The 137,298-nt window shown below is 45.1% G+C and overlaps 6 protein-coding genes across 28 annotated transcripts in view; 3 read left to right on the forward strand and 3 right to left on the reverse strand.

Moving 5' to 3' along the window:
* The first annotated feature begins 2,629 nt into the window (after positions 1-2,629).
* On the forward strand, positions 2,630-10,358 carry DAZAP2 (DAZ associated protein 2). Of its 3 annotated transcripts, none has more exons than XM_038378170.2 (4): positions 2,630-2,817; positions 7,080-7,201; positions 7,988-8,230; positions 9,024-10,358. In XM_038378170.2, exons 1-4 carry the CDS (start codon positions 2,805-2,807, stop codon positions 9,150-9,152), a joined length of 507 nt encoding a protein of 168 aa, XP_038234098.1. In that variant the 5' UTR covers positions 2,630-2,804; the 3' UTR covers positions 9,153-10,358. The 3 variants fall into 3 exon arrangements, with proteins under 3 accessions (XP_038234098.1, XP_038234099.1, XP_043362548.1); XM_038378171.2 differs by having other exon boundaries at positions 2,638-3,281; XM_043506613.1 differs by lacking the exon at positions 7,988-8,230 and having other exon boundaries at positions 2,646-2,817.
* Positions 8,691-54,673, reverse strand: BIN2 (bridging integrator 2). Its single transcript, XM_038378168.2, has 14 exons — positions 54,523-54,673; positions 48,469-48,549; positions 46,892-46,946; positions 45,516-45,610; positions 42,920-43,015; positions 42,437-42,544; positions 41,796-41,881; positions 38,756-38,831; positions 36,482-36,564; positions 34,237-35,173; positions 32,190-32,264; positions 30,280-30,375; positions 27,835-27,997; positions 8,691-8,741 (listed from the first exon to the last, which is right to left on the reverse strand). Exons 1-13 carry the CDS (start codon positions 54,598-54,600, stop codon positions 27,887-27,889), a joined length of 1,977 nt encoding a protein of 658 aa, XP_038234096.1. The 5' UTR covers positions 54,601-54,673; the 3' UTR covers positions 8,691-8,741; positions 27,835-27,886.
* Positions 10,395-27,718, reverse strand: LOC119845652 (small cell adhesion glycoprotein). 9 transcript variants are annotated; one of them, XM_043506617.1, is made up of 5 exons: positions 25,973-27,718; positions 16,007-16,099; positions 14,295-14,369; positions 12,936-12,980; positions 10,395-12,048 (listed from the first exon to the last, which is right to left on the reverse strand). In XM_043506617.1, the coding sequence occupies exons 1-5, from the start codon at positions 25,980-25,982 to the stop codon at positions 11,879-11,881; spliced, it is 393 nt and encodes a 130-aa protein (XP_043362552.1). In that variant the 5' UTR covers positions 25,983-27,718; the 3' UTR covers positions 10,395-11,878. The 9 variants fall into 9 exon arrangements, with proteins under 9 accessions (XP_043362552.1, XP_043362551.1, XP_043362555.1 ...); XM_043506616.1 differs by having other exon boundaries at positions 14,295-14,372; XM_043506620.1 differs by lacking the exon at positions 25,973-27,718 and adding an exon at positions 24,059-25,951 and having other exon boundaries at positions 14,295-14,372.
* Positions 54,674-86,125: 31,452 nt separating the features above from the next.
* Positions 86,126-130,738, reverse strand: GALNT6 (polypeptide N-acetylgalactosaminyltransferase 6). Of its 4 annotated transcripts, none has more exons than XM_038379155.2 (11): positions 130,571-130,738; positions 117,923-118,513; positions 111,180-111,352; positions 104,397-104,546; positions 102,720-102,954; positions 96,211-96,328; positions 95,439-95,639; positions 94,241-94,372; positions 91,168-91,269; positions 88,567-88,719; positions 86,126-87,869 (listed from the first exon to the last, which is right to left on the reverse strand). In XM_038379155.2, exons 2-11 carry the CDS (start codon positions 118,408-118,410, stop codon positions 87,747-87,749), a joined length of 1,875 nt encoding a protein of 624 aa, XP_038235083.1. In that variant the 5' UTR covers positions 118,411-118,513; positions 130,571-130,738; the 3' UTR covers positions 86,126-87,746. The 4 variants fall into 4 exon arrangements, with proteins under 4 accessions (XP_038235083.1, XP_043362547.1, XP_043362546.1 ...); XM_043506612.1 differs by lacking the exon at positions 130,571-130,738 and adding an exon at positions 125,007-125,097; XM_043506611.1 differs by lacking the exon at positions 130,571-130,738 and adding an exon at positions 124,477-124,577.
* Positions 115,747-116,285, forward strand: LOC119846039 (40S ribosomal protein S8-like). Its single transcript, XM_038379157.2, is given in 2 exon segments — positions 115,747-115,927; positions 115,930-116,285. Coding segments are annotated over 2 exon segments (471 nt in total). The 5' UTR covers positions 115,747-115,761; the 3' UTR covers positions 116,235-116,285.
* Positions 130,739-135,137: 4,399 nt separating the features above from the next.
* Positions 135,138-137,298, forward strand: part of LOC119845727 — a 10,692-nt gene continuing 8,531 nt past the window's right edge. The window contains exons 1-2 of one of the 10 annotated variants that reach the window (XM_043506626.1): positions 135,141-135,542; positions 136,775-137,044. The gene's annotated coding sequence lies outside the window, so the exon portion shown is untranslated. Of the gene's footprint in view, positions 135,975-136,774; positions 137,045-137,078 lie in introns of those variants that run through there. The other 9 variants (XM_043506625.1, XM_038378409.2, XM_043506628.1 and 6 more) reach the window with 9 other exon arrangements.

Here is a 137,298-nt window from a genome sequence, read left to right on the forward strand (position 1 = left end):
GTGCATTGCTGGGCAGAGACTGGCTGGGGAATAGCTGCTTCCCATGGGATGTTTGCCCCCAAACCATTCAGGATTTCATAGATTATAAAGCCAGAAAGGACAATTATGATAATCTAGTCTGACCTCCTATATAACTCAGAAGAACCTCCCCCAATAATTTCTGCATCAAGCCCATAACTTCTATTTGAGCAATACTTATCACTGAGCAAGACATCCAATCTTGACAAAGACTGCAAAGAATGGAGAAACTACCATATCCCTAAGTAAGTTGTTCCAATAATTAATTACCTTCACAGTTAAAAATTTGCTTGTGTACGATCACATCAATGCAAGTGTGTTCCACCTCTGGGTTCTGCAATCACCTTATAAAGAGGGGTTGGGGACATTTATGTGCGTGTGTGTAGGGTCACAGTTCCTGAGCGAGTCCCATGAGGGTATATCACAGGAGTCCGGGGAACCAACTTCCTGTTATAACGATGAAGAGGATATGTTTTAAAATAACTAACATATCCTAAAGCTCAGGACAAAATAACTAATAAAGCATTAGCTGGTGCTAATGAAGAGAGCTTACTGCCTGATGAAATTTTACCAGCCTTAAGGCTTAATTAAATTTAAAAATATTTGGAGGTTATCAGCTGCTTCCATTGATCTTTTATGCATGAACTTAGAAGCAGCTGCTTTTTCTATGTCCAATTCAGAAGGAAAAAAAAAAAAAGGAAGGTTACATGGATTTTTTTTTTTCAGATTTGCTCAACTGCCTGTTTACAGCTCTGTGCTATACCGAGGGTTCAGGCTTTCTATGCTCCAAAGAGGTGTACCCCAAGATTGGATGTAAATGAAAGGGTTGCATTAGCCAATTGGGGTAGAATTCCTTAGTAACAATATTTAGCACTTTCCATCTTCAAAGCTCTTTACAAACATCCAAGGATTACGCTTCATAACCTCATTTTACGGTGATACTGTCCTTGTTCTTCTTATAGGGAAAGCGAAGCACAAATTCATAGATTGTAAGCCCAGAAAAAAAGAAAAGGAGTACTTGCGGCACCTTACAGACTAACAAATTTATTAGAGCATAAGCTTTCATGAGCTACAGCTCACTTCATTGGAAGCATACAGTGGAAAATATATCCCAGAAAGAATCTTTACGATCATCTAGTCCAACCTCCTGTATAACACAGGCCAGAGAATTTCAGCCAGTGATTCTTGCATCAAGCCTGTGTCTTGTGGCTGAGCTAAAGCCTATTTTTTAGAGTCATCCTGTCTTGATTTAAAGACTTCATGTGACGGAGAATCAGCCTCATTCCTTTGGAAAGTTACTCCAATGGTTAATTACCCTATTTAATATGTACACCTTAATTCTAGCCTGAAAATATCTAGTTTCAGTTTCTAGCCATTGGAGCTTGTTATGCCTTTGTCTGCTTGATTAAAGGGCCCTCTACTATCAAAAATCTTCTCACATGTTGGTATTTATAGGGGGAGAAGGAAGAGCCCCTGCTTTCCTCCTTGGCTGGGATAAGAGGTGGCTGCCCCACTCCTACCCTTGGCTGGGATAAGCAGCCCCCCCAAAGTTTCCCCTCCCTTTCTTGGCTAGAATAAGCAGCTCCCCTCCCCTCCTTGGCTGGGATAAGCAGCCCCCCAAAGTTTCCCCTCCCTTTCTTGGCTAGAATAAGCAGCTCCCCTCCACTACTTGGCTGGGATAAGCAGCCCCCCCCGGCTCCCCCTCCCCTCCTTGGCTGGGATAAGCAGCCCCCCCGGCTCCCCCTCCCCTCCTTGGCTGGGATAAGCAGCCCCCCTCCCCTCCTTGGCTGGGATAAGCGGCCCCCCCCGGCTCCCCTCCCCTCCTTGGCTGAGATAAGCGCCCCCCCCGGCTCCCCCTCCCCTCCTTGGCTGGAATAAGCGGCTCCCCCGGCTCCCCTCCCCTCCTCGGCTGGGATAAGCGGCCCCCCCTCCCCTCCTCGGCTGGGATAAGCGCCCCCCCCGGCTCCCCCTCCCCTCCTTGGCTGGGATAAGCGGCCCCCCTCCCCTCCTCGGCTGGGATAAGCGGCCCCCCGGCTCCCCCTCCCCTCCTTGGCTGGGATAAGCGGCCCCCCCGGCTCCCCCTCCCCTCCTTGGCTGGGATAAGCGGCCCCCCCGGCTCCCCGTCCCCTCCTTGGCTGGAATAAGCGGCCCCCCCGGCTCCCCCTCCCCTCCTTGGCTGGAATAAGCGGCCCCCCCGGCTCCCCCTCCCCTCCTTGGCTGGAATAAGCGGCCCCCCTCCCCTCCTCGGCTGGGATAAGCGGCTCCCCTCCTCGGCTGGAATAAGCGGCCCCCCCGGCTCTCCTCCTTGGCTGGGATAAGCAGCCCCCCCGGCTCCCCCTCCTTGGCTGGAATAAGCGGCCCCCCCGGCTCCCCCTCCCCTCCTTGGCTGGGATAAGCGGCCCCCCCCGGCTCCCGCTCCTTGGCTGGGATAAGCGGCCCCGCCCCCGGAACCCAGGAGTCCGGGGCGGGGCGGGGCGGGGCGGACTACTCCCGCCCCCAGGAGGGGCTCACCGTTTGGAACGGGGATAGCCCCGCCCCTGCCCAGACCCGCCCAGGCCACGCCCCCACTGACCCCTCTCTCTTTCCCTCCCGCAGCCCCCGGCGCGACGTCTCTACGTCATGACGCCGCGCGGCGAACGTAAGACGTCATCTCCCCTCCTCTCCCTTCCCAGCGCCGCAGTGACAATAACAAGGAAGTGAGCGGAGCGGAGCGGACGGATCCGGAGCCGGCCGCAGCGAGTCCCCGCGCCCGCACCGAACCCAACCCAACCCAACGCCGCGCCGCCATGAACAGCAAAGGCAAGGGCGCGGGGGAGCCTGGGCCCCCCTCTCCGCCGGTCGCCGGGCCCCGGGCCGCGGCCTCTTTAGAGCGGGCGTCGCCGTCGGTTACCGTGAGGCCGAGCCCGTGATGGGCGGGGAGTCCTGGCCAGTGGGAGCGCGGCGGGGGGCGGGGGCTCGGTTTCCATGACGCCGCACGCCTGGGCCTAGTCGTTAACCCCTTGGGTGCCGCACGGCCGCTGTGGGGGGGGTGGGCTCCAAGGCCCGAGTGCTTCCCAGGCGGCTGGGCTGGCGTGAGTGAGGTGGTCTGGAGGTGGGGGAGGGTGAGCGTCGTGGAGACAGGAGGGGGAGGGGAGGGGATGTGGGGTGGTCCCCATGAGGAGGGGGAGGGCTGGTTTTTTTTTTTTTTTTTTTTTGGAGGTGGATGCCTGTCGTAGCTAAGAGGCAGTGGTGGCAGCTATAGGAGCCGGTGGTCATGGATCAAGGTAGGGCAGTTGGGAGGGCACCGGGGCGGGTGGGGGCTGGAGGTGGTTGGGACGAGAGGGTGAGGGCAGTTGTGGCGGCTCCTTGTCGTCTTGAAGAAGCAGGGAGCCTGAGGGGTTGGTGGAAGGCCTATATTTAACGGTTGGCTCAACAGTTCAATGCCTAAACCTTGATTTACTAACTCGGAATCCATAAACTGTGTCACGAGGTCTCTCTTTAGACTGCTTCCTGTAAGAGAGCCGCAGTGTCTGCGGGATGGTGCTGTGCCACAGCAGCATCCTGGAAGTGGATATGACAGTCATGGGGGAGGCTGTTGGGGGTAGTGGTGGGGTCTATGCCATTGATGGATGTCACTTGAGGGTTAATGCACATTTGTACAACTCCAGTCGATTGGGTTCATAATTTGCCTTGAGTCATGTGAGCTGCTCTGGCTTTTCCCGAGGGATCACAATCTTTAAATCGCTTCAAGAATCTTGGTTTCTTGCCATTAACAAAGCTGCTTCTTTTCTCTGAATTTTCTTTGGGGCAGGGGCTCCCTCTAGTTTTGGATGCTCTTCTGGGGCTGGGGTACTGTGGGGATGAGCATCTTATAAAAGCTTGACTAGAACTCAAGTTACAAACCCTCCAAGGCCCCTATATTCCCCCCCCCTTGCTCCCCTCTTCAATGCTGTGTTGACTCTAACTCTCATAGAAACAGTGATATTGGCATTAGGTGTGATAGAGCTTTTAACAATCATTACAAGAGTCCTGCTTTGACTTGATGGTGATGCATTAAAGCCACACCTCCTTGCCATTGCTAGCTATCTTACATGCAGCTGAAAAAACACACAAATTATTTATCTTAAACACATGTTGACCTGATGAGAGAAACAAACTGTAGAGCTAACTGCAGTAAAGATTAATAAGTAATTCCTTCAGAATTTCACCAAGATATTAAGCAGGACTTATTTTTGGCCTTCACTTTAAGAGCAATGCTACTGTACAACTACTTACTTTTGATACATTAAGATGCATGTCTCTTTAATGGAATGTCCCCTTTTGTATGAATTAATAAAGGGGTAAGGAAGAGTAATTAGTGTCGAAGAGCCTGGGATTGGGAGCAGGTCTTTATCTGTTTCTCACTTCAGTGTGTATTATGCCCCCTCCCTTTTGTAGAAACCAAGTTATCTTTTCTGTGAACTCTGCCTTCTCCGACTTGAGGCACATGGAGTGACAGTGTTTAATTGTAAACATTAAGATAATTAACAGATGCTCTCTGGAAATTGCACTTACATCAACCTATCAGTAGCTTCAAATGATACAGGATCTAGTATTATGACAGGTTTCAGAGTAGCAGCCGTGTTACTCTGTATTCGCAAAAAGAAAAGGAGTACTTGTGGCACCTTAGAGACTAACAAATTTATTAGAGCATAAGCTTTCGTGAGCTACAGCTCACTTCATCGGATGCATTTGGTGGAAAAAACAGAGGGGAGATTTATATACACACACAGAGAACATGAAACAATGGGTTTATCATACACACTGTAAGGAGAGTGATCACTTAAAATAAGCCATCACCAGCAGCGGGGGGGAGGAGGAAAACCTTTCATGGTGACAAGCAAGGTAGGCTAATTCCAGCAGTTAACAAGAATATCAGAGGAACAGTGGGGGGTGGGGTGGGGGGGAGAAATAACATGGGGAAATAGTTTTACTTTGTGTAATGACTCATCCATTCCCAGTCTCTATTCAAGCCTAAGTTAATTGTATCCAGTTGTATGCCAACATTTTTATGGCTGACTTAGAACAATGCTTCCTCAGCTCTCGTCCCCTAATGCCCCTACTCTACTTGCGCTACATTGATGACATCTTCATCATCTGGACCCATGGAAAAGAAGCCCTTGAGGAATTCCACCATGATTTCAACAATTTCCATACCACCATCAACCTCAGCCTGGACCAGTCCACACAAGAGATCCACTTCCTGGACACTACGGTGCTAATATGCGATGGTCACATAAACACCACCCTATATCGGTCACCCTACTGACCGCTATTCCTGCCTACATGCCTCTAGCTTTCATCCAGATCATACCACTCGATCCATTGTCTACAGCCAAGCTCTGCGATATAACCGCATTTGCTCCAACCCCTCAGACAGAGACAAATACCTACAAGATCTCTATCGTGCATTCCTACAACTACAATACCCACCTGCTGAAGTGAAGAAACAGATTGACAGAGCCAGAAGAGTACCCAGAAGTCACCTACTATAGGACAGGCCCAACAAAGAAAATAACAGAACGCCACTAGCCATCACCTTCAGCCCCCAACTAAAACCTCTCCAACGCATCATCAAGAATCTACAACCTATCCTGAAGGACGACCCATCACTCTCACAGATCTTGGGAGACAGGCCAGTCCTTGCTTACAGACAGCCCCCCAATCTGAAGCAAATACTCACCAGCAACCACACAACAGAACCACTAACCCAGGAACCTATCCTTGCAACAAAGCCCGTTGCCAACTCTGTCCACATATCTATTCAGGGGATACCATCATAGGGCCTAATCACATCAGCCACACTATCAGAGGCTCGTTCACCTGCGCATCTACCAATGTGATATATGCCATCATGTGCCAGCAATGCCCCTCTGCCATGTACATTGGCCAAACTGGACAGTCTCTACGTAAAAGAATGAATGGACACAAATCAGACGTCAAGAATTATAACATTCAAAAACCAGTTGGAGAACACTTCAATCTCTCTGGTCACTCGATCACAGACCTAAGAGTGGCTATACTTCAACAAAAAAGCTTCAAAAACAGACTCCAACGAGAGACTGCTGAATTGGAATTAATTTGCAAACTGGATACAATTAACTTAGGCTTGAATAGAGACTGGGAATGGATGAGTCATAACACAAAGTAAAACTATTTCCCCATAAAGAAAAGGACTACTTGTGGCACCTTAGAGACTAACAAATTTATTAGAGCATAAGCTTTCGTGAGCTACAGCTCACTTCATCGGATGCATATTTCCCCATGTTATTTCTCCCCTCCCCCCCCCCCCACTGTTCCTCAGATATTCTTGTTAACTGCTGGAATTAGCCTACCTGCTTGTCACCATGAAAGGTTTTCCTCCTTTCCCCCCCCTGCTGTTGGTGATGGCTTATCTTAAGTGATCACTCTCCTTACAGTGTGTATGATAAACCCATTGTTTCATGTTCTCTGTGTGTGTGTATATAAATCTCTCCTCTGTTTTTTCCACCAAATGCATCCGATGAAGTGAGCTGTAGCTCACGAAAGCTTATGCTCTAATAAATTTGTTAGTCTCTAAGGTGCCACAAGTACTCCTTTTTCTTTTTAGGATCTAGTATTGTTGATGTCCCAGTAATTGTCGTAGTTCTGTGGCAGTCAAAATTTTGTGACTTGCTAGTCTAAGCAGTGGAATGCCCAACTCTGAATAAGCAACTCTGCACAGGAAGGTAATTTAACTTTGCAGTAGCCTTGTTCCTTTAAAGGATTAACAGTACAGAAATTATTTTTTGCTTTAAATTCTGACCAGAGTGCAAGTATTGCCTGAACTTGACTGAGTGGACTTTGTTCAGTACCTGACATAGTTGCAGGCATGCAGGGCATTCCCTTCCCTCTTGTGCCCTCTGCCTCTAGTTATGTGTGTAAAAACATCCACGATTTCAATCCCTTGTGGTCCCCTCTCTCTCAGATCCCTAAAGAAGGGGCTTTCCATAAACTCAACTTCCAGTCCCATTTCCATAATGCCAATTCAGTTAATATTCTCTTAATTCTCTTCTGCTTCTTAGGTCAATATCCGACACAGCCATCCTACCCAGTGCAACCTCCTGGTAATCCTTCTGTGTACCCACAGACAATGCCTCTTCCTCAAGCGCCACCTTATACTGATGCACCTCCTGCTTACTCTGAGGTACGCAATACGTCCCTTTTGTATTCTTGCTCCACACCTGAAAAATAAACTCTAACTGGTTACAAATGAATACTTAATACCTGCATTTGTTAGCCTGGAATGACCATTTGCACCTCCCAAGACTGGGCAGCAATCAGTCTGGCAGCTCTGTCTAGTGAGAAATCTGCTGAGTTAGGGCATGCCATTCTGACTACTAATTAGAAAAGCATGCTCTGTGCACTTTGGAAGCTGTTTCAGGTTTCAAAATCCTTCTCTCTCTCTCTCTCACTTTCAGAAATCAGTAAAGAATTAGTTAATAGCTTTGACTAAATGCTCAAGCATAACATTCAGTAAAAACGAATTGGCATTGCTGTCTGACAGAGGCTTCATGTATGGATACAAACATGTCTCTTTCTGAAATGGGAAAAAATACTTGTTTTGTGATCTGGCTGAAATCCACAAATAACATTTCCTTTCCTAAATCCATTTAAAATGCCAGAAACTTTAGTCAAAGCTTCCCTTGGAGTTGCCACTAGAGCTAACCTGCGTAGGCAAAAGCCAATAAGATGGTTCTCCTGGACCGATTCTGGCAGACAATCGGGAAGCACCGTGCCTCAAAGTGGCATAATCTGAACAAACTCCTCTCTCCTTCCAGATGGAGTTGTGTTTTCAGGGAAGGGAGTGGGACTACCTCTGTACTTGGGGGGAGGGTGGCAGCCCTATGACATCAGAGCTTTGAGAGAGAATCTTCGTAAATGGTTCTGGGGCAAGGAAAATTTAGTAACTTCCTTGTGTTTCTCATTCTAGCTCTATCGTCCAAGCTTTGTGCATCCAGGGGCTGCCACTGTACCTACTATGTCTGCTGCATATCCTGGTACTTCTCTGTACCTACCCATGGCACAGTCTGTGGCTGTTGGCCCAATGGGCTCTTCAGTTCCAATGGCATATTATCCTGTCGGTCCCGTCTACCCTCCTGGGTCAACTGTCCTTGTTGAAGGTGGTTTTGATGCCGGAGCAAGGTTTGGGGCTGGTGCCACTGGTAGTGTTCCTGTAAGTATAAATGTATTGTGGAAACCCTGCATGTCTCACTTTCAGAGTCACATGGGAGGCTGACAGCATAGGCAAGAGAGGCTATTCCTCAACCTCTAAACATTTATCAGAAGATGCTTGTGTCCCTATTTAGGAACAATCGGCTACTAGGAGAGAACCGGTGTGAGCAACCTGTGCTTGTAGAGCTCCTGGTGTTCTGCTGCTGTCTCTTTCTGCCATCATGCCTCTACTTGGCTTTGGGGTGGATAAAAAAAGCCAAGGCGGCATTCATAGTCTTCGCAAAAAGAAAAGGAGTACTTGTGGCACCTTAGAGACTAACACATTTATTTGAGCATAAGCAAGCTTTCGTGAGCTACAGCTCACTTCATCGGATGCATCCGATGAAGTGAGCTGTAGCTCACGAAAGCTTGCTTATGCTCTAATAAATTTGTTAGTCTCTAAGGTGCCACAAGTACTCCTTTTCTTTTTGCGAATACAGACTAACACGGCTGCTACTCTGAAACCATTCATAGTCTTAATTCTTTCCTGTCCCGTTGCCTCACCCATTCTGTCCTTCTATGAATGGAGCAGGGACGACTCCTCTACTAGTTCAAAACAGGTGATCAGGGTGTTGACCGTGTGTGTACTCTTACGGGTGATCGCAGTTCAGTAGATAGCTATGGGTGCACTGATGGTAATTTATTATTGTGTGTTACAAAAGGGAGTGCCTGGTTCACTGTAATCCAAGACATCTGGTCTGCCCCACGGAGGTTGCCCTCTGATCCTCTTACCTAATCCTCTCTTTGTTTTTCAGCCACCCCCTCCTGGCTGCCCTCCCAATGCAGCTCAGCTGGCAGCCATGCAGGGTGCCAATGTGTTAGTGACGCAACGGAAGGGAAGCTACTTCATGGGGGGCTCTGATGGTGGCTACACTATCTGGTGAACACAGAGGCGATGTTTGTGTAAGAAAAGACATCACATACTGTCAGCACTTCTCACAATGTAACTGCTTTAGTCATATTAACCTGAAGTTGCAGTTTAGACACATAACGGTGGGGTGTCTTCCTGGTGCCCAACCCTTCAGGCACTTTTAAAATTTAATAAGAAACCATGTAATGGTAGCAGTGCCTCTATTAAAGAGGGGTTAATTAATGAAATGAATGTGAGCTAAGCAGCCCCACAGATCTTCCTTTAATTCCACTGGAGTAATACTGCAGCACTGTCTCTTGGCTTTTATTAATCAACTGTCTATAAATTATAGTATCAAACTATAATTCTTGCAGCTCAATCTCAAATCTATTGCTTATCAATAGGAGTGAGATTCATGATGCTCTTTCTCCTTCAATAGAATCAATGGTGCTGGATAGAAAGCCAGCACATTAAATTTCTCTGGTGGCCAAATAGGGCTTTTTCTCCCTCACGACCTCACAGTAGAATGGATCCCTTGAAGCACTCTCTGTGCTCACATTCGCTCTTCATTTTTCTCCAGGAAGGTATGCAGCTTAGGTGTGACATGGGATGGTCTTTTGGTACATTCCCACTAGCATTGGGACTCCTTTGCACGTTGAGTCTAGTCAAAGCCACGCTTCAGCGCCTGAAACACAGTGCAACTCCTGTTCGAACATTTCATTAAATGCAAACTAGACTTTTAAACCTACAGCTTAATAACAAAACCACATTTTTAAAAGCAACTTGGTGTCTTGACAGCAAAACTTAAGGTTATTGCTCAGAACAGAGAGATGGGTTTCCATCTGTGCTTGAGTGTGTAGCAACTGTCAATCAACACAGGTTAGCTCGGTGAATGGCTTGTTTTATGAATGCATCCTTTTAAAAATGACTTGAGTATAATGAAGTCTTATTAGGGTTAAGAAGAATATTTCAGGGATCCTCAATCTTTTGGTTTTTATTTTATGAAGAAAAAAATCAGATTTGGTGAATATATTTTATCTTGAGGTTTCAGTTGAATCTAAATCTCTGTATTCTATGTTGTGTTCAACCGTACAACTGACTGTTCTGGAAGTTCAGCATTATGTCTCTCTCTGTATACACTGTGGTGCACTTAACTTGTGGATTTTTTTTATACTAAAAAAAGTAGAATAAAGACTATTTTGAAAATTTGAATAAAGTGACAAAGTTGCATTAGACCTCACAAAGAACTCCTGACTGTTACTCAGATTGGTGGCTGGTTGTTTTGTTTTGTTGTTTTAAAGGCTTGCATCTTCTTTTCTGCCTTCTTGCAAACTTCATCTTAAATAGGTTTTGTGAAAGGGGAACTTTTCTTAAGAGGTGAGGAGAACCCTGTAGATCTCCCGAGAGCATTTCACACTAGTCTAACCTAACATAGGGAAGGATGAAAGGAAAGAGTGAAGTGAAATTTGAGTAGATTGTTCTGTTGCTTTGTGAGGATATCACAGAATGGCATGATGGATAAGTGGATGTGCGGTACAATAGAGGGTCATGCCAAACTGAAGGATTTTTAGTCTCTTGGACACTGGCATACTGCTTCAGAAGCTAAGCAATACAGGGCATGGTGAGTCATCTAGACTAGAGGGGCTCAGTCATTTAATGCTGATGGCCTAAAGCAAACATAAAGGGCAATGTAGTTTCAGGCACCTTTTTTTCATCCCTAACCAAGAATTATTGCTGATAGAGGTAAAGAGCTTTGAATTTTAGTGCTTCATTCAGCCTAAGATCATGTAACTTGCCCTAAATGGGGGTGGTGGCACTAGTGACACCAGATTAAGGCACTGTGCAGAACAGTCATACAACAGGCTACACCATAAAGAGGCATGACTTTATTATGCTGCGTGACTTTTGTTTACATGAAATAAGCTGCTAGCCTCATTGCTTGCAAGGACGTAATAGGAATTATCCTTTTTAGAGCATGGATCTGTCTGGTCTCAGACACTGGCCAGTGCCACCTGCAATACCTCAAAGTGCAAGAAACCCTGTAGTGGACCACACTGAATAATTGGCTCCTAAGACAAATTTCTTTAATTGGCCTTCGTCAGCTAATAGCTGTCCTCATTTTGAGAGGCAGTGTGCTCCAAGGGTTAAGACACTAGGCTGGGATCAGGAGCCCTGGGTTCTCTTCCAGCTCTACCACTGACTTGCTGTGTGACCTTAGGCAAGTCACTTCCCCATCTATGCTTCCAGTTCCCCTGCTGCGTGGTGGCCCTTTAGACTAAGTTCTTTGGGGCAGGGACTCACTAGGCAGTTGTATTAGAGCCTAGCACGATCAAGGCCTCTAGGCTTTATTGTAACACAAACAACAACTTGATTAACTTTGGCACTTAATCTGTGTCTTCCCACTCACTTCCTTTAGGCAACCTTAACATTCTTTGCTTGAGGAGAGAGAAACTCTAGATGTTTGTTAATCCGTTTTACAAACCAGACAAAGAAGTGTGCCATCACCCCAGCTGACACTTCTACAGTGTAGTGCTTCCAACCCAATTACTTTTATTAAGCAGGAGATCCTTGCCTTCAGTTTAACCATTATTCTACGCAGTGGAACGATGGTTGAGGTTAGCACTGTGTACACTTTTCCTTCTTGGATTAACTTCATAAGTTAGGGGAAAAAAGTCTCTAGATCCCAGAGTCCAGGAAACATGGGCAACTTAGCATCAAACCTGGAGTATGGTGTAGAAGCTGTTAGCCATGCTGAATGGTTTATATAAAATATTCCTCCTTTTCTCCTTTCAAAGGGAGGTTCTCCATCTGTACAGACACATCTGATTCTGGTTGCTCATAGGTATGGTAGCTACCTTTATTCTTGTACAGGTATGTGATGATGATTACCAGGACTGTCAGTAGTGTGATGAAAACCACGGTGATGACACCTTCCAAAGAAGAAGAAAGCCAGATTAGAATATAGCCTTGCACAGATCAGCCTCTAGCTGCTCACTTAAAAAACTGCTTGATCTATGATAATACTAGCACTAGTCAGAAGAGCAGCAGAACAAAATGGGATGCTAGCAGGTCTATATTTATTTCAAACTGGGAAAACAGTACAAAAGTGTATATTAAAAAATAACTCACTGTAGGGGGCAAGGAAGAGGTACAGAGTGGGTACAGCACTAGCCTAGGATTTAAGTCTAGATTTCATTCCCTGCTCTGTCCCAGACTTCATGTCACTGGGGCCAGATTTTTAAAGGCATTTTGGCTTCTAAAGATGCAGATTGAAAATCCCACTAGGTCCCCATCTGCATCTGGTCATACAGCAGGGCCAAGGAGCATGGGAGAGGGGAGATATAAGCCCTAGGCTAATTAAGGCATGGTTCCCTGTAGACTAGGGAAGGTTACTACAGGTTAAGTGAAGCACCTGTAGTCAATTAAGGCCCTGTCAGGAACCTAATAAAAACACCCTGCTTCAGGCAGACAGTGTGGTGCGAGGAAGGAGAGAGGACTGGGATTTAGAGGCATGTTGCTGAGAATTGAAAAAACAGAACTGGAGGAAGGGACACCCTGCCCCAACATCAAAGACCAAGGGTAACCCTACCCAAGGGCCAAGAGGGTAAGAAACCCGCATGGGCCAGGGTTCAGAGCACAGAGCAAACACAGACCCCTTCCCCGCTTCCCTCCTCTACCACCTTTCCGGGCCACTAGCAGGGCCCTCAGTGCTCCAAGAGCAGGGGCAAGGGGTGGCATCTAGACTCCCTACCAAGAAAAGCACAGAACCCACCATCCCAACATCAGCCATTTTGCCAGTCTTTAGGCACCTAAATACCTTTTAAAAAATCTATCCCTTGGTCTGTATGCCTCAGTTCCTCATCTGTAAAATGGGGAGAATAGGAAAGTACTACCTCATCGGGGTGTTGTGTGAATTAATACGTTGAGTGTGAGAGGCTCAGATACTATGCTGATGGGGACCATATAGTACTGTAATATCATTTACTATATTCATGTATGGATTTGGGGAAGGAGTGTGGCAGGGACTGCACAGGAAAAGATGTGGGTTTCATGTCTGGCTCTGTGCCTGGCTCTTGTGGTCTTGGACTTGCCACTCCTCTTTTCTGTACCTCTGTTCCCTACCCATAAAATGACAGTAATATCTCCCTTGCTGTTGAGAAGCTTAAAACACTTGATGTTTGAGAACTTCAGAAGCAAGATGGATTTGTCGTGGTGTCTAGAAATGACCTAGGAGGCTCCTCTTTTTCCTGATCTTTAAATAGAATAGCTTATGGAATATTAGTAAAGCAGCTGAGATGTATGCTAAGGTAATAGAAACAGCAGTTTATCAGCAGTTGCTGGCTACTGGTTTCTTTGTTACGGGAAGTTACTCCAGCATTTCAGCCATTACCAGGCAGATCGCTCTTAACCAGCAACACACTATACCCTGAAGAGATGCTTCAGACAACAGCACCTGTAGTAGAGTGTTACACCTGGAAATAAGGTTATCAAAGCAGCCTATGACAAGGCTTGGAGACTGCCTAAGAGGCAAGACTAACCTTATGTGCGTGGACAGAGATGGAGGTGGCATTGATTTGGTTGGGTGAGTAGCTGTATAATCCATAGATGGTTTTTTTCCTATACCCATTTCCTCCTCTTTCTCTTAGTGTGGATTTTCCCCCAGCCCTGAACTATATCTTTTGTCTCCTCTCTGGGCTTAGAACCTGGGCCGGGTGAAATTCACTGTTGCTTTAGCTTCATGTAGGCCATCGCTGTGGGGGGCCAATCTAAAATTCTTCTCAGTAAAAAGGGACTGCGAGGCTACTAAACTCCTCTGCCTGGAAAAGTTCAGCAGCTGTCAGTTGGATAAAAGTGACATAGCTTCAGGTGCCATTATAACCTCTCGGTATGGTGCATTCCTGATGTACATATCTACCGAGGTCAGTGCTGACATTTTGGGCGTTAGCTGGGAACTGCCAAGGTCATCCAAGTTGCCATATGGCCCCTCGTAGCAGTGAAAAGAACCATAAACGCCTCAGCGTGGAAGAAAGATGAGTAGGTCCTGTACGGCGAATTACTTTGATTAGTCTCTGAGCTTTCCCCAGAAAGTGTCTATATACCTATGTCTTGCGGTACAAAGCAGAGTGATGGCTTATGTGCTGTTTGGGATCAATATGCAACAATAGTAATGTCCTACCTGTGATGACACCCACACTGCCTTCCTCTTGGAGAGATGGCGTATTTATCCCCTTCAGAAAAGGGGTGGTCAGCTCTCCTTTAGAACGCCGGGGGTGAAATTGAGAAAAGCAGGGAGGGAAGGAAAGAATGTAAGTGACACTGTTATTGAAGCATCTTCAAGGCACTTACAGTAAAGCCTTTGAAGGCATCTAGTTACACAAGAATAGGTCTTATGCTAAGACTTGTTTAGTAGCATTGGTTGAAAATTTTTCATTGAAACCGTTTTGGGTTTGGAAACAGGCTTAAAACGAAAAGGAAGTGTTTCTTCACACAATCAGGCCATGGAACTCTTTGCTAGAGGATGTTAAGGCCAAAACTATAACAGGGTTCAAAAAAAGAACTAGATAAATTCATGGAGGATAGGTCCATCAATGGCTATTAGCCAGGATGGGAAGGGATGGTGTCTTTAGCCTCTGTTTGCCAGAAGCTGGGAATGGATCACGTGATGATTCCCTGTTCTGTTCATTCCCTCTGGGGCATCTGGCACTGGCCACTGTCAGAAGACAGGCTACTGGGCTAGATGGACAGTATGGCTGTTCTTCTGAAAATGCCCTTTTGGCAAAACCAATTTTTTTTTTTTTGGTGGTGAAATTGTATTGACAACGTTTTGTTTAGGAAAAAATAGGAAGAGTTTCAAAAATGTAAACAACCCATTGTGACACTTTTAGAACAAAAAAGTTTTGATTTTTCCATGGCAAAATGACTTTGGTTTGAAGCTTACTTCATGAGATATTTTTAAAAAAATAGTTGAAATCCAAATTAAATGTTTTGATAGACCTGAAGCGATTTTTTTCAGGTCATTTTGAATTAGTCCCAATTTGAATCAAAATGTTTTGTTCAAAAATTTCAGTTTCTCACAGCATGGAAAATCAGTTTTCCGACCAATTCTGTCATTTACCACAGATGAACCCTCGAATGAGAGTGAAGTCTGGAAACTTTGAAACCAACATGTGGTTTCAATGTGTAGCAGCCACTGCAGTAATGCAACTGCTCAGCTATCCCCTTAATTAAATGATTAGAGCAGTAGCCTTGATTAGCAGCCCAGAGGCAATTGACACTTTTGGCCAAATCTGTGGACTTTAATGGTGCAACATGGCTATTGGAATCAGTGAGTTTTGCTCAATTCAAGACTCCAAGACATGGTTTAACAGCATCTTTCCCATCATTCTATGGCATTATGTAATCGGGCTGTCTCCTTGCACATCGTGTTATAAATAGCTTAAGTGCTACCAGCAGGAATGGTCTGGCAGTAGCTCTGTTACAAATTGTCTTACAAGTTCTCAACCTGAGACAATTTCTTCTGGCTACATTTTGCTTCAAGAGTGGGTGGGATTATTTGTTTAGGGATGTGGGTTTGTCTTCATGTGGGACAGTTATAAAGGGACCTTTTGGATAGGGGAAAACGGGGAAAAAATAGAAGTAAGCTGCATGCACAGCATGCGTTTTTCCTGCAATGTCTTCAGCAGTAACAAACTTGCATTCACAAATGCTTCTAAAGTTTGGCTTATTATAAACTTCTTACAATACAACATCTTAGCAGGAGAGGCAGATGAGGCCACATTTTGTATCATGCAATAGGTGCTGCTTTTCCTTGCCAGCTAGTAAACCAAGCTGTGATTTACTGACTCCTTACCAGATCTGCGACCTGCCAAGCTTTCAAGCGCTTCTTACCTGTAGGTAGCGGAGGTGGTGGAGTAGCTGCCATGGATCTAGCTGAGTTGCAGGTGTGTTTATCCTTCCAATTTAAATTGTGATCTTTTAGAACTACAAAAACAGCCAGAAAAGTGACGTTAGATTTATTAGTGTCTTACAAGGGCGAGTGTAACTCATCTAATTATCCTTATGTTTAGTTATGGTAGAATCTGAACTTGTGATCAGTCACCCACCATCAAAAGCAGCACTTACTTTAAGAAAACAAAACAGTCTAATTTGTGCAGACCTCATTGGAATAGTTGAGCCCAGGGTCAACCCAGGAGCAAGTTAAGAAAAGCGGGGATTGGGAAAGCCTAGGTGACTGTCCAGCATCTTCAAGCAGGTCCTGTTCTATTTGTTCGTTACGCCAGGATCAGAGCAGACCAATGATGAAGTGGGGAATTGTCTCTAGACGTGCCATTAGTTCTCAGATTCAATTTAAGCACATGACACTTTACACCTTCAAAATGCTTTCTATGCACTAACTAGTAAGTCCTTACAACTTCTGCGCTATGCATATAATTTTCTTTGTCATAAAAGGGGACAATGAGGCACAGATATGTTGAGGCCAGAACGTCTAAAGGTGGCCTTTGATTTTGGGGGCTTGAGTTTCAAGTGCTTCCTCTCAGCCACACGGGGCCTGATTTTCCAGGATGCTGGGCACAGCCACACCTTCTGCTGACTTCATTGGGAGTGGTGGGTGCTCAGCCCTCTGAAAACCAGGCCCGAAGTGCGGCAAGATGGGCACCCTCAATTGGAGGCCATTTTGAAAACTTTGGATTCAAGTATCAGTTTAGAATTTCTAGGCCTATGTTTGTTCGGCTAGACTTAGGGATTCTCGTTTTCAATTTGACCTTTGCCATCACTCTCCTGATCAGGAGCACTCTTATGGAGCTCTCTGGGTGTGTAATAGGGTTACTATCTTTGAAATGCAATCCCCCCCCCCACGCACACAAGGCAAGTCCACTGCACTCCCAACCACAAGGCAACTCTGCATCCCCCCTTTAGCAGCCACTTTTCTAGAGAGAGAACACGTATAGATAAGATTGATAACATTGCAGGTCTCCTCACTCTCCCAGGTGACCAGGCTTAGGGTGACCAGATAGAAAATGTGAAAAATCGGGACAGGAGGTGGGGGTAATAGGCACCTGTATAAGAAAAAGCCCCATATATCGGGACATCTGGTCACCTAAGTGTGCTTGTGTGTTAGTGGACAGTCAGCTGCTGTATTTTCAACAGGTCTGATCTGTTCTCACGTAAACTGTGGAAGTGGGGACCACTGCAGCATCTTTAGCTGGACACAAACTTTTAACATTAGGTATCCCAGTATATGGAGATAACACAAATCTTTAGACCCAGGTAAAAAAACCCGGCAGATCCTAGCAAATCCACTAAAAAAAAAATGGCTTTTTCAGGGTTTTTGTGTGAACTTGCTCAATTAATAGACTTGATTGGTTTCTAAAATCTAATAACTCAATCTCAGTGCATAAGTAAACTCTTAACAGGAAGAATAAAGCCTTTAACATGAAAAAATAAAGAGATCTAGACAACTGGCTCTACCCCAAGCAAGTGGAGATGTCTCACCCCATTCTGCTACATGGCAGTTCATGTTGCTCAAGTCCAAATATCTTGCTTATCAAAGTAGTAATGCCTGGCATTCACATTGCCTTTCCTCCCCCACACTTAAAAACAGGATCTCAATGATTAAACATGTGGAAAAGGCTGCATGCATTACTTCCATGCTCTTGTAAAGATTCTTCTCAGCTGCATTGAGAGAGGAACCACCCTCATAGCTGCATCTCTGGTTTTAATGGCAGTTGCAGTTAGATCTCTGTGTATTTTATGAGGCAGGGATATGCCTCACACCCCTTTTTCCCAAGGCTGTCTGCCTCATAGCAAATGATTCACCCAAGCACTTGCAATAAAATTAGCAAAAAGAAAAGGAGGACTTGTGGCACCTTAGAGACTAACAAATTTATTAGAGCATAAGCTTTCGTGAGCTACAGCTCACGAAAGCTTATGCTCTAATAAATTTGTTAGTCTCTAAGGTGCCACAAGTCCTCCTTTTCTTTTTGCGAATACAGACTAACACAGCTGCTATTCTGAAACCTGTCAATAAAATTAGCAGCAGCTTCCCTACTCCACAATCAGGTGACTCAGCTGCTGTGCAGAAACTGACCACTAGGTGTTAGGCTAAAATAAATTTTAAAACAGCAGTTCAACACCACACAAATGGGGTCAGAGAAGTGTCCTACCGTTTCTACTTCAGTATCACTCTGTATTTAAAAGCACCTTGCTAACTTAAGAGCATATGGCACAGTGTAAGCCTGTAAACCCAGATGTTCTCTATTGAAACTGAAAGATCTAAATTAGTTTTCACTATTTACACTCTGGTTTAGTCTGTGGTTGTCTTAGGGCCTGATGATATCTTCTTGTTAACCAGGTTTCAGGGTAACAGCCATGTTAGTCTGTATTCGCAAAAAGAAAAGGAGTACTTGTGGCACCTTAGAGACTAAGATGCCACAAGTATTCCTTTTCTTCTTGTTAACCAGCTCATTATCAACTTGTGTTCTCCCCCTATGTGTTGTGTCCACCTGTCCTCTCTCATTTTTAGACCTGCATTTTAAGCTGTCCAGGGCAGGTCCTGCCTTTTTGTTGCATGTTTGTACAGTGCCTAGTACAATCACTCTGGGATCTTACTGTTCTTACTTAGATCTTACTGTAACACCTAATGGGAGGCTGCACAGCCATGCAGGGGAGTAAAGGAGAGGAAGACAACCCCCAGCGCAGGGCACAGTGAAGACCAGTAACTTCTCTCATACCTGTGTAGGTAGGTGGGCAGGCAGGGTCAGAAACTTCATTTGAAACCCCCCCACCCCCACCTTCTTCCCTTCCAGAAATGCATCCGAGCTGAGCCAGCATGAGGTGGGAAGTAATCCACTGCTGGTCTAGCCCAGTAGCAGATTACTTCTTAAAGTAAAGGGGAACCAGTGAACTGTGACTTTGAATCACAGTTTGTCCCATGATCTGCTCTTAGAGCTCCACCCTGTTTCTTACACAGACCAAATTGTGAGACACCACACTAGCCCTTAATTTGAACACGAGAATAGATTGCTTATAGTGTCACTGACACCCTCTCATTTCTTGCTAAGCTTTTATAAAACGAGGAGTCCTTATGGTACCTTAGGGAGATACCCAAATGTGTTAAAGCTTCGTAGGCATAAAACCCACTTCATCAGACGTATGGAGTGTTATTTTTCACTCCATGCATCTGATGAAGTGGTTCTAGCACATGAAAACTTATGCCCCAATAAATGTGTTAGGCTTTTTAGTTGGATTTCAAACGTTTGCTCTGTACTATTTGCAGCTCTAGGTGGCAGCACTTAGCCCATGGTGCTGAGTGCAGTATAAAAGCTTACAGAGTGGTAGCCGTGCTACTCTGTATCAGCAAAAACAACGAGGAGTTCTTGTGGCACCTTAGAGACGAAACTTATGCCCAAATAAATGTGTTAGTCTCTAAGGTGCCACAAGAAACTCCTCGTTGTTTTTGCTGATACAGAGTAGCACGGCTACCACTCTGTAAGCTTTATATTGCACTCAGCACCATGGGCTAAGTGCTGCCACCCTAGAGCTGCAAATAGTACAGAGGCAAATGTTTGAATCCAACTAAAAAGCCTTTCTAGTGAATTGGATTCATGAAAAAACATTGCTATAGTCATACCTTTTGTAAAAAGGTTTCTGGCGTCAGTACCTGAGTCTAAGTTACTCGACAACATTGCTTTAGAAATGTTTCCCTATGCGTGATGCCAAGTTATGAAGGTAAAATGTCATCCCTGGAAGTTCCAGAACGTGAGCGCGCACCTGAGCAAGCAAGGGAAGTGACCAACTTTCCTGAAGATAATTGCCTCTGTGAAAGCCAGGAAAAATAGCTTGTGATTTTACAGCCTCGCAGGGATTGAAAAGAGACTGTCGACTGTGCTTTCGATCATGGTGTCTCGGAATTTGAAGATGGTGTTTAGCATGGAGGAATGCAGTGAGTAAGGGGATTTCAGCAGCAGTAAGGTGATTTTGGGGCAACCTGATTTAGGGATTTCAGAGAGAAGAGGCGGGCACTGGTTAATATGATGAAGGTTAGCAAAGGCTGGAGCATGATGCAGGGAGTGGTTACAACAAAGTATGGAACAGCCTGGTTATAATTTTACTCCTGCCTGATGAGCATTTTGCTTGGACCCCTATTGAGCTGCACACTGAATGTGAGCACAAAACTCACCTAGCTACAACAGACACAAAACTCAGCTACAGAGCAATCCAGGAGTCACAATGCCATAGAGAGGCTGGAAAGAAATTCTACCTCGCAGAATGACAGTCAGTCAGCAACAGGGAAAGATTAAGAATGAGCTCTCAAACTGGCTACTCTCAAGAACCACCCTTCCACACAAGCTTCCCTCGTGGCTGGACTTTACCAAAAACTAGACAAAGCCATTTACAACACACACTTTGCTTCTCTACAAAGAAAAAGGACACTAAGCATATCTAAACTACTAATGCCACAAGGGCCACAACAGTGGTTCTGTAACCCACCCAGCATATTGTTAATCTATCCAACTATACTCTTAACCCAGCAGAAGAATCTGTCCTATCTCAGGGCCTCTCCTTTGCCCTTCCCCCCACACGAACATGATACAGTTCTGTGTGACCTAGAATCTATTTCGACGTCTCCGACTCAAGGAATATTTCCACACACCTCTGACCCACATATTACCCACAGAGACCTTCCTACCAACACTACAAAAAGAAGGATTCTGGGTGGACTCCTCCTGAAGGTCGAAACACAGCAGCCTGGACTTCTACATAGAGTGCTTCCGCCAATGTGCACGGGCTGAAATTGTGGAAAAGCAGCTATCGCTTGCCCCATAACCTCAGCCGTGCAGCACACAGATGCCATCCACAGCTCAGAAACAACTCTGACATCATAATCAAAAAGGCTGACAAAGGAGGTGCTGTCGTCATCATGAATAGGTCGGAATATGAACAAGAGGCTACTAGGCAGTTCTCCAACACCACTTTCTACAAGCCATTACCCTCTGATCCCATAGAGTTACCAAAAGAAACTACAGAATTTGCTCAAGAAACTCCCTGAAAAGCACAAGAACAAATCTGCACAGACACCACCCCTAGAACCCCGACCTGGGGTATTCTGCTACCCAAGATCCATAAACCTGGAAATCCTGGACGCCCCATCATCTCAGGCATTGGCACCCTGACATCTGGATTGTCTGGCTATGTAGACTCCCTCCTCAGGCCCTACATTACCAGCCCTCCCAGCTATCTTCGAGACACCACTGATTTCCTGAGGAAACTACAGTCCATTGGTGATCTTCCTAAAAACACCATCCTGGCCACTATGGATGTAGAAGCCCTCTACACCAACATACCACACAAAGATGGACTACAAGCAGTCAGGAACAGTATCCCCGATAATGTCACAGCTAACCTGGTGGCTGAACTTTGTGACTTTGTCCTCACCCATAACTATTTCACATTTGGGGACAATGTATACCTTCAAATCAGCAGCACTGCTATGGGTACCCGCATGGCCCCCCAGTATGCCAACATTTTTATGGCTGACTTAGAACAACGCTTCCTCAGCTCTCATTCCCTAATTCCCTTACTCTACTTGCGCTACATTGATGACATCTTCATCATCTGGACCCATGGAAAAGAAGCCCTTGAGGAATTCCACCATGATTTCAACAATTTCCATCCCACCATCAACCTCAGCCTGGACTAGTCCACACAAGAGATCCATTTCCTGGACACTACGGTGCTAATATGCGATGGTCACATAAACACCACCCTATATCGGAAACCTACTGACTGCTATTCCTGCCTACATGCCTCTAGCTTTCATCCAGATCATACCACACGATCCATTGTCTATAGCCAAGCTCTACGATATAACCGCATTTGCTCCAACCCCTCAGACAGAGACAAACACCTACAAGATCTCTATCATGCATTCCTACAACTACAATACCCACCTGCTGAAGTGAAGAAACAGATTGACAGAGCCAGAAGAGTACCCAGAAGTCACCTACTACAGGACAGGGCCCAACAAAGAAACAACAGAACGCACTAGCCATCACCTTTAGTCCCCCAACTAAAACCTCTCCAGCACATCCCAAGGATCTACAATCTATCCTGAAGGACGACCCATCACACTCAGATCTTGGCGACAGGCCATCCTTGCTTACAGACAGCCCCCAACCTGAAGCAAATACTCACCCAGCAACCACAACAACAAGAAACCAACTAAACCCAGAAACCTTACCTTGCAACAAAGCCGTTGCCAATTCTGTCACATATCTTTCAGGGGACACCATCATAGGGCCTAATCACATCAGCACACTATCAGAGGCTCGTTCACCTGCGCATCTACAATGTTATATATGCCATCATGTGCCAGCATGCCCCTCTGCCATGTACATTGGCCAAACTGGTACAGTCTCTACGTAAAAGAATAAATGGACACAAATCAGACGTCAAGATTATAACATGCACAAACCAGTTGGAGAATGCTTCAATCTCTCCGTTCACTCGATTACAGACTTAAGAGTGGCTATCCTTCAACAAAAAAATTTCAAAAACAGACTCCAACGAGAGACTGCTGAATTGGAATTAATTTGCAAACTGGATACAGTTAACTTTAGGCTTGAAGAGAGACTGGGAATGGATGAGTCATTACACAAAGTAAAACTATTTCCCCATGTTATTCCCCCCCCCCCACACTGTTCCTCAGATGTTCTTGTTAACTGCTGGAAATAGCCTACCTTGCTTGTCACACGAAAGGTTTTCCTCCTCCCCCCCCCCCACTGCTGGTGATGGCTCATCTTAAGTGATCACTCTCCTTACAGTGTGTATGATAAAACCCATTGTTTCATGTTCTCTGTGTGTGTATATAAATCTCCCCACTGTATTTTCCACCAAATGCATCCGATGAAGTGAGCTGTAGCTCACGAAAGCTTATGCTCAAATAAATTTGTTAGTCTCTAAGCTGCCACAAGTACTCCTTTTCTTTTAGTCAGACAGAGTTAAAGGTAAGTACACCATGCCTGCAAAAACAGGGTGAATCGGTGAAAGAAACTTGTATACTTTCTCTCCCATTGAGCCCATTGCTTTCAGATGCTACAAGGCAGTACTGGAGCATGATGCCCTTGTGAAATCAGGGAAGTTAGGAGTGACTGTGTATAATGCAGTCAGTGTAGGGCAGGGGTGGGCAAACCTTTTGGCCTGAGGGCCACATAGGGGAATAGAAATTGTATGTCAGGCCTTGAATGCTCACAAAGTTAGGGTGTGGGAGGGGGTGAAGGCTCTGCTTGGAGGTGCGGGCTCTGGAGTGGGGCGGGTGAGGAGTTTGGGGTGTAGGAGGGTGCTGTAGGCTGGGACCAAGGGGGTGCAGAAGGGGGATTAGGGCTGGGGGTGCAGGATCTGGGGTGGGGCTGGAGATGAGGTTTGGGGTACAGGAGGGTGTTACAGGCTGGGATTGAGAGGTTTGGAGAGTGGGTGGGGTGTGGGGAGAGGCTCAGGGGCAGGCTTACCTCAAGTGGCTCCCGGAAGCAGCGGCATGTCCCTTCTCCGGCTCCTACATGGAGGCACAGCCAGGCGGCTCTGCACACTGCCCCATCCGCAGGCACCGCCCCTGCACTTCTCATTGGAGTGTGTAGGAGCTGGAGCAGGGCCATGCTGTGGCTTCCAGGAGCCACGTGGAGCACCCCTGAATCGCCGGAGCGGGACAAGCCCCAGACCCTGCTCCCAAGTGGGAGCTCGCAGGCCGGCTTAAAATAGCCCAGCCCGCACACCGTACTTCGCCCACCCTTGGTGTAGGGGCTGAAGGAGAATCCCAGTGAGGAGAGCATGCTGCCAGCTTGCTGGCTGTGCAGTGAACCTCAGTCCAAGCACTGGAGGGAAGAGAAAAGTGCTATAGAAGGCGCGAGTGTGTGTTGCAAAGCAGAGCCGCAGCAAGGGGTTTACCTTACAAAGTTGCTGACTCAGGCCTCTCTGAAGCTCCAGTCCTGCAAGGTGCTGAGCACCCTCACCCTTGACATCAGTGGGACTAGGCACTTGAGTCCTGATTTAGGGCCAGTCTCTGAAAGGACGAACACCACCACCAGCTCCTTTGGGAATCTAGTTCTGATATTGGGAGGCTCTAGTCTCTAATGCTTGGTTCCTCTCCAGCCTCCTTGCTGATTGGGTGTAGTTCCCCAGCCAGTGACTCACTTCCCTAACACACTGAATATTTACTCATCTGTAAGTGTTTTTAAAGTGACATGGCATTGCAAATAGCTGGGCACAGAAGCAAGGTTTTGGTGAAACCTTTTGGCCATTGTGAAAAAGAAACAGTTTGCGTGGAAGCGAAAACATTTTTTTGCAATTGAAAAAGTAAAAAAAAAAGTCATCTTGCGTTTGAATGAAATGTTTCATTTGACCCAAAACGCTTAGTCTTCAGGCATTTTTAAAATCAAAGCAAAGGCAATAATTCACAAAGGGAAAGATGATGGTGCTAATGCCCCAGAACCATTACCCCAGTGCTTAGAGCATGCACCGACCTGGGACATAGAAGACACGTTTGAATCCGTTCTGTAGCAGGGACTTTAAACCCAGCCTCCCACATGAGTGCCTGAACTATCTGGGTATAGGGCATGCTGTGGTGGAGGTTTCAATCTCTTTCTTCTGTTGAAGCTGTTCCACTTTATATCGATAGATTTTTCATTGGAGCTGGGGCTGGAACACAGGCCTTCCACATCCCAGAGCGTCATTTTCTCTTGCTAGCCCCATTTGTATTGCAGAAGCAGCTGGGGCCCCAGTCTTGACCCAGGACACATTGTGCAAGGTGCTGTACAAACTCAGAACCAAAAGATGGTCCCTATCCCAAAGAGCTTACCAGCCAAGTCATGCTGCCACAGTCAGGGATGCCTGCACAGTAGTGGCTGGATGGAGACCCCTGGAATTCAGTTTGTAAACAGCAACGTGACTGTCAAATCTAAGCTAGATTCCAACCAGTGACCTAAAGGCTCAATCTCTCACTGCCAATAACCCTAGGCAGCTGGGTCCCCCCTCTAAAGAGCTGTCTCTAACAAGGCCATCATATTCTGGCGTGGTTCTAGCGTCTGCTCTTTGTAGTCCGCATGCTCTGTTTCATCTGTTTATTTGGGGAGGATTTTTCACTTCCTGCACATTCCTAGGGAAGGCCAGTTGACAATTCAACCGCACCTTCTTGAGAGGCTTTTACAAGTCTGCTGAATTTAAACTCAAATGCAAACACAGCGCCTTGCTAAAAGCACTAATGTGGAGGCAGCTTCTAAAGGGAAACTGAAAGAGGGACAAAGGGGGAGCAGCATTTTGGCTTTTGCATCCTCCCTCTGCTGCCAACACAGTCCAGAAGTTAAAAACCCTCTCTCTGACTCTGGGCCTGGACAGGCCATGTACTGAGCTCCTGTAAGCACCAGCGAGGGCAGTAACCAGTCAGGATTTGACCCAATGGGCCAGATTCCCAGAAGTGTTTAAGCATCCAGCAACTCTCAGGGGCCTAAATGGGAGCTAAGCTCTTTCGAAAAACTGTCCCTGTGGTGTTTGCAGTTAATCCACCCCAACCAAGCCTTCAGCAGGGTCTCCCTGGTTTGTCTCTCCCTTACGCCACAGACCATATTCAGCTGTAGGGCTGGACTGGGAGTTGATTGACACCCAAGGTGAGCAGACATGGGTTGTAAAGTGGATCAGAACCAGTAGTGACTGTAAAAAGAAAAGCAGTACTTGTGGCACCTTAGAGACTAAGAAATTTATTAGAGCATAAGCTTTCGTGAGCTACAGCTCACTTCATCGGACTGTGAAAGTAAGTATCCCCAAAATAGCACTGTGCTGCCAGGGGGAGCCCCCCCCCGACCTTACCTGATACCATGTCATCAGAATAAAACGCTCCAGCAGTAATGAGGTGTTTGCAGAGTTCCCTTCCACCATCTATTCTCACACAGGTCCTGAAACCGCTGGGAGCTAAGGCGTTCCTTCTCTTTCGCCTCACCTTTCCAGTTTCCCCACATTGATGATAAAAGGCAGAGTCAGCCAAATGCCTTCCCCTTGTTAACTCTTTGTTGGCAGGCGAGAAACAGACCAAATAAGAGGCCACAGTTGTGAGACCTTCTCACCAAGTGATAGACGCACACGCAAGGGTCAGGAATTATTCAGCACGGTATCTTTATTGAAATATCTAGGGATTTAAAACAGTGGCCAAATTTCTAGTGATAAGAAGATGCCATGAGTTATTTACTGCTGTTTCCTCTTTGGGGAGGGCCAGGGAAACGCCTTTCCTGGAATAACAGGATATCGAGGCCAACCCCAGGGATCAACCCGTATCACATCAGAGCTTGTGCTAGGCATAGGCAGCTCAAGGGGCCCCTCTGTTAGCTTTTTATTATAAGATCTTGCCTGTTTTAGTATTGGGGGAAGGGCAAAAATATTCTGGTTTAGGGCCCCCAATGGGCTAACACCGGCACTGGTCACCATCATGTGCCTTGGGGACAATCACCAGTTACCATGCAGGTGGCAGACAAGTCACAGCGTTGCCAAGGAAGTGAGGGAAGCGACTCTTTTGTGGATTCAGCCACAGTGAATGGTGCATTTACAGGACCACAGCATGGGCAAACCACCGGCTGGGGGAGACTTGCCCCCAGCTGACCCTGCCCGCACATCCCCTGCCAGAGACCCCCCCGAGCCCTGGGCATGCACACCCCCCCCCCAGGCCTCCAAGCATGGGAGGGTAGCCCCAGTCCCTCCTGTCTCCCACCCCTGGGCGCCCACCCCAGCTGCCCTAGCCCCAGCATGCTGCTTCCCTAAAGAGGAGCAGCCTGCCGGGGCTGGAGCCAAGCAGGGCACCGGGGAGGAGCGAGGGTGGGGCCACACCAGGCTGTTTGGGGAGGCACAGCCTTCCCCAACTGATGCGATGTGCCACCCATGACCAGCAGAGCCACAAAATAATTCCTGCCCCTCCAGAGTCTGAATCCGAATGGACAGAGCCAGCCCCCTACCTGAAAAACATCCCCAAGGCAGCTGGGCCTTTCCAGGGGCTCACCTGGTCTGCAGGAAGGAGCTGGATGGAGGGTCTCATGGAACCTAGATGCTAAGGGATTAAGGCCCTGATCCACCAAAGCATGGAAGCCCATGTTTAAAGCTAAGCACATAAGTAGCTGCAGACATTTCCATTGGGATTACTCAGGTGCTTAAAGTTAACCATGTGCTCTGTGGAACCTGGCCTTCACTGAGCATAAATGCAGGGGGATTGAAGCATAGGGATAAAACACCCCCAACTATGCTGCAGTGTCTTCAACCAATGGTTCACTATGTTTTGCCAAAACATTTGTGACAGCAACTTCCTGATATTTATGGCGGCGGGAGTGTGTGGTTCAGATTTCGGTGCTTTTTCTAAGGGGCATGCAGCAGCACGTGGAATCAAACTGAAGCTTGTTCCTATACCTGCCAGTACAAGTACAGCTCCATTAATTCCCCACTTCTCAAAACAAAATGACCCGTGACGGGTTTTGTGTCCCGTCCCCACATGCCCCGTGCAGTTTGGACATTCTGAATTGGATGTACATGGCAAAGCACTCTTTGGTAACAATGGCAACGTTTACTGCTTTCAGAGAGACAAATAGATTCCCACCAATGGAGCCGATGAAGTGAGCTGTAGCTCACGAAAGCTTGTGCTCGGATAAATGTGTTAGTCTCTAAGCTGCCACAAGTCCTCCCTTTTCTTTTATAATAGATCCCTGTTTCCCTCCCACTCCGCCCCAGCCGCGTGATGTGCTAGACTCATTTGGAGGAGATGGGTCTGATGAGATCTTGGGGGAAAGCTCTCTTCTGTAGGAGATCCCGGTTCACCTTCCAGTCACTCTCTTTGAAGCCGGTCAGAAATCCTTCTTCCTAGGGAGAAAAAACAAACCTGGGTCAGGACCCGTAGGAAGAGTGGAAAGGGATTTCTAAGGCTGAGTAGCAGGAAAATGTTCCTGACAGTGAGAGCTGTTGGGACTGTGAAAGTTTCCCAAAGGCTGCAGGGTGGAGACGTGGCTTGGGACATTTAAAACTAGATTAGATGCAGCAGTACAGAACAATCCTGCATTGGGTCCAGAGAGATGGACTGGGTGGACATATCCAGCCTTTCCATTTAATGATTCAAAGAGGAGTTTTTTGCTTTAAAGTCACCTAGGAAGTGTGGAAACCCAGTTCCCACTAATTCTAACTGGGGTTTCTGGAGTCTATTAGACAGCTCTGAAAAATCTCAGCTTAATATTGCACCTCTCTTTAGTTTTACCCTCTTGCGACGCATCTTCATCACAGAGACAGTACACAAATTCAGTATGCAGACGAAAGGAACCAACTGACGAGCTCGTTGGAAGTGGTTTTCCTATCTTTGAGGTTTTGAAATTTTTTCCTGCCTCAAATCAGGCTGAAAAGTCAAAAGCTCAAATTTTTGCAACCTGATCGTCCAAAATTTTTTTTTGCATCAAGTCCATTAAAATGTTTTAGATTTCGACTTAAAAAAAAAAAAGCTTTTAGTAAAAGCCAATGAAAATTTCAAAATGAAAAGTTATTTTGAATCAGAAAACAAAACACTTAATTTAGAAAACATTGAAACAAGTAGTTAACAATTTTAAAGGTTTCAGAGTAGCAGCCGTGTTAGGTTAGTCTGTATTCGCAAAAAAGAAAAGGAGGACTTGTGGCACCTTAGAGACTAACAAATTTATTTGAGCATAAGCTTTCGTGAGCTACAGCTTCATCTTATGCATCCGATGAAGTGAGCTGTAGCTCACGAAAGCTTATGCTCAAATAAATTTGTTAGTCTCTAAGGTGCCACAAGTACTCCTTTTCTTTTTTTAAGAATTTTAAAGTTTTTTCCCCCCAAATTTTCTAATTAGATTTGTCAAAACCAACCCTTTCCCGTGAAAAATTTGTTTCTGTGAACCGGCATTTTCTGATGGAAATTCCCAGTCTGCTCTACCAATTTGCCTCTAAATCTCTTCACCAACAGGAAGTGACTTGTCGGCACCAAGGAAATAGTTTAGCAAGAGGAGGAAGGAGCTGGGAAATCAGTTAATGATTGACTGAAGGTCTACCTAAGGTGGAAGAGAAAAGAAACAGACGCATGTGTATTGCAGGCACTGTGCCTGCATTTTATTAGGCCTTGTGCTCATGGGAAAGTTGCACTTGTATAACTGAAGGTATGAATTTAAATCGGAGCAAACACTGCACAGACACTTTTAGACTAGGTCTACACAGTTCTTTTACTAGGAAAATGTCGTCTCTTAGAGGTGAGGTGTTTGTTTTGTTTTGTTTTTTACCCAAAGTTCTACCAGTACAACCCCTAGTGTGGACTTGTAGTTCTATCAGTATGGTTCATTTCTCTTCCTGTTCGGTATACCTGCACTCACCCTAACGGGAGTCGTATTCCTTTAATTATACCAGTATAGTTAATGCAGTACATCTTGTCTGTGTGTAGATAAACCCTTAATCCAGTTTAAGAGAGGTTTACTTCCGTTTAGCTCAATGCTAGCTCTACACTTGAAGGCTTTGCTGCTCTAGCTTTACCAATATACTAGACTGGTAAAGAGCTCCTAGAGTGGGTGCAGCAAAACCGGTGTAACTTATTCCAGTGCCCCCCTGCCCCAGTGAGAGAAAAGTGCAGTTTGGCTGGTATTACTGTAGCTACACTAGAGGCTTTTGCTGGCTGTATTGGTCACAAACTACATCTCTGACTGACATTGCTATGCCAGCAAAAGTTTTTAGTGGAGATCTGGCTTTCGTCAATTAGAAATAGGTTTAATTAAACCAAAATAAAAGCATCCGCACATCGCCTTTTGTACCAGTTAAATTGTCTTTTTTTAAATGGATGCAATTTAAAGTTAGACTGCAAAGCTTTCCCATGTAGAAAAGCCCTTACATACTGAGAGAAGAGACTGCAACAGGATCATATCAGGTCTCACCTACACAGTATGCAACAACAAGAAATTGCCAAGACATCCCATCCCCCATTATGGAATAGTCAGGCTCTTTGTTTTCAGTTTTTACTGACTTTTACTGAAACTTTCCCGGGTTTTTGCAGAAGCAGTTATTCATTTTTTTTTTACACCAATTTTCACCCAAATTTTGGAAGTGTCAGAAATCCCACAAACCGCCTCCCCAGTCGAGAGATGATGGCTTGTTGTTACCTGGGCCTGAGAGTTGGATACCACCAGAATTATCTCCCCTTCCTTGAACTGCAGATGATTTTCATCATCTGACGTGTGAGTCTGGATTGCTTGAGCCTGGAAGGTGAAAGATGGGATTAGTGAGAAGTTACTTTCCTTGGAATCACTGACTCCCCACCAGCAGGATGAGATGGTACATGGTGGAATTCGGATATACAGATTGTGTCAGAATGGTGCAATTGTCTCTTGATAGCCACACTCCATACCATTGTCATTGCTTAATTAGCAGGTCCCTTTCAGATGACATCCCAGGGAGCACCACATAGACCCAGACTGGGAATGCTGCTCAGAACTGCTGCTTTACATTATTTAGGGCACTGAAGCCAAAAAAGTATGCATCTGAAGGCAGAATTTTGGCCCTTGGGACCTATTTTTTTTTTTTAAACTAGCGGAGTAGGCAGGCAAGAAAAAAAAAAAACGTGGATTAACCTAGGGATTATCTGCCTGCAAATCCCAAAATTTGTGTGTCTCTAAAAGTGAATGTCAAAGGGCCTGCTGCTGGTGACATTCTCAGGAGGACAACTACCTCCCCTCCCGCAATTGCTGATTGTATCAAACAGCTGATTGCTATCACATGTTCACGATGCTTGTGTGTGGTGTGCTTTCCCACTATCTCGGTCATCTGCATTGTCTAGATATCAGCCCTTCTGGCAGGACACTATTTTATGTTTGTACCAGCACCTCCCACAATGGGGCCCCAGTCTTGGCTGCTTCCTTAGGCACCTTATTCATGCATGATTTAATTGTAGTAAGGATTAATATTGGACAGAGGCCAGGACTCCACTACAGAGTTTTGTCAGCATGGTTCTGTCAGTCAGAGATGTGAAAAAAACCACACCCTTGACTGACAGTTATGCTGGCAACCCTCCCAGTTCATGCAACTATACAGTACCAGAAAGAGTGTCCTTTTGCTGGTATAGCTTAGTATAGTTAAACTGCAACAACTCACTCCTTTTGCTGGTATAAGCAGTGTCTCCACTAGGAGCACTGCTGGTATAGCCTGTGTAGTGTCAACAAGCCCCCTGGCACCAGTGAAACACAAAATTCTTTTGCTCAGGTCAGCCTTTGAATCAATCCCCAGCTATGTCATTATTGGAAATTCGTATTAGAGGAGCACTTAGAGGCCCCAAGTGGGATTAGGACCCTGCTGTGCAAACTGCTGTACACACCCATAGGAGAAATGGTCCATGAAGAATATACGGTCTAAATAAATAAGATAAGGATGGGAGGGGAAACAGAGACAAGACAGCAACTTGCCCCAAGGTCACCACATGAGGGTCAATGAACAGAATCCTGGTCTCCCCGACTCCCCGGCCAGTGTCCTAGCCCACTAGGTGAGCTCTGCTCAGCCTTATGGTACAAGCAGGTAGTTTGGCGTTTCTTAGAACAATAAGAACGGCGATACTGGTTAAAACCAAAGGTCCATCTAGCCCAATATCCTGTCTTCCGACAGTGGCCAGTGCCAGGTGCCCCAGCGGGAATGAACAGAACACAGGTAATCCTCAAGTGATCCATCACCTGTCGCTCATTCCCAGCTTCTGGCAAAACAGAGGCTAGGGCTACCATCCCGGGCCATTCGGCTAATAGCATTGCTGGGACCGATCCTCCTATGAACTTACCTAGTTCTTTTTTGACCCCTTTGTAGAGTCTTGACCTTCACATACATCCTCTGGCAGGAGTTCCTACAGGTTGACTATTGTGTGAAGAAAATGCTTCCTTTTTGTTGTTTTAAACTGCTGCCTATTAATTTCATTTGGTGACCCATGGCTTCTCGTGTACAGAAGGAGTAATGACACTTCCTTATTTATGTTCTTCACACCAGTCATGATTTTATAGACCTCAATCATATCCCCCCTTAGTTGTCTTCTTACCTTGAAGAGGAAGCCCACAGGCAGCTCATGGCTGCTGCTGCCTGTTTCACCATCTGGAGTGAAGCCAAACATAATCTGAAATCAGAAAGACATTTTATGGGTCTGGCTACTCTAGCTTCTTTGCCCATGCACAGAACTATCCCTTTGGCTGGCCCTCTTGGGCTGCTGGTGGCATCACAGACTAAACAGAAAGCAACGTTGCAAAATAGTTTTTAGAAAATACGATGTAGGACTATAGTTGGGAACCGGAACTAATCTGGCCTTTCAGCCTGGAGTCCCTGCTTGCTTCAGTAGATTCCCAGATCTTCCGATTTAAATCCAGATGCTGCTTCTCTGACATGGCCAGTTGCCCTCCTGGACTACACCCAGAGTGAAGCACTAACAATTGTGTGTCAGGATAGGACAAGCTGACCCTTCAACATTTCCACTCTATTAACTCAGTCACCTCCTATCAAGAAAGATTCACAGGTGCAGATCACTAACAGAGAACGCTAAGCAGCTTCATGTCCATGGGAGGAGCTTTGCACACAGCATGGCTCACTTGCCCCTCATGGGGAAAGCCACAAACTTTGGTTAAACTTTGCTTTATCATCATCATATCACTCGTACTGAAATAGTGCCTAAGAGCCCGAGTCATAGGCCAGAATTCCACTGCGCAAGGTGCTATACAATGACAGCGACTGGATGCAGTTTGTTTCCTCTCAGATAGGCTCTCCCCTTTTCATGGCTGATGACAAGGAGCACAACCATGCCAAACAAGCATGCTCGTTTCTAAACGCGTGCTGACTGGAAACGCCTTTTGCTGTAGTTTCAGGACAAGAGATGCACAAACCCAGCAGCAGTTGGGTGCCTAAATCCCTTAGGCTCCTGTGAAAATCCCAGCCTTACCATGCAACAAAATTTGAAAGCAGCCTTCGACTACCTGAAGGGGGTTCCAAAGAGGATGGAGCTCGGCTGTTCTCAGTGGTGGCAGATGCCAGAAACAAGGAGTAATGGTCTCACGTTGCAGTGGGGGAGGTCTAGCTTGGACATTAGGAAACACTATTTCACTAGGAGGGTGGTGAAGCACTGGACGGGTTACCTAGGGAGGTGGTGGAATCTCCTTCCTTAGAGGTTTTTAAGACTCTGCTGACAAAGTCCTGGCTGGAATGATTTAGTTGGGGTTGGTTCTGCTATGAGCAGAGGGTTGGACTAGTGCCTCCTGAGGTCTCTTCCAACCGTGATATTCTATGAGCCTGAGAAATGGATGGGTGAGGGAGAGGCTAAAAATACACATGATCTTCAGGGCACTGTGAGCACTTCTGGGTGTGGGAAAAACCTCCCATTTGGAAGGGCTGGAGGCTATAGGGAGCCACAGAGAACGTATCGGTGTGTGAGAAACAAAGTCCCAGCATTAGAGCGGCAAAAGCTGGGCGTGCAGAAGAGCAACTAGTTGGAAATGCGATGCACCCTCCTGCGGCAGTCGAAATAATGATGAACACTAACTGCTGTCCCTGCTGTTTCTTGGTTGAAGTTGGGTTTTCAGACAACTTTAATGACTATCCAAACACAACTGGGTTTGGAACAAAAGGAGGAGGAAACAAGTCTTATTCAGCAAATACTTTCCTATTCATCTCCAGTGAAAAAGCAAACCACATCATGGAAGCGACTCCAAGAGCGACCAATTCCTCACTGCTGGAATTGGCCTCTTCTCCCCCCCACTGCCCTTCAAGTTCCTTGGAAGTTGAGAAACTTGCACTATATTTTACCACGAGCAAATTGCTTTTCAGCTGCAAAGGTTCATGTAGACAACAGACCCAGGTGACTGCCCCGGTAAAGGCCCTGGTTGTCAGTAACATTTCTAGCAAGAACAAGTAGAATTCAAGCGGGTCTCTTCTCTGGGTCCTAGCACCTTCCACCCCGCTTCTCCAGTAGCCCCCCTTTCATCTCCTCAATGCACCCGCTTGCTTGTTACTCCCATGTTACAGCAGATACCTGCAATGACTTTGCTTCAGGCCACTGGTCAGCAGCCAAACCCTTGTCCCACATTCATTTTGTTGTCTCTTACCTGCATTTCAGTCACCGTTGGGTAAATGTTTAGTTCTTCCATGCTCCCCTCGCTGCCCCGGTCCTCTTCGGCCTCCCTGCTTGGCTGGCAAATGATCCTCTCAGTCTCTGGCTGTGGCTGCTTCTGGCCATTGGCCCATTCCTCTGCTTCGGGTGGACTGGAGCCATGGGTGCTGGCTGGGCCTTGATGGACTTCATGGACTGGGGTGAGAGGGGAAGCATCTTCATCAGGAGGGTATGTGGCATTTTCAGGGCAAACTAAAACCTCACCGAGGGGCATCCTGTTTCTTGGCTGACTTGATTCTTGCTGGGAAGCTGTGGGTTGGGTATCTCCTGATGGGTTGGTCTCCTCTCTCAAGTCAGGTGAAGGGGGTGCTTGCAGAGATGGGATTTCATTGCTCACGTGGAGTACAGAGCATTCATTTCCCCCCTGCAGGTTGCTAGCATCGGCCTCCAGGCTTTCTGGAGTCTGGGTTTGGGCTGATGCACCATCAGAGGGCGGCAGAGATGTTTTGGCTTTGTCCACAGCCTCAGCGATAGCGGCAGATAGAATCTCTGCAGCCATAGCTGCTGCAACATCTTCAACTCCCTGGTACGACCCCTCTGTCACTGTGCTGGGTTCCTCCAGAGTCCCAGTTTGATTCTCATGCTGGATTTCACTGGCACCAGAGGACCCGGACTCCACCTCTGCTGCTGACATGGACTCTCTCTTGTCGGGGGTCAAAACAGCAGCAGGAGATGCCGGCCGCTCATCCTGGATTCCGCTGCCATCAGAGGATGCAGCATCCCCCTCCGCTGTTGAAGGAACAGATTCTCCCGCGTGACACGTTGAATTGTTTGGAGGAAGCTCAGGGGTCCCATCTGAAGCATTTGCCAGTGATGTGAAAACGACAGGAGGACGACTCACCGGGGAGGAGATGACCAGCGAGCGCCTGTTACTGCATTAAAGAAGAGAGTGCTTTTACTTGCATAGGTTGTTCTTTCTGTGACACACGTCACCTATCTAAGTACTTTGTACCTACTCCACCCAACATTAATCCCCCCAATGTATATAACCCCAGCAAGAGTACGACTGGCCATAGGCTCCAGACAGACAGACTGCAACAACCAAATGCACGTTTCCTAGATACCAGACATCTTTAACTAATCCCAGTGTAGTGACGGTCAGTTTGGCCTTCACCAGGGATCTCCACAGCTAAAGCATGAGCCTCTATAGCTTGAGCTAAAGGACGAACTCCCCTAGTTTTGAACTGCAGCAGACTTATTCTCTCTGGGTCAGGCCCAGGGTAGGGGTGTGAGGTCTAAAATCACACATTAACCAGTGGGTTATATTGGCGATCTCACAAACGTCAGCCCTCCTGGGAGGCTGGATTTTAAATACTCCAAGACTCACTGAGGCAATGACTATACCCAGTTAGATTTCTCTTCACTTCCCAGCGATAACGGAATAAAAATCCAGTATCAAAAACCCACACGTTGACCAAAGTAGATTGGCCAGGCGTTCCACCCAAGGGTATCGTAGCCAGGGGTTCTGAGGAGGCTGCTCCAGAGACAGAGGTGATGATTTAAAAAAAAAGTAATTAATGATTCTGAGGTGCCAACATTTGAGACACATTTATGGGCTCTGATTTTCAGAGACGAGACACTCAGCACAGTTTGAAAATCAGGCCCCCTTAAGGAACTTCAGCCCAGACTTCTGAGGGTTGAGGCACCTCCCACAATCCATAGTCAGATTTGAAAATTTTGGTCAGAGTCAACTTTACGTTCACGCCATTATTTTCTGATTTACTGCATTTTATTTATATTCATTTAAAGAAACAGGAAACCTCAGAGAATCAGGGCTTGAAGGCATAGGAGAACATTCTCCATTGCTCCTAAGGTCTGGTCTACGCTACAAATTTAGGCCAACGGAAGCCACCTTAAGTCAACCTAATGATATATACGTCTACGCTATCAGCTCCCTTCTGCCAACCTAACACTCATGTAATGTCGCCTTAATTACTCCACCTCTGCAAGAGGCGTAGCATTTAATTTGACGTTGATTGGACAGCAGAGAGGCAGCGTAGATGCATTAGAGACTTAGAAGCTTAAGTTCCATTGAAAAAGTCAATAGGAAATAGGAACTTGACTTACTGAGGTACTTTTGAAAATGTTACATGATCTAACATGGCATCCAGCGCTTCCCCCGTTTGAGATTTAGCATCCCTCTAGACCTCATCTACCATGAGAACTGGAAAGCCATTTACCTCGGCACCCCTTTAATGATAAAGACTTTGCTGGAGTGCTGCTTTTCCAGTTTGCTCATCACCTCATACAAGTCGTGGTTCAGCTGAAAACAATGGGAGAGAAGCAAACATCAGAACCTACAATGAGATGATACTTCACAGCTTTCTCTTCTTTTAGCAGGGAGAATTAGGTCACATGGTTTCTCTTCACAGCCCTGTGAGCATGGACTTCTGCTCACCCACTGTCTGAACCACTGTAACATGGACTATCTAGACCAGTTTTCAGAGTAGCAGCCGTGTTAGTCTGCATTCGCAAAAAGTAAAGGCGTACTTGTGGCACCTTAGAGACGAACAAATTTATTTGAGCATAAGCTTTCGTGAGCTACAGCTCACTTCATTGGATGCATTCAGTGTTTCTCAACCTTTTTGATACCAGGGACTGGCTTACTGCCTTCCTAAACTGTCTCAGGGAAATCTCAGGGACCAGCAAGGAGACTGCTGCTGACCGGTAGTTGAGAAACACTGATCTACATGACTCAAGACAGGAAGTCGCTTCTGGAGGAGTATCATGGCGAGTATCAAAGGCTGGGGGAGGCTGAGCCTCCCTAAACATCCCTGTATGGCCCTGCCCAAGCTCTGCCCCCAGACCTCCTCCTTCCCAGTGCTGCACTCCTGGGTGGAGGGGAGGGCTGTGCCGCCTGCCCACCACAGCAACCGGCGCTCCAGGACTGGGGGCGCTTGGTGGCTCTCTGGGCTGGGGCGGGAGGGGCATGACCTCAGGCAGAAGTGGCAGGTCGGCCTGGGGGCTAGCCTCCCCGAGCCCGGGGTTCACTCACCGCCCATGAGAAGCCCTCTGTGTTTCTCCCTTCCCTTCATTTGGGGCTGCATTTCCTGCCCCCCACATTCTCCAAATCTTCACTTTAACCAGGTCATAATGAGAACCAATGATTGGACGATAAAGCCAGACAATTTAAAATTGGAAATCAGGCAGAAATTTTTAACAGTGAGAGTGATCGAACCATTGGAAGAACTACTCAGGAAGTGGTATCTCAAGGTCTTCAGATCAAGATTGGATGGCTTTCTGAGATGCTTTAGTCAAACAAGTTATTGGGCTCGGTACAGGGGTAACTGGGTGAAATTCTCTGGCTTGTGTAATGCAGGAGTCAGGCCTGTGGTTCTCAACCAGAGGTATGTGTACCCCTGGGGATATGCAGAGGTCTTCCAGGGGATACTCAACTCATCTAGATTGGTGTTTCTCAAACTGGGGGTTCCACCCTGGATGGGGTCATGGGACAGGTTTGGGGGGTGGGGAGCACATTACAAGCACTGGTCTGGTGTTAAGGTTTGGCAAGCACGGCAATTGCTCCTAGTCCCCCTGGCACAGGGAGCCACGCGAAACTAAGTTACGTTTCAGCCTCGGTTGGTGGGCTTGGGCTTCAGACGAGGCTCACAAGTGAAAAAACAGGCTCAAGTGCCACGCTGAAGTGTACGTACACTATTTATATCCCAGTCAATTTGTTTTATCATTATATGGTGAAAATGAGAACATCAGCCGTTTTCAGTACGAGCGTGCTGTGACACTTTTGTATTTTTATGTCCGACTTTGTAAGAAAGTAGTTTTTAAGTGAGGTGAAACTTGGGGGTACGCAAGACAAAAGACTCATGAAAGGGGGACAGGAGTCTGGAAAGATTGGAAACACTGACGATCCAAGAGTCCCTTTAAAAAAAATCTATGACTATCTATAAAAACCCAGCTCACAAGGCTCTTCTGGCAGCACTGGGATATGCTAGAGACTAGTCTGGTTAACACAGATCATCCGACAAACAAGAGAGCAACATTAGATGGATTCCCTTAAAATTACATTTCAAGGGAACACAAATTCCTTGGATAAACTGACAAGGCGGGTGAGGGAATCTCGTGTATTGGACCGACTTCTGTTGGTGAGACTGACAGGCTTTTGAGCTTACCAGAGCTCTTCTTCAGGTCTGGGAAAGGTACTCAGAGTGTCTCAGCTAAATACAAGGTGGAATATTTCATATTTCAAGGAACCATACAAGTTGAAGTGGCCTGTTAAGACCTTTCCAGTCATGGCGGGAGGAGGGGAAACAAAGGACCAGAGGTGGGTGGATTATTTTTTTTAACCTTCCTAACTGTCCTCTAGGTGGCAGCAGTGGGCGATTATTGCTAACGCTCAAAAGAACCAGGTTTTTAAAGCAATTGAGACCCCATTACTAGGAAAACACATCATCTGTGCATCTTTCAACAGGCTTATATTTTACGGGCCAGTCCCTTACCTTACTCATCTCCTTGTAGAAGATGTCTCTTAAATTGGAAATATTCTGGAAGATGGTCACGTAGCAAGAAATGCGGCTGTTCAGAAATAAACCAAAAATAAAACAAACAACAAATTGAGTCATGCCATGCATGAAAGGAACAGAAGGAAAAGAATGAAGAGAATAGGCTGGAATAACAATTGGGTAATCGAGGATCGGAACAACTTACCTTAGGCTGTGATGGAGTCTCCATAACTTGAAGTCTAGAGATCTAGACTCTCTCTCTCTCTCTCTCTCTCTCTCTCTCTCTTTTTAAAAAGAGATGCTTTAAGACCCTAACTTCTGTTTGAGCGAATGCAGAAGTTACTGGGTGAGGTTCCTTGGCCTGGGGTATGCAGGAGGTCAGACCTGATGTCAGAATGATCCCTTCTGGCTTTTAAATCTATGGCTAGGAATGCTAATCACTCTGCACAGCGGTCAATCCTTTTTGTGCGGAGATTTCACATCACTTTACATCCAGAGCACTAGGAAGCTTCAGCTTTACTGTAGCCATTTTATAGATTGGGGTACAGAGAGATGAAATGTCTTGTGGGTGTATGGCAGAGCTAAGAATAGAGAACAGGAGTCCTGATTCCCTGTCCATTACATTAACCCCTTGAGTATACTGGCTTTCCCAGCTGTCTTGGTTCTACATGAGCTGGGTATGTCCTCCATGTGACTTAATGAATTGAGCTGGAGAACTGGCAAATTGTCTGAGCAGAGCACTGATGCAAAAGCTACCACATGCTGCCAGTGGAACTGGTTGATAGGCAGAAGTAAAATGGCACATCTGACTGGTCCACTGTGAGAGACAAGCTGGGTGAGGTAATATCTTTTATCTGCCCCACCTTGTCTCTTGAATGTGCTGGGACTGGCATGGCTTCACCAACTCTGCATGTAACAGTGCTCAGTTCCCCATCTGTAAAATAGGAATTACAATATTTCCCTGACAGGGATGGTGTGCGGATACGTTATTGAAGTACTCGCATAGTATGGGGATGGCCCCCAATCTAAGAATATAGATCACAGACATCATCCTTCCCCTTTTGCTGATAGGGAAACCGAGGCACAGAGCAGTTAAGTGATTTGCCCAAGGGCATACAGGAAGTCTATGGCAGAGCCAGGAATAGAACCTGGCTGGAAAATTTGTCAAAAAAAAAAATTGATCAAAAAATGAAATTTTGTAGCAGCCGAAACATTTTTGTGAAAACGCGTTATTTCGACTGACTTTTGACAGAATGGCTGCTCAGGTCCAGAATGGACTTTCTGAAGCAGGGGAGAAGAGAGACAAAACCTGACTATTTTTGAATCCCAAATGGACATTTCAACCCAATTCCGTTGTCAAAAAATGTTTGAAAGGTTTTCTTTTTGTTCCAATGTGGAGCAAAACCCAAATTTCGGAACCTTGAAAGTTGTTACAAAATGGAATGGTCATTCTCCAGAATACTGGGATTTCTATTCTATATAGGTTCTGATACAGTGCTCATCATTAAAAAGAAAAGGAGTACTTGTGGCACCTTAGAGACTAACAAATTTATTTGAGCATAAGCTTTTGTGAGCTACAGCTCACTTCACTGGATGCAACTGTAACATCATTGTAACATCTGAGCACGATATAAGAACTTATACGGAATAGAGTGTCTGAGACCTAGTGCAGTGTCTTAACCATAAGACCATGATAGAAACTAGCATTAACAACTGCTCTTGCCCTGGTTCTATTCCAATACAAACTTCTTGCAAATTAAAATGAATAAAATGCGTCAGTAAATTAATATAATTTCTAAAAGTCATTGGTATGGCAGGGAGTTGGGAATCAAAAAGGCACTGCAGGATGACAGGGGGCACACACAAGAGCTCTTGCTAACTGATAGATCATATGGTTTCGCTCCAGTTTGCAAAACCTTTTATTGTCCCCCTTTCAAACAAAGAAACATACAAATGTAATTCATAGTATTATTACACAGTACATTGGCCACATTCTCGTTTGTGAACCTTTACTGCCATCTTTTGGTCATTAATCATCGGAATTTTTCAGGCCCAGCTCTCAAAGCACTTTCATGGGAGGGCACTCTGCGTCTTATTTTTCCCACTACAGCAGGATAAAGGAAGGTGAGATTAAGGGCACGTTTTCCAAATTTGGCCAAGAATTTTGGGTTCCTGTTTTGGAACACTTAATTTTAGGAGTCTTAATGCAGAGTTCAGTGTCTAACTTCCGAGCGCGACATTTTGGCGAGTATCTTTCCTTCGGACACAATTATTTGGTAAAGCAAGAGGAGATATTTGCTTGTGTGCTACAGGTTTGTTAAATCGGATTGTATATCACGCTGTTCCATGGCTTGACAAGACGATAACTAGCGTTGGTTGTGGAATTGCTTCATCTAGTCTCCCCCATCCACCCTGACCCCAAAACAGGCAGTAGCCAGAACTGTGATTAACATCCTCCACCCAGTTCAGCTATCTGTGGGGTGGGAAGAGAGGATGTGGTTTTAACAGGGAAGATTTGAAAAGCTGAGGGTTAGAAGCTAGGAGGATAACAAGGACTCATATTTATTAGAACTCCATGTTTTTAACTCACATCAGATTATTATTATTTTTTTTTTTGTAGACAAGTTGCTCTGCTTTTCTTAATTCCCAGCTAGAACCTCGGAATTGAAGGAGTTTAGCTTATAGGTCAAAGATTTACTCATAATATCTAGACTGGAGGAAAGTAACACTAAACCCTATTGCCTATCAGGCAAATATGCCAGTGGCATAAAGGAACTCATTCCCCAGCTTGGTTTCTCTGCCATTCTGCACCCCTGCTGTGACCTGTCTCTGCCATAGCACAGGGCAGCGGTAGGCTGCATTTTGCTTGGGAATTAAGAATGAGATGCTCTGTTGTGCCATGGAAATGAACATTTTGGCTCCCCAGAGTCCTCCTGACTACATGCAAGTTCTCCTAGATTTAACTTGCCCTTTTCATGCTGCTCTTTAAAGCAGGGTGATTTTCCGGCTGGTTTAGCCGGTGGGGATGTGATGTTACCTGTTATAAAGAACCGGAAGCTCCTCTCGAAGCTCTTTGTTAAGATCCTCAAACACAGCCTGCGCTTTGTAGAATTCCTCTTCAGCCTGCATGACGGAAGGGGACAGCTGTCTTCAGACACAGCAACATGAAGGAGGCATTAACAAAACAGACGAGCTGAGCTGTTGAGGTGAGATCCGAACTCGGAGCTACAAGAATCTTTGCACACAGGCGCTCCAGATGCGCTAGGTAATTGGAAGTCACTTGGACAGCTAGAGCCAATCCCCAGTCTCAGAGACTGGCAACAGCTCCGCTTTAAGGCCCTGTGAGGTGCTTATCGGGGACTCAACCCAGTATTCAGCATTGAAGGTGCAAAAACCATGGGCACAAATAATTGCATGTGGAATGACACCCATTTCGAAGCCCAGTTACCTGCCTGCAGTAGCGAGTCACTTAATGGACCTTCTCCACAAGGGTAATTGCAGACAGAATTATTTGCACTGCAATTAGGTGCAGGTGCAAAATCGTGTCCAGTAGGTGGATATCGTAGACTAGGGGTGAGGCCCAACTAAAAGCCAGGACTGATCAGGGTCAGATGGAGCAGAAGCTCCGAGTTACAGAGGAGCGGCTCCTAGGTTCTATTTGACATACTTAGCCTTTACCTTTGCAATCTTAGCTTCATCTTTCTTCTTGGCATTCTGCAGCGCCTCCAGGTGATGCCTGGCGCTGTCGTAATCCACCACCTTCCGCCCCCGCTTAGCGATTCGCTCCTGGTCAGAAACCAAACGCATGGAAAGTGAGTTAGTTCAGGAGGAGAGGGCCCTTAGCAGGGTGTTCTGTACCTTCGAATCGATCCACAGCCCTGCTCAAGGGTGTTGTATCCTATAGCTGCACATGTCACCCAGTCATACTGTACCTTGAATGCCTGGGACACCCCATGAGCAGTGTAGCTTGTGCCTAGCACATGGTGCATTGTCCCTACCACAGTGTTGTGTACTCAATAATCTGAGCAGTATCTGTTTGCATTGCTGCCCAGGGCCAATTCCATGCTGCTTACTGTAAATGCAAAGCCTCCTACTTTATTTTGTAGTGGGGTTGGGGTGCGGCTTTTTGAAAATACAGCCTATGTTTACACTTGACTGTACCTTGATTTCACCAAACTGAGCCATGTAATTCTCCATGGTTCTCACCGCCTGGTCAGCTAGTTTTTCCTCATAGTCTTCCCACAAGAGATCATTGCTCTGAAAATAAACACACGGGACATTTGAAGGGCTGCTGTGTCCCTAGACTCACGCCTCCGCACTTCGTTCCCTAAACTGGTCCAGGTCAGGATGGTTCAGTGGTTGTGGGGGCTAGGCTGGGATTTGTGAGACCCAGGTTCAGTCCCATTGTTTGCCACAGGCTGTGTGACCTTGAGCAAGTCACTTAGCATCTCTGTGCTTCAGTTTTACGCATGAGCTGAACAGCAGTTGCCTGCCTCCCGGAGACGTTGTCAGGATAAATACCTTAAAGATGGCTCGGGTACTATAGTGATGAGTGCTCGTAAGTACAATGACTAGATACAATTAATGCTTCAGGCTCTTCTTTCGAGTCAGTGGATCACTGAAGGCTTCATTATAAAACAAACTTATCCTTCCAAATGATGCGCAGGTACTTGGTCTGTGTGCGCATTTGTGTTTTCAATCATCAGTAAACCCGTTAGAGCACAGAAACTCGGTGAGACATTCCAGGTGGATTTGGAGGCTCCAGTCCCAGAGCTTCTATTCATGTTAAGCCTCAGAGTTGGCTTTGAAAAGGACAGCCCCTGGTCTCACGCAGCATTGGTGCAGCCGTGTTGCTCCCAGGATATGGGACACGCACACAAGGTGGGCGAGGGGATCTCTCTTATTGGACCCACTTCTGTTGGTGAGAGAGGGGAGCTTCCGAGCTGACAGAGCTAAAGAAAAAGAGGCTTTTTTCTCTTCAGCCCTGTGTCAGCTCAGAAGCTCCCCTCTCTCACCAACAGAAGTGGGCCCAATAAAAGAGATCCCCTCGCCCACCTTGTCTCCCTAACCACTTATCTGTAATATCCACTGCCTGTCTAGTCAGCTCCTACCACAACAAGGCTCACTCTGAGTGTGGCTTTGATAGGCTTCTGCTGTATAAATATAAAATAATAATAATTTAGTACCAGTGATGGACCTCATTCAAAGCGATCCTAGTGACCTTTTGTTCCCTGAGGAATTCCAACTCGTCAAAAGACAGGACATTGTATAAACGAGCCTGGGGCCCCTATTCTGTCATCTCAGATCTGCTTAGGTGTAGTCAGGGGAAGTTTGAGTCGCAAGACTGAGGTCCCAGTTATGCTGGTGCGCCCTGAATATGAAATTTGGACATTGGACTATAAACTATGAACTATTTCTGAAAGAACTCTTTGCAACTACGAAGCTCACCATCTCTGCTATGAATCTGCACCTCAGTGAATTGAACTCTATGTATATTGATCTTTTAACCATCCCCCCCCCCCTCTCTCTCTCTCATTTTTGTAATACATTTTAGTTTAGCTAATAAGAATTAGCTATAGCGTGTATTTGGGTAAGAGCTGAAACATTCGTTAACCTGGGAGGTAATGTGTCCAATCCTTTGGGATTGGTAGAACCTCTCTTTAATATGATGAAATAAGATTTACAGAAATTTTCATCGTATTTGACGTGGGTACCTGGATGGAGGCTTGTACGCTAATAAAGGTAGTAAGGTAAGGTAATAAAGTAAGGTAATAAAGAAGCTGTTTTATGCTGCCTTGGTAAATCAAGTATTGGAATATCCACCAGCTTTTTAAGGTTTGGCTTCCTCATTCTTTGCAGTTCACCCTGATTGAGTGACAACAGTTGGCTCCCCACTAGGACCCCAGTCACAGTGGCATAGTTGTGCTTGGATACACATTACCACAGGTTAAGGGTTTTTTGGATCAGAATCACACGCTTGTCAAAATTTTATTTTGATATTGGAGAGTTTAATGGTTAAAAATCAGTTACAATGAATGACCCATGATCAAGATCCTGACAGAAAAAGCCTGGAAGAATTGTGCTCACAGAGGGGGTTGTCTGAAGAAAAAGGCCCCAGAGCAGGAACTGAAAAATCTGATAATTTTAGGGTGATCAGATAGCAAGTGTGAAAAATCGGGACAGAGGGTGGGGGCTTTAGGTGCCTATATTAGAAAAAGCCCCAAAAATCGGGACTGCCCCTATAAAATCAGGACATCTGGTCACCCTAGTTAATTGTCAGTGATAAGGAAGCAGACCCAGCGAAAATGCTTGCCATGAGAAACCAGCAGCTAGAACTTGAACAAAAGCAAAAAATAGCTGATATGGAAGGAGAAGCTGCTGAAAGAGAACACCTGTGTTTTGAACATGAACAAAGAATGGCATATATTCGATTGCAGGAACTAGAAGCTAAGGCAGAAGTGGACAGACTTAAGCTCCAATTCAAAAGAATAAAGGAACAACAGGAACTGTATCATCTTGAAAAGCCTGCTCCTCTCAACAACAACAGATGGGGATAGATAGGTAACTGAGGCACAGAAGAGGTTAAGCGACTTGCTCAAGGTCATCCAGGAAGTCTGTGGCAGAGCAAGGACTTGAACCTGGTTCTCCCAGGTTAGTGCCCTAACTGGACGAGCTGTCTTCTTACTCCACCCTTCAATGGATGAAGATTTTCTAGTTAGTGTTTCTTGCCCAAGGGAGATTTCATCCCATCTCTTACCTCTGCAATGGCTTTCAAGTCCCCGTGTCCATCCCATTCCACATTGTAAATTTCATGCAGGGTTTCCGACACTTTCCTGGAACTTTCGTGCATCACTGGAAGAGACAACCCAGCATGTGGCAAACCTGCTACCATCCCAGAGTCATTAGCACCCCTTAAGCCAGCTTCCCGGCTGCATCATTAAGGTTTAGAGCTACCATTGGAGTCTCCCCGTGAAACCTACACACATCCCATAGGCATAAAAGACTGGGACATTAACAGAAGTCAGGCACCCAAGAGAATAAAACCCAAGGTGAACGTGGTGAGCCAGCAAGTTTGGGATAAGGAGAAAGCTGTCTGACTGGATCCAGGAGAGACTTCTGCAGTCTCAGAGCGAGGCACTGGATGGTGGGAGGCCACTGGGTAGCAGAGAGCTTCAAGAATCAATGCCAATCGCTTAAAATTCTTCTTCAAAAGCCGTTTCTAAATGTTGAGCTTTTCTAAGCCTCCCAGGGAATTGAGATGCACAGTTCCCCACTGAAATGAATGGGATGTGTGTCTAAATCCCCTAGGAAGGCTTTGAAAATTTCAGCCCCAAGACCGTAGACTTCCAACGCTGGGAGGCCTGGCAAATACAGGTAGGAAGGGTGGTCTGGTAGTGGAATTGGGACTCAGGAGATGTAGGTTCTACACCCAGCTCAGGCAAGACACTTAGTGTCTCTGTGCCTCAGTTTCTCATTTGTAAAATGCAGAGGATAGCACTGCTCTACCTCATAGGGGAACTCGGAAGATAAAGCCTATTAAGGGCAGCGAAACACTCAAACTACATTGATGGGGCCATATAAAAAAGTAGATACATGCCCATTTTACAGAGAGGGTCAGTGAAGAGAAGCAACTGTCCAAGGCCACAGAGGAAGCTCGTATAAAAGGTTAGATTAGAACAGGATGGTGCCTGGCTCCCAGACCTGGTTTGGAGTGCTAAAAAAAAATGTCATACTTATCTCTCTAAAACAAATGAGGCACCCAGTGTTGCCAACTCTTGCAATTTTATCTCAAGTCCTGAGTTATTTGATATTTTCCCTAAAGCCCCAGCTCCTGGAGTCATGTGGTTAGGTGTAAATCTCCGCTTTCGTTAAAAAAAATACAATAAAAAAAAAGCATGTTCCAAGACCTCATGGTTGAAGAGAAAGGCTTGACAATGTGATCCAAGCATGACTCTAGAGATTCAGAAGCCAAATAAAAAGAATCTCCATTTTTTTTTAAAAAATTCTCATGATTTTTAGGCCAGTCTCATGATTTTTCAAGGCTCGAGGTTGGCCACATGGTGTGTCAGTAGCGATGTAGCAGGGAACCAAGCAGCAAAAGGCAAGTTTGAAGAAGGAACTGAGGTTTCATACCTTTCACAGCACTGAGGAAAGCCTTAAGATCCTTGTAGAGTTTCTGGCCTTCAATCTGAAAAGCAAAGAAGAACAACAGCCAGGGTTTGTGTCAGCAGCTGGCGTTCTACTCTGCACTTCTATTACAAACAGCAAGAGGCAGAAATTCACCACATCAGCCACAGTGGGGAAGGTGAATGGAGCAAAGGGTGCGAGTAGGCTCAGAGAAATCCAGTGAAGAATCAAGGGTAGAGATGGCTGGACATTTTTTGTCAAATGGTTTCCTCATACAAAAAATATGCCATTATCGTAGAGATCAGAACATGTCAATTTCAACAAAATTTAATTGAAGAAAACCCCCGAAACAAAGCGTTTGGATGTTGTCGTCACATGCGGCTTTGTCCCGTTTCAACATTTCCAATGAAAAGTTTTTAAAAGGTGGCAACCGGAATGAAATGTTTCAATATCAGCAACGCAAACCATTTTGATGCACCTGATATGATTTTATTTGATTTTATTTTAAATTTTGTTTCATGAGAAAATTTTGAAATTTTTTGTTTTCATTCCATTTCAGAACAGAAAAAATTCAAAATTGTGGAATTTCCCACAAAATGGAAAATCCAGTTTCCAGCCAGTTCTAATCATGGAATCGTCCTGGAAGGGACCTCGAGAGGTCATCTAGTTCAGTCCCCTGCACTCATGGCAGCACTAAGTATTATCTAGACCATCCCTGACGGATGTGTGTGCAACCTGCTCTTAAAAATCTCCAATGATGGAGATTCCACACTAGACAATTATTCCAGTGCTTAACCATCCTGACAGTTAGGAATTTTTTCCTAAAGTCCAACCTAAACTGCCCTTGCTGTAATTTAAGCCCACTGCTTCTTGTCCTGTCCTCAGACATTAAGGAGAACAATTTCTCTCTCTCCTCTTTGTAATCAAGGGGCATCAGATGGTGGTGGTGGGACAAACCAAGAAGGTGGGATAAGGTAAACCTTGCAGATAAGTCAGAGCTGGACAGGGCAGGGCAGGGCAGGGCAGATTGTATCCATACAGGTATGTGTACAAGCATGACAGACTCCAAAGAAGGTGTGGGTCCATGGGGCATATTTCCTGTTCCTAACCTTTCATGACAATGGAGCAGGTTTCTAGCCAATCAGAAACCTGCATTTCTTTTTGTTGGAACCTTCATACCCATTTAACCTTCATGCTCCAGTTCCTGGGCTGGCTGCATCTGCCCTGCTAGAGTTCAAGCAGTGGCTGGTTACACCAGAGAGTGACGAGTGACTTTGAAAGAAAACCAGCCTCTCTCTTGCCCCACTTCCACTCTCCAATATCTCATCAGACACCCTCTCCCCTTAGTTCCTGACCTACTCCCCTTCCGCTATGTGGGAGATCCCCCACCTACTGCTCCTTGCTCCACATTTCAGGAGAATCCCCCTCCTCCAGATGTTCAGTGACCCCTCCCCCACATATTTCAGATGACCTCCATGTCCCTGCCCCTCCCATATTTTAGAAGACCTTTCCCCCACTCTCTGCCCCTATGTCTTTCAGGATCTTGTCTTCTCTCCCCTCTGCTCCCTTCAGTCAGACCCAACCTGTTGCTGCTGGAAATCATAAGCGCTTTGCTCGAATTGCTCATCTTTGGTTTCTACCGTCTTGCCCAGTTTCTGCAACACCTGGGGGTAAAAAAAGACACCAAGTTTAAAAAAAAATCTCCTTGGGAAAAGCTCTTAAACTATAAGGGGTGCTGTGAAGTTCCCATTTTAATCTCTCACGATGAGCATGTGCAGCACCTCGTACAATGGGAGATGGAGAATCTAGCCACTACTGTAATTAACAACAATTACTAATCATTTGAAAGTTATTTCCTTGTAATCTCTCATTCCATGTGCAGCACCTAGCACAAAGGGGCTCTGATCTTACCTGAGGCATCTAAGTGCTACTAATTGTATTAATGTTAATTTAAAAATTAGTCTCCTTTCAACTGGAACATGCGACTATTAGTAATTTTCAATTCTGCAAGTAGATTTCTAGATTAAGGCCAGAAAGGACCATTGGGATGATCAAGTCTTATCTTTTGTACAACACAAGGCAGAGAATTTTACCCAGCATTTCCAAAATAGATCCTGCTACCTATTTTGAATCTTCATCTTGTGTAATTTTCCAAATGAATTTCACTGAGGATGCAGATTTAAAAGGTCAATATTAGTTCATCTTTGAAGAAAAACAAGCTTCTGTTTGGCAAAAGCTTAAACTCGCTGAGGTCGAGCCACCTAGGGAAGACAACATGCAGTGGAATTTCAAAATCCCCTTTCCTCCGTTTGCATCGACGACATGCCAAAACAAATGGAACCCGTGCCCAATGCAGTGCTGTGTGCCCCCTAGTGGTGACTGGGCCACACAGAGACTGACAAGGTTTGCTGCAGCCTTGGCTAGCTCAGGTAGTAGAAACTCATACTCTTAGAGCCAGAGGTTCCAAGTCTGATCCCTGCTACTGACAACCCACCCAGGTGCATGATGTAGTGGGGGCCTGTAGGGAGATTTGAGCTGGCTTGGGACTTAGAAGGGACTTCCTCAGCCAAAAGAAGCGTGTAACATGTCCATTCCAGCGTGGCACTCTGCGCCCAGTGACCATCCATTCAGGGGCTCAGCCGAACGTATACTGCACTTGGGTAAGCCTTCACATTCAGAAATAGGGACTTAAGCACGTGCGTAAGTGCTTAGGTAAACAGAGATGTTTTTGTGACTTGAGGCCAAGTCAGAGCAGAATATCCAGCACCGGCTGCCATTTCTGAGACTCAGTTTTCTCTTTAAATCATTTTGAGCCTGGTGTTGTCTGAAGGTTCACAAGACTATATGGTTGGTAACATTATGAAGAATTGAAATAACTAGTCACTCTGTACTTGATAAAGGGGAAGCAGCCTATCTGGAGTCCAGGTCAGCTAACTTCTCCCCATGCCAGCATGTGCCGGTAAGTGACATGCCCAACCTCTGAGAGAACATCTGCACCTCAGAGCTTCTCTCTTCTCTCCTCTGGAGTTTCCCATCATTACTCACAAAATCCTCCTCCTCCTAAAAAGAATCCTCCCCCACCTCCCCCCCCAAAAAAAATCAAATAGCTTCAATTGGACACAGAGCGAAGGTCTGGGAGATTAAACCCAAATGGTGAGGAGCTTGAAATACAGAACACAGGAGGAGGCTGGCCTGCAGAAGTTGGTTTCTTTAAGCATCAGAGATGTGTGTGTTTTGTAGATTGCAAGGCCAGAAGGGACCATTGTGATAATCTAGTCTGACCTCCTGGATAAAGTACAATTTATGCTAGAACGGCCCCAAATAATTCCTTTGGAAGTAGAGCATCTCTTTTACAAAAAAACATAGTCTTGATTGAGAAATTGCTAATGATGGGTAATCCACCATGACCCTTGGTCAATCTTCCTAATGGTTAATTACCTTCACTGTTAAAAATGTATGCCTTATTTCTGGCCTGACTTTGTTTAGCTTCACCTTGACCCATTGGATCGTGTTGTACCTTTCTCTCCTAGACTGAAGAGCCCATTATCAAATATTTGTTCCCCAGGTAGGTGCCTAGCATCTCATCAGGAAGAGAGGGTTCCCCAGGAAAGCTGTGAAGGGACCACATCTAGACAGTCCCTTTCAGCAGAATCTGCACATATTATTAAGAGGGTAGCTGGCCCCGGATGTTTTGGGCAATGTGTAGAAATTCTATCCTGGTTATTGAATTACATGAAATATCTACAAGAGAAGAGGGCTCCATCCAATGAGCACAGAAAGAATTCAAACATCTGTGATGCATATGTGGCCTCCATGATCTGAGCGCCTCAATTTTTAATGTATTTATCCTCAGCACCCCTAGGAGTAGTGCTAGTGTCCCCGTTTTGCTGATGGGGAATTAAAGACAGAGAATAAGGGGCTTGCCAAAAGTCACCCAGGAATTCTGTGGAAGAGCAGGGAATCTACTTCAAGGGAAGCTAAGAAGGGACAATACACAATAATTTAGTCTCCAAAGGCTTTTCCAAACCACTTCCTCTCTCCCCTCCTAGATACCAAATGAAAATCCATGTTCTCATAGTTAAGCACACCACCACTTTCTGGTGCCCTCCAAAGTTTCTTGCTTGCGTTTGTGGTCAGACAAGCGCTAACGCCTTTCTGCATGTTCACACATCTGAATTTTGGAGGCGCAGAGCCAACGCTACCTGGGTGTAGCTGACAAACAGCAGCTAAGGCCCACAACTACCCAAACTTGCAAACGGCCATGAAGATTATTCCAGCTGGCAAGGCGATTTACAGGACGGTAAAATCTGAAACTGTGCTTCCCCAGAATAATTTCGTAGACGATGCTCCAGATGCCTGTGTGTGCACGCATGCAAATTTAGCACTAGAAACTGGTTGCAGTTTAGCGTCAGATTGACAGCCCTGGAAACCGGAGCCTTCTGGTTATCTCAGAGAACAAGTACAACATGGACAAGCTTCCCCACCCTACCTCTATTCTTACCTTGGATAGATCAGGTTTCAGAGTAGCAGCTGTGTTAATCTATATTCACAAAAAGAAAAGGAGTACTTGTGGCACCTTAGAGACTAAAATTTATTTGAGCATAAGCTTTTGTGAGCTACAGCTCACTTCATCGGATGCATTCAGTGGAAAATACAGCGGGGAGATTTATATACACAGAGAACATGAAACAATGGGTGTTACCATACACACTGTAAGGAGAGTGATCACTTTAGTTGAGCTGTTACCAGCAGGAGAGTGGGGGGGGGGATGAGGGGGGTTGTTGGTGAGTATTTGCTTCAGGTTGGGGGGCTATCTGTAAGCAAGGACTTGCCTGTCTCCCAAGTTCTACAACCTATCCTGAAGGACGACCCATCACTCTCACAGATCTGAAGCAAATATTCACCAGCAACCACACACCACACAACAGAACCACTAACCCAGGAACCTATCCTTGCAACAAAGCCCGTTGCCAACTCTGTCCACATATCTATTCAGGGGACACCATCACAGGGCCTAATCACATCAGCCACACTATCGGAGGCTCGTTCACCTGCGCATCTACCAATGTGATATATGCCATCATGTGCCAGCAATGCCCCTCTGCCATGTACATTGGCCAAACCGGACAGTCTCTACGCAAGAGAATAAATGGACACAAATCAGACGTCAAGAATTATAACATTCAAAAACCAGTCGGAGAACACTTCAATCTCTCTGGTCACTCGATTACAGACCTAAGAGTGGTTATTCTTCAACAAAAAAACTTCAAAAACAGACTCCAACGAGAGACTGCTGAATTGGAATTAATTTGCAAACTGGATACAATTAATTTAGGCTTGAATAGAGACTGGGAGTAGATGAGTCATTACACAAAGTAAAACTATTTCCCCATATTATTCCCCCCCCCCACTGTTCCTCAGACGTTCTTGTCAACTGCTGGAAATGGCCCACCTTGATTATCACTACAAAAGGTCCCCCCCCCCTTCTGCTGGTAATAGCTCATCTTAAGTGATCACAGTGTGTATGGTATGGTATGGTGTGTATGGTAACACCCATTGTTTTATATACACAGAGAACATGAATCTCCCCACTGTATTTTCCACTGAATGCATCCGATGAAGTGAGCTGTAGCTCACAAAAGCTTATGCTCAAATAAATTTGTTAGTTTCTAAGGTGCCACAAGTCCTCCTTTTCTTTTCTTGGATAGAGTGACACTGCAATCAGAGGTATCACTGCAGCACGTCAATATACTCAAGCTAGCTTTGATCTAGCTAACTTGGGTGACTAGCCCTAACCCATGCTATTGTGTCTTCACTGCTATTGGTACCCAAGTTAAGTACCCAGGATCCTGGATGGGCTTGTACAACTCATGCTGTCGTGGCTTCCTTGCTATTGGTATCTGAGTTAGCTAGAGCAAAGCTAGGTTGGGTATGTCTACATGTGCTGCAGTGAACGTAAGAATGGCCAGGCTGGGTCAGACCAAAGGTCCATCTAGCCCAGTATCCTGTCTTCCAACAGTGGCCAATGCCAGGTGCCCCAAAAGGAATGAACAGAACAGGGAATCATCACCCCCGGCGCCCATTCCCAACTTCTGGCAAACATAGGCTAGGGACACCATCCTTGCCCATCCTGGCTAATAGCCATTGATGGACCTAACCTCCGTGAACTTAGCTAGTTCTTTTTTGAACCCTGTTATAGTCTTGGCCCTCACAACATCCTCTGGCAAGGAGTTCCACAGGTTGACTGTGTGAAGAAATACTTCCTTTTGTTTGTTTTAAACCTGCTGCCTCTTAAAACCTCTGATTGCAGTGTAGACAGACCATTGGAATGGAAGGATAATTCATCCAATGTCCATGCAAACTTTGCTCCCTACTGAGACTACCAGCTGGGAAAAACTTATGTGACTAGTAGGCCCCATTCAATGAGACTCAGATACTATAGAAAGATGGAGGCCAGTTAGGGCTGCTCACATGAGAGGACTGATAGGATGAGGCTCACGGTAGCTAAATCAGAGCTAAACCATAATTTCTACTGCTGTAGTACCTAGAGAAGCCTTTAACAGGTCAGAGCTCCAGAACGCTGAGCACTGTAGAAACTTCTTATAAGACAGTTGTCCACTGGAAATCACCCCTAACTGATTTCCACGCAGGCCACCACCAGCCATCAAATGTCACTCAACCTAAGGGGGAGATTCAACACTAGTGACACAGAGGTGAAAGATTCAGCTAAGGATTTCTGTGCTTTGGTCAAAGGGAGATATGGTGATGGTCTGTCCTGACGAGGACAGCTTGGTTAATCCTATGCCAGAGTGAAACAGGCAAAAATCCTCTGCTTTCAGAGTTGCTGCACTTAAAAAGGGAGAAATACCAAGACTAGAGGAACCAGCAGAGGCCAGCTCTGTTTCTACCCACTTCCTGAGCCCAGCCCCCATCTCTTCCTGATACAGTTCATAAAAAGAGAGTTTAGGCGGTTGGCTCACGCTAGTATTTCTGGAGTTCACTCCACTTGCCAGCCCTCCTTCTGCCCTGTTCTGGGCTTGCTCTCCTTCCAAAGGAGCTGCCCTCAGCCACGCAGTACTTGCAGGCAACCGTCACTTGGCATCATCATCCGTGGCAGACACATTTTGGGTGACAAGGTGATAGTTTTGGGGAAGGTTTGGAGGGAAACAATGCAACTTAACTCCTCAGAGACCTTTGGAGATCGGTCGAATGAAGTCCCCCTCTAGTAACTATAGGTAGCACTCCATGGAAGTTAAGCCAGGTACACAGATACGGAGTTAATACTCCGTCTCTCTCTCTCTCTCTCTCTCTCTCATCATTTTTGTTACAAAGAGCTCCAGTCAACAGAGTTAAGCTCACTGGGAGCAGGACATCACCCTTGCTATCATCAAAGCAGCTGTCTCAGCATCATTTTTTCATAATACCGTTGAATTAGAAATTCCACAATGATTGCAAAAGCACTGGGACTTAGACACACACACACACAGGCTAGTGCTCAGAACACGCCTCCCACTCACTCACTCTGTTGCATAGCATGATTTCTCAGCTCCCGAAGCAGCTGGACAACTGAAAGGGGATGCTACGTTCTGAGCTTTCCTTGCAAAGGCACAAAGCAGTAACAAATGAATGAAGCGTACCTTCTCTTGGGCTCGGCTAAATCGCTTTTGGACCTGTTTTGCAAACTGCCCGGCTCCTCCTGTCTTGCCGTCTGCCATGGCTGCAGCTCACGGTGCAATTTCTATTTTCACTATGAACTTGTGGTTTTAAAGTTTTCTGGGGGAGGAAGTAAACAGACTGTCAGCTGCCACCATGCTCAGCATCCGCTTAAAAATAAGATCAGGGAGTGTTTCATTTCCATTGCTGAATGCTGAGCAGCCACTGTCTGGTCTGCCCAAGGAACGAAAGTTCTGTATGTTTGGCTGGTTGGATTTGGGTGGGTGAGACGCTTGGCTAGAAAGGGTTAAACATCCTGCAAAATAAGTAACCAGAAGAAATGTGGGGAGATAATTTGTGTATTTACATATGTCTGAGTAGAGTGGACAAGTAATCAACAGTCCCTGTCTATGCTGTATTCTGATAATTCAGAGGTCAAAAGAACATCTTATGTAAATGAATTGTAAACACGGGACATCTCAGTATTTATCTCTCTTTGAAATGTACTGTGAACGGTGAACAAACAAGCAAATGGCCTTATGTTAATTCGTATAGCTAAGTACTGGTGATGGACCTCCTTCAAAGTCATCCTAATTACCTTTCGTTCACTGAGGAATTCCAACTTGTCAAAATACATGAAATTATATAAAAGATCCTGGGTCCTATAACAAAGTGGATGGTTCTCTTGGTTTTTTCAGTGGGCTGCATGCAGTCGGGGTGGGACTCAGTTTCCCCAGGCGTTATTGGTTTAACGAGATGATGGGAGAGGGGGTTTGTTGTTACAGAGGACCAGTGACGGAACTTGGGACCCCGGCCAATGGCCTGGAGAATGGAGACCCCAGCGACTGGGGACCTGGTGGCCCAGCTCGGGAGTCACAGCTGGTTCTGGCCAGTGGGAGAATAATGGGCTGCGAAGAGAGGACCCCGGTGACCTGATCTGCTGGTTCCAGCCAGAGGCGGACAAAGGCCGGCTGAGAGGAGAAGCAGTCCAGGTGACTCTGTTTACCTGGATAGAAGACAATGGACAGAGGCGGGGTTTGGGGGAGGTGATATCATCTGCCCAGCTGGAAAGCACAGGGTCTCTGGACTGGAGAGAGGGAGCAGGCAGAGCTCACCTGGATGCAGGAGAGACTTAGACGTGCTGTGCTGAGGGAGGCCAGGCCTGAGAGTTTCCTATGCTGGGTTCAGACGCTCAATAAACCCTACTGTTTTCCGTTGGCTGAGAGTCACTCTGGTCTAGAGAACAGGGTTGCATTATTCCCTCTGGGAGCGGAGGCCCCAGGGGTCTGGAGTGAGTGGACTCTCCCTGAGGTGTGCTAAGGCTCAGAGAGGTGCAGTTCCAGAAGGTGGAGGGTTTTTAACCCTCAAGAGAGAGTGAACCCCTGAGAAGGGCTGTCACACTGAAGGGGGTTCCCTCCAGGGACCACCCGGGCCAAGAGTGGGCACGACCTGTGAGTCTGTGACAGGTCCCGATTCTGTTATCTCAGATCTGCTTAGACTTCATTAGGGGAAGTTTGAGTCACAAGACTGAGGTCCCAGTTATGCTGGTATGCCCTGAATATGAGATTTGGACATTGGACTATGACCTATGAACTGAATTCTAAAGGAACTTTTTGCAACTACAAAGCTCACCATCTTTGCTATGAATCTGCACCTCAATTAGTTGAGCTCATGTCTGTATGTATATTGATCTTTTAATCATAATCTCTCTCTCTCTGTTTTTTAATACATTTAAGTTTAGTTGATAAGAATTGGCTGCAGTGTGTATTTGGGTAAGATCTGAAACATGCATTAACCTGGGAGGTAATGTGTCTGATCCTTTGGGATTGGTAGAACCTTTTCTTTTGTATGATGAAATAAGATTTACAGAAATTTTCATTATATTTGACATGGGTACCTGCATGGAGGCCTGAGGCTGGATCACTTTAAGGGAACTGTGTTGTTTGGACTTCTGAGCAACCAGTAAGGTAATAGAGAAGCTGTTTCATGCTGGCTTGGTAAATCTAAGTATTGGAATATCCACCAGCTTTATGGGGATTGTCTGCCCCGCTCTTTGCAGTTCACCCTAATTGATTGACCACAGCTGGCTCCCCACTAGGACCCCGGTTACAGTGGCATAGTCATGCTTGCATACACATTACCACAGGTTAACTGGGTTTTTGGATCAGAACCACACGTTTGTCAAAATTTTATTTTGATATTGGATAGTTTAAGAGTTAAAAACAGTTACAGTGAGTGACCCATGATCAAGATCCTGACAGAAAAAGCCTGGAAAATTGTGCTCAAAGAGGGGGTTGTCTTAAGAAAAAGATCCCAGAGCAGGAACTGAGAAATCTGTTAATTGCCAGTGATAAGGGGAAGCAGACACAGTGAAAATGCTCGCAGTGAGAAACCAGCAGCTAGAGCTTGAACAAAGAAAAAATGCTATATGGAAGGAGAACCTGCTGAAAGAGACCACCAGTGTTTTGAAGATGAACAAAGAATGACATATTTGATTTCAGGAACTGGAAGCTAAGGCATAAGTGGACAGACTTAAGCACCAACTGAAGAGAATAAAGAACAACAGGAACTGTATCATTCTGGAAAGCTAGCTCCTCTCAACAGCAAAGATGGGGATAGAATCTATCCAGTTTGTAAGAATGTTTGTACGTTGTTTGACGCTAAGCAGCTGTCTGTGTGTAACCAAATTTACCCCAACACTGCCACTTTTATGTAAATGCTTTTACTGTGAGCTCAGGTGAAGGTAACCCCATAACTTGTGCAGAGAATGTAAAAGTCAATGGAAAAAGCTGTTTAGAGCAAATTACAGCTTCTAACATCACTCTTGTTAGAACAGATTTTGTCAAAGAGGAAGATTATTTACCAGATAAGTGCGAATATTGTAATCCTCTATGAGTTTATTGGTTTCAGAGTAGCAGCCGTGTTAGTCTGTATTCGCAAAAAGAAAAGGAGTACTTGTGGCACCTTAGAGACTAAAAAATTTGTTAGCTTTTCTTTTTATGAGTTTACTGTAAGTGTGCCTTGAGCCAGAATCCATCTTGAATGGAATGGTGTTAAACATGAAGTTATAGCTGGTGTAAGGAAGTTATTGCCTAAGGATCTTTTGATGGGGGATGAGATTAAAGCTTTGTTCAGTCAGGTTAACATAAATCAGTCACAGGAAAGAAATATTCCTAAACCTGTATCTATTGGGGCAAGGATTTGCCTATGGAGGGTTTCTCCAAATGTTTGTCTGTGCAAAGAAGCAGTGAAAACATGGAAGAAATTTCTGATTGTCTGTCTGGTATCTCAGAAGTGAATCTGGCATTAGATAAGGCTCAGGAAGATGTTTCTCTAGAGCAAATTAAATTTGGTGATCAGGTTAAAGCCCTAACTGAGGAAAGGGTACATAGTCTTGGTAAGTGATGGATTGTTGGCAAGGTTAGTGGAACATGAGTATCCCTATACCTTACCTGTTAGTACAAGGAAACGGTCCTGTGTCTGTTAGGGGTAATGACTTGCCTATGAAGGGTGCTACCCTAATCTCCAAGCAATTGTCCGTGAACAGCCATGTGTGCTGGGACAAAGGAAAGGATATCCCAAGGTATTTGTCTGTTAAAGGGGGAATGTTTCTCCATCTCTTTTCTGTTTGTAGAGCAGACAGAAAAAGCTTGTCAGCCTATGATGGTTGAAAATTTATCAGATAACCCAGGGCTGATTCTGATACAACTAAAGCCCAGGAAGGAAGTGGTCCCGAATGTGTGTCTGCTAGGGAAGATGACATTGCAACTAGGTTGCATCCAGTTGATGTCATAAATAGTTCCCAGAGACCAAGTGATTCTGGTGCTTCTATTTTGCCTGTTGCTGGGTAAAGATACGGCATCCTTGCCTGATCAGGGTGATATCATAGCCAGGGCACAAGAAAAACATGAAGGTGATTTGACTATGTTACCCACTGAGAGTGTGGAAACTTGTAACAAGGAAGAGAATACTTCTAATCTTTTGACTATGAAGTCTAGCAGTTTACCTGTAAGGGGGTTTTGTGAAAATCCTACTGATGGGTCAGAAGTGATTCTGGATTTAAGTGAAACCCAGAAGAAGTTTGTTGTTGCTCAGGAAAATGTTCCTTTAGAGCAAGCCCTAGGTGAAAAGGGTAAGGGCAGAATTTCTTTGAAAAGTGAGTTGTTACTTAGAAAGATTCACGAAGAGGAAAATCTTCAGGGTAATTCTTGCAACTGATGGGTTTGGAAGTGATTTGATTGAGTTAACTCAGGGTGAATCACTGTATAGAGAAAAAAAAAAGGAGGACTTGTGGCATCTTAGAGACTAAAATTTATTTGAGCATAAGCTTTCGTGAGCTACAGCTCACTTCATTGGAGCTCACGAAAGCTTATGCTCAAATAAATTTGTTAGTCTCTAAGGTGCCACAAGTACTCCTTTTCTTTTTGCGAATACAGACTAACACGGCTGCTACTCTGAAACCTGTCTGTATAGAGAAAGTAACAGTTTGTTTGGGAGACTTGTTTCAGTTTCTAACTGCTAGAGTCTTTCTGAGGTGTATAGATCCAGGGCCAATCAGAGGGGGGGCCAGGAGGGCCATTTGACCTGGGCCTCAAGCTCAAAGGGGGCCTCAAATTTAGACACTTGTTAATTTTTTGGCATTTGATAAGTTTCGCAACTTGTTTTTATGCGCACCTTTATCCGACCAAAATGTGTGTCTCACACACACACACACACACACACACACACACACACACACACAGAGCTCAGAGCTGCAAATTTAAGCAAATAAGAGATGTGATTTGGTAAAAGAATTTTTTTTGTTAACTGATATAGATTGTGTCATATTAAAGAGTTAAAAATTTTCATAAATATTAATTAAAATACATTAGGTCTGTTGGCACAAGATTAGACAGTGATGAATGTGTCCTCTCAGATCAGCCGATTATATAAGCAAACGACTACTAGTGGCTGGTGCTGGATCAAGTGAGTGTTGAAAGGTAGAGAATTGTTACATTTTAGTGTCCTTGTAGTTTTACATCTAGTTGACTAAGGAATTATTTGTGTGTGAGAATACCTCATTATTATTTTCATATTGTAGCTAAAAGAGGTGACTGGTTGGTTGGTTGAGCCCTGGCTTGGTAGCTTGGCCATCATCATAGGCTTTTGGAGTCTATAGGCCCAGCTTCAAAGTGAGAATTTGTGAGAACAGTCTTGTACAGTGAGTTTCGGAGGACACGTTTTAAATTTTTGGACATTATCCCTGTGTCTGTATCTGTGTTTACTAGATAGATAGATAGTCATCCCTTTGTCTTCAGCTCAGCCTGTTATATTATAGCATGTGTGCTTGAATTTTGATTCAGGGAGAAGGATAATAACCGGTTTCATTTTGTGTTCTTAATTAGTATTCCTTCGTTTTAAGTCTTTTCAGCTTTTGTGTACCATTCAGCATTTGTGTACGTTTACAGTAGAAGATTCAAGTGTAGATAAGCTACTTATTTACAGAAGAATATTTCAAGTGTGGATAGGTTACATATTGACCAGATAAATCACTATGAAAAGGAGATTTGAAAGTGGTGAAAACAACTGAGTGAAGCAGCAGCTAAGAGCTCAAAGCCAATAATTTCATTTCTCAAACCACTGGAAAAAACACTCCTTATCCAACAAACAATGCTACAGATAATGAAAACTCCGCAACTACAAAAGGTGATATTTCAATGCCAATACCTGAACATGAGGACAGTAGTCAAGAAGGAGATGTGCCAACAGTAACAGATGCAGCAGAAGATCCTGTGTACGATCAAGAAACTCAACAGCAACAGGAAGATGTAGATCTTATGCAGCAAGAGCAATTCATGAGTACTACAGGTTTGACTGTGAATGACATTGGAATTATCGACAAGAGCAATGCTGCCCAAATGCAATCTTTTCTTCAAATTAGTTGTTTTGAAATACCAAGTAACGTTCCACGAGATGCTGATAATCATGCTTTCCCTACTCATCTGCTGACTAAAACTCTTCCAAATGGTGAGACCTGCACAAGAGACTGGTTATGCTGGAGTACGGAAAAACAATCTTTGTCATGTGCACCCTTTTGAACAACAGTGCTGAAAATGCATGAGTTCTCTCTGATCAATCAGGATGGAGCATCAACAGAGGTTGGAGAAAGTTGAAAGACCGAATACCATCACATGATGAGTTCAACGTCGCACAAAGAAAACTATGTTGCAAGGAAATCAGCCAGTAGGGCAGCATCAGCTGAAAGTTCACTCCTGACTGAACTCTCTACAGAAACTAATAACTGGAAAAAAAACTTTGAGCGCATCCTGAACGTCATCCTTTTTCTTTCTGAGCGGGGACTGACTCTTTGGTTCCAGTCAACATATTGGTGATCATGCAAATGGCATAGTTGAGCTCCTCAGCAAATATGACACACTTTTATCAGAGCATGTTAAACATGTTAGAGAATTGCAAGAGAGTCAAAAGCGCATGCAAGTCCATTATCTCTCCACACGCAGACAAAACGAGTTTATTGAGCTATGTGGGTCATTTGTATAAACAACAATTCTTGAGATTCGAAATGCCAAGTATTTTTCAATCATTGTGGATGCCACTCCAGATTGTTCTCACAAGGAACAGACTACTATGCTTATTCGATATGTTAAGATTGCAGACAGCTCAAAATTTTCAATTGAAGAAAGGTTTATTTTGTTTGATAGTTTCACGAGAAAAACTGAAAAAATTACTGCTCGAGTACTAGCAATTCTAGAAGGTTTTAAATTAGATTTTCAAGTCTGCATTGGTCAAGCCTATGACAATGAATCCAATATGGCTGGGATATACAAAGGTGTACAAGCAGTTCTGATTGAGCATAATTCAAACTATTTTCTCCAGCTGTGGAAACCACACACTAAACCTTGTAGGTGTTGACTGTACTGAATCATGCAAGGAGGCAATTACTTACTTTGGAACTGTTCAGCAAATATACAATCTCTTCAGTAGCAGTCCACAAAGGTGGGAAATTATGAAGCAATATCTTCCTGTTTCACTGCATGGGATGTCCAAAACTAGATGGTCTGCATGGATTGATGGTGTTCAGCCAATTGCACAGCATTTGAATTAAGTGAAAAAGGCTTTAAATGAGCTCGAATCTCTCAATCTCACTGCACAGGCTCGAACTGAACTTCAGCCTATTCAGAAGCACATGTCCAAATTTGAATGCCTTCTGATGTCATCTTTATGAATGAAGCTACTTACAATGATCCATCAAACTAATCTAGTAATTGAAGCACATAATGCTACACTTGATGTTGAGAGGGATAATACTGAAAGTCTTATCAATGACATTCAACAGATTCATGAACAATGGGATGCGAGCCCGACTGAGTCCAAATCAGTAGCACAGAATATCGGCATTTCATCTGAGCTCTCCACCAATTGCAACTTACTTACTGAATCTGATGCCGAGCAATGTTATAGGGTCAATGTCTCCCTTGTCGTCATTGACTCTATTCAATCAGGTCTCACACATCGATTTGAGTCACTGCGACTAATTTATACTAATTTATTCTTTGGCAGCTCAAAAGAATGAGTAATGAAGACATGCAGCTGAACAATTTCAGCAACAGTACAACAAAGAAATCTCAAAAGATCTCAGTAACGAGGTCATCTTCCTCAAACGAATATATTCCACAAACTTTAAATTGGATTGCAAGCCAAAGGAATTGCTTCAAGAAATACTCAAACTTAGACTCTCTGGGGTGTTTCCTAATATCACAATTGCATTGCGTATTTTTGTCAATTTGTCTGCAACAGAGGCTTCAGGTGAACGCACCTCCAACGGGTTGAAGAAGGTAAAGAACTATCATCGTTCAGCTATGGGACAAGAGCGTTTGAACGGGCTTGCCATGCTTAATATCAACTGTGACGCTGCATGAAAGCTAGATTTTTTTCCTCAATAATTAGTGCATTTGCACAGAAAAAGGCTAGAAAAGCATTTGTTAAATAAAAAAAATTCAAATTATGTCTCACTTTTTTTGGTGCCTTATTTTGTTTTCATGTGTTATTTTTTATTTTTATTATGGCTAGGGGCCTCAAAAGCTGGAAGTGGCCCGGGCCTCTCTGGACCTCTGGGAGGGCCTGTGTAGATCCACTGACTCTGCTTTAGAAAGACCTAGTGTGGATAGCTTTGAAAAGGTTTCAAATTATATAAAAATGGTTAGGGAATTTAAACAGCCCTATAAGCTTAACCAGCTTGTTGGGGGAGACAATGTTGTTGGAACATTAACGTCTCCAGGTTGATTCTTTAAGTAAGCAGTCTGTGACTCAGGAACTGAGGAGAGATTGGGTTACTGGGTTACAAGGATGCAGGGGAGAGCAGGCAAACTCTCATCTCTAAATATTTTGGATACATCTTGCCGTCTCTTAGTGGACTTGAGATTTGATTCCATATGGAAGCAGAGGTTGGTAAGAGAAGGACAAAAAGAACCTTGAGTCTAACATGCTAGCGAAAATGGATGGAATCTCTTTAAGGCAGAGCCCAGCCTTCGAATTGGTAAAGCTTGAGGATTTGAAAACTAGTAATCAAGCTAGTGTCTGTGTTGATGCAAGTTACCTGACTGACGGGGGGGAGAAATACTTGCCTGTAGCTGTAACAAAAAGGACACACCGAGCCAGCCAATGAATTCTGTTAAGCAAGAGAGTTCATATTTTGACCAAAAAGAAAAGGAGTACTTGTGGCACCTTAGAGACTAACAAATTTATTAGAGCATAAGCTTTCGTGAGCTACAGCTCACTTCATCGGATGCATTTGGTGGAAAAAACAGAGGAGAGATTTATATACACACACACAGAGAACATGAAACAATGGGTTTATCATACACACTGTAAGGAGAGTGATCACTTAAGATAAGCCATCACCCACAGCAGGGGGGGAAAGGAGGAAAACCTTCCATGGTGACAAGCAGGTAGGCTAATTCCAGCAGTTAACAAGAATATCAGAGGAACAGTGGGGGGTGGGGTGGGGGGGAGAAATACCATGGGGAAATAGTTTTACTTTGTGTAATGACTCATCCATTCCCAGTCTCTATTCAAGCCTAAGTTAATTGTATCCAGTTTGCAAATTAATTCCAATTCAGCAGTCTCTCGTTGGAGTCTGTTTTTGAAGCTTTTTTGTTGAAGTATAGCCACTCTTAGGTCTGTGATCGAGTGACCAGAGAGATTGAAGTGTTCTCCAACTGGTTTTTGAATGTTATAATTCTTGACATCTGATTTGTGTCCATTCATTCTTTTACGTAGAGACTGTCCAGTTTGGCCAATGTACATGGCAGAGGGGCATTGCTGGCACATGATGGCATATATCACATTGGTAGATGCGCAGGTGAACGAGCCTCTGATAGTGTGGCTGATGTGATTAGGCCCTATGATGGTATCCCCTGAATAGATATGTGGACAGAGTTGGCAACGGGCTTTGTTGCAAGGATAGGTTCCTGGGTTAGTGGTTCTGTTGTGTGGTGTGTGGTTTTGACCCTACTGGACAGGGAGGAAGGGAAGGATTACACCTTGCAAATAAAAGCCACAGGTTAACCCTAAAATACCAAAACCGCAAGGAAGTTAAACTGAAAGTCTATGTTAAGGAGGACCCTGAGGTCAAGAAAAAGCTACAAAGATTCAAAAGGGATGTTGAACAAGCTGACCTAAAGAATGATTTGTCTAAACCAAAGGCTTGGCGTGACAAAAATAATTGTAAATGTACACTTATGATAGAACTGATGTTATTGCTAATGATTGTAACTAACTTGTTGCTGATACCAAGAACTGTAAAAATGTACAATGTGCGGGGTTTTTTGGAAACATGTTAGGGGTAATACATAAGAAATCATTATGGTGTAAAAGCCTTCATGGTTAGACTGTTTCATTACATGATAACTATGTGAAAAGGGCTGGTGATACTGATATTTCTCAGTTAGTGCCTGTATCTAATCTTGAAACTATACACAGCAGAAAAACCACTACAAGCTTGAACTGCTGTGCACAATGGGAAACCGAGGTACAACACCTCACAGCTTTCATGGCTGAATGCCAGAATAAGTGCTCTTTAAAAAACACCAGTAGCTATGTTAAGTTAGCACACAGTGATTCCAGGGTTTGGTCTAAAGTGTTTCACAAAGTATGGGCTAAGTTTTTGGCTGGGGCATGCATCAATAATTTGGCCTTACAAATAATTCAATATGAACACAGCTCATATCAATGTTGGAAGGTCCTTAAGGTGTATCCAGGAGCTCTAATTTCACCCTTCCACATCAGTCTCACGTTGGGGGTATGATGCTTGGCTAGAAAGGGTTAAACATCCCACAAAATAAGTAACCCACAGAAGACATGTGGGGAGATAACGTTTGTGTTTTTACATATGTCTGAGTAGGTTGGACAGTGTAATCAACGGTCCCTGTCTATGCTATATTCTGATAATTCAGACATCAAAAGAACAGCCTAACATGTAAATGAATTGTAAACACGGAACATTTCAGTATTCATCTCTCTTTGATATGTACTGTGAATATTGGAGGAACAAGCAAATGGCCTTATGTTAATTTGTATCACTAAGTATCAGTGATGGATCTCCTTCAAAGTCATCCTAATTACCTTTTGTTCCCTGAGAAATTCCAACTTGTCAAAAGACATGAGGTATAAAAGAGCCTTGGGTCCTGATTTTGTCATCTCAGATCTGCTTAAACTTTATCAGGGGAAGTTTGAGTCACAAGACTGAGGTCCCAGTTATGCTGGTATTTCCCTGAATGTGAGATTTGGACATTGGACTATGACCTATGAACTGAATTCTAAAGGAACTTTTTGCAACTACAAAGCTCACCATCTCTGCTCTGAATCTGCACCTCAATGAATTGAACTTATGTCTGTATGTATATTGATCTTTTAACCATATTCTCTTGTTTTTTTAATACATTTTAGTTTATAAGAATTGGCTGTAGCGTGTATTTGGGTAAGTTCTGAAACATTCATTAACCTGGAGGTAATGTGTCCGATCCTTTGGAATTGGTAGAATCTTATCTTTTATATGATGAAATAAGATTTACAGAAATTTATCATATTTGACATGGGTACCTGCATGGAGGCCTGAGGCTGGATCACTTTAAGGGAACTGCGTTGTCTGGACTTCTGAGCAACCATTAAGGTAATAAAGAAGCTGTTTCATGCTGGCTTGGTAAATCTAAGTATTGGAATATCCACCAGCTTTATGGGGATTGTCTGCTCCTTTCTTTGCAGTTCACCCTAATTGATTGACCACAGCTGGCTCCCCACTAGGGCCCTGGTCACAGTGGGCATTAAAATTAAAGACTATAAAATGTTACCCCTGAATGAAGTTGTTTGGGTTAGATGTACTGAAGGTGGTGGGTGAAACAGTCACTAAAATGCCTGGGGGAAAGACCTTGTTAAAAGGACAGCGAAGGCCTAAGGTGAGCTCCAATTTCCAAATTTTCATGAGGTTCTGTTGTTTCCATCACGTATGAAGTCCTACATGAACCGTGTACATTTCAAAGCCTGGTAGGTTTTGTTATCGGCATGGCTAGTGACTTTTTAGGGTTGATTTTCCCTCTTACAGGCCACATGTTCTATTGGTGTAAATTGGCATAACTCCATCACTCCATTGGAGCTCGGGCGATTCACACCATCTGGGAATCCAGCCTCGTATCTGTATGACTGTACTGACCCTTGGGAAAAATAATTTTCTGAAAATTACTTCCCTAGTTGTATTATCGTAGTGCCTCGGAGCTGCAGTCACAGACCTGGACCTCCCTGTGTGAGGTGCTACATGAAGAGAACAAAAACAGTTCCTGCCCCAAAGAGTTTGCCATTGAAGTAATCTTTCCCTCTTTTTTTCCCCCCATCTCAGCACCTCTCCTTGCTCTTTGACTGCTATTGCAGAGCGAACCATCCACAGAGATGCTCAGAACTTTCTTGTGAGAGGTGGCAGCTAATTCAGACTCTGTCCCTCTCAGTGAGTCGTTTAGTCTCTTCCTGTGTGCGTTCGTTTCCTTCGACTTGTGCACATTCCATCTACCATTGCGCTGTCCAATTGCCAGGTTTTAAACAGGAACACAGGAAATGCCAAATTAGATCAGACCCAACGGTCCAGCTCAGGCCAATTACAGACGCTTCAGAGTTCGGTGCTAGAAAGTTTATAAATGGACAGTTGTGGAATAATCTGCCAAGGTAGGAGAAGTCTTTCTAACTCCGGACTGTTATTGGCTAATTTATGCCCTGAAGCATGCGGGTTTATATACCTTACATTCCAGCCCATTTAATGTAATGAGAGATATTTGCTTTACCCATACATCTCACACCACCATCTAGCTCTAAGATAGCTCTTTTCATCCACAGATCTCAGAGTACTTCACAAAGGAGGTCAGCACTGGTATCCTGATTGCACAGAGCAGGGGCGATGGAAGCTCCCACAATGTGGAGGGGGCCACAGGCACCTGAACTGTGGCCCCGCTTCCCCTTCCCTCCCCGAGGCCCCGCCCCCTGCTCGCTCCCCTCCACCACCTCCCCCCCATCGCTCTCCCTTACAGTCGGTAAAAAGTGGGAGGGCATAGCCCCCGGCCACCCCATGTTCCAACACACAGGGCGGGACAGAGTGACAGAGAGGGGAAGTGACTTGCCCAAGCAGGCCAGTGACAAAGCCAGGAATAGACTCCAGGTCTCCTGAATTCTAGTCCTTTGCACCATTCTCTAAGATAAATGGGAGCTGAGCTCCTCTGACTTCATCCTCCTACTCCAGCCCCCATTTTCAAGTCTTATGGATTCCATATTACAGCAACTGATAACCAAGCCTGGGCGGATATTGAAGGGAGTTAGGCAGGAAGGATTCCCGACCTGGGATTCTTTCACACCCCTCCCAATTATCTTCATGGATGAAGTGAGGAAATCTTGGGAGCTTCCCGGCTCATTCAAAGCTTTTACATTCTGGAGGAAGTTGGCCGGCACTTTCAGCTCTACCTGCAAGATGGATTTTTCTGCAAGATCTTGAGGCTCAATGCTTGGGGATCTTTCCTGGTAGTTACTTTAGCAGTGAGCTGCTTGGAAAGGCCTCAAGACTAGAGCTGGGCTGGTAACTGATTTTGGGTGGCAGTTCTGAAAAAGTAAATTTAGTTCAGGTCAAGCTGAATCAGATTTTTTTTTTTTTTTTTTTAATTTTGGTAAATTGAACGAGAGTCTGTTTCAGGTCTGTTCCAGAGCAAGAATTTGAACCTGGTTCTCCTCCATCCTAGATGAGCGGTTTCTAGCCACACTCTTCGGCATGACTGCAGAGGCTGCATTTAAGAGACGTGTCCTGCAGCTGGCTCAGAACAGCTGATATAATTAGAACAAAACAACTGCAAGCAAGAGGTCTTTGTCTGCAGCGGGGTGTTTCCTCAGTGCAGTTTCCCTTCCGTGCAAAGCCAACTTACGCTATTGATCCAGGAAAGGTAGGCAGACACCCGGGTGAACACGGTGGGCTTCTGGTAGACGTTACAGCCCAAGGAGGAAACAAATCTGGTCACTCCATGGACATAGTACTTGCCATTCACCAGGCAGTTCAGAGTGCCCCCAGAATCGCTCCGCAGAGCAAAGCCAAAGGGCAGCAAAACTTGGCACATATTGCAACGAACAGCAACGTTTGGCCTTCTTAGCACTTTCCGACAGACAACCTCAAAGTGCCTTCAAGACTCCATGTCTCCCCTTCCCCAGTGAAGTAGACTATCTCTGAGTGAGGTGACTAGACAGAATAGCCAGCATTAGAATACAGGCATCCTGACCTGTGGAACTCATTGCCAGGGGATGCTGGGACAGGGTTAATAAAAACTAGCTAACAGTAACAGGGTTAATAAAAACTAGCTAAGTTCATGGAGGATAGATCCATCAATGGCTATTAGCCAAGATGGTCAGGGATGCAACCCCATTGCTCTGGGTGCCCCTAGCCTTTGACTGCCAGAAGCTGGGAGTGGATGACGGGATGGATCACTCGATTGCCTGTTCTGTTCCTGCTGAAGCATCTGGCATTGGTCACCATTAGAAGACAGGATACTGGGCTAGATGGACCCTTGGTCTGACTCAGTATGGCTGCTCTTATGACAACTCCTCCTGGGCCATCCACTGGTCCATACAACTCCTCTTCCCACAATATATAGGGCAATGTCTGGTGAATTCATTTCCTATCAGCACTTATAAAACCCCCTGGTGAGTGCGGTGTCTCCCTTTGTGCCCGTCCACAGAGGATACGAGTCTGTTACATCCCCAGCTGTCACATGCTGGCTCTTCAGTGTCTGCTGCAGCACCCTAACCTTTTAGTTCTGGAGGTCCCCAGTTCAGTTCTCAGTGTGTTGATCAAAGTGGTGGCCAGACTTGCAGCACTGCAGCCGGCACATCTACCATTCATTCGGCACAGCAGCTGCGCGAAGCCTCGTAAGGGGTTACTGCACACTAACACAGCAGCTGGCGAAGCACCAATGGCAGCCTGACTTTCAAAAACAGAACGTCGAGCTGGAAAGTCAGCACAGGAGAAGAGAATGGAAAAGCAAGCCGTCACTTGGAAAATCATTTTTTTCAGCCCTAACCCCCTGGGAAGGGGACAGAGCCAAGTGAACTTTGAGAGAGTATGATCTTCAGCTTCGACCCACCAACCCAAACAACATACAATACCCAAGCTTAACCCCTACACAGCACCTCCCTTCCAGGAGGTGGGGAGCCCTTCTACAGGGCTATTCATCTGCAAGTGCTTTGGCAAGGAATTGACTAATGGGCGACACAGAGAGGGGAAATGACCGGACCGAGATCACACAGCAGGTAAGTAGCAGAGCCAGGAACAAAACCCAGGTGCCACTGGACCACAATTCAGAACAATACCCCAGTGTAAACCTTCTATAGAACATCTCCGTCCAAGGAGGCGACAAGAGCGGCTGAGATCCTGGGAATGCTCTTGCTTGGTTCACTCGCTCGGCAGTTACCTGGCACCCAGAGTGTTACACACAGTCACCTCCAGCACACACCATGGTGTCCCTGACCGTGGAGCCCCAGTAAGTGGAACTGGAGCAGATACTGTAGGACACGACGGGAAGTAGAGCTTGCTGCAGGATTTGAGCCAGCTGCCCATTAGCTGTGCAAAACACCTCGGAGACCCGGGGTTAGTTTACAAGGAAGATGGCCCGTTTTTCCCCAGACACCTGGGTGAAGTTCTGAGCTGCAGGATCAAACGTGACCAACTTCAGGATCTAGAATCCCTTTATATTTTCTTACTCATTGGCCGACTTCTTATCCAATATAGATTTATAGATACTAAGGTCAGAAGGGACCATTCTGATCATCTAGTCCGACCTCCTGCACAGCGCAGGCCACAGAATCTCACCCACCCACTCCTATGAAAAACCTCACCCATGTCTGAGCTATTGAAGTCCTTAAATCATGGTTCAAAGACCTCAAGGAGCAGAGAAGCCTCCCTCAAGTCAACCATGCCCCATGCTACAGAGGAAGGTGAAAAACCTCCAGGGCCTCTCCAATCTGCCCTGGAGGAAAATTCCTTCCCGACCCCAAATATGGCAATCAGCTAAACCCTGAGCATATGGGCAAGATTCACCAGCCAGATACCCAGGAAAGAATTTTCTATAGTAACTCAGATCCCATCCATCTAATATCCCATCTCAGGGGATTTGGCCTATTTACCCTGAATATTTAAAGATCAATTACTTACCAAAATCCCATTATCCCATCATACCATCTCCTCCATAAACTTATCGAGTAGAATCTTGAAGCCAGATAGATCTTTTGCCCCCACTGCTTCCCTTGGAAGGCTATTCCAAAACTTCACTCCTCTGATGGTTAAAAACCTTCGTCTGATTTCAAGTCTAAACTTCCTGGTGGCCAGTTTATACCCATTTGTTCTTGTGTCCACATTGGTGCTGAGCTGAAATAATTCCTCTCCCTCTCCTATATTTATCCCTCTGATATATTTATAGAGAGCAATCATATCTCCCCTCAACCTTCTTTTAGTTAGGCTAAACAAGCCAAGCTCCTTAAGTCTCCTTTCATAAGACAAGTTTTCCATTCCTCAGATCATCCTAGTAGCCCTTCTCTGTACCTGCTCCAGTTTGAATTCATCCTTTTTAAACATGGGAGACCAGAATTGCACACAGTATTCTAGGTGAGGTCTCACCAGTGCCTTGTATAACGGTACTAAAACCTCCTTATCCCTACTGGAAATGCCTCTCCTGATGCATCCCAAAACCGCATTAGCTTTTTTCACAGCCATATCACATTGGCAGCTCATAGTCATCCTATGATCAACCAATACTCCAAGGTCCTTCTCCTCTTCCGTTACTTCTAATTGATGCGTCCCCAACTTATAGCTAAAATACTTGTTATTAATCCCTAAATGCATAACCTTACACTTCTCACTATTAAATTTCATCCTATTACTATTACTTCAGTTTACAAGGTCATCCAGATCCTCCTGTATAATATCCCGATCCTTCTCCGAATTGGCAATACCTCCCAGCTTTGTATCATCTGCAAACTTTATTAGCACACTCCCACTTTTTGTGCCAAGGTCAGTAATAAAAAGATTAAATAAGATTGGTCCCAAAACCGATCCCTGAGGAACTCCACTGGTAACCTCCCTCCAACCTGACAGTTCGCCTTTCAGTAGGACCCGTTGCAGTCTCCCCTTTAACCAATTCCTTATCCACCTTTTGATGTTCATATTGATCCCCATGTTCTCCAATTTAACTAATAATTCCCCATGTGGCACGGTATCAAATGCCTTACTGAAATCTAGGTAAATTAGATCCACTGCATTTCCTTTATCTAAAAAATCTGTTACTTTTTCAAAAAAGGAGATTAGGTTGGTTTGGCACGATCTACCTTTTGTAAAACCATGTTGTATTTTGTCCCATTTACCATGGAAGTCAATGTCCTTAACTAATTTCTCCTTCAAAATTTTTTCCAGGACCTTGCATACTACAGATGTCAAACTAACTGGCCTGTAGTTACTCGGATCACTTTTTTTTTCCTTTCTTAAAAATAGGAACTATATTAGCAATTCTCCAATCATTCGGTACTATTCCTGAGTTTACAGATTCATTAAAAATTCTTGCTAATGGGCTTGCAATTTCAGGTGCCAATTCCTTTAATATTCTTGAATGAAGATTATCTGGGCCCCCCGATTTAGTCCCATTAAGCTGTTTCAGTTTCACTTCTACCTCTGATATGGTAATATCTACCTCTATATCCTCCTTCCCATTTGTCATGCTACCATTATCCCCAAGATCCTCTTTAGCCTTATTAAAAACTGAGGCAAAGTATTTGTTTAGATATTGGGCCATGCCTAGATTATCTTTAACCTCCACTCCATCCTCAGTGTTAAGCGGCCCCACTTCTTCCTTCTTAGTTTTCTTCTTATTTATATGGCTATAGAACCTTTTACTATTGGTTTTAATTCCCTTTGCAAGGTCCAACTCTAGTCGACTTTTAGCCTGTCTCACTTGATCCCTACATGTTCTGACCTCAATTAGGTAGCTTTCCTTGCTGATCCCTCCCATCTTCCACTCCCTGTATGCTTTCTGCTTCTTCTTAATCACCTCTCTAAGATGCTTGCTCATCCAGCTTGGTCTACAACTCCTTCCTATGAATTTTTTCCCCTTTCTTGGGATACAGGCTTCCGATAGCTTCTGCAGTTTTGATTTAAAGTAATCCCAGGCCTCCTCTACCTTTAGATCCATAAGTTCTTCAGTCCAATCCACTTCCCTAACTAATTTCCTTAATTTTTGAAAGTCAGCCCTTTTGAAATCAAAAACCCTAGTTGCAGATTTATTTTTGTTAATCCTTCCATTTAGTTTGAACTGAATTAGCTCATGATCACTTGAGCCAAGATTGTCCCCTACAACCATTTCTTCTATGAGGTCCTCGCTACTCACCAAAATTAAATCTAAAATGGCATCCCCTCTAGTCGGTTCAGCAACTACTTGATGAAGGAATCCATCAGCTATCGCATCTAGGAAAATCTGAGCCCTATTATTATTACTAGCACTGGTCCTCCAGTCTATATCTGGGAAGTTAAAGTCTCCCATGATCACGCAGTTTCCATTAGTATTTACTTTATTAAAGACATTAAAAAGGGCTCTATTCATATCCAAATCAGATCCCGGAGGTCTATAGCACACCCCAAGCACTATCTTAGGAGAGGCTTTACTAGTTTTCTTCCCCAATGTAATTTTTGCCCAGACAGACTCTGTCTTATCCATTGCATCGCTTCTTATTTCTTTACATTCTACCTCATCATTGATATACAATGCTACTCCACCCCCTTTACCTTTGTTTCTGTCTTTCCTAAACAGCACATACCCTTCAATACCTGTAGTCCAGTCATGACTACTATTCCACCATGTTTCTGTTATCCCTATGATATCTGGTTTCACTTCCTGCACCAGTAGCTCTAGTTCCTCCATTTTGTTACCTAGACTCCTCGCATTGGTGTACAAACATCTTAATTTTTGCTGTTTGGCCTCGCTCACATTTTGTACCCTATTAGGCACAGTCATTCTACAGCCAGTATAACCTATTAGACTAGTATCCACACCGCCCTCGCTCCTTATATACATTCTCCTACCCACGGCTGTATCCATTCTTACTTCATCTTCTTCCCTCTCAATGCTAAAATCTGGCGTGGAGATTTTCTGGACATCTCCCATCCATCTCCCCCCAATTCCTAGTTTAAAGCTCTCTATCAGTTGTGCCAGCCTCGATCCTAGAAGTCTATTTCCTTCCCTACTCAGATGAAGTCCATCCCGAGAGAACCGACCTCTGTCCGTGAATGCCTCCCAGTGGTCATACATCCCAAAGCCCTCCTTTTAGCACCACTGCCTAAGCCATCTGTTGACAGTCATAATCTTGTCAGACCTTTGTTGCCCTTCTCTAGGAACAGGAAGGATCCCACTAAAGATCACCTGAGCCTCAATTTCCTTAAGCGTCTTCCCCAGCCTAGCATAGTCTCCCTTAATACTTTCCAGCGAGAATCTAGCCGTATCATTTGTTCCCACATGAAGGATAATTAGGGGATTCTTTCCCGCTCCCTTTAGGATCCTTTTCAACCTCAGGTCTACATCCCGTATCTTAGCACCCGGAAGACAGCACACCCTTCTATTCTCAGGATCAGCTCTAGTTACAGGCCTGTCTATTCTTCTCAATAAAGAGTTCCCGATCACATAGACATGCCTTTTCCTGGTGACAGTGCTATTCTCCAGTCTCTCCCCTGTTCCCTCTGGCTGCAAGTTCTTTCCATTCCTATTTTCCCTTACAATCTTCTTCAACCCATCCTGTATCCTCCTGGGGCTCATATTTGGTGTAGTCTCCCTTGACTCTTCCCCTTTTTCTATAGGACTAGCCTCTCTTCTCTTCTTCCTTACCCTTCCACCTTCAACAAGTACCTGCTGAGCCCCTTCTTCATTTTCCAACTCTGCAAACCTGTTCCTAAGCTCTATTTCTCCTTCACTAGCCCGTCTTTTTCTCTGCCTGGTTCTTTGAGTCACATGTTTCCACTGACCACTTTCCTCATCCAGTCTCTCCTCAAAATTCCCCAGCCCTGCTTCCATCTGTGAGTCTGAGCTTTTCCCTTCAGATACCTCATATCTTTGCTCCATCATCTGCTCAAACCCCTTCCTAAACTCAACCAGACTTTCCACCTGCATCTCCAAACCTCGGATCTTTTCCTCCATCAGCTCTATCAGACGACATTTCATGCAGAAAAAACTCTTACCGGTTCCCCCCTCCAGGATCATGTACATACCACAGCTTCCACATCCAGTCATCCTCAATGTGTCTTTCACTACAGGAGTCACTCCCACAGCTACCTCTGTATCTGTCATCTCCTTCCCACCTAAATCCTGTTAATCTGGGAAACACAAGCCACACCAAAAAGACCACAACCCCCCAGCAAAAGCAAACCCCAAACAAGCACCACAATCCAAACCCCCCTTCCAAACTCCCACTCAAACTCCCCTGTTTAGAGCTCTGTTTGCTAGCTCCTGTGCCGCTGCCTGACTGGCTGGCTACCTTTATAGGGCCCCTAGTCAGAAGCCCCACCACCTAGGCAGGGCTCAGCTGCTCTCTCAGCACAAAGCCCCACCCCCTAATCAGGCTCAGCTGCTCTCCCAGCACAAAACCTCTACACACACACACAAATACAAATACTAAAAATACAAAACCAAGTACAACTACCTTCTCCTCCAACAGAACTCCCACTCAAACTCCCCTGTTTAGAGCTCTGTTTGCTAGCTCCTGTGCCGCTGCAGCTGTCTGTGCATATTTATGAGCTTTGCTATGCTAATCTCTCCCGTTATGGAGTTACGGCCATAAAACTTGCCTGGGAATTTGCTTTCAATACGCTCGAAAGCAATACACGCCTCGTGATGCTGGGGTGGGCTCTGAATTTGTGAGGATTGTCAGAGCGGGGAGCTAGGCCCAGCCCTGCGGGACAGGCGCCGCCATGGCGGGGTGAAAGTGGGGCGGGCAGGTTCACCTTCCCCCCCACCCCAATATTTTCCACCAGCCACCTATGGCTACAGGTTCCCCCCTCTGTGCTGATCCCCAGAGGATAGGAGTTGTTACAGCCTTATAGCCCCTAGCTACAGAGCCTTGAATCTTTCACTCAAGCTGTAGCAGCTCCTGCTTTCAGTTCTGGAGGACTCTGGTTTAATCCCCGGTGTGCTGGCCATCATACATGCTCAAGCAATGGCTCCTGTCATGCATCCTCATGGGTGGACAAGAAAGCTGCAGGCGTACAACAGACGTCCTGTTCAAGGGTTAAGAGAAGGGGGAGCCCAACTCATCCTCTGCTAAAAGAACCCCCCCTCACCTTCTCCTTGGCTTCAGAGAGCAACTCCCCTCCTTGCCTGGTGCCCACTCCTGCTTTAGACCCTGACCCCCATCTGATTAAAAAGTCTCTTTAATGGGCAGATAAACCAACCATGGTGGTCTCCATTACCTGTCCACGCAGTGAGCTGCAGTCATCACCCAGTTCTGCCTCACCAACGTCCCACCGCAGGTGTGATACCATTGTCCACCAGAATTATACTGGAAGGAAATCTAGATTTGGGGTGACGAAAGGGAAAGAGAGAGATAATAAGACGGCAAATATCATAATGCCACTATATAAATGCACAGTACACATCCACACCTTGAATATCGTCTGCAGTTCTAGTTGCCCCATCTCAAAAAAAAGATAGATTCGAAATAGAAAAGGTCCAGAGAAGGGGTAACAAAAATGATTAGGGGTATGGAATAGCTTCCACATGAGGAAAGAATAGAAAGACTGGGACCATTCATCTTAGACAAGAGACGACTAAGGGGTGATATGATAGAGGGCTATAAAATCATGAATGGTGTGGAGAAAGTGAAAGTGTTATTTACCCCTTCACATAACACAAGAATTTGGGGTCACCGAACGAAATGAATAGCTAGCAGGCTTAAAAACAAACAAAAGGAAGCACTTCTTCACACAACGCACAGTCAACCTGTGGAGCTCATTGCCGGGGATGTTGTGAAGGCCAAAACTATAACTGGATTTAAAAAATAATTAGATAAAGTCATGGAGGATATTAGCCAAGATGGTCAGGGATGCAACCCCATGCTCTGGGTTTCCCCTCAGTCTCACTGCCAGACAGTGGGACTGGACGACAGGAGATGGATCACTCAATTGCCCTGTTCTGTTCATTCTTCTTGAAGCATCTGGCTTTGGCTACTGTCAGAGGACAGGATACCTGGCCAGATGGACCATTGGTTTGGCACAGCATGGCCATTCTGATGTTCTCATGGTGGAAAAGAAGAGCTGCATTTTAAAGAGGAAATATCTCACAAAGGAAGCAACACCTCTCATCAGCCCAAAGTGAATGTGCATCAGGTGCATGAAGAAACAGTCTTGCTTCTATATGCACCAGGTACATCACATTAGCTGGTTCAAGCATTGGGCCATGGTTTATGGACTTGGTCTATGCAGGGTGTGCCCTATGGATAATGGGGCTGAAGTAGTTGGTTGGCTGGGGCTCCAGACACATTACCTAGTGAAAAACCACACAAAAAACCACCACCAAACAAGAAGCTAAGGACTGAACTGGTCAAGGCTGGGGTCCACAAGGAGGCATTCTTCACAAAGTTGAACTGGCAACGTGGCCTTGTGCCAAGGCAGTAACAGCAAAGAATAGAATGATTGCAGGTGCCCATCATCCCAGACGGGCACACCCCTCTCTCCCTTCACCAGGACAGGCTCAGGTGGGAGATGGGTCCAAGCCTGGAAGTTCAGATCGGTCTCCGGATTTCCGCAGGTTGGGAGTTCCAGTTTGAATCAATCCTTCCTCTTTGTTATATGCTAAATGCTTCTCTTACAGGCAGCTTTGGTGTTGACATGTACGTTCTACAACACAGCTGGGGCTTTAGAACTGGCAAGGGCAAATCCCCCTTGGGAGCAGCTAATCTGCACTCACAGGTATTCTGTACGCCATCCTATCTCTGCGCACCCTCATTGGGTTGTTACTGGGAGGAGAGTTAGATGAAGAAGGGACTTAGAAGTAGACATTGTAGCCACCTGCGATGGCCATGCACCGCGCTGTGCATTACTCCCTCCGACAACGCATCCATGGTCTTCCAGCGACTCTTCCAAGCAGTATCCTTCAGGAGTAAAGAAGGAACATCATCTGGAATAGCCTCTGTGTATTGCAAGAGGAACCCCAAATCCCATCGCATCTTTGCTGTTTCCATCACAGGATGGGAATCTAGACTTGTTTTTACTCCCTTTCTCGCCAAGAACATTTTCCTGCTCCAACTCCTCCGAGATAGAGTTTGAGAAGGGAAATGAAGCGCCCCGAGTACCAGGCATCCCAGCTTTAATGATGAGGGGGCAGATGTTCAACCTTATTTGGCATCCACAGTGGGGGGCCAGTTTTCCAGGAGAACTCGATACACATTGCGTGTGGCCCTCTTGAAAGTCTGAAGTGCCCCAACAGCAAATGTTGGGAGCAGAGCAACTTTGAAAACTGAGAGGCCCAGGGGGACTAGGGAAGAGATTAATTTTTGGAGGCTGTGACAAAGCTCTGTCGTTGCCTCTGTGGGTCCCACGTTTCCTGGTAGATTTCGCTAGCCTCAGAGGCTCACCATAACCCTGCACATAACCCTTCTCTCTCTAGAGACAAGGGTCACAGTCTACTAAACCATTTTCATCATAAGCCAGCGAGGGAGGTGAGAAGCTATCCTTCCTTGCACAGTCTCTGTTGTCTCCCAGTCTCAGTGATTAATCAGGGGGCAAAGGTGTGTGTGGGGGGGAAGCCTGCGCCCACCCCCTACTCCGGGCTCCAGCCCAGGGACCCTAATAGTATCAGCTATGGTAGCTGACCTTTTAGAAACACGACACGTACAATTCCCTGGGCTACTTCCCCCACAGCAGCCCTCATTTCTCAAGCTCCACTTCACCCTTACCTCAGGGCCTCCTTCCTTGTGCCTGATATGGTGTGTACTACTCAGCCTCTCCAACAGCACAACTTCCTCCCACAGCTCCTGACATGCACCCCCACCTGACTAACTGGGAGGCTTTTAACTAGTTTCAGCCAGCCCCTGATTGGCTTCAGGTGTCTCAATCAACCTAGCCTTCTCCCTGCCTTCTGGAAAGTTCTTAATTGGCCCCAGGTGTCTTAATTGACCTGGAGCAGCTGCCATTTCACTTATCCTGGTACCAGGGATTTGTTTAGCCTGGAGCTCTTATATCTATCTCCCACTACTTTTCTATAGCCATCTGGCCTTGCCCTGTCACAAGGCAAAATGGACACAGCATCTCTTTTGAGGTGATGGAGGATTTTCTCATGTAGATCAGTGCACAATGGGACAAAACCAGCCACAGCAAAGCATATTTCAGAAAAGACTTCAGTCCTAGCTTAGACTTCGGTGGATTTGCCCCTGCTAAAATCTATTCTGGATGTGCCCCTCCAGCTACCTCTTTGGGGTGGGGATTTTTATTTTCTATGTTCGTACAGGGCCACGCACAACAGGTTCCTAGTCTGAGTGAGACCTCTAAACGCTACTGCAACGTAGGTGGTAACCAATAAGTTTCTTCGCACCAGAATGCAAGACATCACCGCCTCAAAAAAAAACCCACTTACCACAGAGGACAAAGACAGCGGGGAGGAGTAGCTTCAGCATCATGGGCGAACAGTAGGGACAACCTCAGTCACTCCACTTCCTATATGCTTCTGGGTCTTGCCTTTCGTACCATGGTGAGTGTTAAATAGATACCTGGTGGGGAGGAGGGGATGGGAAGAAATGCAGGTGATTTGGAAATACAAATGGAAAACAGTCTTAGCTCCATTTCTAAACAAAACACACGTTTCATTCTTGGTTCCAGCAAAGGTCAAGGCTGAAACCTGGCATTGATGACACCAGATGCCAATAAATGCTCTGGAGAGTTTAAAAGAAAAAGAAAAAAAAAGGATTGTTTTACAAATATAGAACGTGCTCTGAGAAACTGGAAATGCAGAATCAAGCGAGTTAGGGGTGGGTGTGCCTGAACAACAAACTTGGGACCAGTTTTTCCATACCTGCACCTCTTCTTCACCTCAGCTGGAGTTGTGGGTGCTCAGGATTAGGGCAAGAATTCCATTTGCAAAAAAAAAAAAAAAAAGAAAAAAGTTTTGCAATTTGTTTTTGCTCTGCATCAGGACAAAAATGAGACCTTTTGAAATTTTTAATGGAAAACAACATGAAGGCCTTGTCCTTGACTAGCCACTAGCCTAGTGGTCAGGACACGCATCTGGGATGTGGGAGACTCAGCTTTAAGCCCTTGTTCTGCCCGATTTGGAGAAGCTGGGATTTTCAGAAGATGGAAGGAAGTTCGGTGCCACTGAAATCCAGTAGGCGATGGGTGTTTTTCTCCCTTAAGATACTTTGAAAAATTCTCAGTAGTAGACCTTGTGGGAGGTATCTTCAGGGCTTGGAGAACCAGAGAGACATATACATGATCAAGCAAAAGATCAGTTGAGGAAGTCTACAAGGGGCACTTAGGAATTCTTGTCCCTTATCCCACATACCCCAACACAGAGCATACATGACTAACAAGATTCAATACATTTATTCTCTTCCTTGCTCTATTATACCAGATCTTCACGTTTCCCTTAATAGCCAGATCTGCACTTAAAACTGTTAGAGGAGACCCTCACAACCCAAGTGTTCCCTGACCACTTACAATATGGTCAAAGTTTCTACTGTGGATTGGACTGATGCGTATTGACATCAGGTCACGTAACTGAGTCTGCAACTTTAACAAGGACAAGGCTTTGGCCCCATTACATAAACCCCAACTAAGATCCTGTCTATATTATAGATTATACTTGTGTTATGACTGGCCTTGTGAAAGTTGTATTTGTACCACACTGGGCCTCAGAGCCTTGTTTGGCTGTAACACGACTTATAAATATATCGTGACCGGATAATCACTTTACATGTTTCCTATTGATATGACCACCACGCTGTTTTGCGGCTGTGTATTTATAGCCTTAAAACTTCCAGCTTCCTGTGTGTTTGGGGAGCTGTTGTGATAAACACATGTGCTTGTGGCCATTAGAAAGCAGCTGTAATTGGGTCACAAAGCGTGCTGTTGGCAAAACGTGTTTATGCAGCCCACTGGAGAGCATACATGACGCATCCCCAGCTATACAGGTAGACCCTTTCGCGCCAAGCTACAGAGGCTCACACTTTCAGCTCTGGAGATCCCCGACATCAGCCACCCCTCTGAAATGCCTTCCTAAAGGCACCCAAATTCATGGTAAGTGCCTCCAGAACAGATGAGGTCAACTCTGCTTCTGAGTGATCGGGGGGAAGATAATTTAGACACAAAGTTTCTTCAGTATAGTTTCCATTGGATTTGGTTCTGCATAGTGGTTGGAACACACTTTCTAAATCAATAGTTTCCTGCCTGTGTTGAGGATATGTAGTATAGTATGTCTCTCAGGCTTTCTTCCGGCAACTCACGGAAGCTACTAGATCGCATGCCCTGATTCTCATGGGTGACTTTAATTTTCCTGATATCTGCTGGGAGAGCAATACAGCGGTGCATAGACAATCCAGGAAGTTTTTGGAAAGCGTAGGGGACAATTTCCTGGTGCAAGTGCTAGGGGAGCCAACTAGGGGGAGCGCTTTTCTCGACCTGCTGCTCACAAACCGGGTAGAATTAGTGGGGGAAGCAAAAGTGGATGGGAATCTGGGAGGCAGTGACCATGAGTTGGTTGAGTTCAGGATCCTGACGCAGGGAAGAAAGGTAAGCAGCAGGATACGGACCCTGGACTTCAGGAAAGCAGACTTTGACTCCCTCAGGGAACAGATGGCCAGGATCCCCTGGGGGACTAACATGAAAGGGAAGGGAGTCCAGGAGAGCTGGCTGTATTTCAAGGAATCCCTGTTGAGGTTACAGGGACAAACCATCCCGATGAGTCGAAAGAATAGTAAATATGGCAGGCGACCAGCTTGGCTTAATGGTGAAATCCTAGCGGATCTTAAACATAAAAAAGAAGCTTACAAGAAGTGGAAGGTTGGACATATGACCAGGGAAGAGTATAAAAATATTGCTCGGGCATGTAGCAAAGATATCAGGAGGGCCAAATCGCACCTGGAGCTGCAGCTAGCAAGAGATGTCAAGAGTAACAAGAAGGGTTTCTTCAGGTATGTTGGCAACAAGAAGAAAGCCAAGGAAAGTGTGGGCCCCTTACTGAATGAGGGAGGCAAGCTAGTGACAGAGGATGTGGAAAAAGCTAATGTACTCAATGCTTTTTTTGCCTCTGTTTTCACTAACAAGGTCAGCTCCCAGACTGCTGTGCTGGGCAACACAAAATGGGGAAGAGATGGCCAGCCCTCTGTAGAGATAGAGGTGGTTAGGGACTATTTAGAAAAGCTGGACGTGCACAAGTCCATGGGGCCGGACGAATTGCATCCGAGAGTGCTGAAGGAATTGGCGGCTGTGATTGCAGAGCCCTTGGCCATTATCTTTGAAAACTCGTGGCGAACGGGGGAAGTCCCGGATGACTGGAAAAAGGCTAATGTAGTGCCCATCTTTAAAAAAGGGAAGAAGGAGGATCCTGGGAACTACAGGCCGGTCAGCCTCACCTCAGTCCCTGGAAAAATCATGGAGCAGGTCCTCAAAGAATCAATCCTGAAGCACTTAGAGGAGAGGAAAGTGATCAGGAACAGTCAGCATGGATTCACCAAGGGAAGGTCATGCCTGACTAATCTAATCGCCTTTTATGATGAGATTACTGGTTCTGTGGATGAAGGGAAAGCAGTGGATGTATTGTTTCTTGACTTTAGCAAAGCTTTTGACACGGTCTCCCACAGCATTCTTGTCAGCAAGTTAAGGAAGTATGGGCTGGATGAATGCACTATAAGGTGGGTAGAAAGCTGGCTAGATTGTCGGGCTCAACGGGTAGTGATCAATGGCTCCATGTCTAGTTGGCAGCCGGTGTCAAGTGGAGTGCCCCAGGGGTCGGTCCTGGGGCCCGTTTTGTTCAATATCTTCATAAATGATCTGGAGGATGGTGTGGATTGCACTCTCAGCAAATTTGCGGATGATACTAAACTGGGAGGAGTGGTAGATACGCTGGAGGGGAGGGATAGGATACAGAAGGACCTAGACAAATTGGAGGATTGGGCCAAAAGAAATCTAATGAGGTTCAATAAGGATAAGTGCAGGGTCCTGCACTTAGGATGGAAGAATCCCATGCACCGCTACAGACTAGGGACCGAATGGCTCGGCAGCAGTTCTGCAGAAAAGGACCTAGGGGTGACAGTGGACGAGAAGCTGGATATGAGTCAGCAGTGTGCCCTTGTTGCCAAGAAGGCCAATGGCATTTTGGGATGTATAAGTAGGGGCATAGCGAGCAGATCGAGGGACGTGATCGTTCCCCTCTATTCGACACTGGTGAGGCCTCATCTGGAGTACTGTGTCCAGTTTTGGGCCCCACACTACAGGAAGGATGTGGATAAATTGGAAAGAGTACAACGAAGGGCAACGAAAATGATTAGGGGTCTAGAGCACATGACTTATGAGGAGAGGCTGAGGGAGCTGGGATTGTTTAGTCTGCAGAAGAGAAGAATGAGGGGGGATTTGATAGCTGCTTTCAACTACCTGAAAGGGGGTTTCAAAGAGGATGGCTCTAGACTGTTCTCAATGGTAGCAGATGACAGAACGAGGAGTAATGGTCTCAAGTTGCAATGGGGGAGGTTTAGATTGGATATTAGGAAAAACTTTTTCACTAAGAGGGTGGTGAAACACTGGAATGCGTTACCTAGGGAGGTGGTAGAATCTCCTTCCTTAGAGGTTTTTAAGGTCAGGCTTGACAAAGCCCTGGCTGGGATGATTTAACTGGGACTTGGTCCTGCTTTGAGCAGGGGGTTGGACTAGATGACCTTCTGGGGTCCCTTCCAACCCTGATATTCTATGATTCTATGATTCAGGCAACATAACTCATAAGCACCCACCACTGTGTCTTAGGCACTTCCATAATAATAAATTAATACCTAACTCTTCTCATCAGTAGATCTCAAAGTGTTACCAAGGTGGTCCGTATTGTTATTACAGATGGGGAAATGAAGGCACAGAGGTGGAGCAACTTGCCCAAGGTCACCCAGCAGGCCAGTGGCAGAAACCTATAGACCTGTAAGAATAGCTTACGCAGTTAGCATAAGTGCAAGGCCTGACAGCCTGCATAGAAGTAGTTGCTTAATAAATTAGCATAAGTAAGTGAACGAATAGTAACACTAAGTCACAAGATGACATCAGGCTTTGTTTCTGTTTTGTAATGATCACAAGTGTTGAAAACGGCCGACAGGTAACTGCAAGAAGGCAGTTTGTAGCAGTTCAGGGTATTTTTGGAGGGGAATATCAGCAGATGCCTAACCGCAGGTAACCATATTCATCCAATTGATGTATATGTTAATGGCTTTCATCAAATTAATAGACTAATCTTTAGGAGGACACCCCAACATTATGAGAGTATGGAAGTTAAGATATTATAGAGGGAGGAGGTATTCATACATATGCATGAAGGACATGGGGGCTTATTCAACATTTGGCCTTAGGTAAAGCCCTTGGAGTTCTTCATTGGCATGCCCAGGTCAGACTAGGATCTGTCTCAGTCCTTAGAGCTCTCCCCAGGACAGAGTGAGTATATACATGTCATGGTGCAGGTCAGCCTTCCAGTGTTCTATTATCTCACTTTACTTCTTTGGATGGTTTTACTTATTGGACTAATCATGGTAGTAATAAAACTTTTACAATCGCAGGTGGTCTTTCCCGCCGCGTGCGAATGGTGTCATTGCTGGGCTCCCAAAGCAGTAACTCTGATAAATCCTGCGTCTGATCCTGGGACAAGAACATATCAAATTACAGAATGCAAATTAGGGAACCTAAACCAGTAATATAATCAATAGACCTTCAGTAGATCAGGCAACAGAAAACTGTCTATGCAATAACTAATAAGTTGATATTTAAACACACCACACTCAGTAGGCAGCATTATTCAGAAGAAATGGGCTGTGAATATCTGTCTGTCTTCAGAGTAATTCATCAGACTCTGAAATTGAGAAAAAAAAACTCAAGACGGTTGATATTGAACTTTGTGACAACAATTGAGTAACATTTCTAGCACCATTCGATTGCATTGGTAGGTGGGGAGTTTTAATCAGAGGAAGGGACTTTATGAACAGGGATGAGACGGGATAAGCCAAACCAGTGTATGTCTGAGGTACGCCTGAGAGGGGAAACAGAATGTGATAGAACTGCAATAACTGAAAATAGTGCACTGATTATGCAAATTGTCTCAGTCGTGCAACTTTTCTCCGACTCCGCTTCAGTGCAAAACTCATGCGATCCAAGGATGCCTCTCTCACCAACTCCAAATCAAATAGCTCAGGGCAGGTATAATCATGCTTTGCATCTTCCACCGCTGGCTATCAAAGCTTTCGACCAACATTAGTTGAGCTCTATTACTCTGTGTAAGACCCGTTCTCCAGAGGGGGAATCTGAACCACAGTGCAGCAAAGCAAGTTGACCAAGGTCTCAAAGCAGGTCAATGGCAGAGTCCCGACAAGAACCTAACTCTCTTGACTCTCAGCCGTCTGCAATAGCCACAAAGCTAACTTCTCCATCTGTACGATGGGGGAAGATAGCACTGCCCAGCTCCACAGGTATTGGGAAGGTAAGTACATTTACAAATTCTGAAGTTCTCAGAGACTATGGGAATGGGTGCCATGTAAGTACACAAGAAGATGCATCAAATTAAGTCTGCTGGCCACTCAAACAGGACAAGGACGTGGGGACTTGCGACACCCACTGAAGATACTTGGGACAAAAGGGAAACTGACAGGGCACTGGTGCCCCAATAAAATACATCCATAGTATAAAGAGGCTCCAACAGAGGACAGCTGAGCTGGCATGGTCGAGTCAGCAATCCAGGCTGTTTTTCTAGGACACATTGAATTGGCTGGCATTTTCGTGCTGAACTCAGACCCTTTAATACTCTCAGCAGCCTCTAGGAATTACAAAGCAAGACCACTTCCAGGAGACTGTTCTCCAGTCATCCGGGATGGAGGGGAAGCCTTCCCGAACCTGCTCCAACATGAAGGGTTAGGGGCTCATGTCTGATCCTATTTTCCTTGCAGGACTGTGAACCTATCAAGCAGCAAAGAGGACACCAGAGTCCTTTGGAGGCAGTCACAACTCTGTAGTTTGTCTGAGACCGAGGGCTAAAGAGGTTGATGGAGTAAGAGCGTCACCTAAAGGAGCCATACCAGAGTGACAGCTCTAGCATCAGCTTTTAGAGCTGGAAGGGGGTTTTCCTTCCCAACTGGGAAAGATCCCTCCAACTCATCAAGGTGCTCCAAAGGGCCTAGGGAGCCTGAATGTACCGGAACAGACCCCGCCCGTCCAAATCAAGCGCCTCGCAAACCATCTGAGCGAACCAGAGCAAATGCTTTGAGAGTCTGCCATGCCTAGAAACAAGCTGTGCCATGGGGCGATGTCGCGACTTGCCCCTGGCATCCAGGAAGGGATGGCGTTGAGGAAATGGACACAGGAGCTCAAATCCCAGAAGGCAGCATGTAGCCCTGTCCTCCTGGACATTACCGGCAGGGCCTGGGAGTTTGCTTCCCCACCCCCGGCACTATTTTAGCAACACGTGTCTAGCATATCATGCCGACAAAGTCTCATTTAAATCTAACCCTTCCTCACTCCAAACCTAAAAAAAATTAAATTGTGGAACTAATATATTTACCATCATTGCATTATTCACTCCGCTAGTGTGTTCTATCCCCTTCCTCCCCCCTCCCTGTGTCCGTCTTTTCTATTTAGATGGAGTTCTCTGGGGCAGGGACTGTCTAGTACTGTGTGCAGTGGCGGCACAACCATAATGCGTGTAGTTAATAACTGAACCGAAAGGTGTGCCAACTCAGAAACAGCTGGGTGAAGTGTTTGTGTCTCTAGGGCCTGTTGCAGCAAACTGGGAACATCTGCTCCAAAGGAACCAAATCTAGACTGGATTCTTTTGTAAAATAGAACATCTCTTTATTTTTGGTTCAGGTCACATGTCCAAAGGTAGGTCTCCTCCCCCATTTCCAAGAAGATTTTTCAATTAAAATGAAATGGAATCACTTAGAAACTAATGTAAACTACAGTATTCAAGTCTCAAAGAAAGGGCTTACATTCAATCTCCTACTAGGCCATCTTTCCACAAGATGCTAAAATTTTAGAGAAACTAGCTGCACAGTTTAGTTCGGGAGGCAGGGGGATCCAACAGGGGGAACAGAATCAGAGTTTAAACTAAGCCCTCCAGTAAAGAACTCCCCTCTGCCCCCGCCCCAGATTGTGGAGTACACGCGTCCTGGGATTTGCATCAGTGTATCCTGTAAAAACCAGTTACTCTGCTTGAGCATGTCCTAATTTAAAACAGTCTGTGGGTGGGGATGAGTCATCAGTGTTCCTTGGATGCAGATTTTTATAAAGGACCAAAACCCAAGCAGGAAATTGAAGCAGACAGCCCAGGATAAAAGTGGCACTACATATTTCCTCCGACTGGCACATGCTGTAAGTTATAGATGGTAGTATTACTTCATTGCACAAGGAAATCAAAAGCCATGAGCTTGCTGGATCTCAGGATCTGTGTTTCATGTGCACTGATCCAGTGATTCAAAAAAAATCTCCTCCTCCCATACCCTGCATGCTGTTCCATAATCTTCATTCCAACCACCAACATGATCTCGCAGGCTCAAATGGTACCCGTATCTCAAGCAATACTGCCACCATATCAGGCTTTCCCCTGCTAGTCTATGCTCAGCAGCACCATCACCAGGCCACTTCCCTGCATGGGGCCAAGTAAATGATGAATCATCTCTCCTTTGGGGATTAACTGCACAGAAAGTCCTTTTTATTTGCAACACAATTAGTACTATTATCTCCTTGTGCTGGCAAGAGCTCCCAAGGTAATGTACAGGTTTCATTTGGTGCAACAGGCTGGGATTTCACATAACAATGCACCCTGGTGTTATGTTTTAAATGCACATACCTATCTCCTCCTTCAAGGTTAAAAATCTCATTAAACAAGAGCCTGTGCTAGAGAGCATAAATATGCTCTCCTGACTGTGACACTGCAATTTCTTCTTGCAGCATCCTGATCTGCCTTTGCATGCAAGCCTATGTGATAACTAGAGGACACCGGGTACTATCTTTGGCATGAGACATATTCAAAGGCCGGCTGGCACCACTTCTTAGTTGTATTCAGTCTCATCCCTTGCATTCTGACCAGTTGTGGTCCAATTTTCCGGGGCTTAGGAAGTGGGATTGATCATTCAAGCAATTATCGATGTAGTTGGTCCCATGTTATCTATCTTTGGATATGTTACAATATGACACTCACGTAGGCTGCAAACAAGGAGTTTGCTTAGTCTCTTAGAAAAAATGATACAATCTCCACGTATTACACAGTCTTATCCCAAAGGCACAGAGTAGAATAAAAGGCAACTGTGAAATGCAGCATATTTAAGACGTTAGCTTCTTTTAAATAAAAGGAGAGAGTCTTAGCTTCTGTTTTCCTGAGTGCAGTTTGGAATCAAGGTCTCAAAGTGAGATGGGCTGGCACATTTCTTGGCACTGGTTTTGTCTTCACTATGTTGCTTGGGTAAAGAACCACTGTTGATAAGAATCCGAGGGGTTACAGGAAGTCATAGATGGATGCTCATCTCTTGCAGATAAACACATGTTAGAGGCTATGTTTTTAATCAGACGATCCTAAAAACAAATAAATAGAGATACCTTGCTCACATCATCCACCGATCTCAAAGTGCTTTACAAAGGACCATTGTTATCCCCATTGTACAGAAGGGGAGACTGAGGCGGGGAGGCGACGTGACTTGCCCAAGGTCACCCAACGAACCGAGGAATAAAAGCCAGGTCTCCGGAGTAGATCTGGGCCAGATTTTTCAGCCAAGACCTTTTTCGGCGGGAAAAAAAAAAAATGCAGATTTGGATCGACTGAAACACTTCACAAATTTGTGTCAGTTTTGGCTGAATTATTTCAGTCTGAAAAATTCAAAATTTTTGTTTTGACATTTTCAGAACAAGAGGTTTAAATTTTCCAATCCAAAATGACTTTTCACTTAAAAAAATTATTAAAATTGAAGGAAATTTTTTTAAAAAAAAAAAAAAAAGCTCCAATTGCAACAAGACTATTTGACCCAAACCAAAAATTTTTTGAAACTGCCAGAGAACCAAAATAAGGTTGGTTACTTGCATGGCTCCACTCCTGTGGCCCAGTCCAGTCCTCTCCCCAGTAGGTCCCACTTCCTCCTGAAGGAACCCTCCCAGTTTGACAGCAAAGCACAAGACAGGCTTCTGCAAGGCATCTGAGAAACTCTTGTCAGAGGTGAGGAAGAGGGAAAGACACTGCTGCTTCTGAGTGCATTGAACCCCTGTGTTCTTTACTTACATGGTTCAGTTCCCATTCTTCATTTCCTGGAACACGCGAGTTCTTTCCAGTGAAGTGACAGTCTCCCAGCTCCACCGGCCCAAAGCCAGATCGGAGGCAGAGCTGCTTGCCGATGTTGTGCCGCAGGTCCTTCTGGGACGTGTATTCAAAATACTGAGAACCAAGACCAGACAGGGGAGATTAGGCTGCTGCTATCCAATGGTCACTGATGCTACACGGAAACAGCCTGCCTTCTTCACTAATGAAGGCAGCACCAAAATTAAATCAAGGTGCTAGGAGAATTCACTCTTACGCCAGTTGATAATCAAGCACACACCAATGCCGGTTGGTCCCCACAAGTCTGAAGGATCCACCCCCAGCCCTTGATGAGATATCTAACCCTCAATGAGTTGTGCACCGAGCTGCATGGATACCGGGTGGACGAGGGGCAGCCCGCTCACACCACCAGTGGAGTGAATCCCATCTCCAATTGTGATGTAATGCCGATGGCCCTGTCATTGTCTTCAGCAGTCAGGACTGAAACCGAGACCTCTGGATCTTAATGCAAGAGCCTCTACCACTCAACCCGAAAGATCCAGCTGTTAGACAAGGCTGTAGCAGACTCATTGGATTTCTGGGCAGTCTAGCCACCACCAGAGGGAAACAGAGTGCCACACCAAGTTGAGCTGCCGGGGGACACACACACACACACACACACACACACACAAAATGCAATATAGTGGGTAATATTCGAAAGCAAAAAAGTCAGGCACCCAATGGAGCTGGCAGAGTGTGATGATAGATTTAGTGGTTGGAGCAGAAGACTAGAAGTCAGGTCTCCTGAGCTTAGATCAGCCACTGATGGGCTGCGTTAACTGGGCCAGAATTATTTTCCCTGTCTCACTCCTTCCCCATCCTCTACCATCAGGATAGTTAAGACCAAAGCAGACTGTGAAGAACTTGAAAAAGATCTCACAAAACTAAGTGATTGGGCAACAAAATGGCAAATGAAATTTAATGTGGATAAATGTAAAGTAATGCACATTGGAAAAAATAACCCCAACTATACATACAATATGATGGGGGCTAATTTAGCTACAACTAATCAGAAGAAAGATCTTGGTGTCATCGTGGATAGTTCTCTGAAGACATCCACGCAGCGTGCAGCAGCAGTCAAAAAAGCAATTGGGATGTTAGGAATCATTAAAAGAGGGATAGAGAATAAGACAGAGAATATCTTATTGCCCTTATATAAATCCATGGTATGCCCTCATCTTGAATACTGCGTACATATGTGGTCCTCTCATCTCAAAAAAGTTATACTGGCATTAGAAAAGGTTCAGAAAAGAGCAACTGAAAACTATTAGGGGTTTGGAACAAGTCCCTTATGAGGAGAGATTAAAGAGGCTTGGACTTTTCAGCTTGGAAAAGAGGAGACTAAGGGGGGATATGATAGAAGTATATAAAATCATGAGTGGCGTGGAGAAAGTGAATAAGGAAAAGTTTTACTTGTTCCCACAATATAAGAACTAGGGGCCACCAAATGAAATTAATGGTTAGCAGGTTTAAAACAAATAAAAGGAAGTTTGTCTTCACTCAGCGCACAGTCAACCTGTGGAAATCCTTGCCTGAGGAGGTTGTGAAGGCTAGGAGTATAACAGGGTTTAAAAGAGAACTGGATAAATTCATGGAGGTTAAGTCCATTAATGGCTATTAGCCAGGATGGGTAAGGAATGGTGTCCCTAGCCTCTGTTTGTCAAAGGGTGGAGATGGATAGCAGGAGAGAGATCACTAGATCATTACCTGTAAGGTTCACTCCCTCTGGGGCACCTGGCATTGACCGCTGTCAGTAGACAGGATATCGGGCTGAATGGACCTTTGGTCTGACCCAGTATGGCCATTCTTATGTTCCCCATCCTCTACCAGCTGTAGGGACAACTTACTTCATGACAGAAAAAGGGAGTAGAGCTAAGGTGAATTTTTTGAATGACATTTTTACTGCCAACAATGAAGATTCAGACAGACCAAAATATTTCACGAATTCACCAACTTCTTTCGGTAAAAAAAACCAAAACAGAGAATCAGGAAAAAAATCTTAACGTTTGTTTCAACACTTCTAACATGCTTTTGGGATAGAATTCTACATTTAAAACTGCTAAAAGTCAAACATAAAACATTTTGTTTCAGTTTGAATGGTTTGTTTGATTCAAAACAATTTTTTTCTTCAGTGGTTTGGTTCAGCCCGGAAACAAATAGAAAATTGGGACGGTTCTGAAAGGGGGCTTTAATTCACACTGTAAAGCGTTTAGAAATCCTCAGATGAAAGGCAGAGAGGCACAGTGTGTTGCTGAAGTGCCATGGACTTCAGCTGTTTGGGGCAGAGACCATTCAGGCTCAGGACTTGAATGGAGGTCATTGTCCTTACCAAAATAAAATAACTTGTTTAAATAAGAAGAGGTATGAAAGGAGGGAGAATTGCCCATGTTCCGTGCATGATTCACATCTTAACTGTGAATATGGAAAGGCTGGGTTTTCTTCCTTCTCCCAGCTCTGGGCTTTCCTACTTCAGTGGGGCTGGGATGGGGTGAAAGCAGGTGGGACACACTCGCACAGATTGCATACCTGATTGCCTCCCATCCCATGGCAGGGGTACATGATCAGTGGCTTCCCTCCGTGATTGTTCTCGCCAACATCCAGGCAATTCTTTGACCCTTCATTTTTAATCTGAAAGCAAAGAACAAAACAAAGCAAGCAGCTAGGTTGGAGGTGACTTTGCTGCATTTGGGTGCTCAGACACAGACCTGACCCAACCCTACCCTGTGCGCTTGGCCAGGGATTCAGGATCCACTTTTCAGCTGAAAACACAGCCCAGCAAATCCGATTACATCCTGTCGGGATCCTTGGCCAGTTTTTTTTTTTTTTTTTTGGTTTTGTTTTGTTTTAAATCAGGGCTTTGCTGTGGTATGGAGGTTGGGATCCTACCTATTTCTATTCTTTCAGCAGCATTTCATTTAATAGTCAGTATATTTGAGCTGAAATTTTCAAAGCCACTGGAGATGGAACACTAGACAGAGAAGGTTCCAAGTTACTATAGCGAATTCTTACCTCAGGTGTCCAGCTGGTGGGTTTCTCCAACAAGCATAGGGTCTGATCACCGTTTGGGGTCAGGAAGGAATTTCCCCCAGGTCAGATTGGCAGAGACCTTGAGGGTTTTTCCCCCCTCCTTTCATTAGCAGCGTGGGGCATGGGATACTTGTTGGTTTGAACCAGAGCACATGGTGGATTCTCTGTAACTGAAGTCTTTCAATTATAATTCGAGGACTTCAGTAACTCAGCCAGAGGTTAGGGGATGAGGTGGAGGAGGTTCTGTGGCTGTGATGTGCAGGAGGTCAGACTAGATGATCAAGATGGTCCCTTCTGGCCTTAAAGTATATGATTGTAGCAACCAATTCACATTAAAATTAATGAGTATTGGACATCCAAATTGCCTCACAATCTCTACCTTGGAGCTCTAAATCTTAAGAGGCTGGGACCTTTCGTAAGGCACTAACTTTCCAGGGATGATTATTTTTTGGAGATGGGAAAACAATGCTGAGAACGCCACAAACTGAAAACTATCCAGAGCAAGCATCAAGTAATCGGCTATGGACAGATAGCTGTAAAACTGCCTTCGATACAACAACTTCAGGGAGCAGCCCTGCAAATTAATAAATCTGCCCTGCTGACTTCTGGCAGCACCTTCTGGAATGCAAGCAAGGGCGGGGTGTGCGGGAGGGTTCAACCAGAATTAGGATCCTATGCACAAATTGGCTTATATCTGGTCACTTCTTCTGCTTACGTATCACTAGATAGCTGGATCAGAGAATTGGAGCTGCAAGTTTTTACTATGCAAAGCAACATCCTTTCTGCAGTTGGCATTTAACTCTGTTTTTGTGAATTGGAATGAGCTCAGCTGTGTGATCTGACTTCCCAGGACAAACCCAAAGTGTGTATTTTCCTTGAGGCACCTGACCTTGAATTGCCGGAGAAGCCAACAACAACAATCTTTAGTGGCCATAAGAGATAAACAGTGCTGTGCACAGAACTGATTTTTCGGTTTGGAGCTGACAGCACTGCTTTGTCTCACAAGGGTGCATGGGAATTATATATTTATGATTGCTTGCATATTTATACCCGCCTCTGGAAATTTCCACTACATGCATTGGAAGAACTGGGTATTCACCCACGAAAGCTTATGCTCCGATACGTCTGTTAGTCTATAAGGTGCCACAGGACTCTTTGCCGCTTTTACAGATCCAGATTAACACGGCTACCCCTCTGATATTTAGGATTGTGAGGCACTCAGATATTATGGTAATACAAGCCAGATAAATACCTAAGATGCTATTTTTCTTGACTCACTGGGAAGGTGGGAGTCAAACTCCTTTGTCCATTGCTGGCTTCACTATATTTCAGTCCCATTTTAAACTCCCCAACTCTCAGAACCCTGCACTGTATCCCTCCTACCAGTATCCCTTCAGCTAAAAACTGTACTGGCCACTTAGAAGCCTATTACTTGGCCAGCAGTACAGCTGTTCAGCAATATGAGGTGTGCCCAGCCCTCAGGCAGTGAGTCATCTTTGCTGCACTCCCCTTCCCAGCTGGCCTGGGTGAAAGAGCAAAACCTGCTAAATCACAGACCAGCCTTCCTCAGTGCTGACACCCACCCCCCCTCACCGCACCGCTTAACCTCCACTGTTCCATTCTTGAGCATAAGCTGCCAATCATGTAGCTAGTTGGGGAGGAAGATATGGGGAGAAGTCTTAGAAAAAATTTGCTCCTTTCCATTTTAACATTTTCTATGAAGCTTTTAGTCCTGGTGTAAGATTGTTTCAGTAGGAATAAAAGCCCACTTTAAAAAAAAAAACCCAAATGCCTTTTCCACTGGGGGGCAGGGAGAAGAGGGCAGGTTGTGTGTGTAAATAAAGGGAAAATGGGTTCTCCATCTCACAGCCAGCTAGTGTAGACGAGCCCTGAGACAAAGGGGAATGGGATGGCGGCGGGAGGGGGAGGAGAAAGATCAGGTGACTGAACAGAAGTTTTGCAAGGCTAACAGAGGTACTCGTGAACAACATGGAGGATTCCAAGTGCCAGGGAACTGTTTAAGGCTATGTCTATACTACGAGTTAGGGGTGCAATTCCCCTGCTCGTGTACACATGCTCACACCTAAGTTCTCATTGAGCCAGCCGGGAGTATAAATAGCAGTGTTGTTGCTGCAGCAGTGCCGGTAAGCATACGAAAGGTATTCCTGGCTTCTGCTGGGACGCCTTCATTTGCAGATTCCAAACTCAGAAGGGACCCAGCGTGATTGGACCTTCTGTATAGCACAGACCATAGAACTCCCCCAAAATAATTTCTACAGCGGATCTTTTAGAAAAACATCCAGTCTTGGGCAGAGTCATTTCCCCTTTCGGTGTCTGCGTTTCTCATCTCCAAGTTTTGTCTTGGACATTTAGACTGTAAGCTGTTTGGGGCAGGGACTGTCACGTCGGGAGTCTGCTCAGTGCAATGGTAACCTGATCTTCGTTGAAGCCTCCATACCATAGGACCCACTGCTACTGTCTCCATTTGTTTTTAGAGAAGGAGGTAATTGCGGGGGAGTGTGGGGGGGTTGATCAAAAGGAAACAGAATAACAGACGCACTCCTGCACTTACTGCTCCATAGAAGGTTGGAGTCAAGTCTGGGATGAAGATCTCGGGGTAAATAGTTTGTAGATACCAGGTGAAGTTTTTACAGTGCAGGTGCTCCTTCAGTTTGAGCCGTTCTGTAACATCACCGTACGTTTTCTATCAAAATCATGCAAGAAAAATTAAACTAGCCTCAATGGGGCAGCAACAGAATCCAAAACCTGGCATTCCCTTTAATCGGGTTGCCTTAAAGCATCACAGAGAGATAGTTTCCATTTGTTATTCACCTTAGAACCTTATGGGATTAAGTTACTATACACCTTCCCTTCTTATCACAGGTAGGAGGATGTTTCCCAGGATGCTTGTCACTAGAAGGAGGGAGGAAGAGAACCCGTTTTTCCCTCCAGCGAATCTTTGAGAGTTTGAAATTTTCCCCCCCATCCCAAATCTGGACAAAATGGAAATCTCAAAAATGTTTGACCAAAAAAAACCCAGAAAGTTCAGGTTGGGTTAATCGAATGGTTTTCTTTTAAAACTTTGTTTTTTAAATCTAATTAGAAATTTAAACTAATCATGTTTTGACCCAGAAAACCTGATTTTTTTTTGTTCAGAAAAATGTCAAAATGAAACATTGATAGTTCTGAAGCTTTTCCATGGTGGGTTTTTTTGGGGGAGTCAGGAGGTTGTTATAACCTACCCTGTTTTGCAAACAAATTTCAATTAATTAGCATTTTTGATGAAAAACCTTATGTTGAAATATTCTCTGACTGGTTCTAATTGGAAGGCTCATCTCAGACAGCACAAGGCATTTGGGAGTCATACTAACTTTGGGTTCTGATCAGTGGCAGAGCTAGTAGGGAGGTGTGTGCGCGCACGCGCCTTCCATGCACCTGTGGCCTTTACATGTACTTGTGGCACCTTTTCAAGCCAATAACTATGGTTGAACGTTGTACTACCAATAACCCATCGTCCCCCAGCTCTACAACCTAGCTCTGATACTGATCCAGATCCCACTGATCCAGATCTAGTTGACTTCTATGGAGTTCTGCACAGGCAGATGGGTCCATCCATGTGGTTCTCTTCATAAGACCAGCGCCTTAAGCATGACACTACAAGAAGCCCGACACTGCCAAGAGAAATCAACCAACTAGTTTCCCTGCATACAGAAACACATCAAAGATGCTTTAATTACTTGTGAAATGCTTTATGGAACTGGGTTTGGTACCTCTCTGGCCATCTTCGAGGCCTGCTGGTTTCTTCTGTAGAAGATTTCCTTATAGTCATCCATCCAGACCTCTGCCAGGCGCACTTGGTTCCTGGAGATGACCTGAGTTCCTTTTGGGAAGGTGTGTGGACTTTTGGAGCGGAACACGTGCCCAACCACCGAGCAAGGGATGATCTCCAGCTGACCACCACACTGCCAAACCTACACAAGGGGGAAGCAGCCCATCCAGTGGATTTCAAAGGGAGCTTTAGTCAAACAAACCCGGACATATCAATCAAAGGGGAAAAAGAATGTTTCCTATGTCCAAAGTGTTTTCCTCCATAGTTTGAAGTTCAGAACTGGACTGGGTTGAGATCTGGCATAATGTACTTTGAGCTTCATTATTTGTATTGCAGTAGTCCAAAGCCCACAGTTAAGGGATTTTGTTGGACAAGGTTATGAGGCCTTATACTCAACTCACTGGCATTTCTCCATAATGTGATAACTTTCGAATGCTACATCTGATCAATGCCAGAATTTCAGGGAATGTTTTAGGCATCAGTGGGCACAATCCTATTGATTGGGGGGCGGGGGGAGAATTTCAGAAAATCAGAAGAGGGGAAAAATGGGAAACACACAGGGACCATGTGTGTTTGTGGGGGAACTCGTTATAACTCTTGCAATACGATGGGTCTACAGAAACAAAGTGGTGGGCCCTCTAGGTATAATCCTGCTAGAAGTTAACTGTTCCCCGCCACCCCTCCCCACCCACGCTGCTTCACTTGACTCTTACCCTAAAGGACATTTCCACATTCTCCCCGCCCCAGATCTCCATCTGGTCATCATAGGAACCAATATGTTCAAAATAGGACTTGGAGATCGCAAAGAGGCCGCCAGCAAAAGTGGGAGACCTGAGGGGAGTCAGAAGCAGAGTCAAGAGACCATACTTGGTGCATCACAAATGTTAATTTAGCAATCTGGGCAAACCCCACCATTCAGCCTGCTGCAAGACAAATATCCATAGCAAGTGGCAGGACAAGATCAGAAATGAGGATATTCAAAGCCGAACCCAGCAACTGCCTCCATCAGCATTGGTTTGGTATTGGCAGTGTTCTGGATATGGACATATTAGGACAGAAGACCAAGGAATTCTGCAACACATTTACCAAGGAAGGCTGCTATACAGCCAGCATCCCAAAAGCTTCAGTAGGGCAATAAGGTCACCAAGGATGGACAAACTGAACACACAGCCAGACTGTCTTAGGGATCTGGCTAGAGATCGATACAGATGGCACTCAAATCTGTAGGGAGGCCGGGGTGACTGAAGGTCCCTAAAAGTGTGGGAGGGCCCCCCACTAGTGCCTGAAATGTGGTCCTGACCCTGTGCTGCCCCTTCCCCAAAAGGCCCCACCCCCCCAGTCACTCACCCTTACAGCTGGTAAAAAGTGATGGGGCCCTGACCTCCTGGCCCCCACCCCCATTCCAGGGCCCCTCTGGGATTTGCCATGATGACGCAAATATCCCCAGTTTGCAGATGGGGATAGCTACACTGAGATGTTAAATAATCTTCACATTCACAACTCTAAGGTTGGTATTGCAGCGTCCTCCTGCGATCAGGAAAAATGTCTCTATGCTTGTGACTGGCCTGCTCAAGACATTAGGATAACAAAGAAACCCTTAGAACGGGACCGTCCAAAGCCTCTTGCCAAATACTTCAGATAAGGATTATCGTCCAGACAAGGAGGAGGATCCAGGGGATAGCACACTAACCTGGAGACTCTGAAGACCTGGGTTCAATTCCCCACCCTGCCACCATCTCCCTATCTGACCTTAGGCAAGTCACTTGATCTTTGTGCCTCAGTTCCCCATCTGCAAATGAGGATAATGGTGCTACCCTGCCTCACAGGTGTGTTGGGAGGGAAAAATACATGGGATTGAGAGGCGTTCAGATGGTCTGGTAATGAGGGCCATGTAAGTACCTAAGAAAGAGAGAAGTCAAGGGAGCAGCTAGTAGCTGCGACACTGAGTGGATGCGGGACCCAGGGGGTTGATCTGATTCAGGAGGAAGAGAAGAAGCCTTGAGTATCATTACTGAATGTCAGAGCAGAAAAAAAGTCCAGGTACTCAGGGCTAAGCAGCTCCTTCTGTCTCGCTTTATAATCTGTTATATCTCAACTTTAAATGGGGGGTGGGGTGGAACCAAAACTGGCTTTTATAAAACTTACTGAACTGCTGTGTTCTCGCCGAGAGGAGCCAGCAGAGATTAGAGGCAGCTGGAAGCCAAGTTACCAGTCCACAGGAAAAAAAAAGGGACCTTTATTGAGAAAGAAACTTCTCCTGTCTGACCTTTCCACAAACCGGAGCCATACTCCAGGCCAGAGGCCAGGCTTTGTCTCACAATCGTGGAAAGGGCCAAGAGCAGGCATTGAATGTCTTCACTTGGGAATTCAAGGTTATTCTGTTTCTGAAGGGACAGAGACAGGTGACTATCGTCTACAGTTGCTTGTGCCAATTGGGCAGCAGGCTGGCTGGGTTTGAAGGAGACAAAAGACTTTTCTATGCAGCTTCAGGAGCAATGCACTTTAAAATGTCAAAGGTAAGTTACCAAAAAACAAAGAAAAAACCCAATCTTAGGAACTTATCTGGCCCCTGTCGCTGTTGTATCTTTATTGTATTTATCCTTGCAGCACTTCAGTGCTGTTCCCCTCCCTTTTACAAATGGGGAACGGAGGCAGAGGACAGGTCTACACGAGACAAGGTTTGCTGGTACACTACGCTAGCACCGCGGACGGACCTCACACAGGCAAAACTGTGCTTTGGGAAGTATAGCCAACTCCAGCCCTTCTGAACAAAATGAGTTATATCAGCAACACTGTGATTTTACCAGTACATTGTCACAAGTCACACCTCCTCACGTCCCAGACTGAAACAGCTATGCCAGCATAAGTTTAAGGTGTAGAAATGATCCTAGTTTATATTAGAAAAGATTTGCTGGTATAGGTTTCAGAGTGGTAGCTGTGTTCGTCTGTATCAGCAAAAACAACGAGTCCTTGTGGCACCTTAGAAACTAAAATTTGGGCAGAAGCTTTTATGGGCTAGAGCCCACTTCATCAGATGCATGGAGTGAATTTTCCACTCCATGCATCTGATGAAGTGGGTTCTAGCCCATGAAAGCTATGCCCAAATAAATTTGTTTGTCTCTAAGGTGCCACAAGGACTCCTCGTCATTTTTGCTTGTATAGTTATGCTGCAAACCGTCCTAGTCTAGACGCAGGCTAGACTGGCCAAAGGAGATCTTTTGCGATATAGTTAAATCTCCTCCCTGAATGAGAAAAACTATACTGGTAAAATACCTCTTCTGCCAGTATAAGCTACTTCTCTGCTAGATCTTTTACAGGCAAATCTTCTCTAGAGTAAACAAGGCCTAAGTGGTTTGTCCAAGATCGTACAGGTAGTCAGTGGTGGAGCAAGGATTTGAAACCAAGTCTCCTAGACCTGTGCTCTAGCCACTAGACCATGCTGCCTCCAGCCTACTAGAATTAATTGGAAGTTGATCAATACCATCTCACTGGCAAAGAAATAAAACACAATAAGTTTTAAGTCAAGTCTCAGCATCACAATAAGCAGGTTTTCCTGTTTTGTGCGGGACAGCAATTCCTACTAATCTTTAATGCTCCCTCTGTTCAAACAGGAAAAGGGCCTCTTCGTAAGACTAAATGGGCAGATCGCCCCCCTTTTCCCAATTCAGCTACTGACAGTGCGTTCAGATGACAGGGTTTTTTGAGGTAAGTGGAAAGATAAAAAGACACAGTAATTAGGCTCTTAATCACAGGTTTCAGAGTAGCAGCCGTGTTAGTCTGTATTCTCAAAAGAAAAGGAGTACTTGTGGCACCTTAGAGACTAACAAATTTATTAGAGCATAAGCTTTCGTGAGCTACAGCTCACTTCATCGGATGCATTTGGTGGTTTTTTCCACCAAATGCATCCGATGAAGTGAGCTGTAGCTCACGAAAGCTTATGCTCTAATAAATTTGTTAGTCTCTAAGGTGCCACAAGTACTCCTTTTCTTTTTTAGGCTCTTAATGAGAGACTTTGCCAGAAAGCAAGGTCTGGCTGGAGCCTGAGGTGATTAAGAGCTTCTTTTGTAAATGCTGACAGACCCTGGTCTTCGGTGGGCAGGATCAAACTGGGGACCTCCAGAGCTTAATGCACGAGCCTCTACCACATCAGCTAAAAGCCAACTGGGCTCTTAGCTAAGGGTGTAGAGCAGGAGCAAACTTTCTCTCTCCCTCCGCACCGATGGGACAGAACACCCCACCCAGGAGGTGTGTGGGTGACACTTTCATTTGTAGAAATTAAGTTCATAATGGCTCTCTCTCATTCAAACCCAACCAGAGATATCCTCCTAACCAGCCACCCCACTCCTTTCAGCTAACCCAAACAGATCACACACAAGGGTCTGGTGTAGCTTCGTTACATTGGGAAGGGGACGCTATTCAAGTCCTAACAGCCAAGCACCCTAAGGGGACATCCTGACACTCAGTTAAAGAGGCTGTACACAGTATATGAACAAAAAGCCAAGCTGCCAGGAGCTGCTGCTGGCTTTGGAGGTTTGTTTTCAGGCCTGATTTTCAGATAATTCAAGGGCCTGCAGGGCCAAGCCAGTCCAAAGCATCTCAGCATTAGATCTGAGCTAGAAAACAAGAATTCTGTTTTGTGAAAATCTGAAGTTCTGAAATGTGCTTTAGTTTTGCATTGGAACGATGAAGCTCTTTGACATTTTCCATCAAAAAACGAACTAACAGCTCTGTGGTAAGGTCACTCACCTGGGATGTGGGAGATCCAGGTTTAAGTCACTGCTCTGAATCAGGCTATTGGCTGTTCTGGGGTAGGAGCTCCCCTAACCCCTCAAAAAATTCCATATTGGATAATAGACACCTTCTTGACTAATGTTTCATCAAAACTGCTATGTTTCCATTAGAAGTTTTGATTTTGACAGATTGGATTTCTTAGACAGAAAAGGGTTTCATTGAAAAACTCCTGGCTAGCTTTGCTGGCACCTCTCAAAGTCAGCCCTGAGGTACCTTGAACTAGGCACTCAACATCTGACACATTCAAAACATGACATACCCAAACTCAGCCGCTCTCTATGAGAGCTTGGCTGTAGGGCGTATTAGGAAGGGTGGGGTCGAGGGGCTACCCCTCCTCACAAAGATACATGTTGCATGGTAGACGGTGTTTGTCTTTGGCTCTTTTCTCCCCAAGAAAAAGGACAAATGCCATTTAGAGCTAGTTGGGTAAAAAAAAAAAAAAGAAAAAATGAAACAATTTGGTAAAAAAAGCTTCTTAATTAAAATCTTTCATTTTGCAGGGTTCAATCCTCTGTAATTTTTAATTGGTTGTTTTCTTCTTCCCTGCTTTTTTTTTTTTTTTTTTTTTGCAGGGGGGATGCACCTGATTTTAAAAATTGACTGGAAAAAAGAAAGGAGAAATCAAAAAATGAAAATAACCCCACAAATATTTTTAAAATCATGAAAAAAATTTAATGGGTAATTTTTTTTTTTAAACAAAGATTTTCCAGATTCAGAAAAAAGCCGACAAAAAACCAAGAGAAAAAACAAACCCCCAAAGCCCCGCAAAAAGCCATCACCACACGTTATCGGTCAAAAAGAGAGAGTTTGGTCCACTCCAATACCCACCAATACCCAGGACAATATTTGCAGGTCAAATTTGCCCTCTCCTAACAAAACAGGCTACACTGAATGAACAGATCCGAGGGCTTGTCTGCACTAGAAAGTTGCACCACTTTCACTATCCCAGTATAATAACACCTAGCTCTTTTCAGCAGTAGATCTCAACGCACTTCACAAACTTTAATATACTGATTCTCACAAACAAAATATAATGATTCTCTCCTGTGAGGTAGGGCAATACCATTATCCCTATTGCAGAGATGGAGAACTGAGACACAGAGAGGCTAAATGACTTGCTCAAGGTCACACAGGAAACCTGTGGAGGAGCAGGGAATTGAAACTAGATCACGCATCTCCTAGGCTACCGCCATCATCACTGGACCAAGTGGTATAACCCCTCGAGTGTGGATGCTGTTACTGATATATGAGCACCTTTATACCAGTGTATAGCTTATTCCTACAGGGGAAAGGGAATAATCTATTCTGGTATATAAGCACCTTTATATCAACATTACTGTCTCCATTAGAGGTTGTACCTGTAGTCTGCCAAACCTAGTTATTAGATTTAAAAAAAAAATTCTATGGATAATATAGATGTTTATTGCTACACATCCCCTTTCCCGCCACCCCCTGATTTTTATCAATTTAAATTTTCCACTGTTCTGCAAAATTCTGGGGAGTGGGACCATGGGGGTGTGTGTCACACAATTGTTTAATGACAGCAGATGCCGAGATTCAGAAAGTTAAAGCTTTATAACAGTAAAACACAACAAAAACCACAAATTGTCACCACCACATGTCAAAAATACACACTCAATATCCCTTAAATCAAACTTCAGTAAGTTCTCAAGCAGCATTTTTGTTTGTTCTTTTTACTTCTGTAAATTTCAGTTCTTATTGAGGGAAATATTTTCCCCTTAGTGTGTGTATGTATGGTGAAATTGACCTTTACTGACATTTGCCAACAAAAAATCTAACCCTTCCAAGCCTAAGAATAACTCAAAGTGATAAATCAAAAATCACATCCCTGACTGGATGGATATATCTGTGCTTAGACCAGCCCTAAGAAGAAAACCTTGCAACCTGAAGAAAAAACAAAACAAACCAAAAACGCTCCTCACATAGAATTATTCTAGTATTTGTTAACTACATCCTTAGACTGACAAGTAGGACCAAACACTCCTTTTCATGACTGCCTATTGCTAGGGTGACCAGGTGTCCTGTTTTTAAAGGGACAGTCCTGTTTTTGGGGAATTTTTCTTATATAGGCACCTCTTACCCCCCACCCCATCCCGGTTTTTTTATGGTTGCTATCTGGTCACCTTAGCTATTGCGTGCGATACTGTATCACATGCCCACAAAGAAAAATAGCGTGTTAGCATAATACCCAGACACTCCAGTCACGGACAGGGCCTTGTTGTGTCAGGTGCTGTATAAACACAGAACAAAAGTCCCTACCCGGAGGAGTTTACAGTCTAAGACAAGAGACAACAGATGGCTGCTGACAGACGGGGGGGGGGGGGGGGCATATAGAACCAGTGAGACAGCACGATAAGCAGTGGTCACAGAAGACAGCAACATACCACAGGCATATTCATTTTGCACTTACTTGATAGGGGAGGTCTCATCTTTTCTTCTCTGCTTCTCCTTAGGAGGAATGGCCTCCCACCCAAAGGTCAAACTCCAGTCAAAATTTCCCCGACTGTGTTGCTTCCCATATTGGATTGGCTTGGAAAACTCAAAGGTATTCAGGTCGATGGTGGTGATGTCTGGACTCACCACAGCCGTGGGTTCCTCTGCAATCCGGGATAAGAGAGGCTCCAGCCAGCCATGGAAACACTCACCTAAGCAGCAGCAAGGAAGAGGACCATAGACGTGGGATTTCATCACTACTGGTTAGATTGCAAGCTCTTAAGGCAGGCCCTGTCTCTCCCTATGGTCCCAGATTCAACGAAAGAATTAAGCATATGCTTAATAGGAACGGCCTACGGTGTTTACCTAGTCCTCGACACAATGGCCCCCCATTTCTGGTGGGGCATCTAGACACCAATGTAATACAAATGATGAATGAAATCTTCTGGTGAGATCTGTCTCACCCTGGATGGAGAGAAATAAGATTCTCAAGCCTCTTAAGAAGGGGGCAGAAAACAGCCAGAACCCACTGTATTTTCAGGAAAATGCTGTCATTTCATGGTGGTCCATATATTGCTAGCCTTACGTGCACAGAACTGCACTTTATGCTGCAAGAAATCCCATTCAAATACAATTGAAAAAAGGATTCACGTAGGAACAGCTTTTGGTTTTGGCTTGCATTGCAACTGACCGGCTGTCTTGCAGAATAAAGCACTGCTCAGTGGGCGTGAGGCCCTGTGTGACTATTGATTATCTACAGGAAACCAGGAAAACAGGCAAAAACAATCAACCCAGTAACCCAGGCTGCTTCCAAACACAAATGCCTTGTTACAAGGAGAAAAAAGAAAAAAACCCACAAAACCACAAAGCTCCAGTTTTAATGCAAGTAACTATCCAACTGGCATGACTGAAAACAGGGCTGGATTTAGGGATAGGTGATCCTGGGATGCTGGGCTTGAGGTTCTGATTTTCTTGTTAGTGACAAAGGGGAAAATAGAACGTTTGAAGTAAGATGTTTCAGGCTGTATATGCACCTTCATAGAACCTTCCAGACTTTCAGAGAACTAGATTTTCGTTGAACTTCCTACAATGTTGTCAGCCACACCCATGCGGCTATATAAGGGGCAGGGTGTTGCCAGTCAGTGAGATACAAGAACGAAGGGAAGTGAAGCAAGAGCCCAGCTGTTGCAAACTTTGTTTTATTGGGTAATTGTGAAAGTACCTGTGGTTTTAAAACGTGGAGAGCGTCAGTAGCGATGAATAATGGACATATTTAATGAGATGCCAGAGGTATCAACTGAACCCCTATTTAGGCAACATGCTTCTTTTCCCATACTTAACATGTAATGTTTGATGACTTTCTAAGACTGCGGAATTGAAACGAGCTACAAATACTATACAAAAAATAAAGGTATTCAAAAGTTTAACAAACGGGGGAGGGGGGCATGTGCCAAAGATGCTCCTTGCCTGGTGCGCAATTTGGCCTAGGGCTAGGCCTGACTGAAAAGAACCCAAAAAGCGGGGGGAATGCAAGTTGCATGGTTTCTTTCTAGGAAAGAAATTTAATTTCTAAGTAATATTTTCAAAAGCAGTTAAAAAGCCACACCTGGGGTCCTGAAGCTGACTCGAGGCAGAAAGGCCCAGCTATACTTACAGTGAGCATCCAGGAAAGTAAGCACCTCTCCGCTCGCGACACCAGCGCCAAGTAGTCGTGCTGTTATTAACCCTTTCCTCTCCTGCTGCCGCACAACTCTCACAATCTGCAGCTGCTTCACGTAGAGATCCAGTTGGTCTTTTAAATAGTCTGAAAGGGAGAGTTTATCGCATGCACAGAAAGTGAGAAGGGGTCATAATTCAGAAGGTCTGCAGATCTCAAAGCACTTTGCAAAGACAGCAAGTGATACTCCCATTTTACAGATGAAGACAGTGGCGGAGGCAGGAATAAAAATCAAGTCTTCCGAGTCCCAGTCCTGTCCCCTATCCACTGAGCAACACTGCCTCTCCAAAGCAGAAGGACTGCCCACCACCCTAAGGTATCTCCTCACCTCATCCCCGTGTGCCTCTTGCCCAAAGCAAAGTTATTAACTCTGCTGATGATCATGAAAATGTGGCAGCATCATAGTTCTAAATACGCAGAACACACTGTGGGGTTGATGCATACAGCACTTGCATCAACACAACCTGAAGCTCTGAAAACCCCAAAATACGTACTAATTGACCAGGCTGATCCTAGGTCTGAGCCTCACAGAGAGGACTAAATACATGACAAATGCCAACTTTTTAAAAGTTGGTTTTCCCCCACAACGGAGATTCTCTTTCCCACCTCCTCAGGAGAAAAGAAAAAAAAAATCAAATCTTTTCTGCAGAGCCCACTGACTCAAGACAATTTCCTTATTTTTCTCCCACCTCCCCACTAAGATTCATGTCTAGCTTGAGACTAAACATGGGAAAAAAAAGAGACATTCCCCCACCAAAAAAGGATTTTTTATTTGTTAGAATGAAAGTGGGCCTTGCGATGAAATGCATTCTGCAATCTGAACTATGGAGCTCTTCCTGCAGCTATAATCTCTCCAGCTTTCTCCCATCAAAGAGCTTAGTCTGGGACTCAACAATACAACTAAAAAATTCTCTTGACCTGTAGTTAAAACTTCATCATGACCAAGCAGATTGGGGATGGGAGGAGTGTGACTTGCTTAGAGACCAGGCTCAGGTTCAGAGTCGAGTGCACAAAAGGGAAAAAATTAGGTTTTTCCCTCCAGCCAGATGCTACTATGACACAAAAGGCACCAGAGGATGAGCTCAGCAAAGAAAGGGAAAGGGATTAAGGAGAAAGAGGAACCTTGTGAAATATCTTGGCTTACTTGGTGAGAGGCAGGTCTAAGAAATGCAGGTGCACAAAGCTACTCCCATCCCCAACAGAAAGAGAGAGAAAGAAAAAAAAAATCAGGTCACACAAGCCTCTTCAACATGCAGCCAGGAAACATTCCCCAGTTAACATTCCAGGGGATAATATCTACTTTAGATTCTTCAGGGATGGAAGCCATGTAAATATCTAGATACCTCATAACCTTTAATGTATTTAATTATCCCAGTATAACAACGCCAGTCTTTCATATAGCATTTTTCCATCAGGAGATCTCAAACGGCATTGCAATCGGTAATGTATTTATTCTCCCACACCCGTGTGAGGCAAGGTAGTGCTGTTAGCCTCAGTTCCCTATCTGTACAATGGGGATAAGGAACTTGCCCAAGGTCACACAAGGCAGCCTATGACAGAGGAGGGAATTGAACCCAGGTATCCTAGAATCTCAGACTAGAGGACCTTACTCCTGGATCATCTTCTGCAATGATTGCGGAAAGGAAATTATTAGAGCGAATCTAGGCATTTGCAGAGTGAAAATGGAATCTCAGATCCAGTCACATGATGGAACAAAGCAGGGAATTACACTCTTCCAGCAGCTCTAACTTCTGAGTCTGGCACATTGGCTCCCCCAAGGACATTCAAGTTCATGTGAGTGGCAACAAGAGAGTCCGCTGCTGCTGCGAGGCTAGACAGGAAGTGGCGAAGCACCATTTGCTCTTCTCTAAATGTCAGAGCAAAACAGCTGTGGAAAAAGCACTCAAGTTACTGGTTACGACTGAGTCCACAGCTCCAGTGCCAGGGCCACAACAGGAAATGGTGGCAGAACAGAAAGCACAATCCACGTTAAAGCATGTTTTGCAAAGTTCATTGGCCTGCCAGTCAGGATTCCTTCCCCAGCTTTTGTGGCTGGCTGGGAGAGTCACTTCCCTGCTCTGCGCCTTTTTGTTTCTCCTCCAATCCTTTCACTAGTCTATTTAGACCAAGCTCTGTGGGGCAGGGCCTTTTTCTCGGTTTGTACAGCGCCTAGTGCTATGAGGAAGCCACTTGGTGCTCCTGTAATAAATAATTGCTGCTAAAATACAGAAGCTAACCCAGCTGGTAAAAACCATCCGCAACAGAATTAGGCTGTAAAGTGGGTGATGCAGTTGGGGGCGGGGTAGGGGGGAAAAAATGTAGTCCTACTTGGTGCTGAAAGAAAATAAAGCCTCCGCCATTCTATCAACATCCTTTTCCCCAGCATAAAGACACCAGCACAATAGAGGCCATTGAGCTAGCAAGGCGACTGGATAGCACATAAAAACTGCACACGAGACATAATATTTCACAGGACAATCTACAGTGCTCTTTTAAACAGGCTGGGTGGTGAGCAGGAAATGAGAGCCGCTGAGAAAGATGAGTTGAAAGCTTTACAACCAAGTGCTAAAGTGTCAAATGACAGGTCTATCTTAAGGGAGATCCAGTTTTTCACCCATTAAATTAAGAGCGTAGAGAGGTCATTGGAGGCTTGAAGCTAAAGTGTCAAATGACAGGTCTATCTTAAGGGAGATCCAGTTTTTCACCCATTAAATTAAGAGCGTCGAGAGAGGTCATTGGAGGCTTGAAACATCTCTGGATTAGCAGGGGACATGCATCAGCCAACTGACTTGATTTTAACAAATTTATTTGAGCAAAAGCTTTCGTGAGCTACAGCTCACTTCATCAGATGCATTATGCTTATGCTCAAATAAATTTGTTAGTCTCTAAGGTGCCACAAGTACTCCTTTTCTTTTTGCGAATAGAGACTAACACAGCTGCTACTCTGAAACCTGACTTGATTTTGTTTGCATTGTCAGCACGAGGGCTCCATTATCGGTGCATGGAGGAACACTTCCCTGAAGAGTGCAACAACAAAAAGAGCATCCCATGTTGCAAAATTTAAACTTCTTCTGAGCACCGAGCAGGAATCACCACACGTGGCACATACCTGTCCTCTCGCCAAACATTTTAACCAGCCTGCCTGCTGGTGGACATGGGGGTGGTAACGTTCAGCTAGGACACTAGACAGAGTCATTCAGCAGACCTAGGTTCTATTTCTGGCCCTGCCATGGGTGAGTCACTTCCTGCCTCAGTTTCCCCACTCACCCTTTGTTTTATGCTTTTAGATAAGCTCTTCGGGGAAGGGTCTGTGTCTTTCTATGGATCTAGCTACACTGCAATCAGAGGTGCAATTGCAGCATGTGTATCCATACTTGTGCTAGCTTTAATCTAGCGCTCTTGGTACCAACGGCAGTGAATGGCCACAATCCAAGCATGCACTCAGGATCCCAGGCAGGCACGTACAGCCACGGCTTCACTATTATCGGTACGCGAGGTAGATCAATTAAAGCCTCCTCAGGTATGTTTATATGTGCTACAGTCACGTCCCCATATGCACAGGGTCTGTCTACACAGCATTTAGCATAGCGGGGCTTGGAGCTTCTAGGTCCTACCATAATACAAAAGAAAACAATGCAATAAAGCCACCCACAAACGGAGTAAAGCAAATCATAATATAAACTTCACCTCCTCTCTATGCCCACATGGTCTTCATATAAACACAGATCCCCAACTAAGGACCCCTCAGCCCTATATGATGCTCAAAAGGGAGTTAGGGTTGTCACCTGTCTGGGTTTTACCCCAACAGTCTTGTTTTTGGCTTCTGTGTCTGGGTGCCATTTAGGGTTGCCAGGTGCCTGGTTTTTAAACTGGAAAGTCCAGTCGAAAAGGGGACCTGGCAGCGTCTGGTCAGATGTACTGACTGGACACCAAAAGTCAGGTTACCGCAGGGCGGGGGAGGCGCTGTGTCATTAACCCACCTTGCTCAGCTGGGGCCAGCTCCTACCTGCTGCAGCTCCTGGCCCAGCCCGGGAGACGAGAGAGCCCAGCCAGGGGTGGGGAGGGAAGTAGAGATGATCCAGTGAGCGAGGGGGAAAAAAAGAGAGGAGCAAGTGATGGGGGCTGTGCCTCTTAGAAAAGGCGGAGCAAGAGGCAAGGCCTCAGGGATCCAGTTACTAGCAATTAGAAAGGTGGCAACCCTAGCTTCCACACTGGCTTTGCACTGTGTGGAGGTCTGTGTGGCTGCCCATTCACATGCAGCAAACTGAAGATATTTGCAGGTTTCAGAGTAGCAGCCGTGTTAGTCTGTATTCGCAAAAAGAAAAGGAGTACTTGTGGCACCTTAGAGACTAACAAATTTATTAGAGCATAAGCTTTCGTGAGCTACAGCTCACTTCATCGGATGCATTGAAGATATTTGTTTATCCCCACCCCCACTTGGTCAAAGCTTGATCTTCTCTGAGATCTAAGCTGCAGGCAGATCTGATGCTGAACCATGTGATTAGTTTGCCTTGGTTGCAACTACTTTAGATCACTAAATGGCAGTTTGCCTTGCAAGTGAGTAATTGCCAAGGATGGAAAGCATAATGTGTTCTGTTTACAGGATGTGGGAGGGGTTCCCAGGTTGTTACTTGCAGACAGGTATGTGCAGAGACCAGATTTAAAAAACAAAACAAAACAAAAACCCCAGAATTCAGTGCAACCAAGGGGAAGAATCAAGGAATCCGCCACATATAAAAAGGGGATCATCTGAATGTTACCAACTCTTTGGAATTGCACCTCCCCTGCATGTGGAAATTGAAAGCGGCATTTAACCTAAAATAAGGAATGGTCAGGATTTCTAGGCCAAAAATATGACCTTTGCTCCCTAGCCCCCACCTCCACAATCACAGGTAGGAACCTGTGACTCATTTCACCTGCCCAAAAGAAAAATGAAGTTTGCAAGTCTCCTTTCCAGAGAGTGTTAAATAGCCTAGCTCATTTGCCAATTGCTGAGCAGACTTCATCAGTGGAATGCGCCATCCATAATTAACCCAGCATTCCACAGACATTTGGGAACTAAGCTTCCTTTGAGGAAAGTGGAACTAACCCTCTCCAAAACCTGGCACTTCTTGTTAAAGGCCCAAAATAAACAGAATAGATTATGTAGCTCTTCCTAATACAATACTTCCTCTCCTTTCATGCTTTGGCAAGCAGTAAAACACTTAATATTGATATTTCAAGTATCACCCAAGTTAGCACCTGCTGAAGCGAATGGGGCAGTTCACACATCTCTGAGCTATTGTTTCAGGCTCTCTGCAATCTCAGGCAGATACTGCTGCATCTGTTACAGATGGGCCAAGTTAGGTTGCAATAAAGTCCTGAAAACAACTACAGAAAAAAATTAAAGGGCTGAGACTGGAGAACAATCGGGAGGCCTGCCTCCTCTCCCTTCCTGCCCCCTCAGGGCTTTCCCTGGTTGAACCATTAGGAACTCTCCAGCGCTCTCATTTTAGCCGAGTCCCCCTCCGGTGGGCTGGGTCTTGTCTGCGAATCAACTCTTTGCAGCCCAGCTTGGAAAAAGCTGGCATCTTCGGAACCATTTTGTTGTTGCTGGGTGGAAATTAGCTCACTATTATTGGAGTCATCTCTCACTATTTCTTTAATACCGTCAGCTGCATGCGCGGAGTTTTTTTTTTTTTTTCCCCGCTTTTTGCTGGCCGATCAAAGATTCCAGCCTCACAGCCCCGAGGGAACGTCCTTGTAGTTTAATGGGAATTATTTGCAATTGTGCTAGAAGGCTTTTAGGGACTGAACTTTCTTCGGCCCTTTGATGACCAGTTTCACTTGAGTTTGGTGCAACAGACTGTGCTGTATGGTTACTTTTCCTTGAGTACCCTACAGCAGGTGGACTGGTCTCATTTTCACACCCAGCTGTGCATCACAGAAGCTGAAAGAGAAGCCACTTGAGACTAACTAGAGGCCAGCATCAGAGGTTAGAGCCCTTAATGTAACTTGGAATCAGGCCCATAAAGTAAATCCCTTTTTGGGCGGCTATGGCTTTTAAGCAGGTGCAATACAGCCCCGCTAAGAGCGTCCTTTGCACAGGCAGCTTCTCTAGCCAATAGAGCTAATAAGAGCTCTACACCAATGCTGCTGCCAGCCCCCAGTATAGGGGCACATGTACAGTGCATGCACCATTGCTATTCTATATGCTCTACTTCCCAGGGCTTAAGTTAGGGCAGTCACAGGACTGCTCTAGCTTACCCCAGGAACTGGGTTGGCTCCTGCACAGTCCTGGAATAAAGGGAGTTTTCCCCCATGCCAATCCTATTTAAGCCCTGCTCCACATGCAGAAAAATTAACTGAGAAACCAGGCCCCAGCCTTCCAGTGGGAGGGAAGGGGCCTTTTAGCAGCCAGGGATCTAAGAGATTGCCATGTGGGAAGGAGGCTTCGTAGACAGGGCACTGCACTGAGACTCCAGAGACCTGGTTTCAATACTGGGCTCAGACACAGATTGTGTGCGTGACCTTGGGCAAGTCACTTAATCTATTCTGCGCCCCAGTGCCATTTCTCAGAGGGCTGCTGCAAGGGTTAAATCCTTTAATGTCCATGAGATACGGTGATGAGGTACCTAAATTACAATGGTATTGGGGAGAGGGAGCAGGAGACCCCCATATCACCCACTCTTCCCATTTCAGACTCCGCTTCCCTCAACTAGTTCCAAGGCCCTAACTCACCATCTGTGCTGGCGTCGTCCACCAAAATGATCTCCTTTAGTAAGATGGCAGGGGAGGAGTGCAGGACGCTGTACACAGTGCGGAGCAAGGTAGACCAGGCCTCATTATGAAACACGATGATGACACTGGTGGTGGGCAACAGCGGGCAGCGCTTAAACTTCTGATCAATGCATCTATGAGAGAAATTGAGCCTAGTTAGTGAGTGCGTTTGTAATACCCTGGCTGCTCTTGGCTTAGTCGCCCTCGAGAGCCTGGACCTCACCGTTTTATGGATCTGCTACTGTCTACAAGCTCGCAGGCCTGATCTTTTAGCTCAAGCAGCAGCAGCTGCCTGTGTGGTTAGATTCAGAGGACCCAGATAGAGCTGGACAGGTTTTCCTGTCCTGCAAAGATTCAAGAGTTCAAAAAAGTTCTCCTTCTGCAACCGGAGAAAACAGAGACATTTTGCTAAGTTTCTCAAAAGATGAGACCCGCCTCAGGATAGCCCAGTGGTTAGCGCTCCCCTGGGATATGGGACAACCAGGTTCATATCACTGTTCTAAACCAGGCAAAGCAGGGATCCATGTTCCCCCAGGACCAAGTTCCTGATTCAGAGCAGGGATTTGTAACTAGGTCTCCCACACCCTAGTTGGGTGCCCTAACCAAAGGGTCATAGATTCATAGATACTAAGGTCAGAAGGGACCATTCTGATCATCTAGTCCGACCTCCTGCACAGCGCAGGCCACAGAATCTCACCCACCCACTCCTACGAAAAACCTCACCTATGTCTGAGCTACTGAAGTCCTCAAATCATGGTTTAAAGACTTCAAGAAGCAGAGAAGCCTCCCTCAAGTCACCCATGCCCCATGCTACAGAGGAAGGCGAAAAACCTCCAGGGCCTCTTCCAATCTGCCCTGGAGGAAAATTCCTTCCCGACCCCAAATATGGCGATCAGCTAAACCCTGAGCATATGGGCAAGATTCACCAGCCAGATACTACAGAAAATTCTTTCCTGGGTAACTCAGATCCCATCCATCTAATATCCCATCTCAGGGGATTAGTCCTATTTACCCTGAATATTTAAAGATCAATTACTTACCAAAATCCCGTTATCCCATCATACCATCTCCTCCATAAACTTATCAAGTAGAATCTTAAAGCCAGATAGATCTTTTGCCCCCACTGATTCCCTTGGAAGGCTATTCCAAAACTTCACTCCTCTGATGGTTAGAAGCCTTCGTCTAATTTCAAGTTTAAACTTCCTGGTGGCCAGTTTATACCCATTTGTTCTTGTGTCCACATTGGTGCTGAGCTTAAATAATTCCTCTCCCTCTCCTGTATTTATCCCTCTGATATATTTATAGAGAGCAATCATCTCCCCCCTCAACCTTCTTAAGATGGATACATTTCTGCAAAAGGTACGTCAACGCATTGGCATTTTCTGACAAAAAATCATAGAATATCAGGGTTGGAAGGGACCTCAGGAGGTCATCTAGTCCAACCCCCTGCTCAAAGCAGGGCCAATCCCCAACTAAATCATCTCAGCCAGGGCTTTGTCAAGCCTGACCTTAAAAACTTCTAAGGAAGGAGATTCCACCAGCTCCCTAGATAACGCACGCCAGTGTTTCACCACCCTCCTAGTGAAAAAGTTTTTCCTAATATCTAACCTAAACCTCCCCCACTGCAACTTGAGACCATTACTCCTTGTTCTGTCATCTGCCACCACTGAGAACAGTGTGGATCCATCCTCTTTGGAACCCCCTTTCAGGTAGTTGAAGGCTGCTATCAAATCCCCCCTCATTCTTCTCTTCCACAAACTAAACAATCCCAGTTCCCTCAGTCTCTCCTCATAAGTCATGTGTTCCAGTCCCCTAATCATTTTTGTTGCCCTCCACTGGCTGCTTTCCAATTTTTCCACATTCTTCTTGTACTGTGGGGCCCAAAACTGGACACAGTACTCCAGATGAGGCCTCACCAATGTCGAATAGAGGGGAACGATCACATCCATCGATCTGCTGGCAATGCCCCTACTTATACTTCCCAAAATGCCATTGGCCTTCTTGGCAACAAGGGCACACTGTTGACTCATATCCAGCTTCTCGTCCACTGTAACCCCTAAGTCCTTTTCTGCAGAACTGCTGCCGAGCCATTCGGTCCCTAATCTGTAGCGGTGCATGGGATTCTTCCATCCTAAGTGCAGGACTCTGCACTTGTCCTTGTTGAACCTCATCAGATTTCTTTGGCCCAATCCTCTAATTTGTCTAGGTCCCTCTGTATCCTATCCCTACCCTCCAGCATATCTACCTCTCCTCCCAGTTTAGTGTCATCTGCAAACTTGCTGAGGGTGAAATCATTTCGTCAAACAGATTCCCAACCAATTCTATTCCCCTACTCACTCCCGGCAGCTGACCCAGTCAGGACATCTTCACATGCATATTTGCAGTGCATAATCCAGCATGGGTGATGCTCCCCACCGGCAAATTGAACATCTCCTGATATTTCTTTACAGAGATGTTTAATCCCCAATGTTCAGAGACAATATCCAGCTCTCATCATGCCTTATACTTAGGTTGCCAAGCTTTTGGGGACAGAGACCATGAGTGGGGCTCCCAGGAATGACTGCAATATAGAAGGGCATCTTTTCTCATTAATGTGCAAGGCCACTTTGGGAGCTGAGCTCTGAAAGTGTGTCTGAGTGCGTGGGAGGAACAGGTGCAGTGGAAGGAGAAGCTTGCACTGAAGAATCACTCCGGACTGAGAGGCGACCTCATTTTTCAGTGGTTCACTCAATTCACAGCTTCTCCAACACAACCAACCAGAGGGGAATGTTCAGTGACAAACATGGTGGCGGTTTTTGCCAAACAGACAGACTCCTTCCTTTCCCGTAGGCTGTCCTATAGCCATCCCATTTCATTTGTATCTGCTCTCAATGGGGGTTTGGCTCTATATCCTGTTTCCAACCCCACTCCTCCAGCAAGAAAAGTTCACAAACCCCCTTAACAATCACTGCAAAGTGAGTTAATGTGTTTAAACCAAGTTCCTAAAGCACTTAGACAGCCAGGCTGCAACCTCCAAGCTTTAAGCTTTGCCAAAGTGCCCATCCTCCATGCCCTCTGTTACTTTAGCATTGGAGCACCTCTGTCTTTTAGTCTATTTAGCCTGCCAACACTCCACTGTACAGATGAGAACTGAGGACAGACATACTAAGTGACTTGCCCAAGGTCACACAGGAAGTCTCTGACAAAGCAGGCATTAGAACCCAGCTCTCCAGAGTCCTAGGCTAGTGCCCTCACCACCCCTCCTCCCACACATCTAGTGCTTTTGGGCACCTAAGACGAAACCTTTTAAAGTGGCCTGATTTTCCAATATCAAGTGCTCAACATTGTTTGAAGGGGGGTGGGAAGAATCCGGTCCCTTTAAGGTACCACTTCAGGTATCCCAAAGTTACTATACATCTGAAAATCTTTCACTGTTCAGTCAATACAATGCATATGTAAATAGTATACGTATGAGAATATGTAAATAGAATTGTACTCTTTTTGGAATAAGAAAATAGTTAGCTCCTAGCTACAGCCAGTTCAATATCCATGACATTTGGGATAGGCTGCTCTTAAGGATGGCACCAAAATGAGTCTTGAAATACTTTGGGGCTAGCGTGGGGGGGGGAAAACCCACCCAAAAACCCAACCCCCTCTTTTGACTCAACTGCATGCTAGCCCCGTTTTGAATTTTCTAGAGGGTGTGTGAATGGCCCTCTTACATCCTACGTACTTCAGCTGCACATCAAAAGGGGAAGCGTTCCACATGGCAGATCAGGCTCTGCGTTGGCCTTGAAATCAAACAATGACGGCCCCTTCCAGCTGAGCAGCAGAGCCAATTTCTCCAGCTAGCCGATTTATGTTTCGGTTCTGAAGCGCTTTTCACATTAATTTAAATTGGTTTATTCCTTTTCGGTTGACTGAATACCGTTCCTGTGCTTTTCCCTTCCACAACTCAGCGACCTTCCATTGTCATAGCCACACCTGCTAGGCAAAGATAATTACCTGCTGGGAAGCAGTCTGCAAACCGGGTCTGGGCTTCGAACCACTATTCAAAGCCATTTTCTTGGATGCCCTCCCTACAAAGCCTTTCCTAACCCAACTTCCCAGCAATGGGGCAGGCTGAAGTCTCAGAGTGCCTGGCTTGAGACCACAGGAAGGTCAAGCCAAGTCTTGCACATTTGACTCCTTTAGCCATAGCAGGAAGGTAGGGGGCTGTTCCACTCAGCTAAGAAAGAAAATTAGGGCAGGCCTTCCTAGGAATAAAGGGAAAAATCGATCAAAGCCAAGAGCAGTCTGAGAACAGGGAATTAAGTGTTTTTGAAGTAGGCAGACTTCTTTTTCTTTAATGGAGGGCTACATCTGCACTGGGAGACTTATGTTGGCTGGTTTTTAATGAAGGGCAGCAGGAAGAAGGAGGGTAGGAGAGTGTAAGAGACAGAAGAGGAGGGCAGAAGGAAAGAATTAGTGCCCTAGGCTTTCATTTTAAGTCTGCTGTAGGGAGATTTCTTGTGATCTCCCTTTGTCCTAATGGTGCCTACTAATCAGAGCTAATAGTCAAACTATGGCCACAGTCTCTCAGTATTCCCTGGAGGTTGGCAACTTCTCTTGGGGCTCTGAATGCTGCACCCACAAGACCAGAATCATTGATGTGGTCTACAATGCTTCCAACAATGAGCTGGTGCGGACAAAGACCCTGGTGAAGAACTGCATCGTTCTCATTGACAGCATCTCATGCCACAGTGGTATGAAGCCCACTATGCCTTGCCCCTCAGACGCAAGAAGGGTGCTAAACTGACTCCTGAAGAGGAAGAAATCTTAAACAAGAAGTGTTCAAAGAAGATCCAGAAGAAATATGACGAGCGGAAGAAGAAAGCCAAGTTCAGCAGCATCCTGGAGGAGCAATTCCAGCAGGAAAAGCTGCTTGCTTGCCTCGCCTCCAGACCTGGACAGTGTGGCCGAGCAGACGGTTATATTCTGGACAGCAAGGCACTAGAATTCTATCAAAGGAAGATAAAGGCCTGGAAAGGAAAATGAATGTACGATACACAACTAAAAGACCGAATAAAAACCCCAGAGTCTTGTTATTAAAAAAAAAACCCTCCATGAAACTTAGTCAAGCAATCATGTGGATAGGGACTATTTCACATCAGTAACTGGCCAGTCCTAGATAAGGCAGTTAGTTAAATCAGCATTCTCCCTGACTTTAATGCTCGTTGGGCATAGACCTAGTCTGCGCTGCAAAAGTTGCACTGGGGTAACAAATGGAAAAAAGAAAAAGACCAATCTAGATATACTAGTGCAAGCCATTTATATAGATGCACTTAAACTGATTTAAGCCTAGATTAAACTGCTTTCGATTCATTCAAATTCAGGTACAGTTGATTTAGTTGCACAAGTGCAACTTCTGTAATAGAGACAGGCCCCTGGAAATCTCTCACACACTTGGCTCTACCCACATATAGCAAGCTGGACTGGTGCCTATGGGCTGAACTCTGCCCTCCAGTGTATACGTGCAACTTCCACAGGTCAATGGGAGGATGCTGGATGTCTCAGAGTGTGGAATTTAGCCTAGATACTCAGCTGCAGATCTGGGAGTTTCAATGACTCTGCATCTAGGGGAGTTTGTTTCAGTAACTAAATTCACCTCATGCACAATAGAGCTTTTCTGAAACAATGCCATGAGTTAGGGTGTGTGTCCATTCAGAACCTCATCTACCCTGGCAAATATTTATGGCTTGCAGTAGCAAGTTTAGCATTCAAATGAGAAGTACAGATGCTGCTGTCTGTGAAAGGAACGGCGCAAGTTCTATATACATTGGTTTAACATAAAAAACCCTTTTCAGAAAAACATTTTGGTGGTGTTAGTGATTGATTATCTAAGAAGGAAGGGAATGCCAGGCTACACCTAAAATCAAAACTGAAAAGCAAATAAAATGTCAATGAGACTCAAACTAGCTGCCCGGACTCTGTAATAGCTACAGTAAAAACCCTAGCGATGGCCTAAGAAAGGAAAGATGCTAGATAAAGAGTGAGTTTTCTGAAGCACTGCTTAGAGAACTTAAAAAAACCCTATTGCATCACTGCTGTAATGCAGAGAACACTCAGACTGCAGAGATGTGGGTGAGACTTTTTAATGCAGTCCACACATCTTCCATGCTCTTCAATTGGAAGATGTGAGGTTAATTCCTCTGGCTTGCTTTGAAAAAAGAAACCTCAACTATAACTCTCCCTTGCCTTGCACTTGTGTCATCATTTACACCTGGGTGAAATGGGTGTAACATTTTTCACATTCATTGTGCACAAATATAAATGATAAAATGCAAGGCAGTGAAGAATCAGGCTCTGGAGAGGATAGCAATCAGAAAGTCTTCCCCTCTCCACTTGATCTAGAGCTGGTCTCCATCAGTTGAAACCAGTGTAACTTTCAGGTGTTACTTTAAGGTGATTTAGTTAAGCAGGTGCAAAGGGCCACATGGCCATTCTTATTTTAGTTTAACTTAAATCAGTTAGGAATAGATTTATCACTTTGGCATCACTTATGATGAACCCAAATTAAAGTTTACATGGGTTTAAAACACAGATTTAAGTTATATTGGTGCAACTTCTGTGTGTAGATGTGGCCTCAGTCCAAGACTTGGCTTACAGATCCCATCTCTCCTACGGTACTGATTTTTGTGCCGCTTTTTACAGCAGGCATAAGAGGAGGAAAGGGGAGTTCTTACTCTGGAGGTCGGCTGTCAGGTCCCAACGCCCTTTGGAGAGAAATCTGGTCGCTGGCAAAGGCATTAAAGCAGTGCTTCTCATAGCCACGCTCCTTCTCCTTGGTCTCCTGCTCTGTCCACTGGTCCTTTTTAAAAGCTTTGCCCTCAGCTCCTGGGCTGTTGGGGTCTTGGGGCGGTCGTTCCATCAGTGGTTTCAGTTCAGCTGGGGTGTAGTAGCCTGGAAGGCAGGACTTGCTGCTCTGCAAAGGCACCTCTTGCTGAGCCGGAGCCCGGATCTGTAGCTTTGGCATCGAGTCACGAATGTTATTTACTGCCCCCATCATCATGTCAATCACTTGGTCTTTCTTCTCGACAATGTTTTTCAGCCAGGGCTCCTCGGTGTGGTCCCCATTCCCAACATCCTTCTGTATTATGAAGAGGAAGATCACAAAGACCACACCCACCAAAGCCAGCTTCAATGGGCCATAATTTCGCCGGAATAATCTCATCTTCAGGGATGTTTCCAAAGTCCCCACTAAATTAGAGCTATGTGCATTTCAGGGTCTTACGTTCTTTGGCTATTCCATGGCCATTTGATGTCTTTTTCCAAACCTGGGGGGAAAACAAAGAAATATGTATGAACTCTATTACTATAAACTCATGATCACCTCACTAACATGCCACTGGTAAAGAACCTAGCAGATGGAATTTATTCTCGGTACAATGTGAATAGATCATTTCATTTGAGATGTAAGAGAGGGGACATGACCCCTTGGAATTATTGTGATCCACTGGCACAGTGTGTGGGGGGTAGTCATTGGGGGAACAGGGCCTTCAATTTCCTGGGAAATTCTACTAATTTTCAAATGTGTTTTCATTCCCAATCAGAACAAAACAATGAATTTAGAAATTTCCAGCCAAATAAAATTTTTTGGAGAAAAAATAGCTTCAGGTCAATTGAAATATTTTGTTTCAACTTTGACTTTTAAAAAAAGTGATTGTAATTTAGAACATAACATACATTTTGAAATGAAAAGTAGTTTTAAAGTAAAAAAATCAAAATTATCAAAATGCTCTGTTTTTATTTATTTATTTATTTATTTTAAAACCACACAAAATCCATATGTTCTCACAGAATGTTTCGCTTTTCACTACTTGGCATTTTCCAAACGGGAAAATGTTCTGTTGCAAAATATTCAGTCAGCTCCAGTGTGGAATATTAGTTCCAATATCTTGGACACATTCTACATGTGGAGATTTTGGTGGTTTCTCTGGACTATCCAAATCTCTTGGGTCTGCAAAGCTGGGCTGAAATCTCACGAGTTTGTTCTTATGAGATTTTCCAGTATTTTCTGCTTCAGATCATGCTGGATAGACCATGACAACAGCCCATCTTGGAGTATTTTAGCAATTTCGTGTCCAGTCCTGTACTTAAAACAGCAGCTTCAGTAAATATTAAAAATGGAAACAAAAAATGTTATCCAAACTTTTTTGAATCTCACCACCAGGTTTGAAGACCCATTCTCTAATTTAATGACAGAATTCCAAAGGAGACTATTTTGTGTGATTCTATAATCACAGAACTGGAAGGGACCTCGAGAGGTCTTCTAGTCCAGCCCCCTGCACTCGTGGCAGGACTAATTATCTAGACCATCCCTGACAAGTGTTTGTCTAACCTGCTCCTAAAAATTTCCAATGATGGAGATTCCACAGCCTCCCTAGGCAATTTATTACCATGCTTAACCACCTTGACAGTTAGGAAGTTTTTCCTGATGTCCAACCTAAACCTGCCTTGCTGCAATTTAAGCCCATTGCTTCTTGTCCTATCCTCAGAGGTTAAGAAAAAAATGCTTTTCTTTCTCCTCCTTGTAACAACCTTCTACATACTTGAAAACTGTTACATCCCCTCTCAGTTTTCCCCAGATCTAAGAGTCATGGATAAAGATCAAAACTAATTTCATACTGGCCTCAAGGCAACTCAAAGACTTTATATTTTCAGACCCATCTACAGAAGATGTACAATACACACACTGTTTTATTATGTACTACAGAACCCTGATATTTATTTCCCACTACAACAAAGATGGGAGAGGATTGAAAGACACTGTGGAGACTGGAATAAAGTTACATGTATGGAGGCTAGCTGACACACCTTAAATTCCAGGTTGGTTAAATAGGTAAGTAGTCGCAGTTCGATTAGTTGCATCAGATCATTACCTACCATGGGACATAAGGCTGGCTATATTAGTTTGGATGTCTCAGTAGAACTCATTCCTACACAACTGGTAGGACGAAATTCAACCTCCACCTGAATGCACAGGATTCCTGGTACTTTCACCAGGAGTTGCGTCTATTTGCACCAAGGATTCATTTGGACTTTTAAGAGAGACAGGTGTATCTGCAGGTTAGGAGTGATGAGCATTCATAGGAACGTGATATGTGCTTTACTTCAATCCAGAAGGGAGTAAGTGTCAAACTTACACACACACACCCACCATTTAGATATCAGTATATTTCTGGCACTGGCAGGATGGTTCAGTGGTTTGAGCACTAACCTAGGACTCTGGAGACTCAGGATCAATTCCAGGCTCTGCCATAGGCATCCTTTGTAACCTTGGGCATGTCACTTAATTTACGTGCCTCTGTTTTTCCATCTGTATAACGTGGTTTACAGTCCTGCCTCATGGGGATATGAGGAAGATAAACATTAAAGATTATGAAGTTCTCACATACTATGGAAATGGGGCCTTGTAAGTACTTAAGATAAACAGGAACCTGTACACTTTGAGAGCATCATTCACCAGATTCTACGACTTTCTACTCACCTTAGCTTTCCAGATATGTTAGCCATTTTTTAGCTTGTGTAATTACACAGACACGGGCGGTTAATGTCCTGAAGTGGAACTGGACACCTGCTATTAGCTCAGAGGGCTGAATAAGGTTTCTTGTTCTTTCTTGGCTGTGTGAGGTTTTATGTGCCAAGAAAGAAGTGGCCGCATCTCTAAAGGCGAGGGAAAATTCAAATCGCTGTTCCAGGGATGTAGAGGTCATTGCTTTTAGCTAGGAGGAGGACTGTGGGATCAGGGACACCTTAGCAGGAGAGTTGTAAGCAAGCCTGCGGCCATCCCAACATTGACTTTCAAGGGTATGCACTGTGCAGAAAGAACAATCTGGGGACTGAAATCTGGCACTATGAACCGTGACAGATTTAAAGCTGACAAATACCCATTTATGTTAATGCAAAGAAATCAGTTTTATGTTAATCTCCCTACTGATTTTATTTAGATTTAAAATGATACAAGACCCCTCCCCAGGGCTCTAGGTCCCCTAAGACATTTGCTAGATAATAGTATTAAGTACCAGCAGCATTAAAACAATTATTCCAACAGGAACTCAGTCAACCAGCCACCAACAAAAATTCCTTTGAGCCTCTTCATTGTTATTGCAAATCCTCAGCCCTTTCCAGAAGCCATCTCAAAGCAGAGATCTTTTGCAGCGTGCCCGAAAGGTCACTTAATTTGGATTATTTTGGCCTGTCATGGTGGATGGAGCATGTTCAAGAGCCTGGGAACTCTCTGAAAGAACACCCAGACAGGCTTGGATTCTTGAGTCTGATTGTAAGTTCTTTGGGGACCGAGACAGTCTTTCTGTCATGTGTTTGTATAGTGCCTAGCACCACTGGGGCTTGTAGGTGCTACAATAATGCAAATAAATAATAAAATTGATGCTGAATATGTCCCTAGATGGGTTCTGCCTCCACTAATGAGTGACATTAGGCAGTTTCAAGGAATTCTCTCCTTCTTACTAAAATATCAATGGGAAGTGTTTCCTCTCTATTGATAAGCCATTTCCAAGCCATTTCTCCAATTCCATGGCCTCATCGAATCAAAATAATCTCTGTGTTCCTGTAATGCTCAAAGTGATAATGGCAAACAGAGTACACTTATGTTTCTGGGTGATACCGAGCTAGGAGGATTGCAAGTGCTTTGGAGGACAGGATTAGAATTCAGAATGATCTTGACAAACTGGAGAAATGGTCTGAATTAAACAGAATGAAATCAACACTGACAAATGCAAAGCACTACACTTAGGAAGGAATAACCAACTACACAAATACAAAATGGGAAGTGACTACCTAGGAAAGAGTACTGTAGAAAAGGATCTGGGGGATATAGCAGATCACAAACTAAATATAAGCCAACAATGAAATACCGTTGCAAAAAAAACCCAACCATCATTCTGGGATGTACTAGCAGGAGTGTTGTAGGCAAGACTGAGAGGTAATTCTTTCGCTCTACTCAGCACTGATAAGGCCAGTTCTGGGCACCACATTTCAGGAAAGATGTGGACAAACTGGAGAAAGTCCAGAGAAGAGCAACAAAAATGATTAAAGGTCTAGAAAACATGACCTAAGAGGAACGATTGAAAAAATTGGGTTTGTTTAGTCTGGAGAAGAGAAGACTGGAAGGGGGAAAATTATAACTCTTCAAATTCATAAAAGGTTGTTATAAAGAGGAGGGTGATAAGTAGATATGGAGACCAATTTAGGACAGGACAAAAAGCGATGGGCTTAAATTGCAGCAAAGGAGATTTAGGTTAAACATTAGGAAAAACTTCTCAACTGTAATGCACTAGAACAAGTTCCCTAGGGATGATGTGGAATCTCAGTCATTGGAGGTGTTTAAGAACAGGTTAGACAAACACCTGTCAGGGATGGTCTAGATAATGCTTAGTCCTGCCTCAGTGTAGGGGACTGGATTAGATGACCTATCGAGGTCCCTTCCAGGTCTACATTTCTATGGTTCTATGAACATGGCCCACGGGCCACATATGAGGCAGCAAAGTTCAGCAGTGCTGTCTGTTTTGGTCACTTTTGTGGGACTTTGAGAAAATGCCAAAAAATTTTTTAAAAGGGCACCCAAGACTGTAGCAGCCTGACATAATTCTGAGACAGGCAGTCAAGCAAAAATACAGCTGCTAACTCCCCCTTCTCCAAAAATCCCATCCTTCAACAATTCTCCATGTCCCTATCTGAACCTCAGCTCTGATCAAACACCTTCCCTTCCAAAGTGCTCAATAAATATAAGCCTTGCGGAATGATCTGAAGGACAGATCCACACGAGTCAGGACTAGCGAGAAAGGATGGTCCAGTGGTTTGGATACTAGCCTATGACTTGGGACAGGGTTCCATCCCTTGCTCCTTTCCTGCACCTAATGAATGGACACGGTTTATACTACCTGTCTTCACTGTAAACTACAGTAAAGTCCCCACTTTGACAGCACACACCAGTAGTTTCTTCCTGTTAGCCCAAGAAGCTGACAAAAGAAACCAGGATTAAAGAGATTTCTTGCCACCCTGAAACTCCGTCCACAGAAGGGTTTGCCTCAGCAGCCACGTCAGCAAACTGCATGAACTGGATTCTTCAATAAACTTCACCTGAAGAAAACAAAAGAGCCTCTGCAGTCACTATGCTAAGAAGCAGAGGTATTTTAAGACAGTTTCCGGTTCACACACTTGGGACTGGACTTGAAACGTAATCAGAAGTGTTGGCTTTCATAAAGCCCAATGAGCTCCACAGCAGCTCAGAGCTTTGCCTCCTGCTGTAGTTATTTTCTCCTTATAACCTGCACCTTACAAAGCCTATACATGGCCAGGAAGAGTTTGCTGCTAAAAGACCAAGTTGTTGGCAGAAGCACTACTCCCAGGAACACTGAACAAGTAAATTAAGTCTTGCAATAATGAAGACTTAAGATACATTCTGTAATGAATCCTTCCTACTGCTATGAAAATAAGATTGCTTTCGCTGAGAGCAACAAGAGGGCTGTGTAATCAGAGAAACTCTTCTACCAGAAGATTACAAGATTGATTTTTCCAGCAAAAGTCTTATGGCCAGATTCCCTGGGCGGGAAATGACATTATTGGCCCAAACTTACTTTTACTTTGCGGAATTATTTAAAAAAATTCACTTCCCATTTAAAATCCTGATTATTGTTCCTATAGGGTAACATTTTCAGAAGCGTTTAAGTGACTTAAGCACTTAGGGCCAGATTTTTGTACAAGGTCTATAGGTACCTAGTGGAATTTGGGGATTTAGGAGTCTAAGTGCTCTGGAAAATCCCTTTAGGTGCTTATCTGCATCTTTAGGCACCTATGTACCTTTAAAAATCTGGTCCTTAGGAGCCTAAAATTACATTGAAAGTTAATGGGATTTAGGCTCCTAAATACCCTCAAATTAGATTTAGACCATGAACAACATTTTCAAAAGTGCCTATGTAACATGAACTTTTACTAGTTAATTTTTGCAAAGTATCAAGAACCCTGCCCCTCCCGCCCAAGGACCATACTTCTCAGGACATGAGAAGGAATTAGATATTCCTCATCTTACCTTAGCAGCGAGATCTTGCCTAAGCAACAAAAACCCACCGCCCTGATATTTGGTCAAAATGAAATACCTGCTCCACCCATGTCAAACAGGAAGCCCTTTTTCTCGGTTTCAGATGGATCATAACCTGAGTATTAGTTAATGCAGTGGCTTGTTGATTTTATAATCCAACAAAAGACGCACACAATCAACCTGTTAGAGACATTTCAGCCTGAAAAAGAAGCCAGTTACTACTAGTGGCAGAGTAACAGACAGCTCATATCCTGTCTGAAATAAAATGACATCTTAAATGCTCTACGAGAGCTGAGTCATTACGTCTAAACCTGGAGCACAGAAAGAGAGAGAGTGTGTTTGATTTGCCAGGGTGGATTTTACAGCTATAACTTCAATTCATACTTTCAGCACCAAGCACTTACTTCCCACACCCTTCACAAAAAGAGACCCCACCCTCTTAGCTCGTCCGGTTTCATGTGTTGGGCAAACTGGACTAATAGAGATGAAGGCCTGAGAGGACCATGTGATAATCTAGTGATCTGACCTTCTGTATAACACAGACCATGGAATTTCCCAAGACCTAGTTACTCATGTATTGAGCACTTAGCATTTGTCATACAAAATTTTTCAATACAAAAAAACCCAAAATGTTCTTTGTGTCTTCATTGCATTTCAGAAGCTACTATGCTAGGGACAGGCAATGAGATTCAGATCAAATAAAGACTGACCAGAACATTATTTTTTGAAGCTCAGGCATCCAGTGAGACATTACATATACACATATGCTAGTGTCTCACATACAGTGTATCTGCACTTCCTCATTTAAGCCGGAGGTGGAAACAGTATGAGATCGCCTATTCTTGCAATATTTCCGAACCAGATGAATCAAAGATGCACTAGACACCTTGCAAGAAAAGAAAATGGTTCTCAGGATCTCCTTACTTTCCCAGATATGACACCCCCACCCCCCCCCCCCAAAAAGCAACCACCTCAGCCTTCTTTCTATTCTACGTGGCATGCAGCAAGCAGCCAATTTTATCCACTTACATATTTGCACAGTAGTGCAGAGATTAGCAGCACACAACTACAATATTTACTTGGGGAAACAAATGCCACAGGACAGCATTACAATGCAAAGTGTGTGGTCACTTTTATACCATGATACTCTTGTGTGAATTGTCATTTTGCCTCTGTCCTAAGTTGAGCTGGAACAGGTTTTGTATTACTAAGTACAGGAGATCCTGCTTTCCTACCCCTTGAGACTCTGCCCAGTCTTGGTTTATCTAAAGAACCTCCCATTTTCCATGGTGTATTGTTACCAAATGCATTAGAGGGCTCAAAAATAAGTTTTCCCATCTACTAGCTGGAGGTTGATGTCAAAGAAGGACTAGTTTCAATTTCACTCTCCCACAGTTTGAGAAAGTTGTTTATTCTCATGTATTGGCTTTCCTAGATGCTGCAGTGGCAAATGCTCTGAGCTCAAAGGTCAATCCACTCACCACAACCCTTAAGAAAAGGAAGTTTTATTAGCCATGTGTCATGCCAAGAACAGACCCCAAAAGTCAGCTGAGTCTTTCACCATCCTCTTTCTCTCTATGGCCCCAATTCAGCAAAGCACAGGAGTATAATTCAATCTCTATTCAACAGGACACTTGAGCATGTTTGTAATGTTAAGCACATGCTCAAATCCCACTGAAGTCAATGGGGATTTAAGTGTTTTGCTGAGCAGGGATTGAATTACATGTGTGCTTAAAGCTAAGCATGTGCTGAAGTGCTTTATTGAATATAGTGCTATGAACAGAAGCAGATGCACTGGAGTTATTTGAATGCAGATGTTGTGGGAAAAAACACACTGTATTGGGGTTACATTCGGAAGGCTTCACACAACCACAAAGGGTTGAACTGTAGTTTTTAATTATATATAATTTTTTTAAAGGAAAACTAGAGACCTGCAGATATTGGTCATTTAGCCCAACTAAGCCATGATCATCAGTTGCTAATTTCAAGTATTTCCATTATGTATGTCTTGATGCTTTTCAATGGAATTCCCATAGATCAAACAAGAGTCTTTCATTCTGGCAGTTCCAAAGCACTGGAGAACACACCGAGTTCCATTAACGACACCAAGGCGGGGGAAAAAGCTCGGGATGTACTAGCCATCCAAAAGCACTTCCAGTTACTGCAGGAAGCAGACTAGACAATTCATATAGGTAACTGAGATTGGACAGGTGCATGGGATGCCTCTGTCATCAAAGAGGCAAATACTAACCCCTAGAAAGCAAATCTGCCATTGCATCTCATCCTGAGCACCATTACACCTTTACTTAGCAGCACCACTTTCCTTTGTGCCCTGCCTTATTCTATATGCCATCTCCTCTCAGTTCTTTTCCTGGACAGCAGTTTTGTATGCAACTCTTATTCCACTCAGTCTCCCTGAGGAAAGGTCACATTCATCAGCTCAGGTATTCAAGTGTCTTTTGGTTTAACTCACTAACCACACATTGTTGCATAAAAGAAAGTGACATCAGATTAGCCTGGGTTTGGCTACATGCAGGGAGTGACAAAATAGCCATATATTTTCCAAGAGAAAGACTTTTTCTCCCCACACGCTTCCCATCATGCTCACTAAGCTAAATTAATGCAGTTTTAACTTGGCAGCAGAGTTTCCATTTGGCTTTGTATTTGATGGGAAACAAGTACCTGGAAAAGCCCACAGTACATTATTTATTATTTAAGTGCTGATAGCATGCTTGGTGCTGAATAAAAACACAATCAGAAAGACTAAGAATAAATATTACTACTATTGTATTGGTATCACCATTTTGATTCAGGACAAAAAAAACTAACAATACTATAAAATTAATTAGAAGGTCAGTAAAGGATAGTAACACAAAAGACTAAACTGATAACTTCCACCAAGATTAGAATTTGAAGTCTTCTGACAGTACAGTCTTGTTAGTAATCACGGAGGACTAAAAAAAAAAAAAATCCTGTCAAAGAACTAAAAACATCTGTTGGTCACTGCCATGAAGACCAAAATCAAGCTCTAGGAATCTTCAACCAACCTCAAGATAGATGTAAGCGGGTGCAACTTTGTTTGAACTCAGAACTAAATTGCAACTGCTTCCACCCAGTCTGCATTTGACACTTCATTATGGATTTCCTGAATGTGTGCGCATTTTAAAGTCTTGTAACATTGTACTAATACTGGTTTCAGAGTAGCAGCCGTGTTAGTCTGTATTCGCAAAAAGAAAAGGAGTACTTGTGGCACCTTAGAGACTAACAAATTTATTAGAGCATAAGCTTTCGTGAGCTACAGCTCACTTCATCGGATGCAAAATGCATCCAATGAAGTGAGCTGTAGCTCACGAAAGCTTACGCTCAAATAAATTTGTTAGTCTCTAAGGTGCCACAAGTACTCCTTTTGTTTGTACTAATACTGGGTTTCATTTAACTTCCTGATGAGGGTGTGATATTGGCCTAGAGAGCCATGAAGTGGTCATGCCCTGGATGGATATGATAGGCCAAAGACTATGTGAGTACAGATCCAGGTGCCCATTTACAGCAGAAAAACTGATCTTGCACTGAGTGTTGATATAAAAAAAAACTAGAGCTGAAGATGCCTGGGTGAGAGGCAACATGTAATAGCTAGGGTTAATTAGCCACTGGGACAGTTATTAAGGGACATAAATTAATCACTTGGCGTCTTTAAAAATCAAGACTGGGTGTTGGTCTAAATATATGCTCAAGTTCAATCACAAATTACTGGGCTCAATAGCATTCACTTATGTTAATAGGCAAAGAATAATTTCCTCCGCTGCAGAAATCACTGGCTGAAGTTCAAAGGCACACTAGCTGATCATAGCTGTACTTTTTAGCTTTCAAAGTCTAGGCATGGACAAGCTTATTCTGTGCCCCTTTAGAAGGCAGCATTCAAGAAACGTCACAAAGAAACTCAGCAGACCTAGACAGGGGTCATTCATAACTGCCATGACGCTCACACCAGCTCAGGGATTGCAGAACCGCAATGTACTTGGCTACTTTTAGGGGGGAACTGAGCCTTCCCCCTGTTACTTTAAAAGCTAGGTTTGTCCCTCCCTGTACAACACAGTCAAATACAGTTATCTAGTAATTAGTTCGTTAGCCTGCCCCATTTACATCAAGTCTATTCTGCCTCTTTTGCTTGCTCTAACTATAATTGTAAGAAGATAAAGGTGAGCTTGTGGGACTATTGCATACAATAGTTATTTTGTTGTTCTACAGATACTCCAAACATTTCATATATTGTGACTTCTGCATTGCTGCACTTCATGATTATATTGCAAGTGTCACAATATTTAGTGTTATTCTTAAAGCACGCAGCACCTGGAGTCATGTGGTTGTGTGAAAAAACACTCAGTTTTCATTAAAATAATAGAAAGGAATTAAAAAATAGCCCTCCAACTTGAAGAGAAAGCCTGGGAAGATAACCAGAGTGCACCCGAAGAGCTCAGAAACCAAATAAAAGAACCCAAGAAATATTGTTTAATTAAAAAAAAGCTCATGATTTTTAAGCCAATCGTGATTTTTTAGTATGAGGTTGGCAACATCAGGAGTATAATGATACGTCAAACTTTAGCACTGAGTACTCCCCAAATCCAGCCAGCGTTCACAAGTGTGCTTGGTGCCATTCCAGCTCCTGGTTCCAAATGCACATCCACATCCCTTGGGGCACCAACAGCACCCTGATTAGGAGCAGGGAGGGTGCAGTCATGGGAACCCATCACACTCCTCCAGAGGCTCCACCTGGGAGAAGCTGTTGGCAGAAACTGAATGTTCAGGGAGAAAAGCAGGCCAGGCTGGGGAGAAGCAGCCTAATGCCCCCCCATGAAGAGAGTGCTTGACCCGCCAGAATAGGGAGGTCTAGCCTCACTACACACTACTCAGTGTGGCCCCTAACTCACTTGGCCCTTTTCTGCTCACAACTTCTACTGGGATATGGAACCGAATTCATCATACAGGACAATCAGAGGCACGCACAACACCCCGTCCCGCCAGGGACTATCCTGTCCCCAATCCTTTCCAGAGCCAGAGCCAGACCCCCCTGTGCCACCAACATGAGACTTGCTGCCCCCCCCAATGCCCCTCTTCTCTCCAGGGTACCATAGCCACCCCTAACTGAGTGGGGGGAACCCTTCCGCTCAACCAAGAGAATACCTCCACCCAGAGCCCTGTCTGCTCCCAAGAGCGCCCCTCCAGTGCCGTCTACCCCAGCCAGAGCCATCTGCTCCCCAGTCACAGATCTCTCCCCTGAGGAGGTGCTCATTCCTGCCACAAAACCTATTTGCCCCCCAACACCTCCCTCCCTTCCCTACAGTGATTCACCTCCATCCATAGCTAGGGGGATACCACACCCCACAAACAAGGGGACATCACCTCCAAGCCCTGTGTGTCCCTCAGCAAAATCTTCATTACTCTCTACCCCAGCCAGGAACCTACCAGTCTCCCTCCTTTCAGCACCCCCCCTTCTTCAAGAACCACCCCTAATCTCTAGCTGGGAGAATATGGCTCCCCACAGCCAGTGGGCTACCACCATACAGAGCCCCCAGCAAGTCCCTCCAGCTCCCCCCACCTCAGCCAGAGCACCCTCCCCTTTCCTCCAGGGATACAACCCCATCCCTAGCTGGGGGGGTACCACACCCCACAGCCAGGGGGATCACCCAGAACCCTACCCATTCTCACAACAAGCCCCTCCAGGGCCCCTCACCCCAGCCAGAGCCCCCCCCTTCCTCTAGGGCACTGACACCCTCACAGCAGGGGGATACTGCCCCTCAGAGACCCCCCCCCACCCCTTTCCTCCAAGAAGCCAACACCCCCACCCATAGGGGATACATCCCCCCTGCAACACCCCCCCCCCTGCAGGGAGCCCACCCGGGGGATCCCGTCCCCACCAGAGACCCCCCCCGCCCCTTTCCTCCAAGAAGCCAACACCCCCACCCATAGGGGATACATCCCCCCTGCAACACCCCCCCCCGCAGGGAGCCGGCCCCCCCCACCCGGGGGATCCCGTCCCCACCAGAGACCCCCCCGCCCCTTTCCTCCAAGAAGCCAACACCCCCACCCATAGGGGATACATCCCCCCTGCAACAACCCCCCCCGCAGGGAGCCGACCCCCCCCACCCGGGGGATCCCGTCCCCACCAGAGACCCCCCCCGACCCCTTTCCTCCAAGAAGCTGACCCCCCCCACCCATGGGGGATCCGATCCCTCCACCCTGGGGGAGCCCACCCGAGACCCCCGGGAGCCGGACTCACCTGGGTAGGGAGGATCCGAGCCCCAGGACGCGGCTGCAGCAGGCGGGACACGTCAGGTGGCCCGGCCCCAGCTCGGGGGCGGGGCCAGGCCCTTCACCTGCCCGGGCGTGGGCTCGCGGGAGGGCGGCAGGGAAACGCCGCCGCCGGGCACAGGTGTATCCTGGCCGCCGCGCGGTCCTAGCGCTGCCGGCTTCCGCCTTGCCGGCCGCCGCGGGGTCCTAGCGCCTGCCTCGTGGCGGGCTCCTACGGCCGGGGCTGCTGCAGGGCGCTGTAAGATCCCGGCGCCTATAGGCTGCGAAAGCCCTGGATGCTGCAGGGTGTAGGGGCTCCTACAGCTTCCTAATGCCCCCGGCTGCTGCAGGATGCTATAGGGTCCAGGGGCTCCTTTAGGATCCTAATATGGGGCTGTGTGGCAGATTGCTATTGGGTCCTGGGACCTGAGGCTCCTATAAGCTCCTAATGCTGGGGCTGCCACATGCTCCTGGAGGTTCTGGTATCAGTAACTCCCATAGGGTCCCAATGTTGGGGCTGTTGCAAGGTGCTATAGGGGCCCTAATGCCTGGGGTTCCTAGAAGGTTCCTGATTCTGGGTTTGATGCACGGTGCTATAGGGTCCTAATGCCTGGGGCTCCTCGAGGTTCCTGATTCTGGGTTTGATGCACGGTGCTATAGGGTCCTAATGTTGGGGCTCCTAATGCTGCGACTGCTGCTGGGTCCTAGTGTTGGGTGCTCTGGTGGGATCCTAATGAGGGAGCTGCTGCAAGGTGCTACAGGGTCCCAAGTGCCTGTAGTTTCCTAGTGCTTAAGAGTTCCTGACTGGGCCTTCAGGGAGTGACACTGCCCATGGGTACTGCTGAGAGAGGTCAGGGAATGTGCTGCTTCAACGTGCCAGGTTTAACATTCAGACTCTCGTGAAAAGGGTCAGAGGATCCCAAAGCACAAGGGGTCAGGCCCCTCTGTTTCTCTAGCACCCCACAGCACTATATAATAGTCTTATCTTCATAATAATTCAGAGGGAAGAATGTCACAGCTGAATTATCAACTCCTCCTTGAAGCATCAAGGTATTTCCCTGGAGGTCTTCTATTCAACTACTTTCCTGAGCTAGAACAATTTATTATGTTAGAGCTGGTAGGCTCGCAGCTGAAGGTGTAATGGCTGTAAATAGTAAAGATGCTGGTGGAGAGATATGGAGAGATGTCATAGTAAATTTGCTGCGGTAGCTTATCCCGGTCTGTCCTCCACTCTTTCCAGTTAGCCTGGTAAACTGTTCTTTGGATTCTGTATTGAAATCAATGGAGCTGCTCTAGTTAGAATTTCTCATTTAGTGAGTTGTGGCCCCCAGGGGGGTAATGAAAAGCAACTGTCGGGCATAAATCATTGAAAATATTACTACACTCTAAAGCAAAGAAAATCTCACTTCGACATCCTTACCTGTCGAGGTCAAATATTCTCTGCTAGCCTCTCAAGACACACATGCACACACTATCGAACAGGGGTTCTCAAACTGGGGGCGGGGGGCTGCGAGGCTATTACATGCGGGGTCGTGAGCTGTCAGCCTCCATCCCGAACCCTGCTTTGCCTCCAGCATTTATAAGGGTGTTAAACATATTAAAAAGTGTTTTCAATGTACAGAAGTTTGAGAACCACTGCTATAGAAAGATGTGGACAAATTGGAGAGAGTCCAAAGGAGTGCAACAGAATGATAAAAAGTTTAAAAAACTTGACCTGTGATGAAAGGTTAAAAAAACTGGGCAAGGTTAGTCTTGAGAAAAGAAGACAAGAGAGGGAACCTGAGAGTTGCCTTCAAATCTGTTAATGGCTGTTACAGGGAGGACTGTAATCAATTCTTCTCCATATCCCCTGAAGGTAGGACAAGAAGTAATGAACTTAATCTGCAACAAGGGAAATTAAGGTCAGATATTAGGAAAACCTTTCTAACTCTAAGAGTATTTAAGCTCTGGGATAGGTTTCCAAGGGGCTCCCTATCACTGGAGGTTTTTAAGAACAGGTTGGACCACAGGTGTTGACGTTGATTTTTCTGGGTGGGTGCTCCACCCCTGCTGTGCCCTGAGGCCCCGCCCCTTCCCCAAGGCCCCCCCCCATTGCTCCACCTCTCCCTGCCCCTCTCCCACCCCGAATGCCCTGCCCTTACTCTGCCTACCGCTGCTCCACCCCCTTCCCACAGCTCCTCCCACCTTCTGCCAAACAGCGGATTGGCAGGGGCTGCCTGGGTTCTGAGTACCCACTATATTTTTTCTACGGGTGCTCCAGCTCTGGAGCACCCACGGCGTCGGCGCCTATGATTTAGACAAACACTTGTCAGAGATGGTCTAGGTTTATTTGGTCCTGCCTCGGCATAGAGGGCTGGACCTGATGACTTCTCAGTGTTCCTTCCAGCCCTACATTTCTATGATATAGGCTTATCATTGTTATTGTTGAAGTTTTTTTACTCTGACTTTTACAGTAAATGTCTACACTGAGGTTTAGGTTGGATAGGGACCAAGCCCCAGTCAGACAAATGACTACGTTGCCACCAGATCTTCAAAAGCACTTAATGCGGGCCTAACGCTGCTGCTGTTGAAATCAATGGCAGTTTTACCATTATTTGCCTTCCACTGGGAGCAGAGCTAAGCCAACGCAGAGAGCACTTTTGAAAAATGCAGAGCCTGAGTGGATGGAAATTGTCACAGCACCGTTGAAATCAATGGAGCGCTGGCAATTTACATCAGTTGACCATCTGCTCCCTAGTGTCCAACTCCAGGTAGAGTTTTGCTGGAATAAGACCTGAATCAGGAACACAGGATTTGGCCTGAAGAGTTAGCATGGAAATTAGGAGGAATTTGAACAATTTCAATGTTTTAATTGCCCATAAATATTTACTGCAGCAGAGATAAAAAAAAAAAGCTCCTTGACCTTTACTGCTTAAGGGCACTGGTTCACCACTAAGGACACAGGTTGTTTTTTCCCAATTATCTAAAAGCATTTAAGTATTCACAGAAAATGTGTGTTTTCTTTTGTAGTGGATCAATGTTACGTGCTCTGGTGCAACATGGGCCAGACAAGAACCTAATTCTCCACTTCTCTCTCTGGAAACGTCCACGCCTTTTTGGAATGCCTTCCCCAAACTAATCTTTGAAGCCCCTGTCTTCCTTCAGATCCCTTTCCAAGGCTCATTTTCAACATAACAGTCAGCTGTCAATTTATAGTGGCTAGGCAAGTTGATCACAGGGTTAACTGAGAACATTACAATTCTTGTTTATTTATACCTTTAAACTTCCTGAGTCAAAACCTGGTAGCTCTTGCAACTGTGTGACTACTTTCCTTTCTCTTTCATCCTCTCTGAATGCTTATTGCACCAACTTGTTGCATTTTATCTTAAATTTTAACACAAACTCTTGGGGGCAGGAATCGTTTTACCCTGTGTATTTTACAGGGTGCCTAATACAATCCTGATTGTTCTGATCTATAGCTAAAAGCAAGAGTCAAATCCTCAGCTGGTGTAAATTGGCCTGGCTTCACCAAAGCTAAGAAACTGTTAAGTGGGGCTGATTTACAGCATCTGAAGATTCAGCCCCAATATTTCAACTTGAATGCAATGAATGGTTTCCTTTTCATGAAGACCTATTTTTAACACTAGATGGTGGTAGCTTCTCAAATCTTAGATCCAGGGAGATGCAGTTACTACAGCTTCCATTGCTGCAACAAAGCCGCGGCTTCTAGAAATCCAGAAGTGCTGCTGGGATTGCTCTCCAGCTAAAAGACATCTGAAGTATGGCAGGAGATCAATGGTGGTGAACAGCTGCTTGTGACTGGGGACAAAACTTTGAAAGGGCACCATCAGAGGAATGGAACTTTTTTGAAATTGCCATGGCAGGTGTTGTCAAAGGCTAGTTTTAATATTTGCAACACAAGAAGCAGTTGTGGCAAGCAAGCGGCTACATTGGGACATCATACACAAAAAACAGTGCTAGGAAACACTAACCTATTGGGACAGCCATCTGTTTTAGGCTGATTGAGGAAATTCTGATTTGTGCAGCAAAGGGGCTGAGGAATTTGAACCTTGCACCCACACCCCAGGAATGATCTGATGAGATGGTGGGAAAGATCAGAAAGAGGCTGCATCAGCAGGCATGAGAAACCAACTAGCCACATGCAAGGTTTTTAAAATCATCAGGAATAAGTCCAAGGAGAGGTTTTAAAAAAAGGCAGACAGTTTTGACCTGGATCCTGCATTGAACAGGGGCCAATGGACAAGGATGACCTGACTACGAGGAATGTCTTTCTGTATGAAAGAGTAAATCGTATTATTACACATATCAGCGTGGCACCTAAAGGCCTCAGCCAAGAGCAGGGCTACCCTGTGCTAGGTAGTGTACAAATGGAACCCACCGATGAGAGCATGTTACAGGTTTCTCCCCTCTGTGCCAATCCACAGAAGATTGGAGGGGTTCAAACCCCCAGTTTTAGCTCGGAGGTTCAGCCCCCATGTGTTGACTAAGAGGGTGGCCATCCCACAAGCGTGAAGTAAAAAGACAGCCCCTTTCTTAAAGACCTCATCGAATAAACAGATGAGACAGAAACAGTGCGGGAGGGGAAACAGAGACAGATGAAATAACTTGTCAGAGGTCACACAGCAGGTTAGTGGAAGAGCCATATGTATGGGGCTCAGAAGAGTTGTGCTAACCCCTGGGCAACACTACCTTGAATACCAGTCCCCTCTGATGTCATCCTTCAGGGATACAACGCATCTTGCAGAACCTAATTTTAAAGCCTTGCTCTGCAGTCTGCACAGACTGCAGCTTTAATTCACGGCTGCTCTATTTCCTGTTCTGAGGTTTCACTATTAACATCAAAATTGAAGGGAAATTCCCTGCCCCCAAAGTGCTCCCCATGAATTTTTTCAGTTGAAACTCACAGACCCAAATGCCACGCAACAGCAGAGCGGCAACCGTAAGGAGGAGACCCGGCACGAGTAAGTTGTCGCTGGAAATTTAGCCCTTTGTGTTCATCAGGTGTATAGTGTGAATGCATCTCCATAGAGTAACTTGCTTGATTTGACTGTTTAAGGGAAGGGCATTGTACAAGCCCCGGAAAGAACCAGGCAGCCATTGCTGATGATTGCAGCCTGCAACTATGTGGCCTATATCTTTTAACTAGCCACAACAGCAAAGTGTGTGTAGGGGATCACCACAGCCCCACTTATTGTTATGAGCTTCACATCGAAAGCAACAGAGCTTCACCTGGCTAACATACTGGTGGATAGGTGAAAGATTTGGGGTCATATGCTTCTCTGAGTTGTACCAATGCCATTCTACTGAAGTCTCAGAAGTCATACGAACATGCTCCTTTGTGTTCAGAACCAGAGTAAAAGGTTGAAGCAGAGGTAGTCAGCCAAACAGTCAACGTTCAAGAAGGTTTGCCATTTTGGGATCACTACTTTGATCTTAAACTGTGAATAACTGGCAGGTTGCATATCAGATTAAAATTCCTAACTCTACAGTGATCTCATCTTCACTACAGTAATTGTTGGAAATTAAATAGCAATAAACTATTAAAGCATTTATTGAATGCAATCAATGTAATAAAGGCAAACTCAGTAATTAAACCCCCAAGTCATGCACTTTTTAATAATTCACTGGTATATTAATTTATAACTCTTGTATGAAATGTGTATTAAGGATCTGTAACACATTCCTGGTGTTTGCTTCCCACAAGATTTCTACAGTGACTGCATGGTACATCTGAGATTGGCTTATGCTTCTATGGTCCAATGCAATGTTCACTGAAGTATTTTGTTATGTGTTTATAATTATACAATGCCCAGCATAATGCAACCCTGGGCCATAACTGGGCTTGCTAGGTGCACCTAAATAACAATAAATCAATGGAAAGGCTCCTTTTGATTCCCCAGGATATTAGATCAGGCGCTGGCTAGTGCATCTTAGGCTTGTAAAATTAATGAAGAGCCCAAAATAGCTTTGGTATGTTCTGTAAAAGTGAAAGGAATCACTGGGAACCAGACAGCAGAAAATAGGATCTAAATATTTTTCTAACTGTGTTCATGGTCTGACAGATATGTAAACATCCCACACTGTAATTTCTTTTACTGTTTTATCAAAAGTTCTTTGTGCTGTGCGTATTGCTCCTTGTTTGCTAATGATTGCAGCAATAGCCCATAAAGAATCATCCCTATCTTCCTAACAGGCAGGGGATGTTTCATCAGACGGATTAACCAAGCCCCTAATTATGGAACTAGAATGTAAACTTTCAGAACTGAGCTGCAGAAAAAAACTGGAAATTATGACAAGAAGCAAAGCTGATTTGCGTAGTTATGCTAATGGAGATGCATGAGCCCTTCAAATGACAATTGAAATTGAAGGGAAATTCCTCTGAGCATTGGTTTTATTTCCTTTCCTCCTCCCCCGCCCCCCAGTAATTGGTGCAAACAGCAAAGTCAAATCCACAATATGGCAGGTAAGGCAAGGAAGAATGTTCTAAATATAATACAAAGATATTTTTCTTTGTGGCAAAACTGTTTTGTTATGGAGTAACCCGTGGGCCATGAACTAGATTTCCACTTGCATGGTATTTTAGGAGGAGATTTTCAAAAGGCACAAGGGCAGTTTGTGGCCCAATTCCGGCTGAAGAAAAAAAAAATCATTTCCTAGTTCCCACATATGCCTTTGGCAATCTTTCCCTTTCATGTCTGTCTCCCTGGAGTCAGTTTG

This window comes from Dermochelys coriacea, chromosome 20 (genome assembly GCF_009764565.3).
Source record: "Dermochelys coriacea isolate rDerCor1 chromosome 20, rDerCor1.pri.v4, whole genome shotgun sequence".
In the NCBI taxonomy this organism is placed as follows: Eukaryota; Metazoa; Chordata; order Testudines; family Dermochelyidae; genus Dermochelys; species Dermochelys coriacea.

What these genes read in the sequence shown, in the direction of transcription:
- DAZAP2 (XM_038378170.2), top strand. An exon ending in CACCTCCTGCTTACTCTGAG is followed by an intron (nt 7,202 to 7,987) that starts GTACGCAATACG and finishes TTCTCATTCTAG; the next exon opens with CTCTATCGTCCAAGCTTTGT. An exon ending in GTGCCACTGGTAGTGTTCCT is followed by an intron (nt 8,231 to 9,023) that starts GTAAGTATAAAT and finishes TTTGTTTTTCAG; the next exon opens with CCACCCCCTCCTGGCTGCCC.
- LOC119845652 (XM_043506614.1), bottom strand. Translation starts at nt 19,803, where the DNA reads ATGTTGTCGAGTAACTTAGACTCAG. An exon ending in GTCGAGTAACTTAGACTCAG is followed by an intron (nt 16,100 to 19,778) that starts GTACTGACGCCA and finishes CTGTTTTTGTAG; the next exon opens with TTCTAAAAGATCACAATTTA. An exon ending in CAGTGTGGGTGTCATCACAG is followed by an intron (nt 12,981 to 14,294) that starts GTAGGACATTAC and finishes CCCATTTTACAG; the next exon opens with ATGAGGAACTGAGGCATACA.
- BIN2 (XM_038378168.2), bottom strand. Translation starts at nt 54,600, where the DNA reads ATGGCAGACGGCAAGACAGGAGGAGCCGGGCAGTTTGCAAAACAGGTC. An exon ending in TCTACAAGGAGATGAGTAAG is followed by an intron (nt 36,565 to 38,755) that starts GTAAGGGACTGG and finishes CATTGTTTTCAG; the next exon opens with CTGAACCACGACTTGTATGA. An exon ending in CTGTGGGCTTCCTCTTCAAG is followed by an intron (nt 30,376 to 32,189) that starts GTAAGAAGACAA and finishes TTCACCTTCCAG; the next exon opens with GCTCAAGCAATCCAGACTCA.
- GALNT6 (XM_038379155.2), bottom strand. Translation starts at nt 118,410, where the DNA reads ATGAGATTATTCCGGCGAAATTATGGCCCATTGAAGCTGGCTTTGGTG. An exon ending in TACTTTCCTGGATGCTCACT is followed by an intron (nt 102,955 to 104,396) that starts GTAAGTATAGCT and finishes GCTGCTGCTTAG; the next exon opens with GTGAGTGTTTCCATGGCTGG. An exon ending in GATGAGACCTCCCCTATCAA is followed by an intron (nt 96,329 to 102,719) that starts GTAAGTGCAAAA and finishes GACTCCCCTCAG; the next exon opens with GTCTCCCACTTTTGCTGGCG.